Source organism: Babylonia areolata, chromosome 24 (assembly GCF_041734735.1).
Source record: "Babylonia areolata isolate BAREFJ2019XMU chromosome 24, ASM4173473v1, whole genome shotgun sequence".
NCBI classification, from domain to species: Eukaryota; Metazoa; Mollusca; class Gastropoda; order Neogastropoda; family Buccinidae; genus Babylonia; species Babylonia areolata.
In genome coordinates, this window is record NC_134899.1 from 5,234,835 (window position 1) to 5,366,148 (window position 131,314).

Sequence of the window (131,314 nt, forward strand, 5' to 3'; positions counted from 1 at the left end):
AAAGAAAAAAAAAGGGGGTGGCGCTACATTGTGCTCTCCTAGGGGAAAGATGCCTGAATTTCACACAGAGAAATCTGTTGTGTCAAAAAGTAATACAATACAATAAAATAGAAACAACAAAACCAACTATCTAATGAGGAATACAGTATCAGTATCAGTATCTCAAGGAGGCATCACTGCGTTTGGTCAAATCCATATACGCTACACCACATCTGCCAAGCAGCAGCATAACCCAACACACTTAGTCAGGCCTTGAGAAAAAAAATTAAAAATTAAAAAAATACAACAAAACAGAAAGGGCAAAAAAACGACAAAGAAAAGAGAAATAGAAACAACAACGAACAAAATACACAATCAAAAGACTAAAAGAGGAATAGGAATGACAAAAGACTTGAGCGTCCAAAGAGGTACAAGAACAAAGACTGATCTTCCAAAGAGGAGTAGACAAAACAAGACTATCCCCAAACTAATACAGTACCAGGAAAATACCAATTCTCTAGAAGACAAACAGGAACATACACAAAAAAAGTACCCCCCAACAAGGAAGAGAAATGACAAAAGACTTGACAAGTGAACACAGGGTTATGGCAGTGTTATTCAGGCGCCTAATCAAACATGTGTCATCAATGATACTTAAAGATGATTCACACTTCACAAGCAATTCTCAACAAAAACAAAAGTTGAGCAAAGGAATCTTTCCTTCCATTTTTCCTCTTCCACCATTTACATAAGGCTGTTACATCTCTCCCCTCCTTGCAAAAACGCTCTAAAATGTCTTCAATAAAAGAACTTCAATTCTATTATTCAAATCTGCATCTGTCCCATCAGTGAAAAATCAGTGTTCCTGTTTTTCAAAGTTTGAAATAAATAATGACCATAATTTCCTTGCTGAATGAGGTGACTTGACAGAAAAAGACAAATAATTGAAATACTTCTTTTTAAGGCGTTAATTGAGCAAAAGAATATTTTTCTTTTTTGTGCCAAAAAAGCAAGGACTTTTTTCCCCACATCTTTCAGAGGTGATGAATGATAAATGGTGATGGCTATGATGACAATGCTGCTATGGGGGGTCCATTTAGGTCTGGGACTTCTTGACAAGGTTGTACTCTGTGCTTTCTTTTAAATGTATCTTGCGTCAAACAGGCCCAAAAGGCACAGACATCTGCCATTCAAGTTTCCTTAAGACACATCTGTTGAAATGGAGGACTGTCTGTGTGGTCCCGGTCTTCCCATTTGAAACTTGATCACACTTAACTCGGAGCAGATTGGGCTCAAACCCATGTCCTCCCACTTCACCACAGGGACTTGTAACATTTCTTTTCACTTCTATCTCTCTCTCTCTCTTTTTTTTGTTTTTCTTTTTTTAGCAGTGCCTAAAGAGCCTGACTAGCAAGCAAGTGTCCATGTGTTAAAATTCCTTAAGTTTACCCGGATTTTTGCTTTCCCACATCCTCTCCACTAAACCTTGGTGGCCTGAAAGACAATTAATAAAGGCCCCACGTGCAGCATGTGTGCACATAATGCATGTGAAAGAACCCACAGTAACAAAACAGCTGTCCCTGGCAACATCTGATAGACATATCCATTTTGATAGTAAAGCAAATAACTTGCAGACAGAATAAAGGGGGAAAAAATGGCTGGTGCTGCATAATGGCAACACACTCTCCCTGGAGCGAGCAGTCCGAATTAATGTGACAGAATGTAATATAATTAAACTGGCTTTATTGAAACTAATGATGAGCACCCAGTGGCAGCCATCTGTCAGCTCTACCCAGTAGGCAGCCTGTTGTGCAAATGATCCTGTATTTGTAAAGCGCTTAAAGTTTGGTCTCTGACCGAGGATAGGCGCGAAATGAGTATCCATATCAATCAATCAATACCATAGTTTGAAAAAATAAATATAGAAAAAAATAAATAGTGAGAAATCTTCAATGTCATGGTATCTGCAATATTCAAAATGAAATATGACCATCCACAGTGGAGAACCTTCAACTTAATGAGTCAAGAGAAAAACCAAAGTTTATGTCTATGATTTGATCCAGAAATATCTACCCACATGCACCTGTTCCGCAGCAGGCTACCACTCCATTCAAACAAGAGTAACTGACCTTTCCACTGGGCACCTGTTCCACAGCAGGCTGCCACTCCATTTTAACTAGAGTAACTGACCTTTCCACTGGCCAGTGACTCAAAAAAAAAGAAAGTTTACAAAAACAGAGAAGGTGGGTGGGACATTCATTTAATTACACAAGAACACGTCATAGGCAAAGGTGTATAATGCAAGCTAACTCAAAGGCAAAAAATACAAACCAGCTGAACAGTCTTTTTCATCTAACCAACAGCATATAGTGCATGCATCAATATCAAGTCAGCAGAAGCAAGCAATATAATTCAGAGATATCTACGATAAGATGCGCCTAAGAAGTAAGTCTAAAGCATATATTAGTAATACACTGAACTGTGTGAGATCTGATCTTGTGACATGCGAGACATGTTCTTCAAAATGAATCATGACATATAAGTGTGCAAGTACGTGCACACATGCACATGTACCCAATCAGACGCAAACACACACACACACAAACACATGTATTCACCAGTACACCTTATAAAACAAACTGATACCCTCCCACACACAATGCAGACAAGTAAATTAAGTAAAATTTCAAAATTACACTCTATTGTCACTTATGGTCTTTTATATTTTCCTTCTCTCTCAAAATGGCCGTTCCATTTTTGTCCACAAATACATTCCTCTTCTATTCCTTTGTTGTTGTTGTTGTTGTTGTTGATGATAATGAATGCCCTCCACCCTCCCTCCCCAACACACACACACACACACACTCTACTTATTCCTCTCCTTCTCCTCCAAAACAGACATACAAACAGAATAATTTCTAAAAACCTGAGCTAAGTGTCTTCACATTAATTATTTTGTGAAACTAGGTAAGCCACCCAGACTGCCTGTATTAGCCAAGCAAAGATACCAACTGTGATTCGGGGCAACAGGTCAAACTGAACTAAAAGAAGAAACTGAGCCCATATAGCCCCTAAACTGACACTATTTTTCACAAAATTTGCTGTGGCACAGACACAGATTACTTCATGCTGATACAGCTGAAAGAAACGTACAATAGCTAAAAAATACCCAATCACATCTGCATATCATACTGTCGCCTTCAGTACATCAGCTAATAGTGTGACATAACATGTCAGCAACAGACTTGGCCTTCAATGATCATCGACTGTTACCTCCATGTTCGCTGGTACGTTGTTTTAAATGCCTCACCATTTTCACCCCAACATTTCAACAGCCATATTCGGTTTTCAGGGCAGCAAAAGACAGCACTGATACTGTGAACATGACAGCACTATTCAAACACATACTGATCATTATCATTACAAACTGGACTCTTTTGCTGTTGCTTCATTTTCCCTATTCTTTAACAGTAACTCTCAACTGACACATGAGAATCTGATTAATCACCACACAGTGGTGTGTCCAACAGAATGAACAAGCATGTACACCTGTTGGAGCTTGAAGGTAATTCTCTTTCTAACAAAAAAAACAACAAAAAAAACCAAAAAAACATACACACACCACATCTATCATTACTACAGGTGTCCACAATACTAGGTAACAGAAGAAAACAGATGGGTTTTTTTGCAAAGTCTTTTGAGTTACTTCAGTTTTATTGCATGACTTGTAATATAGCTCTTTTTTTTTTATTCTAAAATTACACTATAAACTGTAGAGCCATTTGGAAAAAAGCCCTGACCTGCCCCAACCAAACATGTAAGCAAAACATAAAACCTCCTGCAAAATAGACATTTTCTCGTTCTGTTTCGTTTTTCCCTCCTCAATTAAAAGGGCATGACATATGAAGGCAGGGCCCAACCCTCTCCTTCTGCCATTTTTACCTTCCCCAACCAATCCCCCCCCCTCCCCCGAATATCTGTACTATAACAAAAAGTGAACTTTTAACTGAATTATGCTTGTTGTCACTTTTGTCTTTTCAACTGGAGATCAAGATCCACATCTTCTATCCTGTGAGACTAACGTTCAATGGAATAGGCTAAATTCCACTGATTAAGTACCCAACTGAAGAAGAAAATTATTCTGAAAGAATTGAAAAGCTTGTTTGCTTCTGATCAGCTGTAATCAAACTTCTGCACTCAAAAAATGTAAGTAATGTTTCTGTTTTTTAATATCCATTTGAAAGTGTGTGAAGTATGCATACAAATTTCAGAGCATATCATTTTGTGTTGTTACCCAAGTTCAGGTTCGCATGTATATATGCTGAGTCCAATGCACCCCTTTTCTTTAAAAAGTTCTTCCACTCTAGCCAGCAGTCAACCTTTTCATTCATCTAAATTTTCGCAAGTCACACATTTTTCTCTGAATGACCAAGTTGAAAAAAACCATCGCCCACCAGTGTGGACAACAGCCCTTGCTGCAGAGAACATTGCACATACAGTCACACACACAGGGCCAGATGACCAAAGGTCTGTAGGTCTCCACATAATACAGATATACCATTCTACCATGCATAATCCCTGATCGCTTCTTTGTCACCCATCAGCTTAGAATGGGCATTGAGCTTACGGTGCAGTTTCAGTTTAGTCCATTTTGTGAAATATGTAAGACAAATCTGTGACAAGAAACAAGACGCTATTCTCTACAGACAACATGTAAGCTGAACAGCCATCTATTTCCACACTTCCTTTTGCTCTTTCGCTCACAGGCATAGATGCATGTGAGAACAAACACAGAGACATCACGTACACACACACACACACACACACACTGTAACCATCATCATCAATCACATTTTTCCACAAAACTGCCTGGAAACAGGCCGGTCTTGGATGTGCGTTCTTGTGTGCCTTTGTACCAGCCATCCTCCCGGCGTTTGTGGACGTGAACAATGTCTCCTATCTCCAGCTCCAGCTCATGGTCTGTCTGGGGCGGGTAAGGTACAATGCACCTGTACCTGCAATTCATCAACACAGGAGTCAGACCTGCACCATGTGACCTGCAAAAGGCTACCAGTACAACTGACTGTTAGTCCTACCTAATTCCAGGTTAAGTTTAAAGGTTCCACAGCCTTTTATGGCAGTATATTCATATCCACTGTGTGTAGGACTTGGCACAGGAAGGCAGGGCCCAGTCCTCTCCTTCCACTGTTTTAACCTTCCCCAACCTAATTCAGGCACCCATTTACATCATTCACTTCCCGGTAACAAAAAGGACAGACAGAAATACGAAAAAACTTAGCTGTATGAAGAGCACAAGATCAGGAGTCAAGATGGCTGCCGGAAAAAGAGGAAGTTAGTCAGGGATACAGAGGGGAGTTAACCTACTTCAGGGAGGTTATCAGCTGTAGCTACTTTCATTTTCTCCGCATAGGCGGATAGTACTTTGAACAGGACAGGAATCGGACTCCCTGACGGAGTCTGCACTCACGGTAAAGTATGTGTAGTGAAACCCAAATTTCTTTCTATATAAAACACATCCTGTTCGCCTCCTGTCATCATCACTTCATGTCTGCTAGTAGTAATCTTCAATCTTACATCTTTCCAATCTGAAATTAGACATTAATCACCAGGCCAGAAATATAAAAGTTACTGAACCTCATTTCAAATAGATTTAAAGAACACTCTAGCAACTCCAAACACTCACAGCTCCCGAATCTGTTTCACAACCAGTAAGCACATGAATCAGTTTTACAACTTTAGTGACTATGACAGACACTTTCCAGCACAATGGAAAAAGACGAAGATGGGAGTGGGGATGGAAGAGAAAGTACAAATAAAAAATCAATCAATAAATAAAGTTACCAGATTTCCCACTCATCTCCCTTCCATTGCTGAATAAAACTGGATTTCTTTCTTTTTCAATGAAAAAAAACCCCAGTTTCTTCTTAAAAAAAGACTATTATCAATTAAACTTAATACAAACTCTGGTATCACCAATGCCAGAGATCTGTCCAGACATCTGAACAAAGGAAGATTGATTATAGTGACCTGTACAAACCTATCTTTGAAAAAAAAGAGAAAAAGTCTGGTTTGAAAAAGAATAAACAACAAAACTGCACATGCCTACCTTTCTCTGAGCTGAGTCTTGGATCTGAGTTTGGGCAGGGGAGAGGTGGACGAGTCGAGGGAAGCAGTCTTACGATGCTGGCTGCTTTCCCTTGGTGACCCCGGCGTGTTTCTCTCCGACGGAAATGACCCAGAACTGTACATATCAACAACAGTCAATAACAACACACACACAGTGCAAGACACTTCTTTATCTGATCAACTTAATGCATATGCTATGCTCATGGCAGTACATGAAAATAACAAACCTAACACATATATGCTATGCCAATGGCAGTACATGAAAAGATCAAACTTCACACATATATGCTATGCTTATGAGAAGATCAAACTTAACACAGAAATGCTATGATTTTCATATTAGCACATGAAAAGATTGTTATAATTCTGGACAGTTCATTTTCACATAAATACGCAGTTTATCATCTCATAAACGTGACACAAAAATGCTATGCTTTTTGCATAATGTTAACAGAGCTTTAGTTATATATCAAATACAAGAACTGACTTTTGCAATCTGTTCAGAAGCAAAAGGTAATATATTCAGTATTCAGAAAAAAATGCATAGTTTGAAAATAAAACAACTCAGGCAAATCTTATAATCTCCAGATATTACAAGTTTGCATTTAAAACAAATCAAAATTCACAAAACAATCACCTATCTGCTGACACGACTGCATTAGGTGATTTTGGGGTCCCATCCCTCTGGTGAATTTGCAAATGGAAAAGGCCAGTGAGTGAGTGTGTATGTGAAAATGGGTTACTGAGTGTGAAGGAACTGAGTGTGTGTGGGTGGGCAGGGTGGGGTGGGGGGCATTGTGAGAGAGTGTGTAGTGTGCAGTAGTAGCAGTAGTAGTAGCAGCAACAGTAGAAGAAATAGTAGCAGTGGTAAGTAGTAGTCTTCAATTTTACATCTTTCCAATATGATATGAGAAAAGAAAGCAGGGTGGGTAGGGAGAAAGGAGAGGGGAGGAGGGCAAGAAAGGTGCCACTGTCTGTGCATGTATGCTTCTGTGTGTGTGTGTGTGTGTGTGTGTGTGAGTGTGTGTGTGTGTGTGTGTGTCTGTGTCTTGTGTGTGTGTAGCGTGTCAGTGTTAGTGCGCAAGCAGTATCATTCTGTCCATTAACTGCTGACCGTGTGTGAGCAACAGCATCGGCCAGGTGGGCAGGGGCAGTTTCAGACGTGGACGACTTGGACTTCTTCCCTTTGCCGGGCCACAGTTTGACCAGCCCTTTCTTCTCCTTCTCCTTCTTCTCTTTCTGAAACACGTTTCACAAACACACACACACACACACATATATATATTTATCAGCTACATACAATTGATATTCCAATGGTATAGGAGATAAACACTGTGAAGGAAGCAGTACTCCGTAAAAACAAACACATGATTCAAGTCTCCAATTATGTCATATATGTGTTTATTGGCAACATAAAGGTAATATCTATTTCAAATTAATCCAATGGTCTGGGAGATCTGACACTAGAAGAAATAGCTGTAGGCAACTTCAGTCAACTAGACAGTTCACTGCCAAAGACAATGTTAGTCAACATCAAGGGATCATGCCCAGCGGACCATTTTTCACATCGTAACAAAGCTTGAAATCTGCAACCCACTTTACAGCACAATGGGAAATTGACTAACCTTCCCACCTTGGTCAAGTTTGTAATGAAAAATTCCACTGTATTTGTATTTGTTTGTATTTGTATTTCTTTTTATCACAACAGATTTCTCTATGTGAAATTCAGACTGTTCTCCCCAGGGAGAGCGCATCGCTACACTACTGCGCCACCCATTTTTGGGGGTACTTTTCCTGCATGCAGTTTTATTTGTTTTTCCTATCGCAGTGGATTTTTCTACATAACTTTGCCAGGAACAACCCTTTTGTTGCCATGGGTTCTTTATGTGCACTAAGTGCATGCTGCACACGGGACCTCGGTTTATCATCTCATCCAAATGACTAGCGTCCAGACCACCACTCAAGGTCTAGTGGAGGGGGAGAAAATACTGGCGGCTGAGCCATGATTTGAACCAGCGCGCTCAGATTCTCACGCTTCCTAGGCGGTCGCATTACCTCTAGGCCATCACTGTCACCTTTATTTAGAATGTTTTTCATTTCATGCTTGATCATTTGTTCATCTGTTTGTGTCAGTATCCTTTCGCATGCAAGACTGCACTGAACATAGATAATCAGTTTCACAGAAGACACTCAGAACATGAAAATATTATCATAAAAACAGAGTGAAGGAAAAGAACAAATCAACCAAGTAAACACGCGTAAGGAAACACACATACAGTGATACACACATACATGCACACTCACTCACTCACCCACTCACAGACATACACATACACTGACACTTTTTTTTTTAAACCAGTACTGTGCATTACGTTCATCATCAATTGTTGATTTCACTAATGCCACAGTCACTATCATGCTTGTCATTGTTGTCACCCCCATTACTTGTTTCTTTTTCTCGCTCTCGTTTTTCTTAGATTTGCATTGGGAAAAGACAAGAACCCAACTCTGACAACAAAGGAAATGTTTCTGATAAAAGTAAGGGCGACATCCCCATACTTCTCACACGTAAGAAATCATGGGGGCGCCCCCCCAAGATTTCCCTCTCAGTGAGAGAAATCATGGAATTGCGAGAAATTGTGGGCTTACAGTCTCTGTAAGCATTTACTGGCATGTTGAGAGACACAACTCATCTGTCAAGGGACAGCTGCAACACTGGCGACCTATCTCCCTTCATTAAAGGAAGAAAGCAGAACAAACAAACTGGCTTTGATGCACAAGAACTGAAAATAGGGTTCAGGACATCAGTTAATTATTCCATAGTCTCTGCGTTTATACATTCACATCATGATGTATTTGTGATGAGGAAAGCCACGTGTCAAGTCTAAGACTGATAAAAAGAGCTACTGGAATGTCTCAATTCTGCCAAATTCATATGCCATCCATGGTTCCTTATGCCAAACTGCATAACTGTGTTGACTTTTCACCTGATTTTACATGTATTGTGAACTTCGTTTTTCAACTGATTCCTTTCAGGGTAAAAAACAAAACAAAAAAACACTAAGAGATATTTGAAATGCTTTGCCATTGTACACATGAACTTGGAAATTTCCAATCATTCTGTTCCTAATTTATCTTATTCACCGATAAGGTCAGGAGTGTTCATTTATCAGACACTAAGTCAATACTTTGTTTTTTCAATCACCATTGGTATGAACATTACAAAACTGGTTTCAAGATTTGACACAAATATGAAGCCCATATTATTTAATATTTCTTCCTCTCAAACAATTCATGATCACTAACATTAATAATTCTTATTTATCTTTACTTCTTTATCTTTTGGCCATATTTCTCAGATAACTTATTGCCATTTACTTGTCTTTCTCTTTTTTTTCGCTTTCTGTTCTTCTTTTCTCTTCTTTGTGGTGTGGTGACCTAGTGCTAATGCTTCTACCAAGGAAGCCAGAGAATCAGAGTGCACTGGACCTTGAGTGGTGTTCTGGATGTGCTGGTCATCTGGATGAGATGAAAACCTGGGGTCCTGTGTAGCATGCACTTTGTGCACGTGAAAGATTCTTACCATCAGCAACAAAGTTGTTGTCCCTGGCCAATACGCCTAGTTTGCATCAGTTTGACATGGTACAGTATATCACTATATGACACCAAAAAAAGTGTTGTCCCTGGCAAAATTCTGTAGAAAAATCCACTTTGATATGAAAATAGATATACTTGCAGGCAAAAAAAGAAAAAAATATATGGGTGGCACTGTGCTGTGGTGATGCACTCTCCCTGGGGAGAGTAGCCCAAATTTCACAGACACATCTGTTGTGACAAAAGATTTTAAATACAAGACAAGACAATATATTTGGCAAAAAATCTCTGCCAGTCAACTGTTGTTTACCTTGTCCTTCTCTTTGGCAATGACGGCCATGGGAGAAGAGCTGCTCTCCGAGGGCCCCATCACCACGTTGGGGGGAGTGATGTTGCTGGATGTGGACATGGAGTGGTGCACTGCTATCAGCCCGTCGTGGGGAGAAGCAGTACGCCGATGACAGTCAGCAGAACCCGGAGCCAGTTTGGCGCCAGAGGATGACGGAGACGTTGAATGTTTAGAGGCGTGCCCTGTGGCGCCCCCTCCTATATGAACGTGATGGGGCTCCATGCCCGTAGAGCCAGAACGAGGTGAATCAGGCAAACGGGAGCTTCTCCCTCCAGTGATTGTCACGGGGACGTGTGTGTTCGAAATGGATTTGGGGCTCTGACTCTGAGATGACAGTGGTGAGTTTCGACCCGTAACAGAAGATGACACCGATGATGCTGACATGCGGGCTACACGAGGCAGCAATGGAGGCGCCGCAGGTGAGGACGTTTTGATATGAGGGGGGATCGGAGGGGAGAAGTTACTGTTGCTGCTGCTTCCAACGTCCGATAATGAGCGTGCAGGGGCATGGTGATGGGACCGGTGATGAGAGAAGTGGTTGTCCGCCGCTGGCACCTTGGCGCGGATGTTCAGGATGTTGGGGTTCGGGTTCAGCTGGCGGAATGAGCTTGACTGCCTGCAATCAGGATCAAGCGCCAGCATTTACCTTTACACCCAGGCAAGTGGAGATTTCTGGGTCATGATGTTCAAAAAATGTTTTTAACTGATTCACTGATATATTGTTTTCCATCAAATACAACAACAACAACAACAACAACAACAACACACACACACACACACACACTGCAATATGACATAAAGTCAGTATCTTTACACCAACTGATGAAGGAAGTCAAATTATCAGTCAAGAGCCATACATTCATGAATTTCAAAAGACCACTTTGGACATAATGCCTTTTATGCTAATCACCAAGACTCATTACACAGTCACCACAAAGAACAGCTACAAAACTGCTAAAATGTGAAGTAACATGTACATAACTAACATTCTCTGTCAAGAGACTTTCTTCTCTTGAACAATTGGAAATCGGGGAAAACAAAAGCCATACATCTCCTTTCTTTACACCACAACATACCTGACCACCTGCACATAATTCCCAGGAAAAACACCAGAGACACCAGAGCGTAGGCACTGACCCTTGAACCACCCATCCTGGCACTTCTCACTGACCGTGTAGTAATCCCCTTTCCGAAGTTCTACTTCGTCATCCTTTTGTGGTCGATAGTTGTACATTGCCATGTACCTGTACAGACAGTGAAAACATCAACTATGGTTGATGGTGAAAGAAACATGCATTCACAAAAAATTACATTCAGTGGAACCACCTTGCTAACAGAGCAGTAAGTTCTGTCCTTTTGAAAATTAAATATGCTGTCCACACATGGTCTTGGCACTGGCAATTTCATTTTCTAATCCTTCAACCAACAAAGTCTTTTTTTTTAAGATACAACTATAAAGGATATCCAGAAATCTAAACACAGATTAGGACAAATGTGCAAAATTTAAATATATATCTATATATAAAGAAAAAAAAACACATAGAAAAAACAACACAAATTAGTGCAGTCCATAAGACTCATCAATGAAAAAAAAAACACCTTAGAAAAAAAAAAATCCCTGTAAACAATCATCATCTAGGTATTTTAGACAGATGTAGACATGTACTACAAGCCACCTCAGAAGCAAAAATTTAACTCTAAATGTCTTGTTACTTTACAAATAAATGACAAACATGCAAGATCTATGCAAAATACTGATAACTCTTTCTGACAAAACACACGCACGTGTAAGCATGCATATGCACACCATCAACTTACACGGTGGGAGGAGGCGTAGAAGTGGATCCGCTAGCAGCACTGTTAGCTGTGCCACTCGCATTCCCCTTGACAGCTGTTGTATCTCCTGATGCACCATTCTGGTATCACGCACACACACATCAGTAATAAAAAATATATGATATACAACATGTACAGTCTGTCTATCTGTTTTAAATGTATTGTCTTTCTTCTTGTTTTTTTGTTTGTTTGTTTTTTTCATTTGTGTATGTGCCTGCATGACTGAACATTCATCCACACAATGCTGAAAAGCACATCAACCCAGATGTCAAAATCAACACAATACAGTTGACTCAACTATTAGTATTAATGTATTATGCTTCCAAATTTTGAAAATTCTTCAATCTTTGAGCAACTGTTATTTCATGTGATCTATGTGATGTCAGAAAAGTAAATGAAGAAAATGGGATGAACCTCAGACTAACAGCAAAAACATTAGCAATGCTGCAAATGACACCAAATATTAACATTAAAAAGTAATGCTTTCCTCATCAAAATACGTAAACAAGAGCAAAACTTTCTGACTTAAAGGTTGCAACCTACTCATATTTTTTTTGTCAAACAATTACAAAGTGACACAAAATATAAGTTTTAATTTCAAAGCTGCATCCATAATAATTGTATTTACATATACCACTGAATCGTGTGCAGAGACAAATCAAACCACTTTCACACCAGTCATTTACACGCATGCATAACTCCAAACTGAAGACAAGGTAGAGGCAGGGGGGGGAGGCTATCTTGGGAGGAGGTTGGTTTTAAAGCCAGACTTGAAAGAGATAAGAGTGGAGACTTGACAAAACGAAAGAGGAAGTTCAATCCAAATGCAAGATTCAGAGACAGAGACAGAATGGCGGCCTACAGTGGAGTGTTTGAATGTGGGTGTGTGTAAACAGAGTGGATCCAAAGCCGATCGTAGAGAGCGAGATGGAGTGTAGAGGTGAAGGCACCCACACAGATAGGAAGGGGCAGATTTGTGAATACATTTATATCAAAGAGTGCTGATCTTATACATTATTCTGTGTGAGACGGAGCCAATGGAGATGTTGCAAAAGAGGAGTGATGTGCTCAGGTCTTTTTTTTCTGAGGACGAGTCGGGCAGCAGAGTTCTGTATGCGCTGAAGGGACTGAATGGATGAAGCAGGCAAACCAGACAATAGTTACAGTAGTCAAGGTGAGAGAGAATGAGAGAAACGACAAATCTAGATGCTGCGTCGGTGGACAGATATTTCTGAATGGAACTGATGTGCCACAATTGACAGTAGCAGGATTGATATGTCTGGCCGATAACTGTTTGCATGGACAGTATCACTATGTTATCAAGAACAATGCTGAGGTTCCTGACTAAACTGGAATAGAATAGAATAGAATAGAATATGTCTTTATTATCAAGTGTACCGGGGTCACAAGGAATATTGGGGGGGACAGTACATAACAAGGTATGAACATAAATCGAAAATCATACACAAACACAAATACAGTAGAAATTAGGATACATACAAGTGCATATCAATATAAAAACTTGTGCATACTTACACATGCACGCACTGCACACATACATACGCATGCACGCACACACACACACACACAAACACACACTCTCTCTCTCTCTCTCTCTCACACACACACACACACATACACATGTTTGAACAGAAGCCACATATTACATATGGATGGGCTGATGACTAGATCTTCAGGTTGATGGTTGTTGATTGCACAATTCTATTTATCATACTGGATTTGTTTGAGAGAACATTGACTGCTTTGGGGAAAAAGCTATTGGCGAAGCGACTGGTTTTCGTCCTTATACTTCTGTACTGTCGACCAGAGGGGAGCATCTCAAACATCCCAAAAGCTGGATGTGTTTCATCCTGGCTGATTGATTTTGCTTTTTTGAGTAGCTGCTTATAATAATTACATGTCTTCTAGAGAAGGTAGATCAGCCCCGGTAATCTTGGTGGCAGTTTTTATGATTCTGTTATGGGCCGCAACTTCTGCCTTGGAAATGTTTCTGTACCAAACAGTAATAGCGAAGGTTAGTACACTTTCAATGACTGCTTGGTAGAAATCAACCATGATTTCTTTTTTAATTCCGAACTTTCTGAGGCGCCGAATAAAGTACAGGCACTGTTGTGCTTTCTTAACAATTTTTTCCGTATTTTTCTCCCATTTCAAATCGATGGAAATGATCAGTCCAAGAAATTTAAATTCGCTGATGATCTCTACTTGCTTGTCTTTAATGACAAGTGGTAAGCGGTCAGATCTGGTCTTTCTGAAATCTAAAATTAATTCTTTTGTTTTTGATATGTTGAGTTCTAAGTTGTTTTGATAACACCAGCTGACAATCCCGGAAAGAGGGATGGATGTACTGTCAAGTTTGATTGTGTCAGTTGTGATGGAAGGAGCTTTTGATTAGTTCCAATGACCACTGCTTCAGTTTTGTTTACGTTCAATTGTAACTTATTTAGAGTCATCCACTTTTGAATGTCCAGGAAGCAGTCGGACGTTTCATGCAAGAGCAAGGAAAGTTTTTCAGGGGTATCACTCTTTTGAAGCTGAGTGTCATCAGCGTAAGAATGATGACTGACATTGTGGTGTTTGATTATTTCAGCAAGAGGAGCAGTGTGCAGTGTGAAGAGCACTGGGCCTAAAACAGATCCCTTTGGGACTCAATGTTCGATTTTAAGGCAGAACACCAAAAATCTTTTTGATATCAGTTCCCTTATATTCATTCACCTCCAGAAATTTCCACCCAATCTAGAACATTAGTCACAAACAACAGTTCCATTCTGCCCGTCAGTGTTCAGTGACCAGTAGCAAAAAAAACCCCTCTCACAGCACATTACCTCAGTGACAGAGGCTGACATGGATGGCAGCGGTCTCTCCTGACCACTGGGCATCGCCGGCATGCTGGTGGACATGAGCGTTGCCGACGCTGGAGCCAAAGACAAAGGCGATGCGGTAACAGCGGTGGACACGCCCCCGCTGCCCTCACTGGACAGCTCCAAAGAAAGGCGCTGGGTCTGTGGGGGAGGGGAAGGGGAGTCTGACTTGGGGGTGAAGGAATGGCGCTTGTGGGGGGACATTCTGCTGGCCTGGCGCACAGCCGCATGGGCGGGTGAGGAGGGGGCCTGGGAGGAAGGAGGTGGGGCCGAGGTGGAGGTGGAGGGCAAGGAGGTGGAGGTGGTGGTTGTGGTGGTGGTGGTAGTGGTGGCTGTGCTGTTGCGACTGCCATGGTGGAGCACCAAAGAAGGCGGTTTTGAGCTGATCAAGGTTTTGGCAGCATGATTCAACTGGCAGACAGAACAATGCAACAAATGTTGTATTCAAAATACCACTTTGAAGGAAAAGACAACAAAATGACATATAACAATGGCACTTTGAACAGAAACACACCACACAAAACAATATTCAACAAAGCTCTGACAATTCTTACTTCATGATGCACATAAATTCATAATACTGGAAAAGAGAGTAAACAAATAATCAAACACAGTGCTTTTCACTTCTTTTTTTTTAAAATATACAATATGAACAATATCAGATTATATACAACAAACATTTTAATCACTTTGAGAAGCTGCCTGTAAGCATGGCAAGCTGAAATTCAGTTAATATCCAACCAGAATTAGTCTGAGGATCCTTGCCAACTCCTTGAAAAATCCTGATACATAACTACCAACCCCTTACCCATTTCCTTTTTGCCAGTACAATCTATATTTAAAGTACTGTCAGCCTTCCACAAGCTCCAGAAAATCAGAGGTCACATATTTTCTGTCAAAAATATAGAGGCATTTCATATTTTTAGAACAAAAATGTATATCCCATCTTATAACAACAATAATAATATCTGGACATTTATTGGCGCTTTCCTCATTGCACAAAGCGCTTGACAGTCCGCACAGACATGCATACGAAACACAGAGTACTCAACTCACAACCATGCACAATAAACACATATAATGATATATGCGCATATAATCTCATATGTACATTACAAACATACATACATACATGCATGCATCCATCCATACATTCTTGTTTTATTTCTGTTGTTGCTTATAGTCCAGCTGACCACACAGGGCCATATCAGGACTGTCAAACCAAACAAATGCTCAACCATGTCAACACAAAATTGTCACATCTACAAAAAAACACTAATACAAACCCACAAAACACAGTTCATGACACAGTATCCCAACCATTTAGCTCCTTATGGCAAATAAGACCAGGCCAGGCTGAGGATGCCAGCCATTCCACTGATCATCCCCAGATTACAAAAAAAACGTACAATAGAAAAAAAAAAAAAATTTCAAAGCCAAAGAAAAAATACATAAAAAAGGCCATATAGGCAAATAACACTGCAGAATGGGCAGCTAGTGCCCACCCCAATGTTCATATCTCACTACCTAATCGCCTGAGCAAAACAGCACAGATAGTACATTGCAGACTGTGGAAAAAAGAAAAAAGTGTCAAGGCTTGCTTGAAAAAAAGAAAGGGGAATGGACTGGGAAGGCAGAAAAAGGAGAAAACAGTGAAGAAAGAAAAAGGCAGAAACAAAGAGAATGATAGAAAACAGGACATTTCTAGCACGTAATTTCCAGAAAGCAGGGATGCTATTTATACTGAAAGACCCCTGGCATCCCTACAGGGGGCATCCATCCATCCATATATACATTTGGCGCACACACAATACAACGTTGCAAATAGGCCTACACAATCAACAAATCACTTGTGACTTTCACATATGAGAGAGGGTCTAGAGGAAATGCTGCTGGAAGAGGAAAGTCTTGAGGTTAGATTTAAAGGAAGGCAGTGAGGGGCTGTGGTGGACGTGGTGAGGCAAACAGTTCTATATTTGAACAGCAGATGATGAAAAGGCATGACCATCATGCTGTTCTCCTTTATATTTTGGGATGCGGAAGGTTCTATCATCGGCAGCAGAGCGATGAGAGCGTGAGGGTACATAGATTTGAAAGTTGTCAGAGAGGTATTGGGTGCAGCTTTGTATTTGATTCTTTGCTCTATGGGTAACCAGTGAAACTTTCACAGAAGGGATGTGCAGTGTGCAGATCTTTTTACTTTATAAATCTTAGGTAAGACTGAAGAACAAGATACCCCAGCTATCTTTTTTAATAACAGTAAAAGCATCTTCAATTCTTCTTTTTAATTTAAAGTAAGCTGAACGAACAACAGCCACAAAACTGATTTCCCACAACTTACAGTTACTGCAAATTTTATTTGTAAGAATACAGTTAACTTTTCACTCCTGTTAGAGTAGGAAAAAGTCTTTTTTTTTCTTTTTCCTGTTTTTCTTCTTCTTTAATTTTTTTTCTAGATAGAACAAATCAAAACTCATAAACCCTTGACTATCACACACTCTCACTAAAAAATGTTAGTAGTTTCAATACATAAATGCAGACCTGTTTACCTTATCTTTGTGTTTGGTGTATTCTTGTCAAAAAAATGATGTACTCCTCAAAATGGTATCCAAAGCAAACATATCCAAAACGGCGATTTAGTAATTTCCATTATACAACTATAACTTACTCATTGCAGATTTCACATTTTCATTATCACTATTAGTACTATTGATTTTAGTTTAGCTCAGCAGACCATCCAGGGCCAACTCCAGGTGAAAGGGTGAGGTGGAGGCGGGAGGAAGAGTGGGGACTGGGATGGGGGGAGGAAGACTGTCACAACTGGGGTGGGGGGAAGAAGATGGTCACAGCCATCCATGTAGGTCGCCCTCTTGGACTGACTATAGACATGCCTCCTTGGCTTTCATGTAACACCGATGGACAGGCACTGGCAGTGAACTTTTCACTGTCGTCCGAGAGAACCTGTTGCCACGCAAGCAGTGCCAAAACTGTGATCTCCACTTTCTTGTTGTGGACCAGAACTCAGATTGGCCAAACATTTTTTTTTTCCTTTCCTCAAAAGTCCTACTGAAATCTATTTTTGTGTACTGGCGTACTCCAAGTCAAAATGGTGTCCAAATTACACCAAAATTGTGCTGGTAAACAGGTCTAATTAAAGACAAAAACATACATTATTGGCATATTTCTCAATCAGTCAATGTGATTTCTGAGGACTGATGTGCTTTTGAGTTTGATTCTACATGCTGAGGACAGACTGTTAATGACCATTTATGTCACTTTCCATCTTTAATCTGAAAAAAAAAGTCTAACACTAAAACAAAAACAAAAGACATACACACACACATGCACACAAATACATGCATAAAAATACAACATAAAAACGGTATATATGTATGGCAAAAATTATGAAACAAAGTCTGTTTGTATGTATCCTAAAATGCAGAGCTAGACACCAGAAATCCATGAACACCAAGAACACTATACATACCTCAACAAAAGCTAGAGGCAGTATACCTATCTTGTCCCCCTTTCTCCCTTCTATCCAGTTTGTGTCCACTTTACGTATCACAGTTATGACTTGATCCTGAAAACAGAAAAAAAAGATACAAACTACCAATCAAAATATTTCATATATTGGCGATACAAACAAAATTTGTAACATACACAAGAATGAACCAGTGCTATATGCTGATCTTGATTTTGAACTGAATAATCAAATTATTCTGTTTTACACACACACATGCACTGAAAGACGTGAAGACCTAAAACTTCAATGAAGTGACCTGGCAGCAGTGCTTTGGTTCCTTTGTTGGGGCTTCTTTACGGCAGCCTCACAGTGTTACCTACCTATGTACTGCTAGCACTTGAACTGTGGCTGAAGAGAGAGTGAGTGAGTGAGTGTGAGTGAGATAGAGTTTGCATGTGTGTGTGTGTGTGTGTGTGTGTGTGTGTGTGTGTGCATGTAAACATGAGCGTGTGTGTGCACAGATGTGCTTGAGGGTGCATGACTAAAACAGATTGGTGTTTAAAAAGTCTTAATTGTAGATACCAGATTAAAAAGCTTTTGATAAACTGTACAAACAAAAATGCTTGGAAAAACACTCTCACAATTAACATACCACAATAACTCTAAAAGCTTACCATACTTAACATGGAACAGGATGTATATTTCTAATAAGCCCTTTAAATTGTAATCACACAGAAGCATGTTTCAAACTGTCATACACAGAAATCAGACACACGAACCTTTCTAAATGTGAGGCAGTCTTTTTCATTTTCATCATCCAGCTGAAAATCGTACAATGCTCTGCACTGTGGTATTTGAGGCAAGGGGACTAAAACCTGGGAAAAAAAAACACAAATACAAAAATCAATACTAATTCATTATAAAATGAACTGCTTCCTCCCTCCCCAACCCCCATTCCCTTTTAAAATCCCCACACTGAGTGGTGTGAGCAAAAATCAGAATAATAATTAATATGCCTTTCCAAAGGACACACTACTATCCTGAAACACAGCTTCAAACCCTGATCACTGGTGAACACTGGAACTGAGGTCGAACACCTAATCAATTTGGCCACAACTCTTACCTCCATGAATCATGAATTTTGAATACACGCACACACACACACACACAACTGTAGACTGAAATTACCTGCACGTAACTGGCGGGAAAGACTCCAATCTGCCCATTCAATTCCCCTTGGTACCAGTTGTCATCAATTTGCCGCCTCAGAGTAACTAGATCACCCTTTTTGAATGACAGGTCACTGCGGAATCAATCACACATATACAGAGTTACTACATTTAGTTGGCTCAGAATTTACAAACTCACAACAAAGGCACTCAGTTCACTGATTTCTGTTTCACACATCAACATGTTTATGACACTGCTATATTCTTTCACTGTTTCAGTATCAAAAAAGTAAACAAATATCATAACCTTGCACATTATTTTTCTCATAAGAACACTGATCAGTAAATAATTATTGTGTCCTCAGGACAGAACAACAAAATCAACAAATTTCAAAGTGTTAATTTTTCTAACAGTGAAAGGCTTTTTCTTCAAATCAAGAAGAGAATTTTTATTTACACTAATACCGGTAACTTCTTCTGCTCTCCCAAACTTAAATTTACACATAAAAAAAGAACGAAAAAAGAACATCTATACACTACAAAATAAAACTATTAGCCGAACGTCCTAAGTAACAAACTAGCAAACAGTGATTTACAGGAAATAAATACACACTTTATTCCCCCCCCCCCCCCCAACCCCCTGAATTAGTTGAAAAAGTAACTCACAACATACACTGCTGTAAAATAATTCTTTCCAATACATTTTAACTGAAATCGACTTCAAAGTTTATCTGTTCACAATCAACACTATAAAATCTATGTCAGTGCAAGACCATATCTTTATTATCAACACTTCGTGACTTACTCTTTTTCACTTGCTTCATAGGAGTATAAAGCTCTTGCACAAGGCTGTGGACCCTGAAATAAATAAGACTCAAGACTAAGAATCATCATTTACAACAACAAAAAAACAAATACAAAGTAAATAAGCAAACATGGATGTAAGTATACATAACTGTGCCTGAAGAGGTAATGACATTATAAAGATTTTTTTTTTTTTTTTACTCTCACTACCACCATATTTAATCTTCTAAGTTCCATGCCTCATTTTTTTTTTCTTTTTCTTTTTTTTTATCTAAAAAAAAAAAGACCTATTCAGCAGGTCAAGAAGAAAAAAACCCGTACTTTTCACAGAAAGAATGTTTTTCTGTGTTTATAAATAAAAAAAGACTCTCATTACTCCTAATGATTTTGTATGTATTTAATGATAAACATTTTGAAATAATTTTTATTTCCATATATGTATATATGTGTGTGTGTATATATATATATATATTCCCCCCAACCCCCCCATTGCAAATCTGATAATTTCTACACAATGCATATTATCAACTTGACAATGTTCTGAATTTTCAAATAAGTTCTGGAGCAAAACAGCATGACTTGTCTTAGAAATCTTTTTAAAAACACACAACACATTTGTGAGTTAATTTTGGTTTAACTTACTCTTACTGTTTTAGTATGCCTGAGTGAAGAGGATAATGTAACTAATGTGTTTTGTTCACCATCAACAACAGATTAAGACAGACAAGATTAATTCTTTAGCTAGTTTTTTTTATTTTTTGTGCTTGTTCTACTCCTCCAGTACTACAGGTGGGCTTGTATTTGTAGAATATAATATAGCAGTCTCAATTCCAAAGACATCTCGTGATCTACAGTATCCTAACGAGAGTATCTGTATTTGTAAACAAAATCTTGAGCTCGTTCCTCAGCAAGGATCTGATATTCAAGTTATAAAATACAATGCCAATGGGTTTTTTGTTCAGATTCTTCATCTGTCTTTCCTTGTGTGCTCTCTGAAAGACTGGCATGACAGCCTCAGAGCTGTGGTTCATATCCTGATACTAGTGATAGGACATAAAGGATTAATGGTAGAGTGTTTTCTAATCTCACAGGTCAACACTGCTGACGAGCGAGTGCCTTTATCCCCTTTGTGTGTGTACACATGTGGAAGATCATGCTCGCATGTTAAGATCCTGTAAACCAAGATCGTTCTTAAATGATTAAGGAATTTATACCACTGCATACATAGAATGCACCCATCATTGACAATAACCACGCATGGCTGCCCATATTGCAATATATGTGTAAAAAGCCCACTCACAATTTTATGACGAATTAAAATATTTGATAGAACTGTGCAATCCACAAATGCAAAAAAAATTAATAAAGATTTTAAATTTCTGTAGACCTCTCATGTGTCATTTATGATTTAACTTTATAACTTGTATCATATAATGTATCTATAACAGGTTCATATTGAACTGACACAGAAAATCTGGGTGACACTGGATGTGAAAAGGTCTTTTCAATTTCAACAGGCAAAAATTCTGTCTGTATAAACTATAATTATAAACAATGCAGCTGAACGGTTTATCAGCATGACTGTCTACATCCCACAGATACATATCTGTTCAATTCCTGAATCTCCTAACTATCTTCAATTTTTCAGTCAATGGCACTGCAGAAGTCCTGATGGAAAAGTAAGTAAAAATCCCTGATGTGAAAATGGTGTAAAAGGAAATAAGGGCAGAGGAGATTATCAAGATATATAATGTAGAACTAGAAGTGTTTGTTTTTTTCATGTCCATATCTGTTTGATGCATACATGATATGCATGTTCATGTGTGTGTGTGTGTACATGTGTATGCATTTGTCAAGAAGCTCTGTGTGTGTGTGTGTGTGTGTGTGTGTGTGTGTGTGTGTGTGTACAAGGGTGTGTGTGTACAAGGGTGTATGTGTGAATATGAGATGTGTACATTATTTATACTGTGCAAGAATTATAAACTGTTCATGAGAGTGACACTGTGGTTGTTTGTGTTTTGTTTATGAGAGAGACACTGATTAGTGTGTGTTTGTTTTTTATACATGTGTGCCATTGCTTCTGTTACATATAAATAATAATGTTTTTTGGTGTAGGTATATACACATGCATGTGTCCACTGTTTGCCAGTGTCAGAGTGTGTGATTAACAGTGAGAGAGGCAGACTGGAAGAACGTATGTGAGGGTGCTTGGACTGATCAGCAGTTAATGCAGCTCATTTCAACAAGTTCAAAATCTTTGCTACTAAGTTCTAGAACTCTTAACTACAATCCGATTCATGGAAAAACACACTTGTACCAGTCTACCAGTACCACTACTGCTCAGTACTAATAATACAATTTAAACACTCAATTGATACGTCTACTAATACCACTGTACTGATATTATTATAAATGTCAGCAATTATGAAATAATCAGTCATACTGATTGACTTTTGATGATGTCTTACTCAATTTAATCATACTGAAGTTATAATGAAACTTACATCCAAACCAGCTCTAGTTGATTGCTGGTGTCTGCTGTCAGCTGAGGTGTCTCTTTTCCTGTGATATGATGACGGTTTGGGGCTGAGAGAATGACCCTGTGTTTTCAGTCCTTCCAACAAACGCACAAGAAGTATGTTTGGTGGCAAGTCCTCCACTCGTACTGTCACCAATGTTCTGCATTCTGGGCATCTCAGTTCCAGCTGAGTGCTCACTATTTCTTCCAGACATCTTCTGCAAAACGTGTGTTGACAGGGCAACACTTTGCTTGTGTGATTTAACCGTTCCAAGCAAACTGAACACTCTAACAGTTCGCTAAGTGCTTGTTCATCCATACCGACTGTGCCGTGCTCACATTTCTCTCCAGGAAGCACGGAGTTACGGCGAGTGCAGCTGTTTCATGTTTTAATTTCCAATCACCTCATGATGACTCAAGTCAGCATTACAGTTCACATGATACGAATCACATAATTATTTCTGTAATGAGGCATGTCCTGCTGATGACATTTTAACCTCTTAAGTACATTAACACTTTTGATCCATGGATCTTCATTGGCCAAACGATGATAGTAAAGGAAAATGAAGCAGACCGATTTCTAATGGCAGACTTCCGCTCCGATTAAAACAAAATTCCAGCCACAATTATTCACCTGTATGAGAGACTGGGTGCCTTTAATCACACATTATCATCGTTATAACACAAAGGTTTACTCTCATTACGAATCAAAGATTTTGTCTATTTTTGAACATCTGTCACGTAGAAGATTCCATTTATCAAATGTTCCAACGCCATGATGACCGGAAATCGTGGCGGAATAATAAACTTGTAAACATTAGACGCAAAAGAATGCGAAGGATTCTCATGATCAGAGCAAAGTAAGACAAACACTGATGTTGATGCCAACAAAAGTAATAATATTTCATTCACGACTATTACCGTATTATGTATTATTAAGCCACACTGCCTTATCATACACCGTGGCAACAAGAATTTCCTTTTACAGCAAATTGCCCTTTGACCTCTGTGCCTTATTTGTGCAGGAATCGACAGGCAGCCAAATAATATGATACCGATATGCACGTGCGATAGGCTATCTTCTTGTAATCTGGCCGATATATGTGACAGTCACAGATCAATCAGTATCGCAACAGATGCGGGACATGCGCAATAACTATTTGGTCATTTTAAACATTGATGAAAATTATTTCACTGGGGAAAAAGAAAGGGAAACTGACGGGGCACTTATGAAAGAAGTGTGCCAGGAGATCTGCCCTGATGTGGCACCAAAACTTGCTGAATTTGAAGTTATGCGTCTGGAAAGAAAACCTGAGAAAAAAATCTGCCTGTAAGCCCAGGCCAATTAAAATAATTATTTCTTGATGTTGACACCAAAGAGATGATCCTCAACAAACCAAAACACCTTAGGAATCACAAGAAAGTCTTTTCGCAAAATGGTTATTGTACCAGATAGGACTAAAAAAACAAAGAGAATGTGACAAAAACTGTACATGGAGATGAAAAGGCAAGGAAGAGGGAGGGCTGGGTGTCATCATCAGAAATGGTAGAATCATTCCCAGACCCAAACCTGGCCAGGATGAAAATGATAGAGCTGGTAACACTGGGGTACCAACTGAAGCTTAGAGCACTGACTTGAGGATACCAAAAGAAATGCTGTAAATAATGTAAATGATACAATTAAAGAAGATCTGAAAGTTACAAATAACAAGAATGGTAATGTAAGGGATGACAGTTACATCCCCAAGGTTTGAATTTTTTTTTTTTTTTTATTAGACGCAGATAGTATTGGAAACAAAAAACAAAAGCTGAATGCTTTGGCTTGGGATTTAAATCCTGACATTATTGGAATTACTGAACTGAAGTCAGAGAACCCAAGACCTGATTCTGGGTGGGAACCTGTAACTGATGGATATGTCTTGTTTACTAATGAGGATGGTTGGGGTGTTGGCTTGTTTGCAAAGACTAATCTGAATGTTGTGCATAATACACAGCCAGAAGTTTTCAGTCCCTCTATCTTTTGCTCAGTTCCACTTGATAGAGGAATTAAAACTTTTTAAAAGTTGGAGTTGTATATAGATCTTCCAGTGGTACTCTTGAAGTTCTCAGTCCCTCTATCTTTTGCTCAGTTCCACTTGATAACGAGGAATTAAAAGTTGGAGTTGTATATAGATCTTCCAGTGGTACTCTTGAAGAAAATGAGATTTTTTTTGTTGATTTTTTAAAAATTTTTATTGTGTCGCTGTTTTTTTTGAAGGCACAGGCAACAAAGTTTTGATGAGTGATTTTAATTATCCTGACATCGACTGGGAACAAGAAGTGTGTACCAAACACATAGACCATCCTGCTTCAACATTTCTTAAAGTTTTGCAAGATAATTTTGTTGTACAGTTTGTTACAGAACCAACACATTTTTGCAGTAATCAGCAAATATTTTGGATTTGGTTTTTGCAAACAGAGCTTACGTTGTTTCTAACAATATTTATCAACAGCCTGTAGGTAGAAGTTACCATTCTTGTATTACCTTTGAAGTTGATCTTGGACAAGTCAAAAGGCAGACTTTTTTTTTTTTTTTTTTTTTTTTTTTTGGATAAAGGGGATTATGAAACAATGAGACATGAATCTGATGACATCAACTGGAAAGATTTTGGAGTTCTAATCTGTAGATGAGTGTTGGTCTTGTGTTGCTGTTAAAGGAATTACAAGATAAATATATGCCATCTAAGGAATTTTTTTACACTGGAATCAAAAGGTATAAAAAGATTGTCCCACCTTCTGTGCTGGAAAAGATAAGATTGAAAAGAAAGATTTACAGATGGTATAAGAAGTACAGGACAACTGAAAATTACTTGAAGGTGGAGTGATGGCCTAGAGGTAACGTGTCCACCTAGGAAGCAAGAGAATCTGAGCATGCTGTTCGAATAACAGCTCAGCCGCTGACATTTTCTCCCCCTCCACTAGAGCTTGAGTGGTGGTCTGGATGCTAATCATTCTGATGAGATGATAAACCGAGGTCCCATGTGCAGCATGCACTTAGCACATGTAAAAGAACCCATGGTAACAAAAGGAGGGTTCCTGGCAAAATTCTTTAGAAAAATCCACTTCAACAGGAAAAACAAATAAAACTGCACACAGGAAAAAATACACCAAAAAATGGGTGGCGCTCCAAGCGTAGTGACGCGCTCTCCCTCGGGAGAGCAGCCTGAATTTCACACGGAGATATTTGTTGTGACAAAAAAGAGAAATACAAATAATTCTTATGTGTGTGCTTGAAATCAGGTTAAGAGGGCATTACAAAAGGTTACTAAGGAAAAAGAGATGTCTGTTGCAAAAAATATTTAAAATGATCCAAAGATTTTTTAATCATATTGCATCACAAACTAAACCTAAGGAGATTGTTCTAAACTTGAGTACACCTGGTGGAACATTGACTGATAGTGATAAAGAAAAGGTCCTAAATTTGTTTTTCTGTAGTGTTTTTACAGTGGAAGATGTCACCAACACCCCTTCTTTGAACCAAAATGAAAGGCTTCGAGAGATAATGTTGAGGTTTCAGAAAAGATGGTAATGACAAACTTTTACATTCAAATGTAAACAAAGTCATTGGTCCTGACGGAATTCGCCCTTATTTGCAAAAAGAATTACATAGTAGTTTAGCCATTCCCTTCAAAATTCTGATAAAACTTTATCACATGGTAAGAGACAGGCATGGAAAGTAGTAGAAGTAAAACCAATATTTATGAAAGAAACAAAGAAGGCCATGGAAACTATCGACCAGTAAGTTTGACATCGGTTGTTTGTAAAGTTTTTGAAAGTTTCATACGTGACACTTTCAGTAATCATTTGGTTGATAACTTATTATCTGGTTATCATTATCTGTGAAACTGCATGTTTGGTGCATATCTGTTATGCATATGTGGGTGTATGTGTGAATGTGTGTGTGTGAATGTGTGTCTCCATGTTTTACATTTATTTGCTTATTTATCATCATTGTTGTCTTTTTAAATTTTTTTATTATTATTACTACTACTTTTTTGTTTCTTTGTTTTTTGGTTAATGTACGCTTATAGTTGACTTCATCAAGTTTTTGCGCCTTATACATATTATTATTTGTTGTTCTTTTTTATGTATTTATCTATTATTTATTCACCCTTTTTTTTCTCTTTTTTTTCAAGGCCTGACTAAGCACGTTGGGTTACGCTGCTGGTCAGGCATCTGCTTGGCAGATGTGGTGTAGCGTATATGGATTTGTCCGAACGTAGTGACGCCTCCTTGAGCTACTGAAACTGAAACTGGTTATCAGTTTGACTTTACTAGTGCTAGAACCTGTGTGACTCAAGTTACTGAATACTTTACGACTGGATGGAATCACTTTAAAACAATAAACTAATAGATACAATTTATCTGGACTTGCAGAAAGCTTTCAATAAATTTCCACATAATAGGGTAATTGTTAAATTGCAAGGGTATGGATTTGTGGAATCACTTTAAAACAATAAACTAATAGATACAATTTATCTGGACTTGCAGAAAGCTTTCAATAAATTTCCACATAATAGGGTAATTGTTAAATTGCAAGGGTATGGATTTGTGGTAAATTACTGGAATGGATAAAAGACTTCTTGTATGAAAGAACACAGTATGTGTCAGAAGGGACTGAGTCATCGTGTCCTGTGAAGGTGAGTAGTGGTGTTCAAGGCAGTGTCTTGGGGCCCACACTCTGTTTTATATAAAAGACATGCCTGATATACTTGACTGTTTTGTGAAATCTTTGCAGATGATAAAAGATCTATGAGGAAGTAGATTCTGATGGTAGATTGAAGTTACAAGTTAGTATTGATAAGCTAATACACAGAACTGATAGAGGCAAATTAAATTTAATAGCAATAAATGTGAAGTTTTAAATGTAGGCAGGAATCATCCACATTTTTAGTATCATATGGATGGTACTGACCTGCTGGAGACTTCATCGGAGAGAGATCTTGGGGTTATTGTTGACTGATCTCTCTTTTGATGTTCATATTGATGAAACCAATAAAAATTTTAAAAAAGCCAACAGACTGGGAAAATATGCAGTGTAAAAAGTAAGAACATTATGGTGCCATTATTTAAGTCATTAGTCAGGCCAGTCTTGGAATATGGGAATGTTGTTCGGAATACAGGCTTAGTGAAACAGACAGTTGTTAAAGGTGGAAGGAGGAGGAAGGGGGTAGATGGGTGTGGGAGGTAGAGTAGAACTGGTAGAGGACAAAGACAGAGGACAGGTGCACACTCCACTCACTCCTCAAACCACAAGCAGGGTCTTTTAGTAAGATGAATTGGGGTGTTTATTTCCCTAACTAAAACAGCACACCTGGAACACAAAAATATTATTTTAAACCCAGGTCAAAACAATACCAAACTTATGCTAGACATTATTGCTATTAAAGGCTGATCTAAATGAAACATCAATAAGTTGTCTGGACAAATTAAACACCAACGATAACCTTTCTCCATTCCTTCACTCAATGCCTAGCTGTTCACTCTCATCTCAAAGAGATCTATGTAAAGATTTAAAACAAGCTCCATTCAGCTTATCGCCAACAATCTGTGACATAAGATAATGTGCACCAAATGTATGACTGACAAATACAAACTCCCAGTGTTTAACTCCTGTTAAATCACCATACAATAATAGCTGTCGCACCAAATATATGGCAGACAATTTCAAACTCCCAGTGTTTAACGCCTGTTAAACCATCATACAATAATAGCTGTTTCCATTAAGACTGAACAAATTTCCACTTTGTCTCTGCAAAGTATCTCACCGGTACAATTATTACCTGGGAATCATATAGTTACCAAGTAATTTGTCTCTGGTAAATATTTAGCAACCTGTGTGCACCAGCATAGGACTGCCTCTCAGTTGTCTCAAATCTTATTAAACATTTACAGCAATGTGTTATCCCACTGGCATGTAACGTTACAGCACATGGTAATCACAGCTACTAACAAGTCACACATGTTCTCCATGTTGCATTATCACCCATGTGCACACACATGGAAAAGCATGAACACACAGTTAGTCTGTAGATTTGATCACCTTAAGTATAGCCATCATCACCTAACATATAAAATACTATAAAATAGGCAGGTCAAACTCAAAATAACTCGAGTAGTTAACCAAAACATTCAACACAGATACTACACACACATCTGTGTTTCTTTGTGACTTAATGCTTACATTGTTCCCACAGTATGTCAACAATTGACAAGTCACTGAACAACATCATCGGGTACAATAGCCGAATGGTTAAAGCACTGGACTTTCAATCTGAGGGTCCTGGGTTCGAATCTCAGTGGTGCCAGGTGGGTAAAGGGTGGAGATTTTTCCGATCTCCCCGGTCAAAATATGTGCAGACCTGCCAGTGCCTGAACCCTCTTCGTGTGTATACGCAGGCTGAAGATCAAATACGCACATTAAAGATACTGTAAGCCATATCAGCATTTGATAGGTTATGCAAACAAGAACATACCCAGCATACACACCCCCGAAAATGAAGTGAGGCTGCCTACATGGTGGGGTAAATAAACAGAATGGTCATACACATAAAATGTTACATGTCTGTCTGGGTGTGTATGGGTGCGTGCCTGAAATCTGACTGAATGACACAGGAAACAAATGATGAGCACCCAATGGCAGCCGTCAGTCGACTCTACCCAGGTAGGCAGCCTGTTGTGTAAATGACCCGTGTCTGTAAAGCGCTTAAAGCTTGGTCTCCAACCGAGGATAGGTGCTATATAAGTATCCATATCAATCAAAAAATTTGTGCGAGCATAGGTACAACACCATTTAAACTCAAACAATGATATCCCAAGCATCATACCATAATACTTACAGCAACCAGCAAACGGGGGTGGGGGTGGGGTAATACCCTAATACCCCTAACCAGTACTCCATTTAGTCATTTTAGTATATCTTAACCACTTTTCCTTCAGTCATCAGCTTCAAACACAATTAAGCCACACACACGCTGGCTATACTCTCAAAGTCATGGTATCTGAATTGACACATTCCAGTTAAATTATTCTTATTCTTGTTGCTTATAGTCCAGCTGACCACAAAGGGCCATATCAGGACTGTCAAACCATACAAATGCTCAAACGCATTAACACAAAACTGTCACATCTACTACAAAAACGCCCCCCACCCCCCACCCCGCCCCCCCACTAATACAAACCCATGTGCCCCATAAACCAGCAAGTGCCAAGACCAGCAAGCCATGGATCACACCTGACATCCATAAGCTTGTCAAATGATGAGAGTGGGTCTACAAACAGATGAAACAACAAGGCACAGAAGAACTCCAGAAGGAATCCAATCAACTGAAAACTGACCCAACGCAAGACCTGACGATCATACTGCGAGTACATCAAGTCCATTGCAGGACTGGAGATCCCGAGTTGGCAGAAGGCAGTTTTGGACTTTCATCGAAAACCAGCGCACCTCCTGTCTTATCTACAGTGTGATATCTCATCCTGAGACTGTTCCCCCTGAATTGCCAACTGCTGGAGCTTGTGATCTGATGTCCCCGAGTCTTGAAGTTGAAGGTTCCGGGGATAGACCTGTACAGGTCTATCGTACTGCTGCGTTTCTGTCGATGTTCAAGGCAGGGTCATTTCAGGATTACTGGTCTCTGGGTGTGGCTTGTTATCTAATGAAGCAGTGAGAGGAGAGGAGACAGGAGAAGAGAATAAGACAGGAGAGAGAAGTGTAAAGACAGGGGAGAAGAGAAGAGGACAGGAGAGAGGTGTAGAGAAGACAGGGGAGAGAAAAAGTGTAGAGAAGACAGGAGACAGAAGTGTAGAGAAGACAGGGGAGAAGAGAAGACAGGGGAGAGAAGTGTAGAGAGAGAGAAGTGTAGAGAAGACAGGAGAGAGAAGTGTAGAGAAGACAGGGGAGAGAAGTGTAGAGAAGACAGGAGAGAGAAGTGTAGAAAGAGAGAAGTGTAGAGAAGATAGAAGTGTAGAGAGGACAGGAGAGAGAAGTGTAGAGAAGACAGGGAAGAAGAGAAGACAGGGGAGAGAAGTGTAGAGAAGACAGGAGAGAGAAGTGTAGAGAAGACAGGGAAGAAGAGAAGACAGGGGAGAGAAGTGTAGAGAGGACAGGAGAGAGAAGTGTAGAGAGGACAGGAGAGAGAAGTGTAGAGAAGACAGGAGAGAGAAGTGTAGAGAAGACAGGGGAGAAGAGAAGAAGACAGGAGAGAGAAGTGTAGAGAAGAGAGAAGTGTAGAGAAGACAGGAGAGAGAAGTGTAGAGAAGAGAGAAGTGTAGAGAAGACAGGAGAGAGAAGTGTAGAGAAGAAAGGGGAGAGAAGTGTCACAGGGGAGAGAAGTGTAGAGAAGACAGGAGAGAGAAGTGTAGAGAAGACAGGGAAGAAGAGAAGACAGGGGAGAGAAGTGTAGAGAGGACAGGAGAGAGAAGTGTAGAGAAGAGAAGTGTAGAGAAGACAGGGGAGAGAAGTGTAGAGAAGACAGGAGAGAGAAGTGTAGAGAGGACAGGAGAGAGAAGTGTAAAGAAGACAGGAGAGAGAAGTGTAGAGAAGAGAAGTGTAGAGAAGACAGGAGAGAGAAGTGTAGAGAAGACAGGGTAGAAGAGAAGAAGACAGGAGAGAGAAGTGTAGAGAAGACAGGAGAGAGAAGTGTAGAGAAGACAGGGGAGAAGAGAAGAGGGCAGGAGAGAGAAGTGTAGAGAGGACAGGAGAGAGAAGTGTAGAGAAGACAGGAGAGAGAAGTGTAGAGAAGACAGGGGAAAGAAGTGTAGAGAAGACAGACAGGAGAGAGAAGTGTAGAGAAGACAGGGGAGAAGAGAAGATGATGGATAGAGAAGAGGAGAGAAGTGTGGAGAAGACAGCCTGAGAGATAAGATGGAAAGAACATCACAGAAGATCCTGAGTTTGCAGAAGGACCCCCCTTGCATCAAACACCATCACACCTCCAGGCCTGTAGTCCCCTCTGGTCAGCTGAATAAAGAAAAAAATTTTAAACTGTAAAAGCTTCAAAGATTGCTTCGTTCCTATTATTGATACCATTGTTCCTTTCTCCTCCTATAACTACTACTACTAGATATGCTACTACTTCATCACACCCACACTCTAGCATATGATAGTGCTTTGTCTCTCTACTAGTACATCTTGAGATGACCCTGTATGAAATCAGTTGAGAACAATCATGACACTACGTATGAACACTCACTACTCGACCAAACAAAAAAAGAAGACAATGACGACACCAGCAGTGAAGAATTTGAGTAGTTACACCAGTCCAACTATCCTGCAGACAGAACCCTAGATAATTGGGAGCAGTATGGTAGTGATGCCCGCACCAAAACCAGAATCCCTGCCGGATTCCCGAGACAGCATAAAGTTATAGCCCTCTTTTGCGAAGCCTATGTAATGGTTTGCTGCAGCAGGACTTGACATGGAAATCGAGCTTCACAAATTACACAAACACACACATATATATACACACATATACAAGAGACAGAGAAAGACAGAGAGAGAGATTACATATACAGATTACATATATATGTATATCTTTATTTTTTTTAATAGTAAGAGCCGTGGTCCGGCCACACCATCATCTGAGACTCCTACACTACTGGGCATATTACTTTCGAATCAAATTATTGCTTTCAACAATTCAGAACACCTACATATCAATGCAACCCTGATCCCCCAACTCAGTAGAATCCTCGCCTTATCTCGCTCTACAACAAAGCAGAAGATCCCGAGTCGGCAGAATGACCCCCCCTCGCATCAAACACCAGTGCACCTCCAGGTCTGGAGTCTTCCCCCCTGGTCAGATTAATAATATAAAAAAACACATTAAAAAAAACACATATTAACCACTACAGCAGAGCATCATTGCATATTGTGGTCAGCTTATTAAAGACTTACACAATGACCACTTCAGGAGCGTTTCACTGCTAATTGCGGTCAGCTGAATTAAGAAATACAAAGACCACCTCAGTAGAGCATCCCTGCCCATAGTGGTCAGCTGAATAAGACATACACAATGACCACTTCAAAAGTGTATTACTGCCCATTGTGACTGGCTGAATAAAAACATACACACTGACCACTTCTGCAGAGGATCAATGCCCATGATGGTCAACACACACACACACACACACTGACCATTTCAGTTCAGTTCAGTTTCTCAAGGAGGCATACCTGCATTCTGAAAAATCCAGATACGCTCCATCACATCTGCTAAGCAGAATCCTGACCAGTAGCGTAACCCAACACGCTTAGGCCTTAGGGGAAAAAAGGGTGGGCATAAACAAATAAAAGAATACATCATTAAATCAGAACTGTCACATCTACAAAAAAGACAAAGACAGACCTACAAAACACAATTCATGACACAGTATCCCAACCATTAGCTCCTTATGGCAAATGAGACTAGGCCATGCTGAGGACATCAGCCATTCCACTTGATTTATCATTCCCAGATTACAAAAAAATCATAAAAAGGAAAAAAACAATACTTCAAAGCCAAACAAAAAATACATCAAAAGGCCATATAGGCAAATAGCACGACAGAATGGGCAGCTAGTGCCCACCCCAGTGTTAACATCTCACTACCTAATCGCCAGAACAAAACAACACAGACAGTACATCCCAGACTGCGGAAAAGAGAAAAAAAGTGTCAAGGCTTGCTTGAAAAAAAAGGGGAACGGACTGGGAAAGCAGAAAAAGAAGACAACAGTGAGGAAAGAAAAAAGGCAGAAACACAGAGTGACAGAAAAGAGAAAATTTCTAGCATAGAATTTCCAGAAGGCAGGGATGCTATTTATACTGCAAGACCCCCGGCATCCCCACCGGGGAAAATTATTGAATACATAATTAAACAAATAAATTACAAAAAATAATGAAAAAGAAAAATAAATTACAAAAAATACATGTTAAATAAATAAATAAAATTAAAAAAAATGAACAGATATATAATGATTTTTTTTAATTACAAAAAGGAAAAATAGAATAAAGACAATAATTATAATAAGTAAACAAATCAGCAAATAAATGTAAACTGAAAACTGGTTATCTTTACTGATCTTGTTGGTCAGTGCTGTTTTTTACTTTTTGTTTTTTTACTGTTTTGCAGTCACCATTTTCACAACTTCAACATGAAAGATGAAGTGAAGCAGAACCTGTCACCCCTATTCAAAGATAGTTCAACTGGCCTTTGATTTGTGTCTCCACTGAGTTGGCGGCATGACTCGCCGGAGCACGTGATCCACGTCCCACATGAAACACACAGAAAATAAAACACCTTTCTTGTTCAGTTCCTCTGAGTCGTTCTGTTTTTGTGTGTGACGCCGTGTGAGCCAGTGAAACGTTCAGCCCGAAGCGGAGGGCCCTTCGCTCTTTGAAACGCAGTGGGTAAAAGTTCACCGACTGACGTCTGCTTCTGGTCTCGGAGAGGGTTGGTAACAAAAGTAGGTCGTGGATATTGCTGTTCTCAACCAATCGACTTAATAGACCTATCAAATAAAAGATTACGTTATCTACTTCTGGGATTATTTTTGCTTTGACATCTTTTACTCGATTTATTAAAACTTTGCTAAATATTCAACTATTTAATATTTAACCCGAAAGTATTCAAACACCAACGTCCGCCGCCGTCTAACGGCCACTCATCAAATGGATCTACTTTTAGATCTATGGTTTCTGATCATTGTCTGTGAAGATTGGAAGTGGGGGCCGGGGGGTGTGGGGGGTTAAAATGGGCATAGGGCCAGAATCACCCCCCCCCCCCCCCCGTACCCCTACCACCACCCACCCCAATGAGAACAGAATAAACATTCGGGTGCTTATCTTCTCTGATTTTGGTAATAGAAGAGTTGGAGGTGTACAGGGGTGGGGGTGTATAGCGGGCATGGGGCCAGAATTCCCCACCTCCTCCCACCTCACCTATCCCCCGCCTCTAGAGATTGTATAAGGGGGTACAACTGAGGCCGGAATTTCTTCAGTTCTCTTCTCTGGCCATAAGGGGGGGGGGGGGGGGAGCTCAAATCAGGCATACGGCCAAAATCCACCCCACCCCACCCACCCTAATGTGAACTTAACATTGAGGGGAGACTGCTTAAGGCCAGGAATCATTCCCTTCGCTTTTCTGATCATAGTATGACAAGACTGGAGGGGGTGCCAGTGGGGGATTAAACTGAACGGGCAAAGGGCCAGAATCACCCCCCACCCCCAGTCCCCCACACTCCTAATAAGAACTGAACATTGGGTCGCCTCTCTTCTCTGATTTGGTGACAGAAGAATTGGAGGCTAAGGGGGGGCGGGGGGGGGGGGGGGGGGGGGGGTTAAAATGGGCATAGGGCCAGAATCATTCAACTGGGGGAGGGGTGTGTGTATGGGCATTGGTCCAGAATAACTCCCCTCCTCTTCTGCAGAATTAGTATTGAGGGGGTGGGGGTTTAACCGTGATGCGGACACTAGTAAGACCAGATTCACTCCCATCTACACGTACAGTAAACGGGGGATGGGGGTGGGGATTCTGGAACACTGAAGGGTGGAGTAATTCTAGGGCTGTTCCAGAACAACTCCACGGGAGGTCAGTGGGGGAGGGGAGCGGGAGCGGGTGCATTTAGGCACGTGCCCATAATCACCCCCGGGGAGTTTTCGGAACAGGGAGTCAGTGATTTAGGCACATTACACTGGTATAATTATATACACAGTTTCCCCCGCCACTGGCACTTTAAATTCAGCATCATTCTCATCTAATTAATCCTGTGTTTCCTCTCAGGGTCACTGGCGGATGTTGAATGTTTTTGCCACTCGGCGTACTTTCTGTCACCGGCTGACTGGTGTCTCCGAATCCGGAATTAAGACACTGACTCGATGTCCAGCACGGTCACTGAGCAGGCTGCCCGGCTCTGGTGTGATTCCTCTCACGGTCAGCCGAGTGACTCCGCATGTCACTTTCTCATAGTGTAGTCAGTCAGCCGTGTCACAGTCTCATTCCTCTGACAATCAGTTTGTCATATTCTGCCGTTTACTCTCAGTTATGTAAGTTATAAATCAGGTTTCTCGCTTATTTAACTTGAACGATAATCCGCCGTATGTCGTCAGTATTCCGAGGCTGATGGTGTACTGAATAAAATTGAACTGTCCCCGCCCATCCAGGCCACTGATAATCCATAGATGTCGTATTGTGATGAGTGTAATCAAGCTGCCGCCTAGTTAGTCCCATATAGCTCCTCTGAGTACTTATATAGAATCACACATTAACTATGCTTCGACAGTGTGGGATTCGGCGAGTGACAGTATTATAAAACCTCTATTGAGTCTGCATAGAAGAGCTGTAAAATTGATTCTTTTAAAATCTTCATCATTGACTGTATCTGATTATAAAGCTCTCGATATCCTCCCACTGAAAACAAAACTTCTATTTAACAAAGGTCTATTTATGTTCAAAATCATGTCTGGATTTGCTCCCCCCTCGCTGAAGAATAAATTTGTAATCAACACTCATCGTCATCTTCATAAAGTTATGGTACCACTTCCAAGGATCGATCTTTTTAAATCTAGTCTGTCTTATTCAGGGGGCTGTTTATGGAATGAATTATTATCCTGCCTCAATGTAAACACTGTAAAAAGCATCCCTAACTTTAAAAACATATATCGTGCACATTTATTGAAAAACATGTGATTATGTGACACATATCAATTATAAACAAAAAATCATGTATAGATTGTCAATATATATACGCCTCTCTCCTCCCCTGTCAGTCTCTATGTCTCTCCACTGTCACTGTCACTATATCTGTCTGTTGTCAGCCTCCCCTGCCTTCTTTACTCTTCCTCTTGTCCATTCTTCCTTCCGCTCTCCACCACGCCCCTACCCTATTGTCCTCGTTGTTATTCATCTATCGCGATATTGTATTGTACATACGTTCTATGTTATGTTTGCACATGCTTATGCAATTTTGACGTTGATGTTGTGAATTGACTCTCGCTTTTTTTTTTTTTTTTTTTTTTTTTTTTTTACTTTTTTTTTTTTTTTTTACTTTGTTGCTTTTTTTCCAATTATTATTCATGCCCAGAGGGCTGGATGTAAAAAAGTACTTTGTGCTTACTCCTTTACCCTCGTAAAATAAAATTTCGTTCGTTCGTTCGTTCGTTCGTTCTGATAATCCGTATGTCGTATTCCGCTGATGATGTTCAGCCGCGGTCACTGACTTAAGTCCGTGTGACGAGTGCCAGTGCCAGCATTGAGCGGGTCTCAGTGATTATGAGCACTACTGGGATTATAAGGTGTTTTTTTTTAAGTTCCTGATTTCCATGATAACATATACAGTTTGAAAAGGCTGTTGGTAATGGAAATCTCTCCTTGTGACATGTGCATAACTTGAGAGAAGCTGCGGTTTACAACTTATAAAGTTCTGTAGAATGCTCATGTCATCATGCAGTCATGAACTGAATTGCATGTCGATCAGTGACCCAGCTTTTTCATGACTGGAAAATTTTTACTATAAGTTCAGTGCGATGTTGGCTACATCTGCCCCCTCTTCCCCAACAGTCTTTCAGCTTTTGTATCACATTCTTGTCAACTGAGTCGACAATTACATTCCAGTTATGTTTGGGACTGGTCCGCATTATCGCTCAGGTCCACAGAGTTCAGATCTGTTACTCAAGGACTGCGTCACCGGTGTCACTGCGTTCCATATACGCTACACCACATCTGCCAAGCAGATGCCTGATCAGCAGCATAACCCCACGCGCTTAGTCAGGCCGTGGGGGATGGGGGGGGGGAGTAAAAAGTAAGCAGATAGATAATGATCAGGAGCAAAGGATAGTGGTTTTAAGGCTTTATTGTGATTCCCCCCTCTCCCCAACAGGGCAATATTTCTGAGATAATGTGTACCCTCTGGATTAGGACACAGGAATGCACTGCTTTCAGACAAAAGTTTATAAACAAGTGATTGTGGTGTCCAGATGTTGTGTGTTATTACATATCCAGACACAACTTTCTATTTTCTCGGTATGTCTCCGCACATGAGCCGATCCATAATTTGACACAGTTTGTTACCTTGACCCACCACGGGGAGGCTCGCAGGTGACGAGTCGAGAGAACTGTGTTGACGTATCACGATATTGTGTGGAATTCGGGCTATTTTGTGTGGATCTGAAGACACATACAGTGAACAGACTTATTCGTTCGTACAACAGTAGATTATTTTCGATTAAAAAATACGCCTTCGATTATTTTTGAACTGGTGAGTAGAATGCATTATCAAAATGGGCGTTGTAATGCGGATTCTTTCACTTTCAGTACAGTCGTCGCAGGATTTTCAACAACTGTTGAGTGTTCCGGCGTGTTTGTCACGAAGTGTCATTGTAATCGGTAATCAGTCAGTTACATTTTAAAGTGAAACTTAGACCATGTAGATCTTCTGATAATAATATAGCATGGTGTGTCATATGATCTATCGGGGATAAAGTTCAGTCTGATTTTGCCATCTGAATGCAGTTTTGACCGAACAGGTGCCATCCAGTCCAGGTCAGCAATGTTTCTCTTTGTGGGAACGTCACGAATAATATGCTCAGTTCTAGTACCTGTCGTTAGACATATACATTGTGTTTGGTTTTTTTTTTTTAATCATAATAATGTACTTATACATTGAATGTTGTGACCGAAGAAAATCGAAAAAGGGCAAATTTGTCTGTGACACTCGTCACATAGTGTGATTTGATCAGCTCAAGATGAACTGGATTGACAACAGTGTTCGATTTCGAGCAACCACAAGGTTCACAATGTCACTGGTGCCCTTCAAGTCTACATCCAGTTACTTAAAATATACATTTATCAGTATAGAGAAAAGCTGAAATGGTGACCCTTCATTAATTTACCAAATAATTGCAATAAATTGGTTTAGAGTTAACCACCCCTCTTCTGTCCCTGACCTCCCCCTCCCCCTCTATAAAAAGAAAAAGAGAGAGAGAGAGAGAAAAAAAAGAAAAAATCAGAAAAAGAAAGGCTGTCACTCACACTGTCACAGGTCACTGGCAGTCAGCATTACTAATGTCTAAACATTGTTTACTTGTCTATGTTGTGATAATGCACCTGACTAAATTTCTCCAGTTGGAGATAATAAAGTTATTCTTATCTTATCTTATCTTATCTTAAACACCAGCAGTTTGAGAAGTGTATCAAAAATGTACACTGCACTGATTTTGTAATATTTATTATTTACTTGTAACTTTTAAGTAGTGTCTGTCTGTTTCTTCTTCGGTCTCTCAATTTGTATTCTGTCTCAGATAATTGGCTGTGTCTTAGCAGCCTGATCATCGCTTTATATCATCACAGTAGTGAAAACTTTCATTTAACTTATAGTTATAGCTGTATCACTTGACCCCCCCCCCCAAAAAAAAAAAAAAAACAAACCCAAAAAACCCCCAAAAACAAGAACAAAAAAAAAGTCAAGAGAAAAACTTCAAAAAGGCTGGTTATGACTTTATCCTGTATTTCTTTTGACATTTAAAATCAAGTGCTCATGCTAAAAATATGATATATACTTATATAGTACTTAGTAGCATGATCCCCTTGTTTTTGTTTCGTCTGTCAGTAACTTGAATAAACCATATATAGTGTATTATATAATAATAATATTGCTCTATAATCAAAAGGCCTTAATGATTGACCTAACACAGTAACACTTCTTTCATTGTCTGGAGCACAAGTTCTTTTTTTCTTCTTTCCATAATAAATATTGAATATTGTGTTAGTCATGAATCACATGCTCTTGTGAGATTTTGTAGTAGATCTTATAATTTTTTTCTTCAATAATTTAAAATGATTAATATAAATATATTACCAAGTAAAGTTGACAATTATTTATTCTAATGTAGACCAAATTATCACAGGTGTGTGTGTCTGTGTGTGTGTGTATGTGTGTGTGCGTGCGTGTTTATACGCATTTGTGCATTTTTGTGTTTATCTGTATGCCTGCTCAGATGAATGCATGCATGTGTGTATCACTGTATACTAACGTGTGCTTGTAAACAGGGGGCACTTCAAGTTTTCAGTGAAAACTGCATGTTAATTGTTATTATATGCCTTTATGTAAAAACAACTATCCAGTGACTAGTGTAAGGGTTACATTATGTACACATTTTAAAACCATTTTTTATTTTTATGTTAAGATTCACTTGTGCTTGAATGTATTCCTGTGCATACATGCACACATACACACAGATTATATTTTCTGATCAGAACTATGGTTCTGAATATATATATATATATATATATTGTGTGTGTGTGTATGTGTGTATGCTTACATGTATTAGTCACTGTGTGAGTATGCTCAAGTTCTGTGCACTCGGATAATTTTTGTTTTTGCTTTATCAGTTTATGAGTTAATGTCAGTCATTTATTTTAGGTTCATGTATTCTCATTCTTATGTTATTGTGTTATTTTTATTTTGTCCATTTGTTCAATAAATTTACAAGTCTTATTTCATTACAGGCTAATATTCTGTATGGTAAGCTGTTAAGGCCTTGACCAGAATGTTGGGTTTATCATAATGTGTATAGGCATATATATATATCTCTATATCTTCTTTTTTTCTTTTTTTTAGGGGGGATTGAAATTATTCTATGAAGCAGATGCGACACAATGTATCTAGATGAATCTGTACACTTTGACACCACCTTAAAATTAAAATTTAGAGAAAACAGAAACTATCCACAAGGGATAATTATAACAGATGGAGGTGAAATTAAAAAAAGGGGTCAGGGGAAGGTTTGGTGTATCATGTAATATATCATGTCACTGCATGTCATTATGTGTGTGTTAGTCAGTGTGTGACTCTCTCCATGTGTGTTTTTTGTTTGTTTGTTCTTTAAAGTCTTTTCACTGTAAGCTATATTAGACATAAGAGAGGGGAACACTGGACAAGGAAATAAATCAGTGTTAGCGCATGTGGATCAGTAAATGTATACAAGAAATTTCGTATGCATTTTATGTATTTTTTGTATTTGTATTTCTTTTTGTCACAGCAGATTTCTTTGTGCTAAATGCATGCAGCACACAGGCCTTAGTCTATCGTCTCATCCGAATGACTAGCGTCCAGACCACCACTCAAGGTCTAGTGGAGGGGGAGTAAATATTATCAGTGGCTGAGCCGTGATTCAAACCAGCGTGCTTAGATTCTCTTGCTCCCTAGGCGGACGCGTTACCTCTAGGCCATCACTCCACATAGTGTGTGTATGTGTGCGTGTGTGCTTGAAATTTTATTATTTATTTGTATATATATATTCATATTGGGAATGATTTCAGGAAGGATAGAATGTTGGATTTTTTTCCTGTATTTTTTTTCAGCTGATTTTGATTTATTCATGTCAAAAGAATCTCCTGCACACACACATTCACACACACACACACACACACACACACACACACACACACTGACCCAGACACACACATACACAGGCACGCACACACACTTGAGAACATACATCATTTACATGTGTACGTGTACAACAGTGCATGCATGCATAATGTTATATATGCGCTTGTGTGTGCGCACATGTGTGTGTGTGTGTTTCTGTGTGTTCATGTGTGCATGTTGTGCATTGAAACTTGCCAACATGGAACACAGATGCACAAAATTTTTCCCCCAGTTCATTGTAGAAATGATTAATTTTCATTGTCATGTGCTTCTACTGGCTGTTTATTTTTCACACAGAGTTGACTAGAAACTGCCATTTGAAATTCAGTATTTAACCATCTTTTCCCTTTGGCATTGAGTGTTTGTTAATAATATATCCCCCTATGTGAATGCCAAATGACCAGCTGTTGTCAGTAGCACATCTATCAATCTTCCTGAAATGTTACCCAACTGGGAAGAGCAGCAGTTTTACCCTCTGCCCATCCTCCGGCATCCTGTAACACGTTTTGTGAACAGGAACTGTCAAATGGAGGTATTGATTTATGAAGCCCTGCAAATGGTGCAGTGGGACAGTTGTCATCACCTGCACCGTGCCTGTAGTCTTCCCTGCTTGTGGCACATGTGCCTCTGATAGTGGTAGTGCTGCCCCTAATGATGGCATATATGGTTCACTTGCTTTTGATCTGCTGAAATGGTGTTCAGCTTTTGGGGATTTGCACTTGGCAAGCCACTGGCAACTGGTGGTTATTTCCCGTTTCAGGAGTCTGTGCTGGTAGTCTGGATAATCAGCCTGGGTAAAGGAATGTTGAAAATCCAGTTTTTGTAAACTTAAACTGCACCAAACACTCGGGAATACTGAATAGCTGCAGCCATCAAGGGAGGGAGGGAGGGAAAACAAGAGAAGAGGTCCACTGAGACTCAATTACATGTTCACAAGTTAATTGGGCTGAACAGAAAATGTCAGTACTTTTATTGTTTTAATGATCTTTAGTGTGTAAATATCTAACTAAAGTGTTGGATTTTAGTTTTAGCATTTTTCTCATTTATCAATTCATGTCTTCCTTTCCATGCTGTGATTTTGATAGTCTCTCTTATCCCTTTCCATGCATTTGTACACACATGTATATATGTTTTTAAATTATCTAAAATTCTAATTATTGCTATTTTCATATCTGCTATGCATATGCTGCAGAAAAATAAATCCAGTATATTTTTAGGTAGTTTTAGGTGGACAGTGAATTCATCTTGAACTTTTAAGTTGGGTCGAATTAGAATCATCACTTTCACTCAGCTAACATAGCAAATAACAGACGTTCTGATCAGAAAAACATACATGTTTATTAAATGATAATACCAGCGTAAATGTATCATTTGTAATTGTATGCATTGCATTCATTTAATGCATATTTCATGAAATACTATAACGGACAGCTTGCCAGTGTTCATGAGTAAAACAAATGTTTCACTTGTCATTCTGGTAAGTTTTAGTGTGCTTGACTATGAAGGAATGCAGTTGTCATGTAATATACATTGTGCTGGCAGTCTAATTTGGTGTCAGGTGTCCCTTGTGCGTGACATTTCCACATACATTGACTATTTAGGCATGGTCATATAATTCATGACATGAAACTTCGACACAACTTGTAATAAAGTTGCATGCGTTAGGCTACTAGCACATGAGACGGTGTCCGTGAGTGTGTGTGTGTTCTTTGTGTGCATGTGTGTGTGTGAGAGAGAGAGAGCTAAAATCTATGTCTGTCTCAGTGTCTGTGTAAAAGTGTATGTGCTTGTTTGTGTGTAACTGTAACAGACATGAATTTCATACAATTTAAACATACACTGCCCATGCATTTGTGGACACTGGCATAGATCTATAGAATTGTGCACGTCATGCTGTTTTGTTGCAGCCTTGTCCTAGTCACAAAACTGTTCTCATACAGAGGGTTGGCTGAAGGGAGAGGGATCATGTTTGTCATTTTGATCTTCATACAGAAGGGCAGGATCCAGCTAAGAATAGTCATTTTTTCGGCTTGAGTGCTTGTGAAAGCTGTTTTGCTGCCTCGCTGTCTCTTGCAAAGCAGAAGGTGAATGACACTGGCAGTGGAGACAAGTCATCATAAATCTGTGGAGAATATTACCTGGTTCAGCTCAAAGTTGAGCTGGGGTTCAGAATTGTGGCCACTGACTGGGGTTATGTGTTTGTACTCAAAGTTTTGAGTTGAACACATGTTGTCACAATGACAGTGACACTGCACTTTGAATGCATAAAGTATGCTGTTGGTAAACAAGGGTATGTTTCGCTTTGATACTTCATATAGTTTAGGTTTAAGTTATGTAAAATATGAAATTTGGACAAGGAGGACACATTAAATCTCACAAGGTTGATAGTGTTCTGGAGAATTTTTCAGAACTTCTGTAGAGTTTATAGGTGAAAGGCATGATGTTTAAGCCTCTCTCTCTCTCTGTATATGCCTTCTTAAATCTTATGAGATTTAGAATATATATAACAGTTATTGCTAAGCTGTCAATGTTATTTATTGCTATTAGTATTACTATTTGTTGTTTAAATAATGAAATTTCAGGCTTAACACCTGTGCACAGATTACTTGTTCTAAATTAATGTCAGGAAAAATACAATCAGTTCACATATTTTTACTTTCATGATAAAATATTATAACTACCGGTACTTAAAAAAAAATGTCATACCTTCTTTACTGGTGTCAGCTTCCACCCCCCTCCCCATATTAGCACATCCTTAAGAACTTCAATGTTATTTTGATTTTCTCACTCTGATGAAAATACTCATGATTAGAAATAATTGATGAAATGATAGACAATGACATTTTTGACAATAGATTTTTTTTTTTTTTAGATCCCTGTCCATATATATGTCCTTTTGACATTTTGCTCCCTCCACTCCCTCCCTAAAGTCTCTACATGGCTGGCTGTCAGAGCCAACCTCCATGATACAAGTTCCTCTTTTGACCCATTGGCCTCTTGTTTCTTGTGTTCCACTAAAAGGTGCTGTGAAGTGTGATTGTGCTTGGAGACACTGAGCAGCCAAGCGAGTGTGGACTGTGTTTGGCTTCACACTCACCTGTAGGCTGTGGTACAGGTACTGGTAGACAAGGTGGGCCAGGTGTGAGATTGTAGTGACTTATTCATAACTACATAAGAGTAGGATTAAACAAAGAAACAGAACAAATCTGGTTCACTTCCAGTCTGTTAGCTTTATTAATATTGTTAATTTCCCACAGGTGCATGTCCATCATGCTGACTGAACTTGACTCTGGACTGGTCTGGTTGAAGAAACACACAGATGGGGTGTAATCCTGTGTTGAACACAGACCTGTGCATATTCAGTGTCTTACACTGACAATGGGTTCAAAGCATGTTAATAGATGGTCACTGCAGTTTATATATATATATATATGTATATATAAATTTCTGGTCTCATGATTATTTGGTCAAACAAAAATAGTGGAAAATGGGGATGTGAATTGTGAATGCAGATACAGGAAGGTGGTGTTCATTTTGGACTAGCATAAGCAACTTTGATGTTAGGTGTTGTCATGTGAGAGAGAGAGAGAGAGGGAGGGAGAGAGTGTGTGTGTGCGTGTACTTAGAAATCATAGTCTGAACATCAGCATACAGATTCCAATGGTGGACTGAAATCAACAGCATTATTATTAAGTCTGATCCCATGTGAAGGGATTATATATCAAATGTTACATGTTGTGTGTTGGTTTTTGACAGATCTGTAGGTAAGTTCATTTCACTTAAAAAAGAGCATGATGATTGATAGTGGTACTGTTTCACTAACAGTAACACTGACATAAATATATACATACTAGTAATAGAGTTCACTTTCCCCTTATCTTCTCTCGACGGCCATGAATATTACATCATATTGCTGCATGCTGGAGATTTGCCTGTAATTAGGCCAGCAAACAGGATGCTAGTTATTGATATTCTGCGCAACTAATAATTGTTTTTGTTGGTATTTAGACTGGTGGAAGTGTTAGCTGTGACACATAAGTGGTCTGTAGTCTGGAATTGGCAGCTATTGTTTATGGAATTTGCGTGGCTTGTGTGCACTTTTGAGCATACAAGATTTGTTGTTGTTGTGTTTGTCTGTTTAAATGTAGGTTTTGTTCTTTTTCCCGTTTCAACACAGAGATCCAGGTGGTTTCTTAGTTGTGAGGACAATTGGTGAGGTTTGTACATTACATAGTAAATTGATTTTCCTCACATGTAATGATGTATAAAATATGTTTTTATTTTTGTTTACCATTTGTTCTGAATGAGGGTTCAGAAGCCGTCCTCTTTGTGTGTGCACATGTGTGCATGTGTGTGTTAAACAGGATATGTAACTGCCCATAATGGGTAGGCAGTGGTTTCTTCAAGGTTTTGATGTGTGGCAAAAGGAGTGGATGGGTAAAATATGTTGAAATGAATGTTGAAAAGAAATGAACTTATAGTTCTCAAACAGACCCTAATTTAGTGATGGGTGTACTGACTCTGTAATGTCTAAAGGTAGGTATTTTGAATATTCAAATGTGAAAGTGAAAATAAGTTTTTGCTGGTTTATTTAACTATTGTACCTCTAGTTTTGTTGTTTTGTTTTGTTTTTAGTTTGTTTACCATAATACACAGTAGTGATGTAAGTTATGTAATTGTTGTACTGAAAGAAATACACAAAGAAATTGGAGGAAAAGACTGTGAGATGAACATTATATAGTGTTTAGATCATTTTGCTTAACTTAGAACACCTTTCTGTTTCAGAGAGGAAGAATAATAAAACAGGCTTTCACTTTAAGCCTTACCCCCTTTTTTATGTTATTTAAAAAAAAGTACAGTTACTTTGCCATCTCAATTGTTGACATCCTTCATATTCCTTTCCAGCTGTGCTGCTTTTCCTTGTCATTTTGTAGAGGAGTTCATGGAGTGGGGATTTTGAAGTGACTGAGAAAATGCACAGCAGGGCCAGAGATTTTTCCACAAATAGCCCACAGCTAGCAGACTGAACGCTCAGTAACGAGTCCAAGCAGACAGCGATGAGAGCCATGTTCACGAGTTTCACAACCCATACTGGCAAGCTTCTGATTTGATTAGCTAGTGAGAGTCTTCACAGGCCACTGGGTGCTGGCTGCTGTTTTCTGAGCCGTGTCTTCTGTTTTCCCGCATTTGGGGGAATGTAACGCGTGTTCAGCTTTGTGAGTCTGTGCTGAAGGGTTTTTAAAAAAAAATTATTTAATTTATTTATTTTTATAAAGAAAGACTTAAAAAAAAAAAAATCATTTTGATAATTTTTTCAGAGTTTATGAAGCTGCTCTCGAGGATTGTGTGTGACTGTGAAGTATTTATGAAAATGCAATAAAAAGGGTAGAGAAATTATTCAAAACCCTCTGAGTGAGTGTTTCATATTTCATTTGCTGCCATCCCATATCTTTAACAGTTAACAAGGTGTGACTTTTCTCTCTGTCAGTCTCTTACTTTTAAGATTACTTTTGTACACACAAGAAAAAAACCTTGGAATGTTTCACCTTTGTGAATATCATTTTTATTCCAGACCAAACCATTGTATCTTTATTCATGCTGATGTTTAAAGTTTTTCTTTTCTATTATTTTTTTATTACCCTTTTCATGGAATTTGTCAATTATAACCATTTTTGCAGTCACTCAGTAATGTTGATTTGCTGTTTTGAAGCCTTATTTTCCCTCATTGAGTGCAATGAAATGTGTTGTGTTGCTTGTTATTGTCATTTGGAATAATAAATAAAAAACACACAAAGAAACAGCATCCACATGATCCATTTTATATTCTAGCAACTGGTTAAATTTAAACCAGAATATTGTCTGGAATAAACCCATTTTCTGGACATTGTTGTGTTTGCTCCAAGAGCATCTTCATGATTCATTCTGTATTCTAACAACAGATCACGTTTAAGCCAGAATATTGTCTGGTTTAATTTCATGAAATTGTATTAACCCCAAGAGCCAACTCCAAGAGCATCCACATAGTTCATTCTGTGTTCCTGAAAGAGTTTAAACCAGAATATTCTGGTTTAATTTCTGGACAGTGTTGAGTTAACTCCAAGAGCATCCATATAATTCCTACTGTATTCTAACAACTGGTTCATTTAAAACCAGAATATGCTTTAATTTCAGGACATAGGCCTGTAAACTCCAAGAGCGTTCACATTATCCATTCTGTATTTTAGGAACAGTTTAAAGCAGAATATTGGCATGTTAACTCCAAGAACATCCACCTAATCCATTCTGTAGTTTTGCAACAGTTTAAACCAGAATATTGTCTGGTTTTATTTTAGGACATCACTGTGTTAACTCCAAGAATATGGACCACATAATCCATTCTTTATTTTAGCAACAGTTTAAACCAGAATATTGGCTGGTTTGCTTTCAGGACATTGTTGAGTTAACCCCAGAAGGGCTGAGGAGATGGGCATGATGTAGGTGTTCAGCCACAGCCCCCTTCAGAGAAAGCCAACATGTTCCTGCCTGCACCTTGTCTTACGCCCATCACAAGATGAGTTGGTTCAAGCGCACGTCCAGCGTCCGCGAAGATGGCCAGGTGGCCGTCAATGGACGTAGTTCCCCAGCACGTGGGAATGGAAGAGGGGTCGATGGTCGTGACCGTGCCGACACCGATCCCGATACCTGTTTTGAGGTGGGTGACAGTTATGAGTTTTGTGTGTCTTATCCTCTTTTCTTCTGTAGGCTATTGTTTGTGGGTTACAAACAGCTTCCAGGTTCACTGGTGTCTGCAGATCTGTGAGTGGGATTTTATTGATGTGTATTATTTTTTTTACCATGCCATGTAGGCAGCTCTGTTCCCTTTTTGTGAGGGTGCATGCTAGATATGTTTGGGTTTCCACACCCCACTAAACAGGGACATGGATTATGGGATATTTAACATGCATGTTTGATTTCCTTGCATGTGTATACATGTATATGAAGGGGATAAAGATGCTTGCAGCTTGGCTCGTGTTGAGCTGGGACATTAGAAAAACTAATCTAGCCTTAACCCATCAGGTACAGTAACCAGGATTTGAACCTTGGACCTTCAGTTAAAAGTCAAAGACTTTAACCACTTGGCTATCATGTCCATTGTGTGTTCAGAAATATTCAACTTTTCAAGTACTGTTGTGGAACATATGACAGTTATGTTCTTTCCTTTACACCACTGACCATTATTTTATATATGTTGTAAAGTGTTTTAATGTTTGGGCTTTGAATAAAACACTTACAGTTTTTGGCATCTGTTCTGTCTCCTTTTTTATTGTTTTATTTTTTTTAGTGTTGGGTAGTTTTGTTTATTTCAACTCAGTGCATAGTACTAAGACCCAAGTGAATGATTTTCATCTGATGCACAGAGAGACAGAGATGTAGTGGAGCTATGCCTCAAATGTTATACTTTGTATAATTGTATCTTGTATAGTTTTTTTGACAGAAAATATAATACATGTGGATTAAAAAAAAAAACATAATTTTTTTTTTTAATTGTGTGTGTGTGTGTGTGTGTGTGTGTGTGTGTGTGTGTGTGTGCATTGTAAGTTTTGGTTATTTTCATTTTTGTACTCAGTAAAAAATTACAGATACTCAAAATTACAATATTATTAGGAGAAAAGACACAAGTGTGTGTGTATTCTTCATGGACATTTTTATTTTATTTTATAGATTTATGTATTGTATTAACCCCAAATGATCGTGTTTGGCAGGTGTTCAAAAATCACTGGCAACAAGCAGTTAATGTGATTGGAACTGGCAGCAAGAAAGTGTCTTGTTCCAACGATGACGTGGAGACTGTTGTTCACAATTTTGAGCAAATGATGACGCTTCTTGTTGGAGAGGAGGGAATAGATGGGATGCCTGGGCCCATCGTCTACTTTCTCTTGGAGAAAGAGGTACACTGGGTGTGAAAGAATCAGCATGAAATTTGTAAATGTACTACTTCTGTAAACAAATCTTTATGATGCAGCTGATGTCAGTGTTGATGGTAGTGAAAATTGCAGTTAGAAGTACACTTGTTGTGAAAGAGTCAGCTTGAAATGAATTGATTTACTTCTTTTGTGTATTAATCTTTATGATGCAGTTGATGTCAGTGTTGATTGTCATGAAAATTGTAATTAGAGAGATACACTCAGTGTGAAAGAGTCAGCTTGAAATGAATTAACTTCCTTCTTTTATAAATGTTTATGGTAGTGAAAATTGTAATTAGAGGTATAGGTGTGAAAGAGTCAGCTTGAAATGAATTAAATTTGGTAAACAAATATTTGCTATGCAGTTGAGGGTTGGTGTTGACAGTAGTGAAAATTGTAATCAGAGGCACACACTTGTGTGAAAGAACTGAAACAAAATTGACAAACTGACTTGTTTTATAAACAAATCTTTGTGTTGCAGTTGATGTCAGTGTTGATTGTAGTGAAAATTGTAATGAATTACACATACTTAACCGTGACCCACTAGTGCAGACTCCGGCATAGGAGTGTCGATGGTAGTGAAAATTGAAATTAGAGGTACACTTGTCCCACATTCACCAGTGTTTTCTCCACCCCCACCAGGCTTTGAGTAGTTGTCTGGATGCTAGTCATTCGGATAAGATGATATACAGAGGTCTCATGTGTAGCATGCACTTATCATAGGTAAAAGAACCCAAAAGGTTGTCTCCGGCAAAATCTGTAGAAAAATCCACTTTGACAACATACACTTGCAGGCAGATTAACTCTTTCCGGACGAAGGAATGCTCACGCATTCCTACACAAAACGTATTCGGTTTCGGACGAAGGAATGGAATAGCATTCTCCGAAAGTAAAATTCCATCATGCGCTGTACACGTGATTTTGTGATTAGCCAAGCAGAGTGCGCTATTCTGGGTCACTCCACAATCGAATAGTATGATTGGTTAGTCTATGATGTGTGGCCTGTCTTGCACACACGCTGACAAAGTCACTGACCGGTCGTCTGCTCGCGTGCCAGCCTGTCAGCAAAGCGGGCTCTTCTCAAAATGTTGTGAAGCGAACAAGGCAGTGACGGCAATGTTTTTGGGTTGCCGAAGTACTTGAAATGCTACAAACTGAAGGGTCGGACATTGAAGAGGTGGATGATGACGAAGAAGAAAGCGAATTTAATGCAGAAAGCGAGCATGGGTATGGTGATTCGGGGTGAAAAATTGGCAGTATTTTCTGCACATGGCAAAACTGTAAAAATAAGATGGGAAATTTGATTTTTTTATATGTAATAGCTCAACACGTAATAAACCAATTCTGAAAGTTTCATTTTCTTACACAGTATTTTGTATTTTTTGTAATTTTTTTCCAAACCCTTACAAATGGGCCGTCTGTGGGGAAAAGCAAGGGAGAAAACTTGTCGTCCCGAGTGAGTTAAAGAAAAAGGGTGGTGCTGCACTGTAGTGGCGCAGTGTCCCAAGTTAGAGCAGCCAGATTCACACAGAGAGATTGATCTGTTGTGACAAAGAGCACAACACAATATACGTGACACTGAGAATGATAATTGTGCCTTTCAATAATGTTCATTCCCCTTCAAGAAGTGTGGCTGAACACCACTGTTTGTGGGCCACAGGTGCTGGAGACATTCTGCGCATGGTGCACGGGTCAGAGGGAGCACCAGGAGAAGCTGTGCATGGAGCAGCTGCGCATGTACGAGCTGCTCATCTCCCAGAGCCGCCAGCTGCTGCTCATCCACCGCCCTGTCATCCGGCCCCTGCTGCGCCTGCTCATGGCCGCTGCCGAGTCGCGGCAGCCCGGCTCGGACTCCGAGTCTGAGCTGGAGTTCCGTCTGGTGCTGGTGCTGCACCAGATCTGCACCTGCATCTCGCAGCAGACGGTGATCCTGGAGAGCTTCTTCACCACGGAGGCAGACCATGGGCCTGCCAAGTTCCTCATCTTCTCCCTGCTGATCCCCTACATCCACAGGGAGGGCCCCATCGGACAACGGGCCCGCGATGCCCTGCTGCTGCTGATGACCCTGTCGGCCATCCACCCCCACATCGGCCACTACATTGCTGACAACTCCGACTTCTGTCCTGTGAGTGGGGTGGCTGTGGGGGTGTCACAACTAGTTCTTTGGTGTTGGGTGGATGCGACAATGCTGACTTTAGTCCTGTGAGTTTGGGTTGTGAGTGTGTCAGAACTGGTTCTTTGGTGTTCAGTGGACAGGGACAATGCTGACTTTTGTCAAGTGAGTTTGGGTTGTTCTTTGGTGTGGGCATTGGTGGGGAAACAAGTCTGACTTTTGTCTTTGAGTGTGCATTGTGATTGTGTCAGAACTGTTGGTCTTGTGGGGGGGGACAACTCTTTCCTCTGATGAGTTCAGTAGTGTGTGTGTGTCAAAACTGTTCTTTGGTGTTGGGGAAGGGGCATGCCTGCATGGGGGTGTGGACAACTCAGACCTTTGTCCCATGTGTGTGTGTCAGAACTGCTCTTCTCAAAAATGTAATCCAGTTCAAGGAACTACTATATATGTTCATGATATATATGTTGGAAATTCTGAGCATGTGTTTCAGGCTTTATGATTATTCTAGTGTATGTCGGGTTCTTTCTGAAATTATGCTCAACCCGATTTATTCTTTAGTTTTCAAGATCTTTTCAAAACCCGTCACAAACTGGTAACTTTTAATTATTTTGAACCATAACAAGTCATATCTGATGACCAATGATGTAAACAATTTCTCTTCTCTTATGACAATAATCAATCATACTCTGTGTGACCAATCTGAATAACTTCATTGAAATAGAAAATCATTAGTCCAGCTCAGACATAGGTATCGTTGTCTTTAACATTTCTTTGCAGTTTAACACGTAACTGTGGATAGCTCTAAAAAGACATGAGAGTTCACATATCAGATTATTACTTAATTGGGAATAATCAATGACAAAACAGAAAGAAAATTGTTACCATACATAGCCCTCTTTAAGAGCATGTGTATGATATCCTCTCCCTCTCTCTCCCCCGAATAAAAAGCATATTGATAGTGAAGGTTTTGCTTGTTTCCTTCTTTGCTGATATTGTTAGTTTGTTGGTATTTTTGTTAATGGTCACAAGGTCAATGATCATTCTACTGTCTTGGCCCAGTAATAATGGATAAACTGCCTTCAGTCCAGCAGGTGGATTCCTCAGTTCTGTTTAAAAAGTCTCTTAAAACACAACCTCTTCCATTTTGCCCACCATCTTGTCGACTGATGTGCTTCTTGTACTTAGGCTGGTTTTCTGTTTGGTTTAAACATTTTTAATATCAAGAGACAAGGTGAAATACAGCGTTCAATTAAGAAAACTTGAGCAACGACAAGCCTGAGCTAATAACATGCTCGTTCATGTGTAACAGGCAATACACAAACGCTATGGCGAAAACACACATTATTTGACAATGAAAAGAAGGTTGAAGTGCAAGACAAAACTAAACAAAACAAGAAAAACAACAACAACCCCCCCAAAAAAAAACCCAAACTACTATTACTGCAACTACCGCTGACAACAACAACAATAATGATATAAATGATAATGATAATACTAACATAGTAGCAACAATAATAATACACTGGTTCTGTGTTTGTGTACACACATGCTTGTTTGTGTGTGGTTTGTCTTATTTGTGAATTTGGTGAATGCATGTATAACATGCATAACTTTCATTGTTAATGTCTTGAGCTCCCTCTCTGCGAGGTGTGAGCGTTAATCTGCATTATTATTATTTATTTTTATTTATTTATTAAGACTTCTTGCTATAGCGCATATTCTTGAAGCTCTATGTGCTTTACAATAGCACTAAAAATATTGGCTCTAACGTCCCCACACAAACATATGCATATAATTTGAAACATAGGTAAGAGAGAACAATTAAAAGAGGTCATGTCAGTTGATTAAATAAAGAAATGCAACAGATATATAAAAAAAAGAAGATAAAAACGAAATAATGATAACAACAAAAAAGTAGACAATTGAAATTGAAAGAACACAAGCACGTATGCGCATACATATATACGTAGGTACATACATACATACATACATACAAAACACACAACATGCGTACACATGCGCGTATGTACGTATGCAGGCACACACGCATGCACGCATGCACCAACAAACACAAGCCACATACCCAGACACACTACTCATGCACTCACTCAGTGACACACATACACGCACCTACAGGCACATACACACACGAACACAGATCAACAATCAAGTAATGCAAACTACTACAACATTACATAAAAAAGAAAAAAAAAGTTCTGTTAAGCATTTCCCTGAAGAAACACCCCACATAACACACACAGAACAAAACTAGAAAGATGAAGCAAATGTTCACAAACACACACATACACACACACACACACACACGAATGACAAACGATTGAAACACACAGGGTACAACATTACGTGATAAAGCAATATTCATCAAACATTTCTAGTAAAAACGTATGTACATTGTTACATTTATGAAATTAAACCTGAAAATGTAAAAATGTACGTATTGTAAAAACACTCACACCTCCACCCCGCTCACATACACTAGCACACACACACACACACACACACACACACACACACACACACACACACACCACTCATCAACAACAACAAAAGCACAACAGATGAACAACTATGAACAACTGAGTAAATAAACTACAACATTACTTCATAAAACAAATTGTGTTACGAATCTCTCACATACATATTTATACATTAGAAAACACAAACACGCACGCACGCACGCACACATGCACGCACACACACATACCAACTCACCCACCCGCACACATGCAACACACAGACACAAGCTCACGCATGTGGGCGTGCAAACACCCGCCACCACCTCTCCCCCTCCCCCTCCCCCCCCCACTCCCCGGCCCCCACACGGACACCACAATCACACACCTCTATTTCATTTCATACAACATTGTATGACTGTCTGAACAGGTGTGTCTTCAGGGCAGTTTTAAACTGTGAGGGGGTTTCAGAGTGACGAGTTGTGAGTGGAAGCTGGTTCCAAACAGTTGTTGCAAAGTGAGAAAAAGATTGCTTGCCATAAGTCTTTGTTTTGATTCGAGGAACAGTAAAGGTTCTATTGTCTGAAGAAGAGCGGAGTTGTCTGGCAGGGGTATGGACATGAAGGAGATCAGAAAGATAGACAGGAAAGTAGGGATCAGTGAGAGAGTTGAAGCAAAGAGTGGATGTTTTATGTTGTATTCTTGCAGAGATTGGGAGCCAGTGAAGTTGTTGAAGGAGTGGCTGTACGTGTTCGTGTTTTCTGACTCTGAAGATCAGTCGTGCTGCTGAATTTTGAACCTTCTGAAGTTTGTCTAGGAGGTACTGAGGAATGGCAGAGAGTAAGGAGTTACAGTAATCAAACTTAGACAGAATGATAGAACAGACGAGAGTTTTATACTACTACTACTATTACTATATATTATTCTGATTATGATTGTTATTGTTGCCGTTGATGGCACAAGGTGCTGGCGACGGGGCTGAGTGGGTTGTACTCATCACTGCCCAGAAAGATCACTCCCCCCTCGGAAGACTGGTTTGCTTTGACTGAGGAGGACTGCCAGAGGATTCCAGACTTGCAGATGTTTCTTAACTCTCTGGAGTTCTGCAATGCTGTTGTACAGGTGAGAGAGAAGAGAAGGGAGGATGGAGGGAGAGAGTGGTGGAGGGACTGGTGTGAGTGCTAGCACCCCTGTTCATGGATATCACTGTATCATCACTATTATGTATATGTGTATGTATGTTTGCATGTTCAAAAGTGGGAGTTTGTGTGCGTGCAGTTGAGTGTGTGTTTATGCACATCTGTTAATGCATATGTCTGTGATTGCATGTGTGTGCATATACATGTAGGTACATTCATGTGTGCACAAATATGAGTGAGAATTTGTGTGTGTGTGTGTGTGTGTGTGTGTGTGTGTTAGGGTGTGCCTGTCTGTGAGTGCTTGGGTTGCTGATAAATATGTGTGCGTCATTGTTCTTTGTACAGGCATTTGTTTGATACACACCTATATCAGTTCATGCATCTTGTCTTGTAGGGAATAGTCATTTTGCCACTGTGGTTAGCACCTTGGACTGTTTATATTTGTCTTCAAGAGTATTTCTCTGATTACTGGACTAGTTTTGTAGATGTCTGAATAGATCTCACACTTGATCCATGTAATTTGTGAGTATGAGAAAAGTAGAGCCAAGTTGTGTAAATTTCCCCACATCGTTTTCATCATCAGAAGACCTTTAAAACGTGATTGAGGATGTTATGAACAAAGTTGACAAGTAGATATCTGCAACATCATCAGCAGCATCATCATCATCTTCATTATATTCATAGTTAATGGAATATCCACAGTGATCATCATGAAACAAAGCAGTTTTTTCCCAAAATGATGTGGCCCATCATTGAAGTTAAGGAAGGTAAACGCACAAATAAAAAAGAAGAAAAAAAAAGAAAAGAAAAAAAAAAAGTAGAAACAAACATCATTTGGCTTTTTTGATGCACACTGTTAAGAACAGCTTGGTTTAAAAATGAACATCAGTGGGGTTTTCTGATGCACACTGTTGAAAACAGCAAGATTTCTTGACGTGGCAGGTGGCCCATCCGTTGGTGCGAGACCAGCTGATCAAGTTCATCTACACTGGATTCCTGCTGCCAGTACTGGGGCCTGCTCTTCACCAGGTACGTAGCGCTGCATGATCTATGGGGGACGGACAAACCATTGTGACTCACACCTTGCACTGTGGTGAATGAGGTTTGTCCATTATCTCAGGAGGATTAAACACTGCTTGTATGTTTTTTAGGAGAGAAAAAAAAAATGTTGCAGATGTAAAATGAGTAAATGGGTATTGACTTTAGATTGTATGTTTTAGGAGAAAAATGTTGCAGATGCAGAACGGGGAAAAGGGTACTAATTTCAGACTTTGCATAACAAATTAACTCTGCAGAGATGGTAGTTAGTTTGTAACCAGCTTTGGGACTGTCAGTGTGATGCTTCAGCTTAAGCATCAGTCTGTGCAATACTTACATTAATTTAAAAAAAAAAAAAAAAAAAAAAAAAGATTCTGCAAATTTATTTTCTTCTTCTTCTTGTTTGGGGATGCAGATTTCAGTGTCAACATATTTCTGTGAATGGGGTTTTACAGATAAACCTATTGTTACCCTGCTCGTTAGGTAGCTGTGTTCTGTCTTTGAGGACTGGGACTGCACAAGCAGACTATATTCGTGTTTCAGTAACCTACAAGATGCTGTTTGTATGGATAATGAAACTTTGATCTGTGTCGTTGATAGGTTTCGTAATGTACTGGCAGATCTGTACATGGCATTGGCGAGGTAGTTTGTAAATCTTCATGCTTAATCCACCAGATGTTACAAAGACTTGAACCACAGGCCTCTTGGACCCTTGAGGTGGAAGTTCATTGTGTTAAATCCATTTGACAGAAGTGCATATCACGAAAAGTGTGTGTTACATAAGGTTCAGAAACAGGAGATCCTGTGTAGCGTGTAAATTAAGTGATGAGCGATGGCATGGATGGATTGGTGCATGCAGATCGAGATTGTCTCTGTGGAATCATTTTGTCAGTTTGGTTATTTTCTGTGGAAATGCTGGGTCATAAGATGCAGATGAAAAAAAAAAGGAATTATAGTGATCTTTAAAACATGATTGATTTGTTTGTTTGTTTATACATTTTTTAAACTTTTGTTTTTGTTTTCATTTATTTTTTCAGTATTTATGTTATGTTATTATCCCATTCCAGAGTCAACAATATTGTTAAGCATTGATATTTGTTGTGGAAGTAAAAATTTCCTTTTTGGTCAGTTGTAGGCACTAGACCTTGGCTCTTATTAGCAATACACATTATTGATCTTCAAAAGAAATCATGCTAGCACAGTTATGTATGGGACATTTCATACAAGATGCCACTTGTTGTATTCTCCTTCTTGAAACTGCATGCTTTGTATTTGTTTGTTTAGTTGTACTTTGAAAATACATTTTCCATATGATTTATTATTGTTCACTGAATAATAAAAAGGGTGGAGGGATGGAAGGCATGATGTGGAGGGGGCACAGGTGTGGGAGAGGGAGGAGAAGGATATTCACAGACACTGCTGTGGCTGCTTAAGTTTTCTTTAAAGACTTATTTATTTTACTGTGATATAGGCGTATTGATTAATTTCAATATTGCAGTCAGTGTCAGCAGCATGTCTTCATTCTTTGACCATTGTGAATATTTTTTAAAGTCTGAAAGTGCAGCTTTTTGGTTCCATTTGATGGATACATTGTTAAACAATCTTTAAAAAAAAAACCAAACCACGTCTGTCCATGATAATTGGAACAATATGCATAGCAGAACTGTCACTTAAGATCAAAATGGTATGAAATTTGTGTGTGTGTGTGTGTATGCACGTGTTTGTTTGGTGTGAGTTTGTCTATATACACATGGGACTACTTACAGAAGTTTTCCTTATTCTTAATTACTGAAGTTTTAGTTCCTGTGGTATTTGCCCTTTAAAATTAAGAATCAGTTTGTGCTTCTGAAATCCTTCGGCCCTTGAAATATTTGGTGGTGGTGAATACTGACAACTTGATATTTGCCTCTGTTTTAGTTATCTGGGTTTTGTGGGAGAGGTATCTTGCATATTCTGCAATTTGACCAATGTTTTGCCATACTTTATGTTTCATAATTGAGTTTTGTTATAGTTAAAACCACATAATATGAGTCACTTTGCTTTGAAATAAAACTTCTGCTTATTTTTTAAATTTAGGGAGGAGGTGAGATAGGGATGATAATTTTTTTAAATGAACAGACTGAAGCTATAAATTTTGTAAAACTTGGGAGTAAACATTTCATCCTGCTCTTTGCAAGAACAACCAGCCCACATGAGAATATGATGGATATCAATGGCAGCACACTTGTTCAAAAGAACAGAATATTTAATTAGGAAAAAACAAAAATAACAACAAAAAGATAGTGTCACCTGGACCCCTCCATTTACTCACAGTGTAAAACTGTGTAAAACTGTTGCTTTTGTCAGGATGATGAGGGGGAGGGGGCATTATCTTCTGGTTCTCGCTGTTGTCTCAACAGTGAATCCATTTTTCTTATTTTTTAAAAACATAGTTCACCCTTAAGTTTGGGGTGTTTATGGTTGTTTTACCAGTGAATTGAATTGTTTTTTTGTTGTTGTTTTTTTTAAAGATATGAAGTTCATCCTGAATTCTTAACAAGATGAAAACCTCTTTATTTTAAAGTTCAGCATAGTTTTACCAGGACAGCAGAAGCATGTTTTGAAAAAGGCAACTGCAGTTCTTATCTTTTCAATTGTTTGGTTTGTTAGTTTGTTAACGTTTGGTTGGAGCTGACAAGAAATAAAATATATATATATAGGATATGTGTGGTGCATGTGTAAGAAAATACTGATAATTGCTTTATTGAAATAGAGTCAGAATTAGAAAAGAAAGCCAAACACCCCATGCAGTCACGAAAATACAGTAAAAAAAAACACAACCAAAACAAACAACAAAACCCAAACCCCCCTCTCCCCTCCCCACCACACAGTACAAATGCATGCATGCATGGAAATGCGCACAAATGCAAGCACACATGTGCTACATTGTTAGTGTTACTAGCATTGGTGATTTTTGAGACTTTTTCCCCTTTTCTGTTTTTTTTTTTCATGACGGTAAAAGTTTGTGCATATGCACGCAGGGTTCACAGTTATAACTAGCCAATTTCTGCGCCATACTTGTGCTTTGGAACTCTGGGACTATTCAGTGTCATCACTTCATGGATGTGTTTCTGAGAGGGTTGCTCAAATTTCCTGACAAACTCTGCAAGTGTCTGTATCTGCTAGGCCTAATTGACGCTGGAATATAGTATGAAAGAAAGTGTTTTCAGCCCAGCCTCAGACTTTCAGAGCTGAATGGATGTCCATAGCAGCACAGTCATCCTTCTTGTGCTCATCCATCATCTTAGAATAAAAATTATCCTGCAATATGTGGCCTTTTTGTGTCACGTTCTCACAGTGAGTTCACTTTCCCCCTCCACTTCAGGTGCTTGTGTTGTGTTCTTGTCAGTGTTTTGGTGTCAGCAGAGTTTTGGGAACTGTGGTTGGAGGGGTGTAGTGGTGATGGTCTTTGCTTCTGGAAAGGTGCTCAATCATTCTGATTCCATGACAGCAGACCAGTTACTGTTGTCGGTAAGGTGGCTTAGTGGGTGGTGGCCTGTGCATGTTGAATCAGAACAGGCTGCAGTGAACATCCTTCTGTGTTTGTGGGCTGCAACTGCCATGTTCACTTGCATCAACAAGTGGGCTTTTACGTGTATAACCATTTCCGCACCACCATGTAGGCAGTTGTACTGCGTTTTTGGAGATGTGTGGGTTAGGTGCGTTCTTGGTTCTAAAAAATGCCAAATACTGACACAGATTTAAAGATCTTTAATGTGCTATTTTATCATCTGTATGTGTTTACTCATTATGAGGGACCAGGTACTAGCAGGTCTGCACATCTGTTGGCCTGGCAGATTGGAAGAATCTCCACCCATAACCCACCAGTCACAGTGACAGGGATTGGAACCCAGGAACCCTCAAAGTCCAACGCTTTAACCACTTGACTGTTGTGACATAACATTAATAGTTTGCTGTGGCATACTGAACCTGTGTATGGCCATGTAAGAAGGATTCAGGATGAGGGGTGTAAGGGTTAAAGCATGGAGAGCTATCAACATTGAAGAAAATCAAACCCTGTTGTGTGGGTGTGGTGTGGACTAGAGAGTTGAGCTTTAACTGCAAGAAGAAAGCAGATTGATCAATGAAACAAAGTGGCAAGTAAGAAAAATTACTTAAGTATCATGAAAGAAATGAGAATACCAGGATTCATGGGAAATATGGCTTGGATGAAAAAAATTATTTTTAAATTTGTGATGTTGACTTTTAACTTTTGCAAACCTCATAAGACAAGTGGCTTAGAAGAAAATATTACTTGAAGACGTATTATTTAAAAAAAAAGAAGTGAATATCTGGATAATTGGATACATCAATATTTTGTTAAATCAGTGATTTTGATTGTCTCTGATTTTGCAATTTTTGTGTTGCTTACATGGCTTGTATTTAACTTTTATATTTCAGATTATTAAAAAAGAAAGAAAGAAATACAAGGAGCTATTATTTTTCCCCATTTTTTATGTATGGTATGATCATTCTTGTTTTATTGCATAATTACTTATCTATTTATTAATTTATTGTGGTCTTTTGTGGTCAGTTGTGTTATAATCAACATGATTTTTTTTTTTTTTAATAATTTTTTTACTGCCATGTTAGATTTTGAGGAGAAATGATAAGTATGTGATTTTTTTTTAAAACTCTGCATAGTGGTTGATTTATTAACTGATTGATTGATTTGCTTTAACTGTAAAGACAGTTTCTGTTAATAAGGCATGGTCATTTCCATAACTTCAACCTTCTTTTCTTTTTTTGTGTGCTTTTTTGGGGGTTTTCTTTGATCATCATTATGATCATCACCACCATCATCAGTCATCATCATCATCTTCAGTACTGTTATGGTGATAATTATTATTCAAGTGATTTTTTTTTTTTTTTACATCTGTCAATCTTGTGTCATGACTCCTCCTCTGACAGGACATCTCTGGCCTTCCTATCCCTCTGCTGGATACTGCGGTGTTTATGGTTAGTAGATCGTCTGTTTCGCAGCCCACCCCACAGCCCACCCCACAGCCCGACCCCCCCTCCCCTTTGATGCTGCATGTTTGGCAGCTGTCTTTTGGCATCTGTCTTTTGGCATCTGAATATCGTTTGTTTTTTCTTCTTCTCTTTTTTGCAATGGAGCTTTGTAGATGGCTGTGGTGCATTTTTGTTTTGAAGAGTTTGGGCTTTTTTTTTCTTTTTTCTTTTTTTTGTTGATGTGGAGGGGGTGTTCTTTTATTCCCTTCCCTTTGGTTTGTTTGTGTTGATTGCTATTGCGTTCTTCATACATACCAGCATGGAGTTGTGTTACGTACTGCGTTATGTTACTTTAACCAGGGGGGTGGCGAGTGGGTTAAAAATTGTTTGTGTTTGAAACTAACATGATTGTCATTGGAAGCGACTGTCCTAATTCTTTTGTTTGCTTTAAAAGGAATTTGTTTTCTTTCTTTAAACAGTGATTTGGATGTTACATTGCTTGTAATGTTTTTTGGATGTCAGTGACAGTTGTTAGTAACATATTTTGGATGCCAGTAACAGTTGTTAGTAACATATTTTGGATGCCAGTAACAGTATGACTTGCTTTTGCTGTGGAAATTATGTGAACCTGACTGATGTGTTCCAAGTTCAATTCAAAACCAATTTTGTCACTTGTGGGAGAGGCTTATTTGGGTTTGAACCTCTCCTACGTGAAAGATCTCTCAGCTTTGCAGGATTTCTTAAGTTCTTTCCAACCTTGCCTGCCTTTATGAATGAACATGCATGCCACTGATTAATTTAGAAGGAAAAAAAAGGTGAGGGGGGGTGGAAGGGGGGCGTGGGGGGGCAAAAGGGGGGGGCGTGGGGGGGCAAAAGGGGGGGCGGGGGGGGGGGAGGGGGGGGGGGCAATGGGGTGCATTCTGTGTGAACCAGAAGAGTGTGCTTAGTGGCACTCAAATGTGAAAATGGTGAATAAAGGTCTGGTGAATTGCTTGTACCTTAAGGCAACTGAATTGAAATTAAAAATGCGAGAAAAAAATTGACAGCTGGTGACTGAGGTGGTTGTTTTTTGTGCAAGTTTTGCAGATTTTTTTTTTGTGTTACATGGCAAAGCCAGGTTACATGTGTTTGGCAGAATCTGTTAACAGGTGTTTGACAGAGCGGTTACATGTGTTTGGTAGAGTCTGGTTACATACGTTTGGCAGTCAGGTTACATGTGTTTGGCAGTCTGGTTAAATGTGTTTTGCAGAATCTGCTGGTCACATGTGTTTGACATGGTCTAGTTACATGTCTTTGGCAGGTCTGGTTACATGTGGTAGGTAGAGTCTGGTTACATGTTGTAGGTAGAGTCTGGTTACGTGTGTTAGGCAGTCAGGTTACATGTTTGGCAGAATCTGCTGGTCACATGTGTTAGGCAGGGTATAGTTACATGTGTTTGGCAGGTCTGGTTACATGTGTTTTGCAGGTCTTGTTATATGTGGTGGGTAGAGTCTGGTTACATGTTTTGGGCAGTCAGGTGACATGTTTGGCTTTGAGGTTACATGTTTTGGGCAGTTTGGTTACATGTGTTTGTCGGGGTCTGGTTACATGCATTGGGAAGAGTGGTTGGAGTGGTTGCATGTGTTTGAGTCTGGTTATATGTATTGGACAGAGCCTGCTGGTTACATGTATTCAACGGAGTCTGGTTATATGCGTTTGGTAGAGTCTGATTACATGTGTTTTCAGAGTTGGGACGTGTGTTTGGCAGAGTCTGGTTATCTGTATTTTGCAGAGTCTAGTCATGTGCGTTTGGCAGTCAGATTATGTTTGTTTGACAGTCTGGATTTCTGTGTTTGGCACAGTCAGCTTATATAATCCTGATAGAAACCAATAACATATATCAAAGACTTGGTTTCTTTATTAAAAGATAAAATACTTCTCTGTTATTTGTGTGTCTGACATGTTGCTGAGGACATGACCGAAATGTGAACAGAGTGACGGACTGTAGCAATGTGGATGTTCTGCTTCAACTGATGCGTCGTAGTTCTGTTGCCTTGCCATTGGCTGTACATCTTGCCTGGAAGTTCATCATCAGAATCAGTGTCTTAGTGTGCACACAACGCTCACAGATATACACACACACAGACATTGACACAGACATACAGACAGACAGACACAACACTCACACCACACACACACACACACACACACACACAGTGTGAATCAGAGAAAAAGAGAGAAAGGAGGGTTTGGGAGGGGGGGGGGATGAAACTCTTAAGCTCTTTTTGAAATTAAAATCAATGTTCTCTTTTATACCAAGAGAGCGAGACTCTCCCAAAATCATCATGTCTTTGGAAAATTGATCCTTCTCAGAAGTCGGAAGTATTGATCTGGACATTCCAGCTTGTGCCTTCCATTCTCTCAGAATGACTTGGAAAGAAATAATTGGTTTCATCAGTTCTTAAATTGGGTAACTGAGTTGATCTTTTGCACCAAGTTGCTGTGCAAATGATGTGGATAGCTTGAGTGAAAATGAAGGGTTTCGTGTGGTTGCATCATATGATTTGATTTGTGGTTTACTGTGGAAGCACTTTGGGAATGCTGAAAGAGTTCCTTTCCAAACATGGTTTTGTGTTCACGGTGTGGGCCTGCTGTGTGTGTGTCTGGGTGCATGTGTTCTGCAGTCTGCACCATTTGATGGGTGTTAGTGTGCTGGTTTCTCCCAGTGTGTCTCATACCCCAGGTTCAGGTCTCCCTTGGGCCGTTTACTGGAGGAGACCCAGCACGAGACAAAAGTCACTTCATGCTCATGTTGAATGAAACACTGCTGTTGTGTCCCACACTTGGCAACACAGAGTTTTTAATAATTGTAAAAATGAACTTTTTTTTTAAAAGACTGGCTTGATAAGCTTGCCTCATGTAAAGGAAATTCCTATGGGTGAAATGGGGGTGAGGGGGTGTGGTGGGAGGTTTTATACATCTGACAGTGTGATAGAAAGCGTGTGGAGAGGGTAGGAGGTTAGTAGGGAGGAGAGGGGAACCTCACAGATATTACATTTATTTGCTTATTTATCATCATTGTCTTTTTTATTTATTTATTTATTTATTTTATTTATTTATCTATTTATTTATTTTATTTTCATTATTATTATTATTATTTATTTATTATTATTATTTTTAAAAATTATATTATTATTATTTATTAAAAAAATTTTTTTTTTATTATTTCATTTTATTTTATTTTATTTATTTTTTCTTAAGGCCTGACAAAGCGTGTCAGGTTACGTTGCTGGTCAGGCATCTGCTTGGCAGATGTGGTGTAGCGTATATAGATTTGTCCGAACGCAGTGATGCCTCCTTGAGCTGCTGAAACTGAAACTGAAACTGTAGACAGTTGTGGGTTAGAAAAATCCATTGGGGATAGCATGGTTGGCTGACTCAACAGCTGTTGCAGGGTTAAAGAAACTGTTGGAGATACTTGGGCTTGCTGTTTTCACAGCTGTTGCTGCCTTGTGTTGCGTATACATTGTCACATTGATCCTAGGTTTGTGTTCATTCTTTGGTGAATGGGATATTTGTATAGTTTGTGTGTGTGTGTGTGTGTGTGTGTGTGCGCGCACACCTCTGGTTCCCTGCCCCAGTTGTGTGCATGCTTGGATGTGCATGTGAATATGTCATGTGAACTTGTTTTCAAGGGTGGATAGTGTTTTTTCTGTGCAGTGGGATGAGTGTTTGTTGAGGGTGTACTTTGTGTGTGTGTGTGTGTGTGTGTGTGTGTGAGAGAGAGAGAGAGAGAGCAGTTGTGGGGAATGGGTGGGAAGGGCAGAAGGGAAATGATGAAGTACAGCAGATTGCTGTATGTATTATGTGTTCTTTCATTGCAGCTGTGCATTTGATGTTCTGTTGTGTCACAAATCTCAGAGAATATGAGAAGAGAGGTGATCAGGGGACAGAGGCAGCGATTCATTCTGAGTTGGTTTGAGTCACTGAATTTATGTATCAGATGAACAAAGATACAATTGCTGAATTCTTGATATTCCTTTTGGATGGGCCTTTTCTCTTGAGTCACATAGATGCATTACCTTGAGTTGTATTCATTCATCATGGGTGGAATTTTTCATGGTCAGTGGCAGCAGATAAAAGAGTGGATTACATTTTCAATTATAGTGCCTTTTTTTAAAAGGTGGGTAGCCTGTAAAGAAAAACTTGGGGAAGATATACATATATACCAACATGAACAGTTATTTTCTGTCAGGCAGACAAAAGATCTGACAACAAAACTGAGGCACAGATATGAACATGAATGCTCACTGTCAGTTTAAATTTTTAAATTTTTTTTATAAGATCTGAGAAAGAAAAAAAGACATTCAAACAATGGTGAATTAAAAAGAGTACTACTGCTTTACCTGCCAGTTTTTCATTTGTAACAGATATTGCGCTTATTCCAGAAAGCAAACAACTTTGTATGGTAATACCCCCCAAAACAGAGTATGGCTGCCTACATGGAGGGGTAAAAACAGTCATACACATAAAAGCCCACCAGTATACATATGAGTGAACGGGGGAGTTGCAGCACAACAAATGAAGGAGGAGTAGAAGTATGATGATCACCACCACTTTTCAGGATCTCCTTGGAACATTATGATTCAAGCAGACAGTGCTTTTGATTTGCGATTGTACTGAATGATTCATCCAACAGGCAGACGTGATAGACAAGTGACAAGTTGATCAGTGTTCTGTCTGAGTATCTAGGGTTGAGGTCCTGACAGGGTCTGGTGGATTAATGGTGGAGATTTTACCACTGACAGTCTGTATGGTTAGACTTTGTAGATGACAGGTGCGGCAGCCAAGTGGTTACATTGTTGGACTTTCAGTCTAAGGGTCCTGGGTTCAAACCCCTGTTGAGCCTCATGGGTTAAGGTTGGAGTGGTTTTTCTGTCTCCCAGGTCAACAGATGTGCACACCTGTAAGTGCCTGATCCACCTTGGCACACACACACACACACATTGTCTTAACTTAAAAAAAAAAATTTGATTTGATATTTTTATATTTTGGGCACATGCTTGTTTGTCTTGATTATAAGCTGCTGCATTGTTTATTTTGTAAGTATGTACTGGGTACTTGATTTTTTTTTTCCACATGATTATGTAACATTTTGATGATGATGTTCTTGACAGTCGGGATGTATCATTTTGCTGTTTGTGATTTTTGTTGTTGTTGAATAATTCAAACTGGTGTATGTTCTGTGTTATCCCAGCACTAACACTGGTGTGTACTGATGTTTAGCTTGCTCTCCCCACCCCCTCCCCTCCCCACTCTCAAGGCTAGTTTTAAATAGATGTATGCATGGTGGTGATGTACATACTGGTTTGCCTGTGGTCTGCCCCAGCCTGTGTAGAACTAGAAGTCACTGCAGTCAGTTTATCACTTGTTTTATTATTTTTTTGTTCAGCTTTGACACAGGTCTTGTTTTGATGTTGTGCTTGAGCACTTGGTCAAAAGTGATGTGAAACATGGACATGCATACAGTATGCCAGTTATAGTCTGAGGCTCAGTGAATAAGGGTATGAGTATGAGAAAGGAAAAAAAACAATAAAAAGAAAAACAAAACATGCGCGCGCACACACGCACACACACGCGCACACACACACACACAACAACAACAAAAAACAACACCAAACAAATGTAAACAAATCCTTAATTGCCGAATGACAGTAAGAAAGAAATAAATAAAAAAAGAATGTATGTGTGTGTGTGTGTGTAAAAACATGCATGTGTGCATGATGTGGGTGTGTTTTTCACATGTAAGTAGTACACACATCAGCACAATTACATGAACAAACATCTTTGCACATACACCCATATAAAGAGAAAGCGGGTGAGGGTAGGGAACAATTTTAACAACAGGAATATTTTTTGATATTCTGTTCTTTGGCATACAGTACGACATGTAATATGTGAAAAAGAAAAGAAAATGAGCACAAATAATGAAGATCACATCGTTATCACAACTATTGAAGTTGTACATGCACGATTAAAAAACACCACCACAAAAAAGGGAAGACAACCACACACACACTCAGAAGAAGGAAAAGAGAGAGAAAGGAAGATAGTGTTAAAGAGAGAGAATAAGAGAGGGGAGAGAGAATGGGGGGGGGGGGGGCATATTACAAGATTAATTGCGTTATGTGTCATGTTACAACAACAACAAAACAACAAAAAAAGATAAAGAAGAAAAAAAGGGGTGGGGTGGGGGTGTTGGGACCCGCTGTACACGTTTTGGGCAGAGAAAAGTGTTAAACTGTAGTTTGGAGAAAGGGATGTATCTTTTCATGGTGGTTCTGTGACCTGTGATTAACGTTCATTGGTGTAAACTTGGACAGATATGCAAGGAGCATCATACATTTTATGTATAATGTTTCATTTTCTTGGCCAGTTTGTGCAGACAGTTGACATCTCATCAGTGTTGATATTTTCCAGATTAGCTGGCAGAAATATATTAACCACTGAAAATTCCAAATACCTTTTGTGTTTTGGAGCAGTTTGTAATCAAAAGAACATGATATTGGGAAAGAAAACACTATAATCCATCCCCATATACTTGAAAACTTGAATGTGAACATGTTAGATAAGAATGTATGAATGTTTTAAAATGGTGTATCTTAGTTTTGTTCTTGAGTTGAAATGTTCCTGTTTGGCATTTAAGTTTTTCTAATTGTAAGTGCCTTGGGCTTATTTTTAAAGATTAGGCATAAGTACTCCATGCGTGCAGGTGTATTGTGTGTGTTTTTAGTCTGTAAACGTCATTATGCTTTTCATTGTAAAGGCCCAAGGCTTCTGTATTGTCAGATTAGGCATTCCAAATGTCCTTTATTATTATTATAATCAGTATTAATGATAATTGATGTGTGTGGGTGCATTATTTGTCAGTATGTGTGTGCGCATGCTGAACAAATATAATTGAATGAACTAATTAATTAAAGTAGAGGTATGAATAAATTCTGATTGGCTGTAGATTATAAGAGTACTTAATGCTGACACTAAAACAGAACTGGAAAGAAAGAATAACAATCTCTCATCAAAAGCTGCTAAATGCTGATTGGTCAAGAAATATGTGCTGGGTGGTATCTTTTTGACCACATAGACACTGGATATATATATATATATATTTAAAAAAAAAAAAATTTTCATACTGATTTAAGGTGGTTGTTTTTTCAAAGGTGATGTGCAAAAATAATGCGGCAGTTTGTAACCAAACCACATTACTTTGATCAATTCTTGTGAATTTCATTTAAATTGTATTCACCACTTAATGAGGTAGCATTTTTTGCAAATTGCTGGCTCTGTTCCCTGTGAAAGTTCCATTAGTTTTTAAGGAGTATGATAATGTTTGATTGTCTTTAAAGAATAATAATTTTACTGTAGAATTGTACTTTCTAGAGAAATAAAGGTTTGTATCATTGGCTAATGATTATTTCTGAACACACGATGCACACACACACAAGCATGTACACATTATGTCATTCATCCTTGAGAAAGGTCTGCAGACAGAATTTTGAATGTCTTTTACTGTATTAATGCAGTTTGTTGTTTTTGTGTGTGTGTGTGTTAGAAAAAATGTGGCGATGTACAAGGAATATGGCAGTGTTTGATTGTCTTTAAAGAAAGAAAATCACTGTAGAATCATACTTTTTTTTAAGGGAAAAAAAGCTTTGCTTTGCTGCCTAATGATTGTGTTTGAATACTGTGATGCATGCATACACTTGCATGTAGGCATTATGTCAGTCATCATTGAGAAAATTCTACAGACCGAAAATGTTTGCATTTCTTTTACTGTGTTAACAGTTTTTTTTATGCTTGTTCCTTGTTCAAAAGTTCAAGGAATATGAAGGCGTTTGTCTTCCAAGAAAAAATTCACTGTAGAATCATATTTTCTAAAGGGAAAAGAAAATGTTTGTGTTGTTGGCTAATGGTTGCGTTTAAACACTGTGATGTTGTCAGAATTCCCGTGACGAGGTGATGACGGCGACTGCCTACCTGGACCTGTTTCTGCGGAGGATTTCGGAGCCGCATCTCATCCGTGCGTTCCTGCGCTTTGTGCTGACTGAGCGTCATGATGAGATCCTGATTCTCGAGTCCCTCATCACACGCATCAACTCCAACACGGAGGTAGTCCCTTCGTTATGTCTTTCTGGAGAGAAGGAGGGGGAGAGTTAGGGGTTTGGGGGGTGTGGAGGGGCAGGGGAGGTTTGGAGGAGTGGTCTTCAGCTGTTTATTTATTGTGTGTTTAATAAGACATCACGGATTATGTGTGCATGTATGTGTGTTCAGTGTGTATGTGTACACTGGCATGTGTGAACACACACTCACATATGTACACACATGCATGCATGAACACTTTGTGCACAGCATGTGTATGCATGCAGTATACATGCATAAGCATTCTCTCACGTATGCACACACACACACATAATTTGTCTGATATCACTTATAGTGAGAAGATGGTAAACTGAAGAATGAACATGCACATACCAAACAGACAAAAGAAAACTTCCACCAGTACTCAAACTAAGTGAATCATCAGCGAATGCACTGACCTGTTAGGATAAAGCCAAACGGGTGAATCAGCAAAACCAGTGAGCAGCCAGTCTGCAAACCAACCAACCAACCAGCCAGGCAGCCAAGCAGTCGATCAGCTCAGGTTTAATGATGGCTTCTGGATGATACATTTACAAACTGTTATTTTTCTGATATTGAAAATCTTTTTGAAAGATCTTGCATTTCTCTGCATCAGAAATAAAGATTTCCATTGTGTTTGAAGAACTGATTGTCCGTGTTAAAGAATTTTTAGAATATTAACTTACCCACACTCTGTCACACTGAGGCTTAAAATCAAATGAGCAAATTATGTTATGTAGAAGAATATAACCCCCTTCCTGAAGCCAAGCTATGGGAAGATGTATGTTCTAATGTGAGAAAGAAATGTCATTCTTAATTCTTTATTATTGTGTTAGTATATACTGTATACGGTGGAATTAGTCATACAGTTCACAAAGTTCAATGTGAATTTTTTTTATTTTTAAGAAGAATCTTTAAATGCCAGAATAAAAAGAGCTTGCAGTTCGATGCCTGCATTGAAATGGCTGCCACTTTGTCATATTTTACATTGATTGATTGGTATGGATACTTCTATAAGTGCCTATCCTCATTCTGAGACCAAGTTCTAAGCGCTTTCCACAGGCACAACAGGCTGCCTACCTGAGTAGAGCTGACTGAGGGCTGCAACTGGGCGCTCATCATTCGTTTCCTGTGTCATTCAATCAGATTTCAGGCACACACACATGCACCCGCAGACAGACATATTACATTTTATGTGTACGACAGTTTTGTTTATTTACCCTGCCATGTAAGCAGCCATGCTCCGTTTTCGGGGGTGTGCATGCTGGGTATGTTCTTGTTTCCATAACCCACCGAACACTGACATGGATTCCAGGATCTTTAACCTGCGTGTTTGATTTACAAACTCTGTAATCAAAGGTTTAGTTGGGCTATGTATAATTTGTGTTTGTTGTGATGGTGGTGGTAGGGGTGGTGGTGGGGGGTGGGGGGGGGGGTGAGGTGGGGGTGGTGGGGGTGCAGTGTGTGTGTTATTTTTTGAGGGAATGTCTTCAACCCACACCCCTCCTCCACCATCCTACCCCATCCCACCCTTACCTCTCAGGAAAATGTTTGTGGTCCTGTGGTCAGTGTAGCACTACTTAAAACAAGTTCCAGTATGCATTACTTGTGTTGCCTGTCATCTGATGAGGTTCAGATCATTGTCTGTACTGACATGTACGTGTAAGCAGATAGGGGAGGAAGGTGCCACAGTGGTTAAGCGTCATCTGCCAGCACAGTATCCGTGAAGGTCTGGGTTTGAAACCTGGTCTCACCCTTTCTCCCAAGTTTGACTGGAAAATTCGTTCGTTCGTTCTTTAGTTTAACGTCTTTTCACTGTAAGTGATATTAGACGAGGGAAGGAAAAATATCGAGTGGGAGGATGGGGGGGGGGGGGGGGGGGGCAGGGGGAGATTACTGTGTACGCATACGAGTAAGTGAAAGTGTGTGTGTGTGAAAATTACTGATTTAAGTTTTGTTTAAAAATAAACAAAAAAACATAACAATATCACATATTTCTAATGAAAAACTAACAACTATAACAGTGAACCAACTGGACTATTTATTTAACAAGGAGTTGAAAAAGTCATACATTAGCAATGGACTGCTGAAGTTCGTCAACACTGAAGATGATTTCAGTTCAGGGATTTGAGACTTTAACATATCGCAAGTTGGTATATGATCGGCTGTTATGTGAGCATCACAGATGCAAGAAACATTACTGACATATTTTGTCATTCACAAGAGATGATGAACTGAGGTACAGTAGGCGCCCTGAAAAAAGAACTCTTGGAAGCAGATGTGTTGTCCCCTGGGAAAATTCTGCGGAATAAATCCATGCAGATAAGTACACAGATATTTTTGCATGCACTCAAGGCCTGACTAGTGTGTTGGGTTATGTTGCTGGTCAGGTATGTGCCAAGCAGATGTGGTATAGCGTATATATGTGGATTTGTCCAAACTCAGTGACTTGAGAAACTGAAAGTAAAAGTGAGTGGTGTGCATGAAGTGGCTTTGCTGTGGTTTGTTCCAGCTGAGTTTGGTTTCTCTGTCGCTGTTTTACACACTGCTGGATATGAACTGTGAGGAAGTCATGTTTCAGCTGGTCTTCAAGTGAGTAATCTGTGTGTGTGTGTGTGTCTGTGTGTGTCTTGTGTGTGTGTGTGTGTGTGTGTGTGTGTGTGTGTGAGAGAGAGAGAGGGAGAGAGAGAGAGAGAGAGAGAGAGTATGAATGAATTAGCCAATAACTTAATATTATGAGTAGTGATTCTGTATGCTTTTGTAAGAAGACAAAGTACGGGGATGTATCAAAGAGAGTAGGGAGGGGGTGGGGGAGGGGACACAGAGTGAGTCCATAGGGCTTGCTTTGATATCATTCATCTTTGATTTATGGATGAAATGGAGTGCTCACTTCTCTCTGATGGTCTGTACTCCCATGCTTTCCACCTTCCCCTAAAGTTTTAATGATGTATAATTTATGTACATCTTCATGTATACAGGTATATTCAGTTGATCTGTTTATTTCATCAAGATTTTATTGTGTTTTTTGTTAATGTTTAAAAAGCACACAGACACATTTACACACACACACACACACACACACACACACACTTTTTTTGTTTTGGATAAGCTCTTAAGGTGTGATCAGCTCGTTCAGTCTATGTGTAGTCAGACATCTCTTTTCTATTTTTTATTTTAATTTTTTATTTTATAGTATCATCATATCATTATTATGTTTTATTTATTTTTTATAGAGCAGGTGTGGTGCACAGCACATTTACAGATCAGTCTGCAAGCTTTTTGATGTTTCCTTGGAAGTGAAAGTGAAAGTAGTGAAGCAAACGTTTCCTCCTCACCAGGTACCTCATCCCCTGCACCCACGTCATGGTCAGCCAGCGGCGAGCAGTGCGTGACCTTGACCTGTACGGGAAGAGTGCAGAGAAGTTCCTCTCTCTTCGGCCCGTCTGCTGCATGACGTACCCCGCCCCAGCCCCCACCCCTGGGCCCGCCCCCCAGGGCCTGGCCCCCTCCCAGTCCCCTCACGGCACCCCTTCACCCCTCCTTTCTGGCCGTGCACTGCCTCCAAGCAGGTATGGATGGGTAGCACTCAGGGAGTGGTGGTGGGGGGAGGGTTGGTTGCGTCACCTGTATGGTTTTGTGAATGGTCGGCGAGCGTTGGGAGTAGTGGTGTTGGAATGTTTGTGTTTTGTAAAGTGTCTGCTGGAGGGATCGGGGATGTCACTAAAGTGGAGTGGAGTCTTGCACTAGTGGGTATGGTGTCGCTTTGAGGTTGAGGGCTGGTTCGTGTGCTGGAGTAGGTTTGCATGGCATGGTGTGTGTGTGTGTGTGTGTGTGTGTGGCATGGTGAGGGGTGCATGATGTGGGAATGTGTGTTTGTTGCAGTTTTGTACAGAGCTACTGGGTGATGCTGCTTTTTTTTTTTACTCTGTCTGTTTCTGCTTTGGGCAGCGTTCGTTGCGTTTACACACATGTGGTGCTTGAGGTGTGTACGCACACATTTACATTCACACAAAAAAGACTCCAGTATGCATTATGGGCATACTGATGCATATAACCAGGCAGGCAGATAGACACACATATTTGTTCTCAAACACACACACACACACACACACACACACACATATTTGTTCTCTCTCTCTCTCTCTCTCTCACACACACAAACACACACACACACACACACACACACACACACACACACACAAATACATACACAAATACATACACATGCACACACTCAAGCGCACGCATGGATGCATGTGAAGTGCACGCAAATGTTAGTTGATCCTGTTATGAGCTTCCATTGTGCAACAATGCAAATGCTCCAGCTATGCCATGCAGATACATGCTCAGTTTGTTTTGTGTATATATTTTTTTAAAAGGAAAAATAAAAAAAGGTCATGATAGAATTATTCCAGTAGCCCTGATGTTGCATACATCGTTGTCAGTATGTATGGTATTATAATTATTACATGTATTTTTTAAAAATTATTGTTTTTGTTATTATCATTGTTGTTGTTGTTCTTATTAATATTATTTTTACATGGAGCCAGTATCTTTAGAGTCAAAGCATACCTTAAAGTAAGCAGATGTAATTTAAAACAAGCTGAAATATATTTTCAGTTGCAAATTTATTATCTTACTTAAATGTGTATGGTGTGATGACACAGACGTGCTAACTGCAGTTGTGTTCTAATCCATAACAGAGAGATTTCTGTTATACACATTAATTCATTGCAAAACGGACCATTTTTAGGGGCACATTTTAAAAATTCTGATTCATTGACAAGTTGTTGACAACATTATTTTTAAGCAGTTACATCGATTTGTTTTTAATCAGTGTTATACAATATCAAGTTTTATTTCAACTGTATTCAAAAGGTTTAAAACTGTGAGGATGATTTTTTTTTTTTATCTTTGATTTTCTGTTTGTTTCATTTGGCTTTATTTTCTGTTGAATCACATTATTCAGGTATCTTTTTAAACAGTTTTTATTTATATACTTTCTTTCGTTTTTTGTTTTGCTCACCTTAGCTCTCACATAGGGTGTGACTGTATTTTTATGAGCCAAGAATCAGAACTGTTTGGAATCCATGTTTATTAATGTGATGATATCGACAAAAGATGTAAAAATATTGTTGGAGTGTTCCGAAATAACATTCACTGTTGCTGTTGTGGGGTTTCTTGATAACATAAAAAAAATTGTTATTGACTAGCATTTTTGACTAACACAGTTGATATCCACTTAGATTCTTACAAAAAATATATATAATTTGCAATTTATTTGCTGAGTGTTTAAATTGTGAAAAAAGAACATTCTTTTTATTTGACTGTTTTTCTTTGTGTAAAGATACAGAAAATGTTTTAGAGCTTATCCACAGTATTAGTTTAGGCGTTTTCATTCAGGAAACAAGACAAATATAGCAATTAATATACAAAGTCATGAAAGTATAAAACTTGAGTGACAAAAGCCCTAGCTTATAGCAATAGTAATTAGTGTCTATATCCACAGTACTGGTAACTGGTCATCAGTGTTACTTCTGATTTCAGCGTAAATATCTGTCTTCCCTCATTTTCAGAATAAACAGTTTCTTATTCGAAAATGGGTTTCACACATTTCTGTGGGTTTTTTTTTTTCCGTTTTGATCACAGTCTGGACATGACAATAAATGAAATAGAATTTTTAACATTTGGGGTACGTTCTCATCAACAGGATAAGTTGGAGACTGAGTTTTATTTGATTTAATTTTTGAAAAAGAGTCCATATTTAAACATGCCACAGATAAAGAATCATACCAGATTTGATTTTAAAGAATATCTAAATATGGAAATTAGTAAGTATTAGAGGTTTTTGATTCTAAGAGATTTTTATATCAAAATCATGTCAAACCAGTCTGCTAGTTGTGTTTGATGACCTAAGTTTTAAAGAGAAGGATTTAATTTTTATTTATTGAGTTACGTTTTTCTTTGTGTATTTGTTTGTTTCTTCTTCCTTTTTTTAATATTTTATTTTATTCATGGTTACATTAATTTTTTGGGTCTATACTGTTCCCTTCTGAAAGGGCTTGATTTAGTTATTTGAGTTCCTGACAGTATGCTTTCTGATTAATTTTCATTTTCATGTTGACAATCTTGTTGACACTTATGGAATGTGCTGAGGGTGAATACTTCCAAAACATTTTTGAATAAGCCGAAATTATTTACTGGACACACTTTGACCTTTAACTGTTAGGGCTGATAGCAGTGTTGCTTGCTTCTTGTGTTCATATTACTTGCTTGCATATGTTTTGCTGCTGAGTTGTGTCACTGATGATCTGTAAAAGTTAAGGGTATATGCTGTAGAAAAGTTTTACCTTGAAGATATCCTATTTACTGTCCGTTGTATAAAAGTACTTTCATGTGCTTACTTTTGAGTTGTATAAAAAATTTTACAACGAAACCAAGAAGAAGAAGAAGTATTTTGACTGTGAGAACATTAATGAGAGGTATTTCCTACCAACCAATAAGTCATTGCTGTATTTGCTACCCTTTATGGTAGTATGTTAGTGATATTTGGAGGTGCCGAGGCACAGTCGGTTAGGCCTGGAACCACTGATTGTGTTCACCAGTGATCAGGGTGCAAAGCTCCTTTTTTGCTTCTATTTTTTTTGTCCTTAGGAAGGGCACTTTCCTCCAATTTTCCACACTCCACTAGGTGTGGATGGGTGCCTAGTCGGTCAGGAAAGGTTAAAAGTGGCGGGAGAGGATTAGGCCCCACCTTCCCATGCTGAGCCCTGGACACAGTGGACATGAATTCACTGCCCTGATGGCCATCATGGGACATTTCACCTTTAAACTTTTAAATGATATTTATCAGAACATGTAATTTTTTTCTACTTGACAGTCACACCATATTGCACACACACACACAAAAATTTCATTTTGAGTCATGGAGATGCAGAACTAATGCTGTACGCTGTTTGTAGGAAAACTAAACTTGAGAATTCCATGATAAGAAGAAGCAGCATTATGATTATGACCAAAAAAAATTAGTTATTGCATATGATTTCATCCAGCCGGCCAGTACTCACCCTGAGCACATTCCATTCTGGTTGCCTGTGATTTTGTTTCTTGCATGTTGACTTCATTGACGTGTGTGCGTACGTGTGTGTGTTTTCCTACTAGAATGGGAGCAGGTAGAAGTGCTAGTATTAGCACCCCTGATGAACTAACAAAAGCACCCTCCCGACAAGAGCCTCGAAGGAGAAGTCTTTTCCGATCCAGGAAAGACAAGAAAAAAATGGAAACACTGGCGGAGGAAGAGCAGTAAGTGTGTGCCAACTCTTTCAGTTTTAAGGAAAGAAAGACCTCCCAGAAAGAAAAGGAGGTGAACAGGGAAGGAAGGAAAAGAAAGACGGGAGAAAGAGGAGAAAAACGGCATGGTGTGGTTATTTTGAGGAGAGAAAAAGTTGATGTGTATATTATGAATGCATTTCTATGGTATTCTCTGCTTTTTTGCATCCTGCACCAAATGCTTATGTAACATTTAGTTATAGTTTTCTATGGCTGCGGTTAGTCTTTGGTACAGTGGGTATAAAAGGAATATATTCACAACTTTGCTGCTTCATGTCATGTTATATCCTTAAGTTCTTAGATTCATTTAGAATGCCAGAAACATTTGATGGCATGAAATGTGGAAACCTTGTTGAAAGAAGAGAGGGCAATACACTGATGGAAGAAATCCTTAATCCTTTTGCTTGGAGCTGAGGTGTCCTGCATCCTTTTTCTTGCCTGCCACCCACATTCTTGTACCTTAGGTAGACAGGAAGGTAGGAATTCTGTCTGGTGTCCTGTCACACACACCAGTGACACCTAGTTCAAAGTACTAAGAAGGAACGGAAGGGGAAGAGGGGAGGAAGGGGGCAGGAGTTGAATGGTGAGTTTGGGAAATGGTTCAGATGGAGGGAGGGATGAACATTTGAAATAAATGGAAGTACCATTAAAGAAAATTACTTTATGGACTTTAAAAGAGAACACATTTGAAACAAGTATGAGTACAATCAATGAAAATTACTTCATAGACTTTATAAAAGGAATTTGGTAGTTTAACAAGAGAAACAACTGGTAATGAATGTAAAAACTAAAAAAAAAAGTCACTGACCTTAAATGATGCACTTTCATGTAGGTAAGTCTTCATTTACTTGCAGTGAAAATACCTTTTTGACTTTATGTTGAATAGACAGTACAGAGAAACACAGAAGTTTGTGACAGTATAGGTTTAGTGAAAGATGAGTTCAGCATGGTTGATCTTGAGGAGTTTAGTTTTGAAAGGTTTTGATTTTCAGCAGGGCTGGCAATCATATATTTCTGTGGGGGAGGAGAGGGGACTGTGTGTGTGTGTGTGTGTGTGTGTGTGTGTGTGTGCTGTGACTTGTGTTGAATGTGTGGGTGGTTTTTATCTCTGATACAACTGCATTGAATATGGCTGTGATTTTTTAAAATCTCATACCACATTAGTAATTTTAGAGTTCAGTTGCTGTAAATAATGTGCTGTCACTGCTGTGATGTTCCATGACAAAACTGATGTATTAATTGTAACAGTGTGAATTTGAAAAGAACTAAAAAGTACATTGGACCACAGTATTCATCAAATAATGATATTAAGTTGCCTGAAATGATGTTTGTTTTGGTCGCAGCGTGAATTGCTTTGATTCAAAACAAAATGGAACCGAAGCACCTGATATTTCTGAATGATTTGTGCAGTGCTCGATACCAATATCTATATCTATATATATCTCTCTATATATATCTATATCTCTCTCTCTCTATTTTTTTTAACAATAAAAGTAAGTTCACATTTATTTAATAACATTGAAAAAAAAGTTTAAGCTGCTTTGATGAAAAGAACATAAGTTGCTTACAAGTTGAACTGTGGTTTTCTATTATTTCAGATATATATGTGTATATATATATATATATATATATATATATATATATATATATATATATATATATATGTATATATATATATGTATATATATATATATATATATATATATATATTTTATTTATTTTTTTTTTACAATAATTTTTTATATATATATTTTTTTTATACTATATTTGCTTGCATGCACGGGTGTATAGTTGGGTCGTAAGGCTACATCATTCACCTGTTTCTGTTTCCACTTTTCATGTGGGTTTGCAGTCATTGTTAATGTTGGTGTTCATCAGCATGTTTTAACAGAGGCATGTGGGGTTTGCTGAGATCCATTTTTAAATAAGCTACTTTGAAAATTATATATTTTGTTCTCCACAAAAAGAATCTGTGTCCAGTTTGTGTGTAATTGCCATGTTAGATGTGTGCATGAGCATGTTTGTGCTTGTGATGTATATATGTATATTGCTCATTTGTTAGTGCAAGAACTGAAGAGGAATGGTTGCTGTATCAAGCTAAGACAGCAGAAATGATGGACAGCAGTGGACATCTGTGGTGGTAACCTTACATGCCACACGACAAAAAGAGGGTTAACTAGCATGCGTTAGTGTGGACATGCAAGAGTGTGATTTTCAAGGATTTTTTTTTTAGGTCAATATTTGTAACTGACCCACTGTTAATATTTAAAGAGTCAGGGGATACAGCCTTCAGAATCTGTGCACATCACTTTGTGCTGTTCAGATTGATTTGAAAAGTTAATTGCTAGAATCATAGCATGTCTATTTTATTTGTTTGTTTTTTTTCACTCCATTTTTGTTTTCTCTTTTGAAGACAAATTCATGTCAGACTGTTGTTTGATGCTGGTTTTCAATGTTTGTGTGTGTGTGTGTGTGTGTGTGTGTGTGTGTGTGTGTGTGTGTGTGTGTGTGTGTGTGTGTGTGTGTGTGTGTGTGGTTAAAAAAAACAAAAGGAGAGGAAAAAAAATTCAGACCATTTGGATTTACCATGTTTGTTCCCCTCCCCTCCCCCCCTTTTTTTTCCTTCAATGTGCTTGCATACATTTTCATGATCACTGAAAAATCCCCCCAAAACTGTGTAGAAATAAGCTGTATGAAACCTAAGATTGTCTTTTTTAAATTTCTGTTTGACCCTTTTGTTTTATTTTTTATTTAGTTTCACTGTTATTTCAGCTCTTTTAATGTTTTGTTAAAAAAAAAAGAAAACAATGTGTACTGTGTGCAGAAAGCACACAGGCGACAGTCCAGCTCCGACAGAGTCAGCAGCAGGAACGTCATCGGATGAAGCCAGCACCCTGGGAGAGAGCTGCTATGCTGACTACCTGGTGCAGGCTAGGCTGACGCTGGAGCAGTGTGCACGTGCCTGCAGGAACTGGTCGGCGCCGTACGACGGGGAGATCCCTCCCCCAGACAGCATCCTGGATGACCCTCCCCCTGGCTCTGCGGACACCAGCCATCCACCCCACACGGCTGAAGGCTCTTCCTCTTCCAGGGCCGGCAAGGAAGCCACCAGCAAGGTGGAGGACGGTTGTGAGGCTGTTGTGGACAGGCAGCGCAGTCACTCTGTGGTGAAGCTGCTGTCGCACGGCAACGTGTCGGACCCGGGCCTGGTCCACCTTCCCGATGGGGAGGCCCTTCAGCAGCAGGTCAGCAGTGGCGGCAGTGACCCCAGGTCTGATGGTGCTGGCCGTGGTGGTGACGCTGTGAAGGCCAGCCCCTCACAAAACGCTTCTCTTTCATCTGTGATATCAGGACCTCCGTGCAATAATTCCCCTTCCTCGTCTCCTGCCCCGGTGCCCCCTGTGCGTTCACCTGCCCCCTTTGATCTTGCCAAACTGCACACGTGCCTCGATGACCTGGATTCTTTCCTGGCCTGTCTCAACGAGATGGATGTGCCGTCAGAGGTGTCGGGCGACACACTGGAGCAGAGCCTGACCCGGCTGGACAGTCTGCTGACCTCTCTCACCGCCAAGAGGGACTCTGCTCGCGAGTCCACTGCCAGAAAGGTGAAGGACCGATCTCACAATCCATGCTCAGACCAGGAAGGAAGCCGAGCAGAGAAGCCCGGGGACCATTCAGGTCTTCAGGTCAGCCAGTCGGCACCCGGTGCTCTGTTGTCCACAACGAAGCGTGCCTCGTCCTCACAGAGCAGAAACCCCCCGCCCACCACGCTGGGACTGACACAGCCGGGCAAGGACGTCTCCATGGGAGGTAAATGTCGAGCACTTTCATCCCTGTGGGGCCACAGCCCTGCTGACTTGTCACGAGCATGTATCATGAGCCCTACTAGTCCCGGGTTCTTACTCTCACCTTCATCTTGTTCTGCAGCACTGCGTCCACTGCCTGCTGCTGTGCGATATTCTAACAGTCCACCCAACATTGGTAAGCCATGTCTTTGGATTTTCTGCCGTCACAACGTGCCTTTTGCTGTCTCTATGTTGCTGCTGTGTAAAGCTTCCTGTGGCAGAGTTATGCCGCTTCCTTTTCCTTAGGTGCACTGTTTGTTGTCTGCCTTTCCTGCCCAGCTAAAAGGGGGCTTGCTGCTCAAAGTGTTCCTTCAGCACACAGTTAGCAGGGTTGACCTGAAGATAGCTTTCTCACGTTAGTCTGTTTGCCTTTTTTCTATTCCTTCTTCTTTTGTTTTTGTTGTTGTTGTTGTCACTTTTTTCACTTCCGTCTGAACTATGTAAGTTCGGATTAATGATTTCAGGACAGTCAACTGTTCCAGTAAACTTACCTGCTTCATGTATTTTTAACTCATCATGTATCTGTTTGCTAGTAGAATTCCTTGATATAGACAGGAGACCTTTTGATAATGCAGTTTTCTCCTACAAAGATTATGAAATCTGGATGTTTGCAGTGTATCTTTTTTTTTTTTTTTTTTTTTTTTTTTTAAACTATATTTGAATTTTTGTGTAAAGTAGAGGGTTGAGTAGTCATTAAGAAAAAAAAAAATTTTAAGTTGAATCCAGAAAATGCCTCACTTAGATTTGAATTCAGATTAGTTGTCATTTCTTTCGGCTATGTTTCTTGCAGAAATTGTGCTCCTCCTCCTCTTCAATTTATTTATACATTGTTCTTGCGGGACGGAGGGGCAAGAGGGGGTGGGGAAGGGATGGGAGGGAAATATAGTGAAGACCTTTAATGGGGAAAATGGAAAAAGCGAACATTATAGAATAGAATAGAATATCTTTATTACCAAGTGTACTGGGGTCACAAGGAATATTGGGGAGGAGGGGAGGGGGGGTGGGGGGGGGACAGTACTGTACATGAAAAGGTACAAGCATAAATTGGAAATCATACACAGTCACATATACAGTAGAATTTAGGATACATACTTGTGCATATCAATATGAGAACTTATGCACACTCACACATGCACACTCACACTCATAACACTTGCACGCAAACACACACACAGACACACACATGCACATGCGCAGACACACACACACACACACACACACACACACACACACACATTTGAACATAAACCGCATATTTCATGAGCATGGTGTTGATGACTAGGTCTTCTTATGCAGTCACTGCTGTGAATTATTTTCAATGGGTTGTACGGTTGTGATCCAGTGCATCAACATTCAATGGAATTTAATTTGATAAGGACTGCACCAGCCAAGGGAGACTGTTAATCATGTGTGTCATCTTGACAGTCCTTGTTGATCATTCCAAAAAGTATTTCCTTGTTTTAAAAGTTACTTTCTTTTATCATTTCTCCTTCTCTACCTTCCTATTCCTGTGCTTGACTGAGGTTGATCCTAATGCAGGGAATGAGAAATGATTGATTTTGCAGTGGCTTCCCTTGGTGAAGGAGGTTGAGCGTCAAGTATCATGATGGCTTTGCGTTCAGGGGTTGAGCGCTTTACTAGAGAGACTAAAGTTTTGAGGATTCTTGTTTGAGTCTTTTAATGTTATATATATATATATATATATATAATATAGCTTTGTCCTAGTTTCGTGATTAATTTCACACTCTTTTTCATTTTCTGATTGAGTGATTCTGTCTTTCTCTACAAAGTAATGTTGGTGTTTGGCATTACTGCATCCAATTCTCTTCAATGCGTTCAGACCAGAGAAAAGTCTTGGATTGTTGATGTTTTTGAACCCTGAAACATGAAGATAGATTTAATATCAAAGATTAAATGTGCAGCAGAAGCACAGCTTATGTAACGTATCAGAAAGTGAAATGCTGTGAAACGTTTGACAAAGTTTGTTCTTAATTAATCTAGAATAGAAATAAAACACAAGTGAGTCAAAAATGGTATTCATAATTTCATAGCAGTCATTCTTAAACATGAAACTGGTTTACTTTAATTTAGCAAGGATTTCAGAATTATCAAGTAATCAAATTTGGATAATATTGGCTTTCTGTATTCATTGAAAAAGAAAGTATTGAAAGTGCCTGTCTATATATGTTCAAGATGTGTTTGTTTCTCATGACTGTGTTTATTATGATGGTGGTAAGATCCCAGTACTTATTCTATTACAGTATTAGTGACAAACTGACTGACATAAAATGGTATTAGCGATTCTAGCATCAAGCATTTTGAAAACAGACTGTTTCACTTTTTTTTTTCTTTTTTTCTTTTTTTTTTGCAGTGTGTTTGGAAAGAGCCGCATGTGTAGCAGGGTGTTTTTGTGGTTGATTTATAAAGTTTGCATGCAAAGGCTAGGTCTGTTCTAAAAATGAATATCCATGACCAGTGTTTTTAAAGGACAGCTATCCCACCATGCTATCAACTTCCCATCCCTCAACTCCAATCTGTGCACACCCCCTCAACCTTTGCCCATTTTCTCCACATGCATTTGTAGACACACTCTCTCACACACAGACACACGCTTACACGCACATACACACACACAGTGACAAGCTTACATAAGCACACACTTGCAATCACACACGCACGAAAACACAAAATTATACAAACATACACGTATGTGTGTTTGGATGTCAGTTGAAGTATAGGTACTCATGTGTTTCTACTGGTTTTGATCTTATACTTATTGCAGATTTCAGTTTCTTTGGTCTACGATTCATGTTCACACTTCGTGTATGTGTGTTGTGTTATGTGCGTGTGACGAAAGTCGTGCTGCATACATCAATGTACTTTTGTGTTTGAGTGTGTGTGCATCCATGTGTGCGTTTGTGTGTACACATACATGCCTTTGTGCTTTTGTGCATTTTTGTGTGTGTGCATACTGGTGTTTATTGACATGATAGGGTCTGACCTCCAGTTTATTCCCTGACATAAATTATTTGTTTGAAAAGAAGCATTTTGAAAAGAAGCATTTCAGTAACTGGTATCATGAACATGATGAGGGCACAAAAGCCTTCTAAGTTCTGTGTGTTCGTATGTGTGTTTGTGCATGTATTTGTGTGTTTGTGCATATATTTGTGTGTGTGTGTTTGTGTGAGTGTGTGTGCCTGTGTGTGAATTTACAAATTTGCCAAATAGTAGACATGCTCCCATGTAGTTGTTGGGTAGATAAGGTGTACTGTATATGTGTGAATTTGTATGAGAATCCACATTCATGTCTGTTTGACAGATGTTCGTCTTCAGTTTAACGTCTTTCCACTTGAAGTGATGTTAGACGGGGGAATAAACCCCCCCAAAACCCCCAAAAACGTGGGGGGTAGGGGTTGTGGGAGGGGGGTGGGGGTAAAAGTGTGTATGTGTGGAGGGTGAATAGGGAGAGACGCTAGGGAAAATGGAAACGTTATAAACGCCAACATCAAACAACTATAACAAATGTCCTATTGGACTACGCAGCAAACCTTTGACAGATGTGTGTGTGTGTGTGTGTGTGCGCGCGTGTGTGTGCACGTGCGCGCGTGTGCACTTGCAAGCATGCTATTTTTGTTTTTTTCTTTTTAGAAATCTGCAACATTGCAAAGTGTTTCATATTTCTTGTCAGTTTCCTTTTTTGAAAAGCAGCATTTTAATGATTATTGGCACTTAATAATCTTGAGGGAGCACTTTTGTTTTTTCTTTAAAATTTTTTTTTTTACATATCTGTATGCTTTTGCGTATTTAAATATAAATCTATAACGTTTTTCACAATATATGTGTATTCTGTCTCTGTATTCTGTTGCTTTTCATTTATAGTCTTTTGTTTTATTTTCCCATTTTTTTTCATGTGTATTTGCCTTTTTGCTTTTCATGGGACATATATATAAAATCTAGAGTAAATTCTCTGTAAAAGAAATGTCAGTATTTGTGGCTGTGTTCTCAACAGTTGTGTAATTTTAGATAACAATCTTTGTTTCTTTTGCAACTGCACATTGCATTCCATTTCACTGGAGATACTGATTCCTTGTGTATGCATTTTTATTTTCAATAAATGTCTTGGTTTATTAATATAGCATTGCAAACTGGTTGAAGGAAATTATTTTTCAGTGATATTAATCACTGATATGTAACATTCCGGTGGTTTCCTAGCAACGAATGTTTGTTATGAAATGTTGAATGCATTCTTCATAATACATTGCGTTGTTCTGTCCGATGTGATCACATCCTGTAACACAAACATTTTTTATTTGTTTGTGGCAGATTTGAGAAGGCTTGAAATAAAATATATTTCTTTTGTGTAAAGGTATGTTCAGAAAAATGGGGAATGTTTATATTATTACATCTTAGTAGAAGTAGATTTCTTAAGCAATACTAAACAGTCTTTTATTTTAATTATCTATTTATCAATGTCTTGAAAAGAAATTCAGAATCATCAATAATATCAATAATACCAGAAATATTTATTTGACCAAGTGCAGTGCTGTTTAAGTCAGGTTTTTCTTGTATTCTACTTACAAGTTATTTCATAATAAGTTATGGAATACAGCTACTCCTGACATGACGGTTGGAGAGAATCTTACCCTTGTTTAAAGATGTTTTCTGTTTTCTTTTCCATTCTATCTTTATTTTCTTAAATTCAGCTTTTTTTTTTTTTTTTTTTTTTTTTTTTTTTTTTGCTTTAAAGACGTTGGCCACTTACCAGCAAACTTTCTAAAACCGTTCACATAACTTGTTGATAAAAATGAAACTTTATTTGTTTAAAGCAGGGTGCCCCCCCCTCCCCCGCCCCCCCTCAGAAAAAAGAGGGAAGATAAACAGATAAACTGGGGAAAACCAGAAACACGAATGAAGAAAATTGTTTGGAAAACAAACAAACAAAAAAACACAAAACAAAAAACAAACAAACCACATACAGACAATGAAACAGCACTCTTTTATATCAGCATATGTACAGTGACAACACATCCAAGCTAACATTTTATTGCATTACTTTTTTGTCACAACTGATTTCTATGTGTGAAATTGAGCCTTCTCTCCAAGGACAGTGCAGCACCACTCTTCTCTTTTTTTGTTTGTTTATAACAAGTATGTTTGTTTTACTGTCAAAATGGATTTTTGTACAGGGACAACCTTTCACATGTGTTAAATGTATACACATTACTCATGGGACTTTGGTTTATCATTTCATCCAAAAGACTAGCTGTAGCACCCAAACCACTGTCTTCATCGAAAAATGGACATTTGAATATGTAGTGAAATGTATCTTCAGGTTGTTTAAAGTACATCAGTTTTCATAAGAAACTTTTCTCTTTTTTTTTTAACTTTTTAAAAATTTTTATTATATCACGGAACATTAGCTATTCTTCCTGTCTGAGTCAGCAAATAGATGGATTTTTGCTTATGACTTATTGTTCAAAACTGAAATGAACTTAACGAATTGTTGAGGCATCTGCTCCATTTAGGGGGGGTGGGGGGGAGGGGGAAGAAGTAGATTTGTTGTAGTTTATATGTTGGCACACTTTAATGCGTACTTGAAACTGAAATTATTAAGAAGACTAATGCTGATTTTTTTTTTCCAGTCAATAAAGTATATGATATTACTTGTCAGTGTTGCACCAGAGATGTTTGATTCAACTGCCTGAAAAAGGTCTTGCAAGAAAACTGAAATTTTGCACAACTACAAGTAACAGCAGCAGCAACAATAACAATGACAGCAATACCACCAACAACAAGAAAAGGTTGATAAATTATTTTTCACTATATAGAGATACATATATATATATATTTACTCTGAATTAGGGAATGTGTAGGGATGTGATGATGTATATTTACTCGTCGAATCAAGGAATGCTCATGGATGCCTGTTTCCCCCCTCACCTCTACCCTCCACTCCTCGCCCACCATGGAGTCTCTTTCTTGCTGCTGTGTTCAGTCAGAAAAGAGATGAGTATATGTATACTGTATGAATCAGGGAATGTTTATTTTATGCCTTGTTTTCCCCCCTCGCCCCCGCCAGGTCCGTTCCTTGCTGCCGTGTTCAGTCGACTGGAAGGCATGGTGCAGAACTCGCTGTACGCCAACTTGCTGCTGACAGGCCTTGTGTCCCGAATGGCTGCCTTCCCCCAGCCCCTGCTCCGGTCCTTCCTCCTCAACGTCAACCTGGTGTTCCAGCCTTCTGTCAAGTCACTGGTGCAGGTCGGTGGAGAGACAGAGAGTGTTGTCAGTGCGTGTTGTGGGTGGGTGTTGTGTGCGTGTGGGTATATGTGCTGAGGTCCTTCCTCCTCGACTTTAGCTGTTCCAGCCCTGTCTGGTTACTGGTGCAGATGGGTAGCAAGGCAGAGAGTGTGAGAGAGAGTGTTGTCAGTGTGTGTTGTGTTGTAGATGTGTTGCGGTTGGTGTGTCGTGTGTGTGTTGTGGGTGTGTGTGTGTACTCAGGTCCATCCTCCTTAACTTCAGCCAGGTGTTACAGCCCTCTGTCAAATCACTGGTGTAGGTCAGTAGATAGAGTGTGTGAGAGATTCTTTATTGTGAGTTGAGCATGGGTCCCTAAGAACATCAGGAAGACCCATCTTTAATGTAAGTTGAATGTCAGTACCTAAGAAAGTCAGTAAGACCTGTCTTCAATGTGAGCTGTGCATTGGTCCCTCAGAAAGTCAGTAAGACCTGTCTTCAATGTGAGCTGAGCATTGGTCCCTCAGAAAGTCAGTAAGACCTGTGTTCAATGTGAGCTGAGCATTTGTCCCTCAGAAAGTCAGTAAGACCTGTCTTCAATGTGAGCTGTGCATTGGTCCCTCAGAAAGTCAGTAAGACCTGTCTTCAATGTGAGCTGTGCATTGGTCCCTCAGAAAGTCAGTAAGACCTGTCTTCAATGTGAGCTGAGCATTGGTCCCTCAGAAAGTCAGTAAGACCTGTCTTCAATGTGAGCTGTGCATTGGTCCCTCAGAAAGTCAGTAAGACCTGTCTTCAATGTGAGCTGAGCATTTATCCCTTAGAAAATCAGTAAGTTCAGTCTTTATTGTGCATTTAGTGTCTGTGCCTAAGAAAGTCAGTAAAACCTGTCTTCAATGTGAGCTGAGCATGGGTCGCTGTTTCTGCAGGTGTTGTCGTCAGTGCGGCAGAAAGTGGACAGCTATGCTGTGACGACGGGCAACTTCAGTGCCTTGATCCAGAAGGCCAGAGTGAACCTGAAGCGACGGGAGGACTCCCTTCTGTACCCCTCCCAGGCCCCGCCCACTGCAGACTATGGGACCGCTCACCCTGGCAAGTCCAGATCGGCCACTTTGAGCGATTTCCCTTCAGGTACTTGTGGTGCTGGTCATCAGCATTTATGGTCATTTTGCAGCCTTGCCTTGTCCTTTTATGTTGAACTCCTTTGAATTTGAAAGGGGAAAACAATGTTCAGTTCATTGAAATTTTTTTTAAGTCAGCATAGTTTATAATTGATCAAATTTAACATGACTAGCTGGCAAAAAAAGGAAGGGGGTGTGGGGGGGGGGGGGGGCAAAAGCTATTTACATGTGTTTGTGTGTGCATGTGTGTGTGCCCATTTGTGTGCAAGTTAGCTCACACATAACATTTATGCAGGTACAATAGCATTTACACTGATGGTTTTTTTTGTGTGTGTTTTTTGTTTTTTTTTGCCCCCTTTTGTTTCCAGAAAAGAAGAAAGTGTCACTGGCAGACCTCCTGTTCCGCCGGACCCCAAAGCAGCGGGGTCAGGGTCAGGGTGGGTCGGGGCGCGGCAGGGGGCAGCAACTCCAGCGGGTGCCTGTGTCTGGGGGCGTGGGGTACCGCTTCATCAACAGCCAGGGCCCCCCCGGCCCTCAGCACAGCCCAGACGTCAAGACATGGAACGCCGTCTACTGTGCCTTGGTGCTGGAGGAGTTCCTCAAGGAGCTGGCCGCGCTGTCTCTGGAGCACTCTGTGCTCATCTGTGATGAGGGCTACGTCAGCAGTTAACTGCTGCATCGCATGTAGTGTCAGGTGTTGGCTGAAATGAGTGCTACGTCAGCAGTTAACTGCTGCATCGCATGTAGTATCAGTGTTGGCTGAAACGAGGGCTACGTCAGCAGTTAACTGCTGCATCGCATGTAGTATCAGGTGTTGGCTGAAACGAGGGCTACGTCAGCAGTTAACTGCTGCATCACACATAGTATCAGTGTGAGTAGTGACGAGGGCTACGTCAGCAGTTAACTGCTGCATCACACATAGTATCAGTGTGAGTAGTGACGAGGGCTACGTCAGCAGTTAACTGCTGCATCGCATGTAGTATCAGTGTTGGCTGAAACGAGGGCTACATGAGCAGTTAATTGCTGCATCGCTTGTAGTATCAGTGTTGGCTGAAACGAGGGCTACATGAGCAGTTAATTGCTGCATCGCATGTGGTATCAGTGTTGGCTGAAACGAGGGCTACATGAGCAGTTAATTGCTGCATCGCATGTGGTATCAATGTCGGCTGAAACGAGGGCTACATGAGCAGTTAATTGCTGCATCACTTGCAGCAGCAGTGTCAGCTGTGATGAGGGCTATGTCAACAGTTAACTGCTGCCACGTTGTCACACTTTGTAGCTGTCTTAGTGAGGAAAATCAATGGTTTCTGTACTGAGCGCTTTGCTGAGTGATGAGTCATGACAGAGGAAGATCTCCATAGGTGGTTACTGCTGTGGTGGCAAACAACATGACTGGGGGATAACAGAACATTTTGTGTGTGTGTTTGTGTGTGGTTTGTTGGGAAGATCACAACAGTATATATTTAATTAGGATTTTTACTTTTTTTTTTATACCCATTTAAAAAAAATTTTTTTTGTAGAAATGGTCATGTCTGTGTAAACATAAAAATAGAGGAAAAGATCAGAGGGAGGTGTGATTGTCTGAACTTTTTTTTTTTTTCAAACATCAGTGTGAGGGAGAGAACATTCGTGTTTGTGTTATAATCTGTGCACTCTGGTCTGTGTGCATGTGGCCAGTGGGTCAAATGGGAGCGAAGGCTGTGGGGTGTGTATAAATATATATATATCTGTGTGTGTGTGTGTGTGTGTGTGTGTGTGTGTGTTTGTCCCACTCGACTTGAGAACAAAGATTAAAGTAATATCATTTTATGGTAGTACAGATAACACTTACAATGAAGTACAGTGTACTGGATAATTACATGACACACAAAAATTTTGTCCCTTCCATAATGTTTTTTTCCCCATTTGTTTGGTTCAGATTATTGTAATGCAACTATCATTATCCTGTATTTGAAAGACTGTACAGGTGTTATTGCATGGTACTATTATAAAGTATATGAAATATGTTTTTAAAACAAATTGCTGATGGCCTAACACCAACCTTAGATAAGAGCAGCCTTTTTGCACATCCATAATCCAACGCACATAAAAACTATTACAGAGCTGATATATGACACTTTTCAAAGTATATATTTCAATATAAACATAAAAATATTACATAGACTTAATGTTAGCAGTAGACCATAGCAGCATATTTGCACTGACATAATCCTACACATATAAAAGATATTATAAAGCTCTTTGGCAATGAAAGACTGAAAAATAAGATGATAATGTAAGTCATTATTTTGAAATCTGACATCTTAAAAACACTGTGTGCCCCAGACATCACCCGCTATAAAAATGTATTTGCAGGTATTACTTGGAACAGTAGTCTGTGCTGAAATTGTCCAAATACACAAAAAAGCTGTATTCTGCTCACATCTACTCGTGAAACTGCAAGAAATTTATTTATTCTGAAAAGTGGATGTCTAATTTCAAATTCTTGAAAATGATGTGGCACAAGTTTGCCCATAACTGAATGTTTGATCATAGATTTTTTCTCTATAAGAATTTATACTTTTTAAGAAATATTTTTTGAAGATTTTTTTAATTCACATACAGTAACAAAAAATACATCCGTATTTTAAACAGAGATTTGTCTTCCTTTTATTATTAATTTGGCTGTTAACAGCAATGAATAAACAAAAGGGTAGGAAAATTATACCATATGATAGCTGCTTTATCAAAATATTGAAAACAAAGAAAGAAAAAAGTTATCCTCCCAAGAGTGCATTGCAAACTTTCAGTTGAGTTTCTTTTAAAACTTCTTTAGATGGTATTTAACAAATTTGTTTCAGAAAGGTAAGAAATGTTTATGTAACAAGAATTAATGAAAAGTTTCCTTTTGTTTCTAACTTTTTTTTCAATGAATGTAATGTTTAAAGTAGGAATAGATAGGTTTTGTCATTTGCTGGCCACATTGCAAGGTGTTTGTGGCCATTTTATGAGAATAAATGCTTCATGTTGAAGGGTATATTTATATGCTTTTGTCTGCCTATACTTTTCTGTTGATCTCTTAAGCATGTGTTTCGCTGTATACAGATTTATTTTCATTACATGCAGTCTTATGTTTCTTGTACTAACGGTTTTAGAATGAATGGGTGAGACTTATGTTGCTTTTGGACAGGAATACTGTTGTCAACTTGCAGATGTAAGTGTGATAGATGTCTGTATACTGTGTGTACAAAATTTTCTTCACGGTGCCACGATGCTTACTTTTCATTGTTGATGTGTTGTTAAAGGAATGAGAGAGGGTTAATGTTGTGCGTGCATGTGTGTGGACGGATGAATGTGCGTACGAGCAGATGTGCTGGCACAGGCTTTTAAAATATTGAAGTGGTCCCCTCACCATGCAATGTCAGATGGTGTGTCCATGAAAGGAGATTGTGACAAGCACACGAACCTCACTGGCCCTGTGCAGGAGACTGTGTTACAGGAACTGCAACCTCTCTTCTGCCTTCCTCTCTCACAAAGCAGCTAATGTGTGTGTGTGTGGCTGACGTGTACATGGCGTCTGTATGTCACTACCATCCTCTCCGCACAGGGTGTGTTTTGATGGAAAATACCACCGTGCCTCTCTCCTTCCCTGCATTGCTCGCCAGCAAGGAAGGCTGAATTGAACGTTCGTGATCAGTTTCTCCTGACCTGTCAGAGTTCGATGTTCTAAGTGGGGTTGGGCGGTGGGAAGGCATATCAGAAGGGAAAGAAAATTTTTTTTTTTAATTCAGAAATTGGTATCTTATTACAGATTATCACTATCTTGCTTTTTTTTTCACAGAAAAAGTCAATATGTTAAATTCTTTTGTGCAAAATGGGTAGCTTTTCACAGAATATCAGTATCTGTGTTGCTTGCGTTATTCTGCACACATTGAAAAGTGACAGGCTGGTTTTGATTGGTTTAACAAGAGGAAATAAGAAGATAAGACAGAACTTTGTCTGTAAATTCACATAACTGTGTCTTTTGGCTCAAATACATGTAACAATTACATTAAACATATAAAGCACAATCACTTTTTAAAGTTCATTAAAATATGCATCACAATAACTTCAGTAATAAAATCAATGTTGATTAGGTAAGAAAAACCACATATATCTGATGCTGAAATATAGGATAAGAAGATAGCATTCACTTCCTGCTACATACATTAGTCCACTCATATTCATATTGATAAATTTCTACCTATAACCATCGTCATCAACAGGAAAATGTTCAGTTGTGGACGGAAATATATGAATGAAAAACCGCAGAAAATTTTAAAGTTGAAAATTATGGTTGGTTCCATGGCATAGGTTGTCCAACAGCACCAGGCTTGAAGGACATGCTCCACGTCCACAATCCAAGTACTCTTTTCAAGTCTCATTGGCTGGACACCTACCAGAACCTTGTGATTTCTGCATCCAAGTCACAGCTTCTCTTTATCTTTCTCTCTCTCTCTCTTGATGCTCTGTTTAAATCTCTGCCTCTTACTCCACCTGAGATATTTGGACATCTCATGATTCCCACATGGAAAAAAACAACAACAACAATGATTAAACTGGTCTCATTAGATACACCTTTTTTTTTCTTTTTTTTTCTCTCCCCAATACATCTGTGCATTTAAACTGCCACATTGATTTTTCTTGGACGTTTTTTTTTAACCCTTTCGCTGCCAGGAAAATAAGATTTAAGTGAAATCTATTTGCCAGGGTTTTTTCACAAAAAACGGGTATAAATTTTCAAAAAATTCTGTGCTCTTTGTTATTGGAGAAAGACCCATAAAAGTATATATTTTCTGAAAGGTAAATGAATAAAGAATACAAAACACATGCTGTTTTCCCATTTTATATATTTTTAGTGACATGCTGTTGTTTTGAAATCAGTGTTTTGTTTTTTGTCACATTTTCAACTTGTTCATTACAAACATTAGTCAGGTAATTTGCACAAAAACATCATATTTTCTGGACAAATGGATATCTGCAAACACAAAATCATACTAGAACAACCACAATATATATATATATATATATATATATATATATATATATATATATATATATTTTTAAGAGATAGATACACAATACATTGTGACTTCTCCAAGTGATAAGATGGATGTGAGGCCACGCCCCCTCAGTCTCCACCCCCCTCCTCCTCACCCCTCTCACACGGTCACTTGATTCAGTTCTCATCAGACCGCGTTGGCTGCGTGCCAAGAATATCGCTCTGCTGCTAATTCGGTCATCTGTCATCTGCTAACATCTGTACAGCCGGCATCACTCACTGACAGTTGCATCTTGGCCACTCTCTTGATTACTCCCTTTATTTTCTATCAGATCGTCCTATAAATGTTCATCACTATCTTCTCCTTCGAATTTATGCTTCAATTCTTTCTGAGCATCAGCTAAAGAAAGAAATCATGGTTGATTTAGTTCGTCACGATCGCATGTCTTGAGCACGGCGTCAGTCCGACATTTTGTTGAGCGAGCGAGGAGAGAAGTCAGGCAAACACTTGGACAGTGACCCAACCAAAACGTTCAAAAAAAGGACTGCTTCATGACGTAGATGGGGTTTCTAGCTATGAATAGAATCTAGAGAGGTTCCCCAGGCTAAAGCTACCACTATTTTTGCCAAGGAAGTGAATGCAAACCAGGGAAAAGTCAGAATATTTCGATGACGAGTTATCTCGTCATGCAGGCAGCGAAGCATACATGCTTGCCATGACGAGTTATCTCGTCATGCAGGCAGCCTAGGGGTTAATATAAAAAAAAATCTGATCAAGGTCAATCTTATTTTCCATGTCAAGCTTGTTTCGTATGCTGAAGTGAAGCATTCCTTTGATTGTAAGACTTAGGTGAAAGATACGACTGGGCTTGCAGTTGAATGGTGCTTCACTGGCTTTTCCAAGCTTTTCATGTGATTAAATGGTTGAAAGGGGAGACTTTGTTGGGAAGCAATGTAACAATTTGATATAAAAATAAATCACATATGAAGCATTCTTGATGGCTCCATATTTGAGCAAGAAGCATCCCTTCTTCATTAGATCTTGACCAGTAATCTGGTTGTCTTCATGATAAGCAGTTTTATGTGGATTGTGTGCAGTACCTAAAAAAAACTACATACACCTACAGAGGCCTGTTTTATCCTGACAGAGTGCGCTGTGTTTTGTACACATATTTTGAAAAAAAACGTACAGTTTCTCTGTGTGTGTGTGTGTGTGTGTGTACTCATTCGTCCATCATCTTCTTCAGTCAACTCTGTGAAGAGTCACCCATGTGCAACACAAAAGAACTGTTTACCAGATTCTTCCAGGTCTATCACTTGTGTATCCAAGCCTCTCTCTCTCTCCCTTTGTCTCACTCTCTCTCTCTATACATATATATATGCACATAAAAAAAAAGCTTAAAAGTGGCATTTGCAGTTGATCATTCTCTTGTACCATTAATTTTGTGATGACTGGCAGTGGTGATATGCTATCAGTATCCTCTGACTCTACAAGTGACTGTACTGTGGGTACCATCAAACAAAATTTATTATCAACTCACCAAATCAGTGTATCGGCAAATCTCCATGCCTGTCTTGTTTAATTGTTGCACATCTGCGAACTGCTTCAAGTTAGCAACTACTTGTTTAAAAAAACAATAAAAAAAACAAGAAAAAACAAACAAACAAACAACGACAAAAAAGAAAAGAAAAAAGAAAAAAAAGTGGCCAATTTAACTCAGTTTTGTGTGGGATCCTTTCTGTGGAAAGATGTGTTTGTCAAATGCACAGTGGTTTCTGTGGAAAGATGCGTTTGTCAAAAGCACAGTCAATCCCTCAGATGCTGCTGACAAATAAGCTTGTCAGTTAAGGCTGTGATCTCACCATGATGAAATAGAGCTGATGAGTATACCAGTCACCATTCTTTATTGTGATTTTTTTCTGTGTTTTTAGGTTCATGGCACACTGATCTCATTTCACCAAGGCTCATCAGTTAAGGGGTTAATTCAGCAACAGGATAGACACAAGAGAATATTAAGGAAGAAAAAGGATTATGTTTCCTGACTGCCTGCCAAACACAGAAAAGAAGATAAGCTGTCTTATGCAGTCTTTTTGGAAAGTAAATCCTCATCAGAATATGCTCCCAAAAAGACTGCAGGTAGTTGGTTTATTTCTTGTCTGGTATGAACAGATTTTTGTTTGTCAGAGAGTACAGCTAGTCCTGTAGTGGGGTATTTTGCAATAAAAACATATTTTGTATTTTATGAGGAAGGAAAAAGAAGAGAATTCAACGGGAGGAAAGAAGATGCTGCACTATTGTGATCACTGATGTGCTATTCCAGGGGAGAGCACTAGATGGAGAGACTGGCAGCAAGCATTTGACAAACACAAACTGTCTCTGGAACCGTAGCTTACCTCCCCAAACCAACTCTGTAAATGTATTTTATCATCTGCTTCAAACTGGTTGTGGTATCCGATCTTGCTCTTGCACTGTATAGCCTGTCAAATAATATATTTCTAAGTTCAGAATATTACCATTTCATTGCAGCCATATTAAAGAGTATACATGTGTATTTCTGACTGGGTCATAATTGGTTTTCATTGTAAAGTCTGTTTCAGAATGCTTTTGCTTTAAAAATTCTCTCCATATATGTTCGTTTGATCTCTTGGTGTAGTTTATTTTTTGTGTGTACTGTGTCCATTCTGCAGTGTGATGTCAGTGGAATGATCAGTTGTTTGCTCTGCTGATGAATGGAGATCTCTCAGTATTAATAGCATCCCCACCTTCTGGAAATTCTGTGCTAGAAATTTTCCTCTTTTCTATCACTCTTTGTTTTTGCCTTTTTTTTTTTCGCCTTCACTGTTGTTTTCTTTTTCTGCCTCCCCAGTCCATTGCCCTTTCTTTTTTCAAGGAAGCTTTGACATGATTTTTCTCTTTTCCGCAGTCTGTGATGTACTATCTGTGCTGTTTTGCTCCGACGGTTAGGTAGTGAGATAATAAACTCTGGGATGTGCACAAGCTGCCCATTCTGCAGTGTGATTTGCCTATATGGCATTTTTTATGTATTTTTTGTTTGGCTTTGAAGTATTGTTTTTTCCTTTCTTATGATTTTTTGTAATCTGGGGATGATAAATTAAGCGGAATGGCTGGCGTCCTCAACATGGCCTGGTCTTATTTGCCATAAGGAGCGAAATGGTTGGGATACTGTCATGAACTGTTTTGTCGGTTTGTTTCAGTGGTTTTTTTGTAGACGTGAGTTTTGTTTTGACGCGGTTGAGCATTTGTTTGGTTTGACAGTCCTGATATGGCCCTGTGCAGTCGGCTGGACCTTAAGCAACAAGAACAAGGATCCAGAACACCACCCTTATTCCGCAGTTCCCTTCCCAAACAACAGAATTTTTTGTTCATTATTTTGTTGCAAAATTAGTGTGTACATCAGTCATTATTGGAACTTACCAAGTGATGTGGAGAAGAGAATTCATTCTGAATTAAAGAGACTTTGAACATTCAAAAAAGGTTTCAGAAGTAGGTTGTCTGTATTATTTATGATGAAATGAAACATGAAAGTAATAGTGTGAGTAACATTAAAGTAAGTTCCATTCGAAACTGACAGTTAACAGTACAGAGATTTTGGAAAGCAGTTTTGTCATCGGTCCGTTCCAATTGCTGGATGGACTTCTCAGGCCATTGCCAACTTTATGTATCAAATGCTGTGATCTAGTTTGTGTCTTAAAGACTAAATTCTTCAAAAGCAGGATGAAAACAAAATTTATTCCCAGTGACAGGAATTTTTAAGTAAGCATGTACATTATGATGATATATAGTTATTATATAATTTATCAACTTTTGTTGTTGTTGTTTTGGTAGTTTCTTTGCTCTTGCATTGAACTTAAGACCTGTTTTCTCCACTAGTCTTGAAGGTATCTCAAGTTCATGACATTAAGTTCTGAATCAGCATGTGTTACACTCTCTTGACATTAAATTGACACCTCATTGACATATGGTTGCCACTCCTTCAGTCACATATGTAACCGTGTACCATCAAGAGTTGGAAGTCACCTTTTATAGTTTTGGATTTGAGCAAGAAAGTGGTTGAAATGTAGATTATTTAATTTGTGTAAATTCTATTTGATAATCTTAGTTTTTGTAATGTATTTGAACAAGAAATGGGCTGAGAGGGTGTAAATTATTATTAGCTCACTTACTTGAAAGTAATTTTTACTGTTGGAATAAGCTTTGAAAGCATGTCAAGGACATACAAAAACATTAACAGTGAAAAGTCCAAAATTTGACATTCAGCTTTTCTCTTATGGAGGGAGGGTCTGTTGTCTGAAAGTATGGTAATGAGCACTTCATATTGCTGGACTGGCGCCTTTTTTTAAATTTTTTTTTTTATCAATTTTTATTTATTTAATGAACACCAAAATTGAATGTGAGTCGTGTCAAGCATGAGCATTTTGTTTGCTTTGCTTATTGATGAATCTATCAGCACTATTGCTTTGGTGGTAGTTTCCTTCATCCTTTTTTGTGACATTTTTCTTGATCTCAAGCATTTCCTGGGTTTTACACATCGTATAGCTGTGTTTCAAGACTGTATATAATTGCATATGTAACTGCTGTTAATATAGATCTCGTGAACTCACTGTATCTTGTTTGTTGATGTAATCTGATTACTACAGACATAGTTCATGTTAAAAAAGCAACAACATTGTATTTTTTAGTTTGACAAAGTTTGCTAGCCATTGAACACAATGTTAGTGAAAAACATGTAAAAGCAAAGAGTCACTTGAGTAGTGTGGTATTTCAACAGTGTTAATTGTAATCTATGACATAATGTATAGTCCTCAACGGTGGCCTGTGAGAAGGGCTTTGGAGGGTTTGATAATTAAGTAGTTAAAACCTCTAGATTTACCATTTCAGGAAGTAGTTTGTACATGATGCACAGAAAACAGCTAGAAGTGGTAATTAGGTAGCCTTTAAGACAGAGGATATCATGTAATTTAGATTCCCTATTTGATAGGATAATTATCTGGTTTTGATATGTAGCATCTTTAGCAACTTAGAACATGTTTCTCCCTTCTTTTGAATTTTAATTATTATAATTTATTATTATATTTTCAAAGGTATAGTGGTAGATGTGGGACAGTGAGAATGGTATATATATTTGATACGTTTCTCAGCTGAACTAAGATTTAGTTTTGCTTTCTTCAATATCCATGTCAATAGATAGATGTACATTTACATAATTCATTAATAGCAATAGGACTTTTTTTTTTTCTTTTTTGCATTCCATGGTGATCAAGTGGAAAATTTAGCAGTAAGCAACAGCAGAGAAGAATCAAAGACCTAAGGGAGAATGATGCTTTTGCAATCTCAGCCATGTTATGGAACTGCAGTCAGTTGTCTTGGTTTGTGAATATGGTTTGTGGAGGACTGGAGGCTCTTTATATATCCACATCATGTCGCAGAGTGTTGCTTAATTTTTGTGTGTGTGTGGTTTATAGTCAGAAGTCTTGCTGGGTCTATAAGTATTTGCAGTAAATACTGATGTGTAATCAGACCAAAACATGTACCTATAGTCTTATTTACAAAAAATAAAATGTTTTGTGCAGTTTAACTTACTTTTGACCACTGAAGTCGCATTTCCGCATCAGCCAAAGCAAGCTGATTCGCTGATATGTGATCCAAGTTGGTTATCCGCAAACCTAATTCTCTTAATTTTTGGAGGTGGGACAGGCTGTTTCATGGACGTCACAGGGGAATCCCCAGCTATTCTTTAATGCAGTTTTCTGTGCTTTTGGCAGTCAAGATATGAAATTGGTTAGAATCCACAAGAAAGAGTACTGACTGCTGTTGCATAGCAAGACAATGACAGTTTTACTTCATTATGTGTACATTAACAAATGTGATGTTTGTGTCGCTAGGATATTAAATTAGGCCAAAATTATTGAATTTACTGTGATGTAAACTATGCAGTCAAATTTTTCACTTTTTGATTTGGTTTCAGTTCATTGCATTGTTTTATGAAATACAACAGGCGCTGAGCTTTCATTGTAATTATGAACATCTGAAACTATTGAAAGCTTTTGGCCACATTATACAGCGTAATCCCAGTATTTTTATGTAAATTGTGTTGCTTTGCTCACGCAAACTAGGACAGGATGTGGATTCTTTGGCATTATAATATGTATGGTGGAATGGAGCTGGTCAGGTCTTTGGCTTTATTGCAAAACCAGTCCGACTTGTAATGCAGACATTTTGTAAGTTATATCCAGCTCCATAAAGCTCATTTGAGACAAAACAGATAACAATGACATAATATCCAAGATCATCAAACAACATACATTTTAGATTTTTGGGCGAGCAATCGAACATCAGAATGATTCAATTTTAGTTTATCACATGTTTCTGTTGTGAAGCAGGGATAAGTCATTTTTGTGTTAATGTTTGTTCCTGATCGTTTTGTAGACATGTCATGGTGTTTTGTGGCCTTAGCAGTCATCTGTCCTTGAAGCAATAGACACTGTTCTTGTTACTGTGATCTAGGAAATTGGTAACCTCATTTTGTTTCAGACCATGTACTGGATACTGACCTCATGTTAAGGCTGAGCCAAGTACCCTTTGACCTCATCTGAAGGTTAGGGTCTAGCCACAAGCAATGAAGAAAATCTGCCGCTTTTTTGATCATGGTCATCTCCTCCATCAAAGGGTTGTGAATGAATTGTGCTGATATTGACAGGAAGTCTGGTTGAAACCCACCCACACTGTCTAGGCATGAGTATCTCGATGTTCATAAATGGTCTTGTCTGAAAACGTCCCAGTCCAGATTTTGTGTTATCTTTTTGAATACAGCAACCTCATTACTATCTGTTGACAGATTTGCTTATTTCTCTCTATAGGCCTTTATTTTGCATGGATATTAGATTGGGAGATATTTGGTGTGAATTGAAAGTTATGAGGGTGAAAAAGTTTGTGTTGTGCAAATCATGTGTGCAACAGTAAATTAAAATTTTTTGGACTGCATAACTTTGGCTTCAGCATCATTTTGAACGATTTGTTCCATGAAGATTTTTGCTTGTTTAGCATTCAGGTTGCTACGCAAGCTCTGAAATGTTAATGTACAGGTTAACTGAAATGCATTTTACGCAGTATTTGTATCCCGTCATGTCCTTTAGTCTGCTTCCCATGTGCAACCTGATTTTAATTTTTGTGCGTCGTGTGACAGTTTATGCTTCATCCTTTTGTGCAAGGTATCATTTGTGGAGTTACTGCGTCATATGAAGAAATAAAAATATTCTATGCAAGATATTCAAGCACATTTTGAGCCTTGCGGATTGAGTCAGATTGTGATTTTTTTTTTTTTTTTTTTTTACATTGTCAAATTGTGTTGAATTAGTGTAGTGATTGTCCAGCACTCGCAATATATCTTGATATTTGAATCTCTTTCACTGTCCCATGTACAGGATTTGCCATGAGGAAGTTTCCTTTTACATCAGAAATTGCACCTGAAAATCTGCAGGAGCACTAAATGTCTAAAGTGCAGACACAGATAATGCAATAATTGTTCAGTTTCAAAACACATTTTAGATTGTTCATTCTCTTGTCTTCTCATGGGGTGTTTTTGTGCAATTCTCTGCTACAAAATATGTTCCAGGTCTTGGAAATAATTGATACAGAGTACTTTATATTGCGCACCTTTGCATTCAGCAACTGCGGACAGTTCCAGAGCAATGTAACTGCTTTGTAAATGAACACTGACAGGAGCACACTCCTTCCTGTCAGACCCAGAGAGAAGCACATGATTCACCTTTTGATTTGATCTGTTGGGAAAACAAATGAGAACAGCTGACAAAATCTTAAGTGTGAATGAAATGATCAGATAGGTACTGTGCCAGGCCATCTCCTGAGCCAATCTGCTGAATCCAGGTATGCAAGTGACCAGAACCAATCCATGCATCCTGCACTGAAGTTCAAATTGAGTGTACCGACTGCTTACAGCACAGAATATTTAATGTTCAAAATCCTTGTTTTCATGTTGTTTTAGTCATAATTCAAGATGTAAAACAATCACTAAATCCTCAAAGAACAGCATCGTAAATCACAAGCACACACACTCAGTCCCCATGGTAAAAATGCACACCCTTCTGTTTCATCTTACACTTTTATTCACCACATTGTTTGCAACACAGGTTGATGTGCATGAAAAGTCTCCATGGTTTTTACACTGTGTCAAGCACGGGGGGCTCATAGCCCTCAGGACGGTCCAACTTTTCCCCGGCCTCTGAGAATCCACCTTTGCTGGTGGTGGTGGTGGTGGTGCCGCCATCTCCATGAAGTTCCATCAGTTTGCCCACTGCAGACACAAAGGTATGGAACAATGCTCACATCAATGGTCAGTCATGAATATTTTGGAACCAGAACATGTATGCAATACTGGACTATGGATGGAATATGGAGCAATGAAATTTTCCAGCAAAAGTTCACGTTCAACAATATTTTTTTAATTCTAAAAATAAGTCGTCAAATATTCCATCTACATGAAGTTCTGTCAGTCTGCCCACTGCAGTCACAAAAGTAAGGAACAACACTCACATCAACGCTCTGTCATGAATACTTTGGAACCAGAATATTTCAAGTCTAACCCAAACGACACACAATACTTGACAACGGATGGAATATGCAGCAATGAAAGAAGTTCACATTTGACACCTTTTTCCGATTTATTATTAAAAAAAGAAAAAAAAGTCAATTATTTCATTTAACCAAGTTGATCACAAGGGTACATTCATAGTTTCCACTAAATTTTAGAAACCTCTCAGCAACCACCCTGACAAACAATGAACCCACATTAGAATAATCACAGAATTCTATTAGTTTATAAATGGCACTATTTTCATCTTGGCAGTCTTCCAACCAAATCTGCCTTTCTCACAAGCATTACCTTTCCAAACCCCAAATTCTTTAATCAACACTAAGCATGAGGACAACCAACCACAAACACTTTTCTCTTACCATCAAACTTGGGCTTCTTCAACACCTTCACCTTGCGGATGTAAACATCGTGCAGGGGATATATTCCTTGTGTTGCCTTCTCGATATCTTTGCCAATGGCGTCAGGGATCCTGCCACATTCAAAAGACTCATGAAGAATACAATCCCTACCTCACTCAGGACGAAAGGCCCCAATCAGGGCCCTACTGTTCACAACTGTTTCAGACAAAGGGCCCTGAATTTGAATTTTTGAAGTGGCAACTTATTTCCATAAAGACATTATGAGGTAAGAATATCTTAAAGAACCTTTCCACTCTCCACTGTGACCAACAAAATGCAGCATGTGTTGCTGTGCTAATGAGCAGTACAATTATTTTCGCAGAGACTGGTTCACATGAACAGTGCATGTCAACAATGGTGTCTGACCCCGTTTCGCCTCAGTCAAGGCAGACAACAGAATTAGATGAAGGGGCCCTCATCATGGATATATAACATTATGAATTTAATCTTTTTCAAACTTTTTGTGCTTTCCTGGATTCACTTACAATTGTGTGCAAATTTTGAACCACCAAACTTTCATCATCTCACTGTATGATAGGAAGCTTTATATTTTGTCCCCAACTAACTCATGTTACTGATCAGTCTGAAAACTAGTTTTCAGTTCATAAATTCTAATATTTGTTTTTTGTGATTTTATTTCTAATCCATACAAATGGGTCGTCTGTGTGGAAAAGTCAGGGGAGCTGACAGTACCGAGTTAAAAACATACCAGCAGACATCAACAGGTCTGGATCCTGTCTGGTGCAAAAGACCAGTCCATAATGGTTAATGAAGTGAATGTGTACATAACTACTCCCCCCTTTCATGGCTAAAGCCCTGGGGATAAACCTAGCTATGTTTAGGCATGACCAAATCCCTGGAGACCAAAGGGGAATATGTCTGTCAAATGAATAACTGAAATAATGGTATAGTAAAAGTTTGTTCAAGTTAGATCAACTTTCAGGGGAACACCTTGATCAGCAACCCAGACCTACAAAACCCTAATATAAAACAAAAACATTGTCATTACCAAAGAGATCACAACTGAAGATGTTTAGTAATAAGCAAAATACACACAAAGCATATGCTTTCAATGACGAAACTGTTATACATTAATTTCAACCAAAGCATTGCAGCTCATTAGGTGTACCTCCTGAATTGAAGCTATTATGAACATGTACAATGTACACACATCTGATCTGCCATTAAGTTAAAATCTTCCATTATGGATCTGCTAACAGCAGATGTTTGTTTAAATAGTGGCAGTATCTTAGGAAAACTGGATCAGAATCAGTATGTGTGGTTAAATCCAGCTTTTCACCTACTTGTTCCCACGGCCCTGTTATCTGTTGCTTTTTTAACTGACTCCGGATGATGGAACGCTGTCGCAGTTTCGACAATTAAATTTTTTCCGTTTTTCTAATGGGGTAGCATAACAATTGCAGCAACACCAGGCATTGTGAATGTGTCAAGGTCGAATGGAAAGTTTCTTCATGAGATTCTGTAACAACACACACGAGTTCAGCACCCCACATGACAAGCTAATCTGCATACAAATAAAAAATGGTGTCACAGGTGATACAAGTGGAAATTCTTGCAGCAAACTAGATCAGGACAGTCACTTTTACTGCTGCTGAAGTGATTGAAATGCTTCAAACTGAAGGTTTAAACATCAACAAGGATGATGAATACGTTGAATAAAGTATCTGCAGTGAAGAAAGCTACCAGCAAGAAGGTACTGACAGTGACTCAGCTTCTGAGAGCAATGAAGAGGGAAGGGGGTGGGCGGACACACGATGTGAGGAGAGGGGTCAGTGGGTCAAGTACAGCGAGTTCCATTCAGTTACTCTATGTTTTGTAATTTTTGTGATTTTTTCCCTAACCCCTACAAATGGATCCTCTATAGGGAAAAGCAAGGGAGAAAACTATTCATCAGGAGCGAGTTAAAAACAATTTTACAGCCTTCAGCTGAATGTACACTGCTGTTGTATGTGTATTTCTTTTTTTCACAACAGATTCCTCTGTGTGAAATTCGGGCTGCTCTCCCCAGGGAAAGTGCGTCGCTATACTACAGTGCCACCCATTAAATTTTTTTATTTTTTTCCTGCCTGCAGTTGTATTTGTTTTAAGCCCCAGTTCAAAGATTTGTTGAATCAGAATGAAATCTATCTGTGCTTTTGGCCCAGTCCGTCATTTTGTTTTGCTTTCTACTTTTGTATAACTATCAGTTTTTTACTGATATAATATCCCCTGTAACTCTTTGTTCATAGCCAAAGGGTGAACTGTGGTATCATTTAGTTGAAATTTGGTGCAACATGTGATTTGGTTTCAATCTGATACAATGGTGAACATGAACCTTGTCAATCGAACACTGGTATTACTGTTCAGCATGATAGGAATTTTTTCCCCCTAGAATAATGTTTATCTAACATTCTGTGACCCACCAGTGCAGACTTATCGGCTGAAGCTACTTTCGCTCCTGTCCTGTGCAAACTACTATCCACCTACGCGGAGAAAACAAAACTATGGCTGATAACCTCCCGGAAGTAGGTAACCTTCCCTTTGTCCCGCTGGCTAGCGCCCTCTTTTGACAGCAATATGCCATCACCAGTGCAGCGAGCAGGGAGAACAGGAAGCGGGGAGGACGGGAGGGTCTTAAATTTGGGTCACGGTAAGTATGTTATGCAGACTTCTTGACTGAAGCTACTTTTGTTTTCTCTGCATTGGCGGATATAGTTTGCACAGGACAGGAATCGGACTCCCGGCCGGAGTCTGCACTAATGGGTCCAAGTAGTGCCTTATAGACTGAAAATTACAGTACTTGTCAGTATCTCACTGCATTTTCTGATTTATCTGCCTGGAAATACAAATTTTACATTCTAAAATTTTTAGAGTACTTTTGAAACATGTTTTGATGTTACTCACAGCTTGTTCACGACCTCCTTCATATCGTTGGCTGTCACCTCCCTGGTAATGATCTCAACCATCTTTTTTCTGATTGCTTTCACCTGAAAGAAAGGGACAATGAATCCAGATTAAGGAATTCACAAATTAGCAGAGAGAGACAGAAAAAATCCTGCTCTAAAGTAGTTATCTTTCTACAGAAACTGAATGGTAAAATCTATCTACTGATTCCCTCTTTCATTCGAAAGTATTGCCAACATGGCTTCCATAATAAACCAATCAGGCATAGCAATTTTTATTGTTCCTTTTGAAGTAATATAAGCAACACTTTTTCACATATGCTTCAAGAAATTTCTGCCACATTCATTCAGGCATTATTTTCAACTAAAATCTGAATATACAGAATCCTTTTCCTCTGTTTAGCTTATAAGAAAATTGTACATAGAGCAACTTTATCGTGACAGAAAAAATGTGCCACAGATCAACAATAAAAAAAAAGAAAGAAAAAGGGCAACAATACATGTTAAGGTCATTAACATACGGAGTCATACCTGCGTATGCTTGGCATAGCAAGTTTTTTTCACTTGGTTGTTTCGCTTCTTGGTGAAGCCGATACAGAACACACGCAGAAGATATCCATCAGTGGTCTTCACATCCACGTGCGCCTCAATGAGTGTCTGCAAAACAACATCACATGCTGTGCATCATGAAGGTTCAGATCAACATATTAACCCACATTCATTACAATCAGCTGAAATCCAGAAAAGACTGACAACTGAGAGAGACAGAGGGGGACAGAAGCCAGTACCCCATGAAATACACTTTGAAAGTTATCAAATTTCAGACTTCAGCTGATCGGACAGTGCACTGCCATAAGCAACTTTTGTCAACATAGAGGGTCATGCTGATAAAACCATTTTTCATATTGTAACAAAGCTTAACAGCTGCAGGCAGTTTCCTGCAGTGTTCCAAAAAACATACATATGTGCGTAAATGACGCACAGATTTACAACTTTGATGCACAAAATTTTTACCCTGTGCGTCAATGTGACGCACACTTTTTCCTGAAACAAGCATCTTACGGCTTCCAGGAAAACCGCGAAGCACGCATCGTGGGCCTAAGCTTAGGCTAGTGCATAGCAGACGAAACTGAGCTGGCCAAAAACGTGTTCGAGTAACTTCCCTTGCCGATGCAGGCAAACGCTGTTGTGTGTTCATTAGTAGTGAGTATGGTTATGTGCTCATTATAAGTAGTTGACTGTGTTTTCATTGTATTCAAGCATTTCGAATGTCCTTGTTTGGAGGTGTGGGTTTCTTTTCATTTTCATTGTACAATTGTCTTCATTGATTTTTTGTATGTTTTCCTGTTGACCCTCAGAAATGTGACAATGACCCTCAAAAATTCCAGTCAAAGGGTCACAGTGACCCTCAAAAAATCAGGCCCATTGGGAACACTGTCCTGCAAGTAAAACAATGACTAACCTTTGCCCCCTGACTAAGTTTGAAGTGAACAAGACCACTGTTTTTTTTTTAATGTGAATTGAAGCCTGTGAATGAGAACATCCTTTCTGAAATATCTGGTGCTGGGGAGTGCTTTACACACAGAAACTGTGGTGAAAAAGTTAACATTCTACATTTTGCACATATCAGATCTTAATACTGCTGTTCAATCACACGATTCAGATTACTGAAAGCTGCTGATAACTGCAACACAAGCAAAGCAATAAAGATAATGCAGAACACAAAGATAGATAATAATAAATATAGGGATCCATCAGTCTCGGAAGACAATGGAGTTGCGCTCTAGGTGTTTATTCTGGTACAGTGTCGTGTGTGGCTGGCAATGGATGGTATAACAATGGATACTTATACAGTACCCTATCCAGGAAATTGCTCTGGTTGCTGTGCAATTTAATATGACACACTGCATCAATGTTACACATACACACCAAAATATACTCCCCCACACAAAACATACATGCACATGCATCTGTACAAACATACATGCCCTCATCCCCAAACACACATACTTGTATGTGTGTAGACATGGATATATATACACAGAGATGTAACCACTTGTACCTGCCACTTCTTCACCATGGAGCACAGTTTGTCCCGGGTGAGGTTCATGCCGTGAAAGTTGGTCAAGACATTGCGACCCTGCACCTCTTCAGCAATCAGCTTGAACTTTCGGAATGTGACCTCATCATTCTGAAGGTCAGCCAGGGAGACCTCGAACACACGTCCCTTCAAGCCATCAGACGCAATTTCTGGAAAGAAATTGTTTTCTCTTCAGTGTGCTGGAGCGACTTTCTAAAATACAATAAAGGGAGGGAATGCAATAAAATAACCCCCCATCCCCCTACAATTCTGACGTAAAATTTACTTTTCAATTCTTGAATCTCACCATAATCAGCTCCATTTACTTTTTAGTAACATTTTTACCAAGAAAATTTTTTCTCTCATCCATGATCCAAGTTACAGTTCTGAGACCAATGTCAAAGCTCATAGTGTCGTGTCCACATTATGCTGTCAATATTGGACAAATGATTAGTTTTGTTTCATTCATTTTAATAATAATAATAATACAAGGACATTTGGTATGCCCAATGTAATGATACGAAAGCCCTGAGCATTGACAATAAAAAATGCAATGATGCATGCATACTAAAAACACACAAACCATCTTGTTCGAACTCCATCCCACAAACCCACACCACACAAAATGTCAACACACGCATGTCCCAACTGTTCAAGGCATATGACGTGTATGTTTAAAATAGTAAAAACAATAAAAGTAAAAAATGAACTTGATTAAAACAAAGTGAAGACAAGGAGTTATTTACTGATTTGAATGGCTGGAAATAATGAGTTTTCAAAGAAATTTGAAAGAAGGGTAAGAAACAGTAAGACGAACAGGAAATAGGTGTGAGTTCCATATGGAAGAAGCCTGGAAAGAGAATGTGTATTTTCCGTATGATCTGGTTCCGTAGAAGGGAATTTTAAGAGACAGTCATCACCTGATGACTGGAGCTGGTGAGATAGAGAGTAGTAATGCACAAGCTCAGAAAAGTAAGGAGACATGCCAATCATAAATTTCTCAATAGGCAGCCAGTGGAGGGAGTGAAGGAGAGGAGTAATATGAACAGATTTGGGAGAGCGGAAGATAAGCCTCCATCAACACAGAATAAAATTTCTATATACTTCTGAGCATTATTTAAGCTTTTGTGATTTTTATATGCGAGCAATATCAACTAAAATCAGGGTTAGAAAGGAATTCTGATAAACCACCTCCTGTTTTTTGGATCCCCTGAAAAAGTTTCTTTTTGGTATATAAGGAAACTGATTATACTAGGACTAAATCCTGGCGCAATTCATCCTGAGTAAAAACTAACTCTTTCCGGACGTAGGAATGCACAAAATATATTCGGTTTCGGATGAAGGAATGGAATAGCATTCTCTGAAAGTAAAATTCCATCATGCGCTGTACACGATTTTGTGATTAGCCAAGCAGAGTGCGCTATTCTGGGTCACTCCACAATCGAACAGTATGATTGGTTAGCCTGGGATGTGTGGCCTGTCTCGCACACGCGCTGACAAAGTCACTGACCGGTCGTCTGCTTCCGTGCCAGCCTGTTAGCAAAGCGGCCTCTTCTCAGAATGTTGTGAAGCGAACAAGGCAGTGACGGCAACATTTTAGGGTTGCTGAAGTACTTGAAATGCTACAAACTGAAGGGTCAGACATTGAAGAGGTGGATGATGACGAAGAAGAAAGCGAATTTAATGCAGAAAGCGAGCATGGGTATGGTGATCCGGGGTAAAAAATTGGCAGTATTTTCTACATACGGCAAAACTGTAAAAATAAGATGAGAAATCTGATTTTCTTTTATATGTAATAGCTCAACACGTAATAAACCAGTTCTGAAAGTTTCATTTTCTTACACAGTGTTTTGTATTTTTTGTAATTTTTTTCCAAACCCTTACAAATGGGCCGTCTGTGGGGAAAAGCAAGGGAGAAAACTTGTCGTCCTGAGTGAGTTAAAATGAGATATTGATACATACTTGTTCCTTGTGTTCTGGTCACTAATGTCTTTCCGATCTGACGCACAGCGAACATCGACGGAGCCTTGACATCGTACCAATCCTTCTTACTGAAAGGATCAACGCTGGAAGAAGAAGAAGAAAAAAATCACTTAATACACACGAGTGATATACATAAAACTTCTCAAATAAAGCATAAATATACACATTTCATTATATCTGAAAATCACACAACTGGGTAACAAAACTATCAAATTTGGTCAAGACAGAAAACTCCTTGGCCCATAAAAGCTGTTGCAGGCACTGCAGCAACACAACCGAAAAGCAGTAACTGAAGACTCCAACAACAAAGTGCCCTCATTATGGTATTCATCAGTCAACAGAACCACATCACTCACTAGGATCTAATAAGACCTTGAGGTCTTACCTGACCAGACGCATAGTATCTGTAAGCATTATAAAAGAAATCTAATACCCATAAATGCAATACAAAATACTTATTTCATTTACCACATTCAGATAAGAGTCTTGTGTTATGCATGAGAAAACTTTTGTTTGTCCTGTAGGTGCTGTTTTGAGCAGAGAAGAAAATACTGAAGCATAGTACCAACAATTCACTTTGCAGAAATTCACATCATTAGTTTGAAAACTGAATGACTGCTGGACATTCTTACAAAAAGAAAACTAAGCTTTTGTCCTGAGGACTTTCTACCAACGTTTACAACCTTAAAGAATTTTTTTTTTTAAACTGTCGAGTGATCTCAGTATTCGGAAGCAAAAAAAACAACAACAAAAAATCTGTTAAATAGTGCACTGAACGCAAGACAGGTGTCAGTAACTGCGATCATAACTGGTAATACAGCACACTGACATTTGTTACCTCGAAGACTCTCCCTGTAATTGCATTCACCGTGAATAACGAGCTCACAAACATTTCCGAACTATTACAAAAATTCAGATGAATATATTTTCATACATGTTTCAAGCAGAACATATCACTGCATCAGACATATAGCATTTGATACGCGTATTGTATACACAGCTCGCAAAGTTTTATTTTTGATTTCAAAAGACAGCTTGATGATCACATGCATTTGACGAAACGAGGGGAGTGGAATTGTATCCAAGCGAGAAAAACCAAGCTCAAGCCATCTTCAGCTGATACAACCACATTTAACTAATAGATGGATAAGTTATCAAATAAGCGTTGTATATTATAACTTACACTTTCTTTTTGGCTCCCTTCTTTCCACCTTTGGTCAGTCTCTTATTCTTGCCCACCGCCATGATGCACAGTTCTACTCAGGAAAAGGAAAGGACTTCTGTGAGGAAGAGGGTTATGGGAAATGCACTGGCGACAACTCTGCACAAACCGGAAACGACAAAGATTTCTGCTGCTTTTTATTTCAATATTTAAAAAATTCTCTCCCTATCCCCTTACGGATTCAATCAGTCAAACCCCCTCTGCCACCCTTGCAAAAAAAAAAAAAAAAAAAAAAAAAAAAAAAAAAAAGGAGGAAGAAAAAACAACAACAAAAACACACCCACAAACAACAGCAATAATAATAAAAAAGAAAAGTTCGGTCTCAATTGAAAATGATTATTTTGTATCATTTTGTGGTAAAGGTTATATGGTTTGGCCTTTTCCCTGCTATTGTTCTAAATACTGCCTTTTTTTTTTCCTTTTCTTAAAGATGTTAAATGTTTTGATATGAATTAATGCATTCTGCAATTTCAGTCTTGATTACTTTAACACGTGCACGTCATTTAAACGTTTCTTAACTTTCAGTTCGTTATTTGCGTTCTGAGCACTATGACTGATGAGCAACACGGCCACATGAGAACTTCTCTTTGGTCGGCGGGGGATAGTAAAGTTGACTTGTCTTGACTTGACTTCTAAAAATTCTGTGTAAGAAATGTCCACTTTTTTTTTTCTTCAAGTTTTCTTCTTCTTTTTTTGTTGTTGTCTGTGTTTTACCGCTCTTTACTATGTGTAGCCTCATTATTTGTTAATTTCCAGTTGAAAAACCACCGAGGTAACCATATGTTTGTTCTGTAGTGTCCATGTGTTCTGTGTGGCTTGTTCAGGATTAAAGAGGCTATGCCAGTCTTGAATAAAAGCTTATTTGTGTTTGCACATTTCTTCTGTCTGTTTGCTGCTGTGTGCACATGTCAAATGATCGGTATAAGGACAGGCCCGGCGCTTCCTTTTCGATGATACGTCTGGGTTTGTTCCAATGTACCTTTTATTTACCTGTGTGCTAGCTGAATTGGTCGCGTAAGCAGCACTGACTTGAAGTTGTGTACCTTGTCAATGGAGAGAGTTACCATTCTTTACTATTTGATAATCATTTCATTTCCTAGCCCCCATTGTTTTTTGTTAATTTCCAGTTGAAAAACCACTGAGGCAACCATGTGTTTGTTCTGTATTGCCCATGTGTTCTGTGTGGCTTGTTCAGGATTAAAGAGGCTATGCCAGTCTTGAATAAAAGCTTATTTGTGTTTGCACATTTCTTCTGTCTTTGCTGCTGTGTGCACATGTCAAATGATCGGTATAAGGACAAGCCCGGCGCATTACATTTTAAGAAACGTGTGGTTTTGTTCCAATGTACCTCTCATTAAACCATGTGCCAGCTGAATCGGTAGCAGAAGTAGCACTGACTTGAAGTTGTATACCATGTCAATGGAGATTCTTTACTATTTGTTGATAATTTCATCTCCTAACCTCATTCTTTGTTAACCTCTTGACTGTGCTGTTGACGTACGGCGTACGTCATAAAATGTCGCTCGCCAGTGCCGTACGTTATGTTACAACGTTTTATGTTTTGAGTCCCGCACTGCAGAAAAAAACAGTCTGCTAACCATTAGATTAGCTCCCCTGGGAGCTCTATATCTCCTAAGTTCCATTAGCGAAAAATATTCACCTGATACCTGTGGGTGATGACATGGCCCGATCAAAGAATACATTGGCATAAATTTCTCTCTGTTCCAGCAGCTACAGCACTGTATGGTATTTTTGTTTTACTGAAGTTCAGTGAATGTTCAAGGTACACTTTGACTTTCACTAAACTGTTTGCAGATCCTAATCAAGCAATGTGTGATTTTGTTTGTGTGAGTGTATGCATGCACGTGTATTTCGTGTGTGTGTTTGGGAGTGCATTCGTGTTTATGTAAAAGGGGTATGTGGTGAGAGAGGTGGGGGTATATGTGTGCAGGTGTACGACACTACTATGCTGGGTCATAAAAGTTACTTCACAACTCCTCACACAGCAGGTTCGGGATCTTGAGGTGATCGTAAAGGTCAAAAGTGGATGGGTTGTAAACTGGTCAGGTTTGGCCACTGTCACAGTGTGTGTGTGTGTGTGTGTGTGTGTGTGTGTGTGTGTAAGCAAGGTGTATTGAATATTTGGACTGAACCTGCACACACACACACACACACACACACAGAGAAAATGTTCAATGTTCTTCCTTCAGGGTATGTCACCAGTCTTGTAGGTGTACACCAAACAGGGCTTTTATTCAACCATGTACGGAATGCGAAGAGCGTCTTCGCTGAGAAACCTGTTTCTCTTTGAAGACGTCAGCATCGAAGACAATCCCCACCCCATGGCGGTATCTGCTTCCACAGCTGTCTAACTGAAGATATATTTATGACTGTCTTTGAAAACGGCGGCGTTGACGATATCGCAACCACTTGCTTGCAGGTGTTAAACAGATTAAGTTCATAGGTCATTGTGCTTTATGGCAATAAAGCCTACTCTTTGTATTTCTCACTCACACCGTGCTGGACAAACGAACAGCACATTCCTAATCAACCAGCCCCATTACTGCACGTTCTCACAACACACACACACACACACATGCGTGCACATGTGCGGTCATATTAACACACATATTATACGAGCACACACACACATTTATACGAGTACACACACGCACTCACACACACACACACACACTCTCTCTCTCTGACGGTCTCTCTCTCTCTCTCTCTCTCTCTCTCTCTCTCTCTATCGGCGCAATAGCCAAATGGTTAAAGCATTGGGCTTTCAATCTGAGGGTGCCGGGTTCGAATCTCGGTAACAGCACGTGATATCGATATGTACTGGTTGCTGCAGATTTTTCCAAGGTCTCCAAGGTCATCATGTGTACAGACCTGCTAATGCCTGAACCCCCTTTGTGTGTATGCACACGCATTAGATAAACAACAACAAAAAAACCCAAAAAACGCACGTTAGATATCCTGTAAATCATGTCAGTGCTCAGTGAGTTATGGAAACAAGAACATAACCTGTGAATGTCTGAATTGGTGATTTAAAGGAAGTGCCACTACTCTGTTATGACAATACTGTTGAAGACAGCATTTCCGTTCTATCCCCCTCTACACAATGCTTGTGGAACCTGCTTAGTCGTTTCTCTATTTCTTCTCTGTTCTTTATATCTATCTCTTTGTCTGTCCGTCTGTCTGATTGTCCGCCCCTTTCTCTTCTTTCCTTCCTTTCGCTGTCTGAGTAGTGTTAGGGAAGGGTTTAGCACCCTGCCGGGTTTTGACATTCGGTTCACAAAGACAGGTGCGCGACCTAAAGACAACGACAACAGCCCCAAGACAGAGAGAAAACAAGGAGCCACCAAGTGTCCAGTGTAATTACTGCAAGGTAGCTGAAGAGACAACATGTCTTGCCTGTAGCCAGGTGGCACTTACAAAGACCCTATGAGAGAGAGAGAGAGAGAGAGAGAGAGAGAGAGAGAGAGAGAGAAAATAAAATTTTCCATGTAATCTATAAATGGCTTCGAAGGGAAGAAATAAAGATCAGAAAGAAATATTATCACCAATTTCAGAAATGATAATCGGAAATTAAAATAATGATAAAGTATGCTTATGAACTGATGCTCCATCGATGCATTCCTGTTTATCTTCAGAAGATCGTACAGCCTTCATGATCATGAGTGAAAGAACAACTCTGTTTCTGATTATTCTGGTAATTATTTATGTAATTCCTGTCACTAAAAATCATCATCCATCAGCCACACAGCTGACAGAGAGATGAAATGGCTTCTCATGAGCATGACTGCCTTCGTTATTGTTCTCTCACTGGGGAAAAGATCTAGAAAATGCTGACATAAATCATACATATGGTCTGTAACTTCCTCTTTTTTAATTTTCATTTTATTAAAGTATCTTGTTTTATAGCTAGTTCACACCCATCTTTGTGTTGCTTTGAATTATTCCTTCCTTATCATTATCATGAAAGAGAGAGAGAGAGAGAGAGAGAGAGAGAGAGTGTGTGTGTGTGTGTGTGTAGCGAGAACGCGACAAAAGAGAGACAGACGGAAAAACCAACAGACAGAACAAACACATACAGAACATACACAGACAGAACAAACACAGACAAGCAGAAAACTACAGAGCTCAGACAAAAACAGCGTTAACATCAGTAAAGTTCCTCGTAGACCCAACCTTCTCCAAATTGTCCCAGCAACGAAAACACCATCAACCGTTCACCGCTTGGCAGAACACCGCCAACACCATTCACTCACTCATGTCACCTGGCTTAAGGGACCCGTTCAATGGGAGAAGGTTCACAAGTACGTTAATTAGGTCTGAGGAGGAGTACCTGCTATCACCTGAAGGCTGGGAAAGAGCCTCGAACATACCGTACCCGTTTCACGGTTACCCAGCTGCCTCATAAACATCTCCAGTAAAGAGGCTGAGCAGACGACTGAATCGACGATGGTCGGAGTTTCCTAACACATGAATACCATACAAGCCACTGCTCTTAGATAATTTTGTTCTTTTTCGGCCCGTGGCCGGCTCCTACCCAGAGTTGAGTGTGCTGTGGGCTTAAATGGGGAGACTGGGACCACACAGTCGAGTGTCATCCACTTCAAGGATGCGTCTTTGGGTGTGTTGCTCTAATTACCTGACCAACACTGCAAGTGTCTGTATCTGCCGGGCCTGGTTAACGCCGGGATATCATTATGACAGGAAGCGTAGAGTACAGCCTTGTCACGCAGTCCCAAACCAAAATGGACCTCCATAGCAACATCGTCATCATCATCGTCATCCTCCTCCTTCATCGTCATCAATATAATAAAACAAAATAGTCTCAAAGTCTGTGGCCTTTCATGCCCTGCTCTCATGGTGACCTCAGTTTCGATACCCCTCCACTTCCGTGCTTGGGGTGAGTCCTGTCAATGTCATCAGTGTCGGCAGATTCATGGGGGGCTGTTGTTTGAGGGACGTGGTGGCGGTCTCCACTCTGGGAGAGACGCTCGCTCAGTCTGGCTCCGCGACTAAGCCATTATTGTCGTTAGTAGGGGGCTTAGTAGGTGGTGTCCTAAGTACGTTAAAACAGAACAGGCACCACTGAACACCACCGAAGTGACTCAGCAGCAGTGCAGGGTCTCCTGTGGTGTGTGGCCTCCAGGCGACCTAACATCGATGGTTCCCTGTGGACTGCCGACGCTGGAACTGCGACGGACGAACCTGGGTGTGGCCGTGTATGGGGGAATCTAAATGAGCGGCGTGGAAATAATGCCACTGAAACAGCGCAGATGATGGGGCAGCAAAAAAAAAAAAAAAAAAAAAAAAGTTCTTTCTCCCGACTATCGGACTAATAGTTGTAGCTTTCCCCCCTTTCCTTTTCAGTAATGGTTGGTAAAATAGATTTTATTCATTTATTTCATTTATCTATTTATTTATTTTGTATATTATTTTTTTCTTCAATGCCTGACTAAGTGCTTTGGATTACGCTGCTCGTCAAGCATCAGCTTAGCGATGCGGTGTAGCATATATGGATTTGTCCGAACGAGGTGATGCCTCCTTGTGCAACTGAACTAAACTGATGGATGGTACAGTCCTTCATTACACAACCCGTACATTATTTAGTTTCTGTGCTGGAAATGTGAAAAAGGAATGTTCTATTATTACTTGAGGCCCGATATTACGTTTCCCACTGGAAATAATGTGTTGTAACTGTAGTCTGTATATCAGGCACATTATAGCGAAATCAAGTTCCACTCGATTTACCGCCCCCCCCCCTCCCCAAACCCCCTACATTGATGTATTCTCATTCATCCCCTTTTCCCCCTATATGTATGAATTTTACCTTATGATTTCATCATTAGTATTTATTTAGTGGAGGAGGGTTTGTCAACGGCCGCTGCACCCAGATCACAGTGTGCCAGGGGTTCAAACAGGAACACCACACAGCCGAGAGCGCAATAGTTGAGTGGTTAATGGGTTGAACTTTCAATCTGAGGGTCCAAGGTTCGAATGAGTGCCTTGTGGATCAAGGGTGGAGATTTTTTACAATCTCCCAGCTCAGCGTATGTGCAGACCTGTTAGTACCTGAACCCCCTTTGTGTGTGTGTACACGCGGATCAAATATGTACGTTAAAGATCCTGTAATCCACGTCAGCGTTCGGTGGGTTATGGAAACAAGAACATACCCAGCATGCACACCCCTGAAAACGGAGTATGGCTGCCTACATGGTGGGGCAAACAAACAAAAAAAAACAAACACGGTCATGCACGTAAAATGTTGCATGTCTGTATAACTGTGCATGACTGAAACCTGATTGAATGACACAGGAAACAGGAAACGAATGATGAGCACCCAAATGGCAGCCATCAGTTGGCTCTACCTAGGGAGGCAGCCTGTTGTGCAAATGACTTCTTGTTTGTAAAACGTTAGAGTCTGGTCTCTGACCGAGGATAGACGCTATATAAGTATCCACGTCATTATCATCATCATCATCATCACTTCACTGATGCATCTTTGGGGGTGTTGCTCAAATTTCCTGACCAACACTGCAGGTGTCTCTATTTCTCAGACTGGTTGCAGACAGGATATAATCATGAGATTGCAGCCATGTCAGACCAATGCCTTAGCCCTGAACAAACTGACCCACATCATCCTTCATCACTGTAGACATATACAAAAAACAAAATGAAATACACAAAACACAGAGATAAAGAAACACACACACACACACACACACACACACACACACACCCACACACACACATACGCACACACACACACATATATATATATATATTTTTTTTTTACCCTTTATTGGTGTGTCTATAAACCTTCCATTTACGGTTTTCATGACAAATAAATAATTTTATGGTTGTGATTCTGATTCTGATTCTGATACACACACACGCACACGTACATTTTGTTTGTGGTTTCCGTGTCAGTGAGATTAAATTGTTGCGTACCTGTTGTGCTTTTTATTTGTATTTTGTTGAGTTATTGATTATTTATCATCATTATTATCACGTACTAACGTACTACTTCCCCCCCTCAAGGTCTGAGTAAGCGCGTTGGGTTGCACTGCTTGTCAGGCATCTGCTGAGCAGATGTGGTGGAGCACATAAGGATTCGTCCGAACGCAGTGACGCCTCCTTGAGGAAGTGAACCGAACTGAGATGCTAGTCCTTCCGATGACACAACAGGGAAACCGGAAGTAACAAGAGATGTGATGTTGACGGGAACCGATCCTGATTCTACATGTGAGCAATGAGGGAAAGCCATTGTTGTCGTGGAGCCATCTGACGAATCCACAGTGGTAACACTCAAGACATGTCATATACTGCAAATGTTTCTCTCACTTTGAAACAGTCAAAATCAACCCCCCTTTTTTTTTGCGGACAAGATAGTTTCTTATCTCTGCCTGGGGGAGACACCCGATTCTGTATGTGACAAAACTGCCTCTCGCGGTATTTGTATTTGTATTTGTATATCTTTTTATCACAACAGGTTTCTCTGCATGAAATTCGGGCTGCTCTCACATGGAGAGCGCGTCGCTACACTACAGCGCCACCCCCTTTTTTTTGTATTTTTTTCCTGCGTGCAGTTTTATTTGTTTTTTCCTATCGAAGTGGATTTTTTAACAGAATTTTGCCAGGAACAACCCTTTTGTTGCCGTGGGTTCTTTTACGTGCATGCTGCACACGGGACCTCGGTTTATCGTCTCATCCGAATGACTAGCGTCCAGACCACCACTCAAGGGAAAGTTGGGCGTCCACCATTGAAGGAGATGAAATGGAAGTCATTTTGTCAGTTAAATTGGAGTTTTCTGCCAGCGTTTTTTTTTTGTTTGTTTTGTTTGTTTTTGACTCACTTGTGTAAACAAAGTGAGTCTATGTTTTAACCGGGTGTTCGGTTGTGTGTGTGTGTGTGTGTGTGTGTGTGTGTGTGTGTGTGTGTGTGTGTGTGTCCGTGGTAAACTTTAACATTGACATTTTCTCTGCAAATACTTTGTCAGTTGACACCAAATTAGGCATAAACATAGGAAAAATTCAGTTCGTTTTAGTCATCTTGTTTAAAACAATATTGCACCTCTGGGATGGTCACAAAAAAATAAAAAATGAAGCCTAATTATATGCAAACTGCATGTACTGTTATATTTATATTTTTTGTGTTCTCTAAACTTGGCACTTTGATCTGATATTCGACCCAACAACAAGAGCAGTCATAATTATCATTTTTTGTTCAAACAGGAACTTCTTTTGCTAAGCATGGAAGTTTTATTTATTTTGCAAACGTTTTGGTGCAGTTAGTAAAAAAAAAAGGAAATTACTCTAATTAATGCTAGGGGACTTAATTTGCTTTAAACTGATCTTTCTCATCTTAAACATTACATTTTGAAACAAGAGAGGCAAGGTCTTCAAGACTCACTTGTGATGCACTTTTTAAAAAATCCAAGCTTTTTATGTATTGAGTATAATTTCAAAATGTAATGTTTAAGATGAGAAAGATCAGTTTAAAGCAAACTAAGTCCCCAAACATTAATTACAGAGTAATTTCCCTTATTTTACTCACTGCACCAAAACGTTTGCAATAAATAAAACTTCCATGCTTAGCAAAAGAAGTTTCTGTTTGAACAAAAAATGATAATAATGACAGATCTTTTGTTGGGTCGAATATCAGATCAAAGTGCCAAGTTTAGAGAATACAAAAAATTTAAATATAACAGTAAATGCATTATACTCAAGACATAAAAAGCTTGGATTTGTTTAAAAAAGTGTATCGCGAGTGAGTCTTGAAAGCCTCGTCTCTGTCGTTGTTTTTGTTTTTTTGTTTTTATCTGGTATTCATGGTATGACGCAGTTACCAGTGGTACGCATATCAGCCATTACTTCGTTACATTTGAGTAGACACCCACCTTGTGTAGCATGGCCCATAGAAAGAACCATCCCAGGAAAGTAGGACGAGGTGACCTACATTGACAGCACCAGAACGAGAATATGTCAAGATTACCATTGAGAGACACATACACACACATTTAAAATAATCAAATTTTTATTTTGATTTAAAAATTGAACTCTCTCTCTCTCTCTCAATGGGTGGCCGCTTCATGTTGTTTCCTCCTCGTCCATTTTCACTAAAGACCCGTCGCTTAGCAGCATGTGTTTGTGCCTTGACCTCAGGTGCTGCTTGAACCTCGTGAACTGGCAGTGGTACGGGGTTTCTCCCGAGTGCTGTCTCAGATGCTCTTTGAAATGGACAAAGGAAATGTGTACATTTGGGCAGTTTTATATTGAACTGTCATCCTTCTACTCAAAGAGACCTTTCCCCCTCACACAGTACGGACACAACAACCGAAAAATTCTATCAAGCGGATTGAGAGGACACGCATCCAGGTTCCCTGAACATAGAGAAAAAAAGTACCCCTGTTGGAGGAAACTCCTCGTCACGTTGTGATGATATTATGATCCACACAGTCTTATCTAAAGTGGATCCGTAATTCATTGATATCAAAACTACTTACAGATATATATATATATATATATTATATATACGTCCGTATCTGCTCTTATATGAACTTATTCCCGTCTTGTCCGGGTCTTTACGCTTTGTCTCCCTTTCTTTTCTCATGTTTGCTCTTATGCAAATTCTCTATGTAATATCAAAAATAGAAAACTAAAAACAGCAACTCATCAGAACTCTTTAATTAAAACAAGAGAGGCAAGGCCTTCAAGACGCACTTGTGATATGCACTTTATCAAACAGAGGAATTATTGAGAAAAAAAAAAAAAACATGCGAAAAGGGATAATCTGGCAAAAAAACCTCATTGATGTGACCTTGACCTTAGACATCTAAATTTGCATTGCATTGATGTTCTGGCCAAAACAAACAACAACATGGCATACCAATGAAAGCTGGATGGAAGAAACAAAGTTCTCATATCCTTTTTCCCAGTGGGTTATGTTGTGACCTTGATCTTTGACTTTTCGTAAGTGTCACCATGACCAATCATTGTACCAAGTTTGCTGAAGAATATCTATATAAGACCGTCTCTCTCTTGCATGAAGAAATGTTTCCTATCAATATCGTATGCTAGGTATACCTTGACCCTTAACCTCTAGCTGATTTTGAATTTCTTAAGGGATTATGCTGCACCCATAGCCAGTCACAAGACCAAGGTTGATTAAAACTGAATCCATATCACGGTCTCTATCTTACATTTTTCTATTTCTCCAAGTAGTTACCTTGACCATTTCATCTTACCATATAATCATGACTTTAATAAGGGTCTTATTCATACCTGCCATCCTGTCAAATTCATTTCCTATGCCACTTGCATCAGTCAAGAAAAGGTCAACTTTAAAGTTTATGACCGGTACGCGCACACACACAGACACACACACACACACACAATATATATATATATATATATATATATATATATATATATATATATATATTGTGTGTGTGTGTGTGTGATAGAGAGATAGATAGATAGATAGAGAGAGAGAGAGAGAGAGAGAGAGAGAGAGAGAGAGAGAGAGAGAGAGAATTCAAACACAATAAAATGCATCTGATCTATAGTTTCTGTGGTGACTGAAAATTTCATATCATGCATGCATGAACAAAATTATAGTATAAACATATATATACCCAGAATTGGGTCAAACTCTCTTGGTATTTTGGACTGCTCCATTTAAAAAACACTGGTAAATACCCAGACAGGTAAAAATGTGTGTGTGTGTGTGTGTGTGTGTGTGTGTGTGTGTGTGTGTGTGTGTGTGTGTGTGTGTGTGTATACATATATATATATATATATATATATATATATTTGTATGATATAGAAAGACATGCCAAGTCTACTGTTGTTAATATATGTATAATGATATATCTATTTATCTATCTTATATATATATATATATATATATATATATATATATATATACATACACTCATACATACATACATACATACATACATAGACATAGATGAGTGTGTGTGTGTGTGTGTGTTTGTGTGTGTGTGTGTTTGTGTGCGCGCCCTCACACTCTCTCCATCTCTCTGTAATGTAATACAGTATACAATATGAATAGTATGTTTGGAGTAATAAGTATTTTGTACTCACATGCAGCATACATGTGACAGGAGTTTGCCAGAGGACAACACTCACTTGTGTGACAGACGAGAGAGGGAAAGAGAAAGAGAGAAGAGAGAAGGAGACAGAGAAAGAGAGAGAGAGAGCTACACACACACACACACACACACACACACACAGACACACACACACACACAGACAGAGAAAGAGAGAGAGAGAGAGCTACACACACACACACACACACACACACACACACACACACACACACACACACACACACACACAGAGAGAGAGAGAGAGAGAGAGAGAGAGAGATTATGTGTTTATGAAACAATTAAATGTATGTATGTATGTATGTGTGTATGAAATCATACACAATAAAATACATCTGATCTATAGTTTCTAATGTAGTGATTGCAAATTTCATATAATGCATGCATGAACATGATTATTGTATATACATACACACATACATATATATATATATATATATACATACATACACACACATTCAGAGTGTGTTTTGTCAGTGTGGTTCTAAGTGTGCATGTTATGTGTCATCTAAACACACAGAGAGAGATTATGTATGTATGTATGTATGTGTGTATGAATTCATAGACAATAAAATGCATGTATATGTATACATGTATGTATGTATGTTTTGTTAAACTAATAACATGTAGAGCCAAGTACACGTACTTCTAAACGTCGTATGAAGTGAAAAGGACTTCATTTTGAGAAAAGTCAAGACTGGAAATTTTTACGTTTCAGCTCTAGGGCACTAACTCTCATGGTTTGTTATTTTTAACTGAAAAAGAATTGGTGATTTCAATTGATTTTGTTGATATTTTTATGGCAGTTTGGGGCATAATCCAGTAAGTGATGAGGCGTTCACAAATCTTTCTCTGAATAAATATTTAATGGTCTCCTTCTCCAACTTTCCATTACATGTTATGGTGTATCGTCGATTGAATATAGGATTGAACAGGCAGGTCAACTACTTGAAACAAAATGGCGTCCTTCACGTTCGCGAGGAATATGAGCACACGCTTTGAATATGTATAAATATGTGTACGCAATTGATTTTTGCCCATGGCCTTCAGGGCTCAGCCAATAGATCTATAAAGTCCACTCGTAGTATTGATACTAGTATTTTCTGAAAAAGACCACTTAGGCAAATGAACATAGTGAAAGCCCTGTACACTGAGAGTAAAACACACAAGCTTTTTATGTATTGAGTATAATTTCAAAATGTAATGTTTAAGATGAGAAAGATCAGTTTAAAGCAAATTAACCCCCTTAGCATTAATTACAGATTAATTTCCCTTTTTTTTTAATAGCTTCACCAAAGACATCACCCGAAATATACTTCCATGCTAACAAAAGAAGTTCCTGTTTAAACAAAAAATGATAAAAATGACTGCTCTTGATGCTGTGTCGAATATGAGATCAAAGTGCCAGTTTAGAGAATAAAAAAACCAACAAAAAACAAAAAAACCAAAAAAAAACCCCAGTAAATTCATTTTGCATTCTTATGACAAATTTGGTGTCAACTGACAAGGTATTTGCAGAGAAAACAACAATGTTAAAGCTTACCATGGACACAGACTCACACACACAACCAAATACTGGGTTAAAACAAAGACTCACTTTGTTTAAACAAGCAAATCAGAAAAAAAAGGTTTCTTTCATTCAATTCTCCTCACTGTACCAAAATATGGTGGGTGTACACTGACTGATACATCTGTGTACTGATATTTTTCAGTACATCAAACGTAAGATACACTCCAACCTTTTGATTCAGATCACTTTTCTTTGCGATACTGTCTGAATATAGCCAAGCAGGTGGGTTACTCATCTAATGACATTGTGAGAGTGATGTAATGTAGTAGGTTTAAAAAAAAAAATCTATCAAGATAGTAATGCACACAGTGACATGACATGAACGAATACCACTCAGATTCCAGACATACAATCACTGGCAGGGGTGATGGGCAACAACATCAATGGCAACTTACTGGCATGTGACTGGTAATGGTTAACTAGCGAACCTTCTGCTGTGAATACTTTCCTGTTGTGCATAATAGCGGGAAGTGCTCGTGTTTTTTTTCTCTGTTTTAGTTATTCAATATAGGTTTTTAAAGCTTGGTCCTGGAATTAAAAAAAAAAGGTGCATTTTATTTGAAACAATAAAACTAAAAGAATACCTATGTAGTCATTTATCTCTTAAAAAAATATGAGATTTTCATACAAATTTGTCTATTTGCCACATGTACTGGAAAACATTTTTAAAAACTGAATATGTCTGCAAATGCTTTTCTTGTTCACAGCTTTCACTTTCACACTGTGATAATTTGATATCAAAATCAGAAAAAAAACAAAACAAAATCGTAAAGCAAACTAGTTTGTTTCCTAACTGAAAATAAATCATAATATATTGTCAGAATAATAATCTTTATCGTTAACCCAGTACAGTAATTCGTCACTTCTGATCGGTACCTCCAAACATTTCACACAAATACATTTCTAAAATGGGAAATGGAAGTCCTTAAAAGTTAATTATTCAGCGACATAGTACCAAAGCAAACAAATAAACAACTGTTCATAGCTAAATTTTCATGGCCAAAAGACAAGAAATACTTAAGTTTTCAACATTTTCTTGCAAACTGTTCAGAATTACCTATTGATTTATGCATTGAGTAAATTACTCTGTTGAGAACCATATCAATTGGTGTTGTTAACATGCATGCTCATATTCACATGCAATGTTTCTGGCGACATATTTTGAAATTGCAGACTTTCTCTCAGAACATAAAAGAAGAAATATAAAGGTACAACAAACTATATATATAAAAGAGTCAGAATAAGAGACAGAGAGAGAGAGAAAGAAAGAGAGGGGTGTGGGGGTGGGGGGATGAGGCTGATAAAGAGGGAGAAATTCGAACAGAATGACAGAAACCTCTGGTTGATTTATAGGTTAAAAAATAAAATAAGATATGAGAGAGACAGACAGACAGACAGACAGAGAGAAAAAGAAAAGAAAAATATATAAATCACCTTTTCATGTTTGGGTACATTTTCTTCTTTTTTTCTCCGTTGCACCAAGAATGTACTCTCTATTTCACACTCTGAAACACTTGGAGACAATGGAGAGGGGGGAAAACATGCCCTGTTAATGACACATTGCAAAGACTGCACTATCAATCCAACTGCATCATATAACTACACGAGGTGGAAAGAAATCACCGTGGACTTCACTGGCTACATAACCCCCCTGAAGCTGGGGCAATGAGCTCCTTTGACATGTTCTGACCCGTAGGTCTTGTCAGTCGACATTCAATGAAAGATTGAAATACTCACTAATTGTTATGTTCCTGCTTGATATGACTGACGTTAGATTACAGTTCCTATCCTTTTCAGACTATTGTCCAAAACAGATCAAACCACATAAGTTCAGTTCTTCACTCCTCACTGAATTGTGTGGTGATGAGTATTACAGCAAATCAGCTGAATTTCACATTTAAATCAAATGAGAAGGCAGCTGAACTCGAAGTCTGTGCAGCATGATTTCTACCTTCACACTGGAATCTGGAAACGTGCAACCACATCTATGATTAAAGTTAACACAGGGAGAGAGTGGGGGGAGGGGGGAGAGAGTGGGGGGAGGGGGGAGAGGGTGGGGGTCACCCATGTTCACTTATCTTGACCAACTTGTTTCTGCCACGTGTTTTTCCCCCGTGGGTTTCGTTTGTGTTGGATTTGCCACTGGTGCAGGGACTTCCTGGTGCACAGGATGTTCCACTTCACTCTGCTTTCCTGCCAAGAACAAAGACTCCACTCCGTCAGTCTTCTATGGCAAGGTGCCTGACGTCCAGCAATACTCTATTCACTTTGTGTGTGTGTGTGTGTTTCGTATCTGTGAAACTGCATGTTTGGTGCATATCTGTTATGCATATGTGGGTGTATGTGTAAATGTGTGTCTCCCTGTTTTACATTTATTTGCTTATTTTTCATCATTGTTGTCTTTTTTATTTATTTATTTTATTTTTATTATTATTATTATTATTACTACTTTTTTTTTTGTTCAAGGCCTGACTAAGCGCGTTGGGTTATGCTGCTGGTCGGGCATCTGCTTGGCAGATGTGGTGTAGCGTATATGGATTTGTCCGAACGCAGTGACACCTCCTTGAGCTACTGAAAGTGAAACTGTGTGTGTGTGTGTGTGGGGGGGGGGGGGGGGCGGGGGGGGGGGGTGTATGTTGCAAATTGCTAGTCAGTATTGACTGATAATGATGTCTATTCATTTAGTCTGATTATAATAAAGATGTGACTAGTTTGGTATGTCTGGAGAATAGAGATGTACCAATTGAATTTTTAAAGATTTTTTAAAAAGTTTGAATTAAGAAGAAAAGAAAAAGAAAATTTTATTATTTATCTGGTTGAGCAGGGAAACATGGACAACCGCCCCCCCCCCCCCCAAGAGTAAGGGAAGGGGGTAGATAGAGGGAGGTTGGGTGTGATGGGAATTAGAGAATAGGAGCAACTGTGTTACTTTGAAATTCGCAGAATTGCATTCATTTGTCATATCCTGACTGAAGATGCAACCAAAACTGTCCCCTGTGTCTTTGTGCTGTCCCACCTGGATTATTGTAACTCCCTACTTGTTGGTTCACCCAGCTACCTCATTGATAGGCTTCAGGAAGTCCAGAACTATACTGCTCATCTTGTCTTTCGTTCCTGTAAATTTGATCACGTCTCTCCTCTCCTTCATACTTTACACTGGCTCCCAGTACAAGAAAGAATTATTTACAAAGTCGTCTCTCTTTGTTTCAAGTCCATTGAGGCTTCTGGTTCACAGTATCTTTCTGATCTCATTCATCCTTACATACCCTCACGCCAACTCCGCTCTTCTTCTGACACCCGTATGCTTAGGATTCCCCCTGCTCGGACCAAAACGTATGGCCAACAAAGTTTTTCATACCAAGCCCCCTTTCTTTGGAATCAACTTCCTCAGCCTCTCCGTCACTCATCTTCGCTGCAATCTTTCAAATCCAGTCTGAAGACCCACCTTTTCCCCTCCTGATTAATTCTCAACAGCTCATCTGTTTCCAGTGTGAACTAAAATGACTGTTTGTGAGGGAGTGAGTTTTGATAGTTTCAGGATTTTTTGGTGGTAGTTTTGATTGTGTACTATTTACGATTGTGTGCTATGACTTGTGTGTGTGCGTGCGTGTGTGCTTGTGTGTATTATGTGTGAGATGGGGGGTGGGGGGTGGGGGGGATGGATGAATAGTTTTCAGTGATGTTTGGTATCTTGTGTTCAGTTTTTCCTTTTTGATATTTACATATGTGTTCTATTTGTAAACGCCTTTTTCAAGATTAGGCATAAATGCTAATAACAATAATGATAATAATAATAATAGTAATAACTGTTTTGCTTTTGTTTGTGTGAGTGAATAAAGTGTTAAAGTGGGCCCGATTTACTGTTTTTTCTTTTAAGATTGTCATGTGACAATGTACAACACCATTAATCCAGTGAGAAATGAAATTTTCTGGAAACTAATTCCTTTCGAAAGTTTTCTTTGCATGATTAAGTGGGGATTTTTTGTGTAAGTATAAAGCCACTGTATAAAGTCTACCGATTTATGATGGGGGATAATGACCGAAAAGTTATTTTGAAATATTGAGTTTTTCTTTTGATACGGAGGGACGACCATACAAATAGTGCGCTCACATGCCTGTTATTCGGCGTGACATGGCTTTGTTGTTACTTACTCGCGCGGGTTGTAGCCACGGACTTAAAAATACGTCTGTGGTTGTAGCTCGATGAAAAGGAAGAGATTCAATGTTTATGGTGGCCATTTCTCTCTCTCTCTCTCTCTCTCTGTGACATCTGTTGAGTTTCAGTTTCTTAAACTGGCCCAGGCCAAACTGTATCCCAGGTAGCCCAGGCTAGTTATGCCTGGGGCATATTCTTGCCCTAAGCCAGTTTATACTGGGTATATTCTGGACTAGGCCAGTTTATACGGGGTATATTCTGGACTAGGCCAGTTTATACGGGGTATATTCTGGACTAGGCCAGTTTATACCGGGTATATTCTGGACTAGGCTAGTTTATACCGGGTATATTCTGGACTAGGCCAGTTTATACGGGGTATATTCTGGACTAGGCCAGTTTATATGGTGGCTCTGGACAGGGTCAAGTTTTGAAGTTCTTGAAGCCAGCCGTTTTATTTTCATTGTCAGCTTTAGGCACTGGAACGATGGAGTTTCAGTTACCGAGTCGGACTGAGTGACCTTGAACTGATGTCAAAATTCGTGCCTGGTCGGGCATTTTCTCTCTCAGTCCCTCTCCTCCACGCACGCACTCACTCAGTGCCACACACCACACACACACACTGAACACTGACTCGGACACACACACACACACACACTCACACGAGAGAGAGAGAGAGAGAGAGAGACAGAGTGGCAAGCTATAAACACCTGGACAAGAGGTGGAGGAGGAGGTGGTGGGAGCCTAATGAAGTCATTGTCATTTCCTACTGGTCGGTTGTCTGCGTCGACTGCCCTTAAGCGAGAGTGTCTGTCACGCTTCAGTGCCCAGGCTATTTCATTCTGCACTGACAAGTCTGTACACGGTTAGGTGTTCCATGGTATCACAGGTGTTGAAGTGAGTGGCTGTAGGTCTGGGGACAGCCATGTAACAGTTGTCAACAACCGTTCCGCAAGTCGTCTGCTGTCACCCCTTCCACGAGACTGGCTGTATCACTTCAAAGCCTGAGTCAGGAGGGCCGTGCCTATGGGCGGCGAGGGGGGTGGGGGTGGGGGGTTCTGTGTGTGTGTGTGGGGGGGCGGGGGGGGGGGATCGAGCACGGTTGCTGATCACAAAGATGGAGGCTACATTGGCAACCCCCCTACCCTCACCTCACCCCACACAGTTAGCAGACACAGAAGGGTAGGCAAAGAGGAGACAAGCAGAGAGAGACAGAAACAGACAAGGGGAGGCAAACACATTCAATCAGGAATGATTTTGAATTGTCACCCAGGAGGGTGAGAACTAGGTAGACAACAAAAGATTTATTTTTTCTTTAAATTTTATTACTTTTTCCTTTACGAACAATATATCTTATGTCTACTTTTAGTATGCTATTTCATGCCTATTTTATTCATATCCTTGAATTGATTTTGTGTTGCACATGTATGGCTGTGATGATGTATGTATGATTTGCTCTAAGTTACCTTTTAAATGTTTCTGTTGTTGTTATCAACTGTGATTATCGATTGTACGCATGGGTTGCTATCTGAAGATTTTATGTCTTTATGTATACATGTTGAATGACTGTGATTTCTGTGTATTGTTTATGTGTTTTACACCACAAATGAATTTCTCTTGTTGAGATAAGTATTCTATAATCTGTAATCTGATTCAAATATTTTCTGAACATTTTCCCCCGTGAGAGAAAAAATTATATGTCATGCTCAGGAGAAGCCATTTCATCTGTTTATCAACTATGTGGCTTTCAGTTTATTGTCAACTTCTTGCCAGAAATTGTGGATCATCACATGGATGGCAACATAATCTAAATATGATGAAAACAAAGAATGGATGATCGTTTTCAAATAAAGGAATTACTAAAATAAAGGAATTACTCCCTTACCTTATGCACCGGAATCCAGATGTCTGATCATGGTTTTGCCATCCGTTTTCGAACAGAAGTTATGCCGTAAATCATTTTGCTTGATGGGAGGGTGGCGGGAGAAGGGGGTGGGTTCCTTTGATTTAGTTTTGTTTTGTTTCGTTGTTTGTTGTCTGTTTTACTTGAAGCACATGGATCATTATGAACCTGCTCACGCTCCTTGTTTTTTCTAAACACCGTAGCTCCGACTGCATCGTGTCGTCCAGGTTTCAATAGCTAAACTACCAAAACAAACTGGCTCTAGCTTGTTTCTGTGTATTACATGCGTATTGTTAATGAACTGACTTAAGTAGAGGGATTTTTTGGTGGGTCTTGCCAAGTAAATATTTTCGGCATGAATCATGTGTGGCAGAAGCTTGGCGTTTGATCTAAGTATTGGTAGTTGAATTGAACTGAATTGAATTGAATTGCATTGTTATTATAATCATTTAATGTCTTATATCTACTTTTAGTATGCTATTTCATGCCTATCTTATTCATATTCTTTAACTGATTTTGTGTTGCACATGTATGGCTGTGATGTGATGGAAGTTGAAGCTGCGACACATGCCCTCCAGTGGCTATCGTCCATCCATACGCCCGGAAACCACCATGGCATGATTCTAACCGACTCAATGAACCTCATACAGAAAATTGAAAACGGAATGGGAAGCCCAGAGTGGCATAAGGCAATGCGCAACTTTCAGATTAAAAAACTCACATGGTCATACTGCCCGGGACATGCAGGTGTTAAGGGAAATGAGCGAGCTGACAGACTTGCTGGTAACGCAACACCAACGAGCGGCCTACATCTAGGAAAATCGGAAATCCTCAGAAAAATCAAAGAATACCAAAAAGAACAGGTACAAGGCCATCACACCATCGATCGCCTCAAAGAAATAGAAGCAGAGAGAGGGAGCGGCCGCAAATCTAACATGAAAGGTAGAGCACGATGCTTTGCAAATCAAACAAATATCGGCATCATTTCCAAACCAACATTGCGCAAATTTCTTCAAAACGGAACAGAGTCTCTGTGGGCCTTTCCAAATACAATAGACTGAGCAACACACTAGACGCCACGTTTTTGGCATCAGAGATCTTTTCCCATCCCTCTTGCGGCCAGTCAGTGGCAGTCTCTGTGCGTGTGTGTGGATCTGTGCTTTTGAGTGCGTTTGTGAATGCGCGAGAGTGTAAGTGTACACAAGTGTTAGGAGAGATCTGTGTACGTGTGTGTGTGTGTGTGTGTGTGTGTGTGTGTGTGAGAGAGGAGGTGGGAGTGCGGGGGGAGGTGGGGTAGAGGATGAGGTATGTGAGTATATGCATGCCTACACTGTGGGTGCAACAGGATATTGGAACGTGTGTGTGTGTGTGTGTGTGTGTGTATATATATATATATATATATATATATATATATATATATCTATCTGTGTATATATATATATATATATATATATATATATATCTTTGTATATATATATGTGTGTGGGGTTGGGGGTGGGAGATATGGGCGTATGTGTGTGTGTGCTTGTACAAGTAAGTGTTCATCTCTGTGAGTGTGTGTTTGTGTGTGTGTGTGTGTGTGTGTGCCGTGGAAGCTGCAATACCTAGACTAGAAATGAGTGTGTGGAGGAGGGGGGTAGAGGAGGTGCAAGGTAATGTGTGTGTGTGTGTGTGTGTGTGTGTGTGTTGGAGCTCATGTACGTTTATATGTATTTGACTGTGCTTTCATATCTGTGAAACTGCATGTTTGGTGCATTTCTGTTGTGCATGTGTGGGTGTGTGTGTGAATGTGTGTCTTCATGTTTTACATTTATTCGCTTATTTATCACCATTGTTGTCTTATTTATTTATTTATTTATTATTATTATTATTTATTTATTTATTTTTATTTATTTTTTTATTTTTTTAAAATTAGTATTACTATTATTATTACTACTACCTTTTTCTATTATAATTATTATTCATTTATTTATTTATTTATGTAAGCTTATCTATTATTTATTCCCCCTTTTTTTTTCTTTTTTTTTTCACAAGGCCTGACTAAGCGCGTTGGGTTACGCTGCTGGTCAGGCATCTGCTTGGCAGATGTGGTGTAGCGTATATGGTTTGTCCGAACGCAGTGACGCCTCCTTGAGCAACTGAAACTGAAACTGATGTATGTATGATTTGCTCTAAGTTACCTTTTAAATGTTTCTGTTGTGTTGTTGTTATCTACTGTGATTATTTATTGTACGCATGGGTTGCCATCTAAAAATGTTATGGCCTTTATGTATACATGTTGAATGACTGATTTCCGTGTGTTGTTTGTGGGTTTTACACCACAAGTGAGAGAGGGAGATAACGAGAGAGAGGGAGAGAGGCGGGGAAGTGCCGACATGGAAAATCACCTGCAACTGGTCAGGGCACACGCAACGTACAGGGCTCAAGGGCATCAACTGCTCGTCTTTGTGTTCATAGCGACAATGAAAGGGAGCGTCACCTCCACCACTCGACAGTCTTCCCCTTCGTGGTAGAGTTGAGTTTAACGACCTATCGGCTTCACGCCCTTAAGGTCAAGTTGTTCGTGGCTGTGGTTCCCCTTCGTAACCCCCACGACCTTACACAGGTGGACAGAACCATTCTGAGGCTCATTGTGGTGCCCCCCATGTTCGTTTTGTTATCCAACGTCGCAGGTGCCAGCTCTGCTTTGTTTGCTTGTCTTGGTGAACCCGGCATGTCAAAAAGGGATACTG

At 39.3% G+C, this 131,314-nt stretch overlaps 3 protein-coding genes across 7 annotated transcripts in view; 1 reads left to right on the forward strand and 2 right to left on the reverse strand.

Annotated features, from left to right (window-relative positions):
• LOC143299249 (E3 ubiquitin-protein ligase SH3RF3-like) overlaps positions 1-23,521 on the reverse strand; it is a 31,970-nt gene extending 8,449 nt beyond the window's left edge. Inside the window, exons 1-12 of the mRNA XM_076612469.1 lie at positions 22,731-23,521; positions 20,228-20,280; positions 19,442-19,556; positions 19,033-19,128; positions 18,275-18,370; positions 14,752-15,198; positions 11,888-11,985; positions 11,146-11,313; positions 10,031-10,685; positions 7,241-7,365; positions 6,107-6,241; positions 1-4,994 (exon numbers count right to left, since the gene is read on the reverse strand). The exon at positions 1-4,994 is cut by the window's left edge and continues 8,449 nt beyond it. Coding sequence (XP_076468584.1) covers positions 4,823-4,994; positions 6,107-6,241; positions 7,241-7,365; positions 10,031-10,685; positions 11,146-11,313; positions 11,888-11,985; positions 14,752-15,198; positions 18,275-18,370; positions 19,033-19,128; positions 19,442-19,556; positions 20,228-20,280; positions 22,731-23,063 — 2,493 coding nt within the window. The 5' untranslated portion in view covers positions 23,064-23,521 and the 3' untranslated portion in view covers positions 1-4,822. The remainder of the gene's footprint in view (positions 4,995-6,106; positions 6,242-7,240; positions 7,366-10,030; positions 10,686-11,145; positions 11,314-11,887; positions 11,986-14,751; positions 15,199-18,274; positions 18,371-19,032; positions 19,129-19,441; positions 19,557-20,227; positions 20,281-22,730) is intronic.
• A 14,324-nt stretch (positions 23,522-37,845) lies between these two features.
• Positions 37,846-92,250, forward strand: LOC143299175 (FHF complex subunit HOOK-interacting protein 1B-like). Of its 5 annotated transcripts, XM_076612315.1 has the most exons (16): positions 37,846-38,014; positions 47,616-47,879; positions 48,931-49,116; positions 50,792-51,256; positions 54,682-54,840; positions 55,800-55,886; positions 60,846-60,893; positions 68,868-69,035; positions 71,557-71,636; positions 72,383-72,613; positions 76,206-76,346; positions 79,198-80,183; positions 80,301-80,354; positions 86,298-86,476; positions 87,379-87,580; positions 87,939-92,250. In XM_076612315.1, exons 2-16 carry the CDS (start codon positions 47,739-47,741, stop codon positions 88,238-88,240), a joined length of 3,429 nt encoding a protein of 1,142 aa, XP_076468430.1. In that variant the 5' UTR covers positions 37,846-38,014; positions 47,616-47,738; the 3' UTR covers positions 88,241-92,250. The 5 variants fall into 5 exon arrangements, with proteins under 5 accessions (XP_076468430.1, XP_076468428.1, XP_076468432.1 ...); XM_076612313.1 differs by having other exon boundaries at positions 79,198-80,354; XM_076612317.1 differs by lacking the exon at positions 80,301-80,354.
• An 8,462-nt stretch (positions 92,251-100,712) lies between these two features.
• Positions 100,713-109,907, reverse strand: LOC143298868 (small ribosomal subunit protein eS1). The gene is made up of 7 exons (XM_076611871.1): positions 109,771-109,907; positions 108,567-108,670; positions 106,587-106,774; positions 105,056-105,181; positions 104,526-104,608; positions 101,583-101,692; positions 100,713-100,923 (listed from the first exon to the last, which is right to left on the reverse strand). The coding sequence occupies exons 1-7, from the start codon at positions 109,830-109,832 to the stop codon at positions 100,790-100,792; spliced, it is 807 nt and encodes a 268-aa protein (XP_076467986.1). The 5' UTR covers positions 109,833-109,907; the 3' UTR covers positions 100,713-100,789.
• Positions 109,908-131,314: the final 21,407 nt, after the last annotated feature.

Coding starts and splice junctions, on each gene's coding strand:
- LOC143299175 (XM_076612313.1), top strand. CDS start 47,739: ATGAGTTGGTTCAAGCGCACGTCCAGCGTCCGCGAAGATGGCCAGGTG. Junction 55,887..60,845: donor TGGGGCCTGCTCTTCACCAG/GTACGTAGCGCT, acceptor CTCCTCTGACAG/GACATCTCTGGCCTTCCTAT. Junction 80,355..86,297: donor TAACAGTCCACCCAACATTG/GTAAGCCATGTC, acceptor CGCCCCCGCCAG/GTCCGTTCCTTGCTGCCGTG.
- LOC143298868 (XM_076611871.1), bottom strand. CDS start 109,832: ATGGCGGTGGGCAAGAATAAGAGACTGACCAAAGGTGGAAAGAAGGGA. Junction 108,671..109,770: donor AAGGGAGCCAAAAAGAAAGT/GTAAGTTATAAT, acceptor TTCTTCTTCCAG/CGTTGATCCTTTCAGTAAGA. Junction 105,182..106,586: donor CCATGGTGAAGAAGTGGCAG/GTACAAGTGGTT, acceptor GTTGTTTTGCAG/ACACTCATTGAGGCGCACGT.